Source organism: Trematomus bernacchii, unplaced genomic scaffold, assembly GCF_902827165.1.
Source record: "Trematomus bernacchii unplaced genomic scaffold, fTreBer1.1, whole genome shotgun sequence".
NCBI lineage: Eukaryota > Metazoa > Chordata > Actinopteri > Perciformes > Nototheniidae > Trematomus > Trematomus bernacchii.
Window position 1 is genome coordinate 3,547,849 of NW_022987616.1, and position 121,896 is coordinate 3,669,744.

General features: G+C 41.3%; 1 protein-coding gene across 1 annotated transcript; it reads right to left on the reverse strand.

Moving 5' to 3' along the window:
• Positions 1–32,521: 32,521 nt before the first annotated feature.
• ofcc1 (orofacial cleft 1 candidate 1) lies at positions 32,522–108,636 on the reverse strand. The gene is made up of 24 exons (XM_034132272.1): positions 108,608–108,636; positions 105,159–105,183; positions 100,854–100,924; positions 100,311–100,486; positions 97,250–97,354; positions 96,524–96,607; positions 94,058–94,270; positions 93,218–93,315; positions 91,808–91,894; positions 91,485–91,546; positions 90,162–90,282; positions 85,448–85,690; positions 82,064–82,212; positions 81,739–81,853; positions 80,732–81,017; positions 74,872–74,963; positions 73,041–73,180; positions 60,372–60,623; positions 57,453–57,705; positions 56,799–56,962; positions 53,593–53,752; positions 38,565–38,762; positions 32,838–32,964; positions 32,522–32,709 (listed from the first exon to the last, which is right to left on the reverse strand). The coding sequence occupies exons 1-24, from the start codon at positions 108,634–108,636 to the stop codon at positions 32,636–32,638; spliced, it is 3,324 nt and encodes a 1,107-aa protein (XP_033988163.1). The 3' UTR covers positions 32,522–32,635.
• Between the last annotated feature and the right edge of the window lie 13,260 nt (positions 108,637–121,896).

Here is a 121,896-nt window from a genome sequence, read left to right on the forward strand (position 1 = left end):
GCGCCATAATTGAAGCCCTCCCCAAATTGTGTTTTTATTTTGCTCCCCAGTTCTGAAATATAATCAGTTTGCCTAATTTTATTGCATTTCCTAATGATGCTCGCCCAGAGCAATTGTTCTGTGTGTTCCTTAGCAAACAGCGCGTGTCAGCTCACTGAGATTAATCTTGATTACTTTAGCCCTTGATGAAGTAGGCTACAATAATGCTTTAATTGGGGAATATTACCACATACAGAAAAAAACGGTGATAGATAGACCAGGAGATGGATGTTTGACTCCAAACTGCACTAATTGTAATGCTGTTTGGAGTGATTAACTCTGGATGGATCAGTGGCTGTGGCGGAAGCAGAACACAAACAACAAACAGGGAACCATAAATCTGTAACTTTAGTGTGCCGTTATCGTTCTCATTGTGCCGCTGACAAACATGAACATTCACATTTTATTATCAAGACAGAGATAATGCTTCGTTATAGTTAATGTCCTACAAATGCAAACATTTATTGCTTTTTTATGTTTCCACAGTTCCTTCTGATCCAGTATGGTCACATTTTTGTTGCTGATATGGGGTGTGTGCAAAATATGTCCTGCTAAAACTCTAGACAATTTTTATTTAATAGTTGGCCATATTTTCGGAAACTATTGTCAGCCAAATACAAACAATATATATTCTGTACTTCCTCCATTTTCAGCATTGCACTAGTGTTACATTTTAGGACACACGATTTGCAACCGAACCAAAAAAAGGCATTTTAAAAATATATATTATTTTGCAAACTCTGATTACTACTTTATCCTTAACACAACTTGAACAGTACAGTTGGTGATCCAGGTCTGTTAGCAGCTACAGTAATATAGCCTCGAGCGGCTAGCTTCAAGCAGAGATGCTAAAGAGGTCTGCTAACATCACTTCTCCCTCCAGAGACCCAGATTTATTTTTATTTTCAATCTTGTAATCCTTAGCCAATTTATTGATGGCATCTGGAGAACGGACATGGGCAGGACGGAAGAGAATACACAAAGAAAAATAACCAAATGTTACTTCATTTTTGCGTTAGCCTAAAACCTAGAATGACAGAATGCTTCCTGCACTTAGTTAACGTTTCTAGCTCTGCATAAGTGTTGTATTTTATGAAGTTTACCGTTGAATTTTGCAGCGTGTAGTCTTTAAGAGAGGAAACTGAACAAATTGTGCTTGCGTTGCTAACCGCTAACTCAAATCTTCTTCTCTCTCAGTTATAAAAACTGTCCAGAGCTTCTTGTCTGCATTCAACCAGCTTCTACTTTGAGATTAAATCCAGCCTTCTAACCTCATTACCTTGACCTGAAGTATAATGAAGCCCCTAAAAATGCGGGTCCGAGGCCTGTCATGTCACTACTTATGGAGACTGCTGTACACACCCCGGGGGCAACACCCAAATCTGCTCATGCAGCTCTCCTGCTATTCTGCCCCATCTTCACTTGTGTGGTATCGTACGTGACACGGGTGAACACACACACACTCGCTGTACAGTAAAGTGCATACACACACAGCTGCACTCCAAAGCTGTATAGGAGAGACCCAATCTACTCGGTCGGGACAGTTGTCTTACGAGGTGTCGTACGCTGACTGGACATATGCTGACCCCTTCCGATTTGTTTTTTTGTGCTGACTTCCTCGTTGGTGCCTCTTTGTGTCACGACTTTGTGCTGAGTTTTGTTTAGCAGAGGGTGGAGGAAGTTGCTTGTTGTGTGTGAGAGAATGTCCCACGTGTGTGTGTTTGTTTCGAACTGATGGTCTGTGTAAGCGAGTAGTTGGATTTGTTGGTTCTTGATGGCAAAAGACATGGCGTCTCACTTGTTGAGCATGTGAATGAACACACAACCTAAATAAATACACTTTCTGCCATGTATATGTAAGGAACATCGTCTTTCAAACACTAACACACACTTGCCGTCCCTTTACCTTCAGCTCATTCTCCATCCAGTCCATGTGAGTGACACCTGACAGAATGTGTGTGACTATCGTTAACACACACACACACACACGCTCACACCTCCACAGAGCTTGTCACCTGCTCACGACAAGGCCGGTTCAAGAAGATGGGCGAAGGAGGAATGGGGACAACATCCTAAGCGTGTGGGCATTGGTGCTGTCTCGTGAAGGTGTGAATCTGTCTTTAAAGAACATCACAGCTTACACACACATCAGGATACACACTGGCACGAGAAATGCATGCACACACAGGGCACACAAGCTGATTTATTCCCAGTGTAAAGGAGTGATCCTGTATTCAAACACGCCCTTATGCTAGCTTGTATCTTTACCCACCGTGCCACAGTCCTTGGTCAGGACTAGGAGGTCACACACAGTCTACTGTTCATCATGCCACGTCAAATCCTGCTGCAGCGAGGCTCTGCATGTCAAAAAGGCCTTTCTCTGAGAAGCCTGACAAGATGCAGAAGGATCAGTCACGCTGTACCGGAAAGATAACGTCACCAGAATCTGTTACGACATATTGAGGGGGGGGGAGGAAAAGGGAGAAAAAAATCTGACACGTTCCACAAAAGCTTAAAACAGGAGCTGTACAGTTATTTGGTGATATTAATGTATGACGACAACTAGCAAAAAATATCAATAAAATGTTTTATGACATCTCCATCCTCACTGGCCGCCGCGTCTGTAATACTATTCAAATGGGAGCAATGATGATAAGGTTTGGCCGAGGTTCCCATAAAGGAGGGGGGAACGGAAGACGAGGATGATAGAGGGCCCCCAGATAGCTCGCTCCAGGCCGTCTGCGGTGCCATAAGCTGTTGTTTTATTTCCCGTTTTGTGGGTGTAATCAGAAGAACAAATACAGTATGTGTTTGGCAGGGAGGGCTGAGGGTTATCCCCATCTCTGAAATCATATAGCACATAATCTACATACTGTGCGCTACGAGGAATTATAGAGAAATATGTCACGTTGGATCTGTGAGAATATGGCCAGAGGTGAAACCTGTGTGTTATTCCAACAGTGCAAGATGTGAAATGCATCACACAAAATACTACATTGCAGCCCAAATGATAGTGATACAAAACACCACAATAGCATATGTCTAAAAAAGGCTACCAACTAAGTGGACAGAATTAGAAAACAATGTGGGTGGCCATATTTGGCTTAAGGTTGTTAAAATGTACTTACATGTTTCTTTAATCCGTGAGTTAACACTTCAGGTGCTCAATGCATTTGGACATAGTATGTCTATATGCTGCTTATGAGTGTGGTTTTCTCACAGAATTAGAGTGGATTTGGTTCTAATCTCCTGGGTTTACTCCACGTACAGTCCAACAGCAGCTTTGGCTTACACGATTTTTTGACAGTCGACAGTCACCCCTGGTTTGTCTTGTTAGAGCTTGCCGAGCTCCAGCAAGACAAACCAGGGGTGACTGTTAACCGTCACACACACACACACACACACACACACACACACACACACACACACACACACACACACACACACACACACACTCACACTCACACTCACACTCACACTCACACACACACACACACACAAACATGCACGCACAGGAACGTTCACACACAGAAGCAGAAGGAGAGCCAACTGTACAGTAAATAAACCTGCTTGTCATAATAGTGATGAGAGCCGACTCCATTATGTTCTTTTGAGTTTATTTCTCTGATTTACCGCAGTCGAAGCGACGCGCGCCTGGGACGGTCTCCAAGGTTGCTGTCAGGGGGAATTTAATGTCCTTGGCTTTAGCGTCTTTCTGGGAGCCTGTCACATCGGCTCAGCGCTGACTGGCACACCAGCCGGGACCCCTGGCATTGTGAATATTAATAGAGTATTGATACCGCCAAAACACAGGATCCTCATGTCTCCCCCCTCTGCAGGACGTTACCCCCCTTTGTCCCCCCTCTCCCCTCTCTACATGGTCCTCTTTTCTTATTTTGATTGATTAATTACCGTTTTTATTACCTCTCCTTTTTCTCAAATTAATGAATCAAAAATACAGGTGTGTTTATTACTTCAATCAGAAGTGTTGTGACACATACATCAGATCTGTTTCATAAGGCATGTACCTTCATGTGGGCATTTCTTAAAAGCAATGACTCAGAAAAACTGGGAGCTCGTTCAACAATCTTTTTGTTATGTTTCCGACAATGCAGTTACACCAGCCAGTTCTGGCATGACCCCTCCACTTATATGTTATTACTCTACTTATGCAGGCTTCCTTTCCCAGGCGTCTTTGGATCAGATCGTGATAATAAGTTGGAGTATTTAAACACTATGCGCTGCGATGGGAAATTGTATTGTGCAATACATGTTCAGTTTTTTGTCAATGACAGTCATGTTTAACGTGACAAGTCAACAAAGTCACAGTGAAGGGGGAAAAAAAGAATTATGATACTTTAATACCCTGAAAGTTGGTGTTAAACATTTCCTCTAACAATACATACTTATTGCCAAAACTGCAATCAACAATTAAATAGTATTATTTGTTGGAATAATAACTTAGACTCAAACATGTATTATGAATGTGTTGTGGCTTGATTAAATGTGTTGCAGTGGATTTTCAACATAATAACCAACTACTATTTTGATTTAAGTATTGTTATATACCGCTATATACATGTATATTATATTTCTCTGATTTGGGCATGGTCATTTGTGACTTTTTTCCAACTGAGTAATACATGTTTCTGATTCGTTACAAAACAAAGACAGAATAAATAGTTAATACAGAAACACATTTCTCATCGCCAATATTTTTGGTATTTATTGAGGGCCAAATTATTCATAACATGAAGTGATTGAGAGTTGTTTTTGTAACTTTTTGTCTCATGAATTCCAAACTTTGCAAACAGTCATTATGAATCACACAACTTCTCCTTATAATATCGAACAACATGATGAATTCCAACATGCTTCATCACAAGGGGCATTGATTTTCATGTCAACATAATTATCAAAAAGCGTCAGACTAAATTGGCCTGACAAGATAGAGAGTTCATTATCAGCCGAAACACTTGGGAGTGTGTTTCTCTAATTAATTTTCTATAATGAACCCAATGTTTTTGTTGAGCTCGTAAATACCTCAATGACGCATTGTTTACTGGGAGACTTCATCCCAAATCCTCTGGGTTTTGCGTGGGAAGCTTGTGTTGGCTTGAGTATGGCATTGAACATGTTTAGTTCTGAAAGTGACAATTTATTATAATAAAAATGTAAATTCTAACATTGTGTGACAGGCTATTATGATTGTATTCTACACTGAATTCAACACAGTGGATGTTATAGCTTTAATACGAGGGTTAGGTTTATGGCTGTGGTTTCTCTATCACCTCAGAAACATTTTAAACTTCTTCCAATTTTGGTCAAATAAGTGCTGTCCCCTCTCTAACTCACCGTAAAGGGCGGCGTCGGCATCAGAAACTATTTTCAATAATTGATTCTGCACCCTAATTGAACAGCACGACTGAACGACATAGCTCATTACTTTACTCATTAGTTAATTATCGGAGAAGTAGGACAAGTCAATAAAAGTGAAGGCAGTAAATTCCGATACTAATTAGCCGCGCTTCCTTCAAGACATATTTAAAGGCAGATTAGTTACCTGAATGTCCCGCGATGGGATAGGAGGGGGCTGGTGGGGAGGGTGGGTGAAGTGGAGGGAAATGGGTGGGGGGTGGGTGGGGTACTAACAGGAGAGATGGCTGAGGTTAGAAGCTTGATATCATTAAAGTGGGAGTGATCATAGTTACAGAAAAGGAATGGAGCTCCCCCCAAAGACAGCTTTTAAACCACATAGGGATTCAAGGTTAGGGAAGAGAGGAGGGGAGGGGGGGGGGGGGGGGGGGAATTAGTACTGGGGGGAAAGTACAAAAATAAATGTGTTTTGTGTAATAATTCATCATTGTGAGGATTTTTGCTTTGTGTAAAAAATATTGAAAATTGAAATAAAAATCGAATTGAGAATCAACAAATAAATGAGCATACAAGTTTTAAACAATATAATACAATTAAACGTAATATAAAAACGACATTATGTGTGACTCCTCAGTAATATCAGCCGCTATTGTGTCTTTGACATATTGCTCCAAATTGATGAATGAGCCGAATTGATTAAAACAATCTATTCCCTTTCTTTATGAGCCTCTCTGCCTCTATTTGTTTTCTTGGCTAATGCTGCTAATAATAACCGTTTGACACATTGGGCCCACAGTGAATAGCCGTGACTGGGTTCATGCACTCCTAACAGGAGGGGGGGGGGGGATTTGCAACAGTAGTGCAGATGCCCTGTCAGCCAATCATAATGCAGCCAACAGTAGTGTCTTTTTCACATGCAAATGCTACAATGTGATAATAGACACCTGACATGGAGCATGACTGAATTATCCTGCCTGTTTAATCAAAGGCGCTCCGTATGAAGCCCCCAACCCTCTGTTGCTATATTTCTGATGCCTTCCTCTAATATTTCATCCCCCTCTCCTTTCTTCCTGATACTCCGTTATATTTATCTCTACACCTCTTTTAATACTTTTCTTCCTTCCTTTACACCCCCTTACTGGCCCTCCCTTCTCTCCCTCCCTCCCTTTTATCACTCAGCTGTTTTCACAGTCATACATTATCACTTTTTCCGTCAATTGGCTTTAACCGTGCTAAGTTTTGTGAGGAGCCATTGGCGGGGGCCCCCTTAGGGACAAGGAAATGACAGAAGGCGGCCTTTATTTACCTCTGTGGCCCCTACCGTGTCGTCTGCTTAATCATGTGGCTAATCGACAACACTGTCTCCCCGCTCGCCCGCACCCGGACAATGGGGAACCTCATTCATATTTAATACAATGGAGTGTTTAAGTCATTGCACGCGTCTGAGGAGGAGGATATTGTGTTTCATTGTGAAGGGCTCCACAGGGACCTCCTCCCTGCCCACCCAGGCCTCCCTATCTGCCCTCCTCCTCCCAACTAGCATATGCTTGGCTCTCCCGGTGTTAAGCAGGCGAGCCCTGGCCCCGTGCAGCTGGCTGGACGCGAGAGGGCCCCGGCCTGGTATCAAAGCTCGGATTCCCATGATTAATTCAAATTCTGCTTTATCACGGCTTAAGAAAAATTACCAAGACAAATATGTACTCCACTGGAGAGTGAATTACGTGGGGGTGTCTTTAATAATGCAACAGGGCGTATAATAGCGGCTCTTTTCCGAGCACTAATCTCCTCGCCACCTCCACTTTAGAGAGCATGGTGTCAGATGCTGGGCACCATGTGCTGCCTCTGTTCTCTAACAGCTCCAAAAAGGGGATTTAACACATTTTGTGCTGTATTTGTTAATGTGTCTGTTGCTACTTAACCACTTTAATGGCATTTCAGTTGTAGGGCTTGGCAAAACGTAACCCTTACTGCAAACACTTACGGATGTGAGCAGAGGAAATCTTCATGTACTCCTTCTCTCTGTCAGTTTTTCTCTCCCTATCTGTCTCTCTCGCTGTCTCCTCTCCTCCCTGTTTCTCTCAAAGATTAACCAGGGTCATTAAGGACACGGAGAAGGTTCATTTTGTCGTTACGAGTGGCAAATTAATCATGGGGGGATGCCATTTAATGACACACTTCCCTGGACTGATTACTTGTGTTCTTGCTAATTACATTGGTTAACTACAGTGCACCTATGAAGGTCCTTTTGGTATTTGGTCTCTCAGGTCCACGGGCCTCCTTAAAGACACTCTCCCACTTTATTTTCTCCTTGGAGCAAATTAAAGAACATAAAAGAAACAGCTGTGTACGGCGCGGAGCCTCGACGAGCCCATTACCGACACGCCTGCCTGTGCCACGGAAGGAACTTAACTGTGTCCTATAACCTCCAAAACGAGGGCAACGCCGCCTGCCGCAGTGTTACTGTCGCAGCGCTGCGGCGGCTTCCCTCCTCATCTCTCACTGCTTGTCTAAATGAGAAGAGCACAAAAGCTCAGTGTCATTAAAAAGCACCACCATTAGGACTGGCTGGCTTCATTTGTCCTCCATTATTACTGAAGACAGACGCAGAGGTGGGGAGGGGGGCAGCAGGCAATAGAATACAGGTTAGACACAGAGCCCAGTTAATAAGGGAGGGAATCTTGGGGCAGGTAAGGGTCAAACTGGACACTTCCTAGCATGCAGCGAGGAGCCATTCATCTGAATGGAAATGTCAGCAGAGAGCATCAGGTCAACAGCTCCAGGCTAACTCGGACCTGGGTGTGACTCCTGACACTCAGCAGTGGACAGAGGCCAGATAATGGGTTTAGGACCCTGATGGTTATCTCCTCAACTCTGGCTTGTTTTCATTCCTCTCCTCCCCTGCCCCTCCTTCCAAGCCCCCGCCCTCTAATGACAACTGAGGAGGGGTTAAATGGTCCAATTCCTCAGAGATTTTTTAGGGGGAGAAGATACGTGACAGATGCAATCGCCGTAAACGTGTGGCTTCATGGAAAAAGCAACTCAGAAGCCAGGGATAAAAATAGGAATGTTGTTTCCTTGTGATGTGCGTCACCACTATTTATGGGGTGTGTGTAAACAACTCCAAGTCCCGCCTTTTGACCATCATGGTTGGTTACTTTATTATGTATTTTTCAGATGTATGTTTCTCGCTCAAATGACATCCTCGCCAGGTGCACTGATCCAAGACAAAGTTTGTTTTAAGTGCAATTGATTTTTATTATTGATTTATCTATTATCGATCATCGTTCAAATAGCTTAGAATTTAGAAATTGCAGTAATTTAGATGTGACAGTTGTTTGGAATTACATGTTTCATTTGATCATTTTGATCAAAAGAATTTAAATCCCATGGGGGAAAAAACACTTTTCCGACATGAAATGCAGAACACATTTTTTTTTCAGGAATGCAACCCCTTTGTGTGGAAAACAGCAGACAAATATCCACATCTTCCTCATGTCAAAATCTGTCAGAGCATTTGGAGTCCTTTGATTTTTCTTTTTTTCTTCCTCTTGCTCATATTGAGACGGCTTAGAGGAGATCCTGAAAAGACCTTTTGAAATGGACCAGAGCTGGCAGTCTGGCTATTCGGTAACCCCCCTCCTTTTCCTCAGCCTGTTTTACAATCTCATTAAATCGGCCCTTTGTTTTGCCACTTTCCAAGCTCTGATCTCTGGCTTAGGACGAGTCAAGAGGCCGAGACAGTTTGAAAAAGGCTCCCTCCGCCACAAAGGGGCCGCTTGTTCGTAATCATTCCCCTCTTCAACGCCACCCAGACAAAAAAGAGAGGGAGAGAGCAAGAGGGTCATTCACTGGCGCGTTATCGTGAGAACTTAATGAAAGTTTTATAACTCTTGAAATGTTTATGACCTTCCCACTCAGCAGCTTGTCCCGGCAATTGATGACTGATTCTGACAGCTAGTCCGTTAGCTAATAGGCCCTATCGGCAGAGGAAGGAAGAATATAGTGGCGAAAATTATTAGGCGTTGTCAAAGTGTACTTCAGTAGACAGAAATTATCTCAAGAGAAATTTGAAAATGCTCCTATTTTTTATTCCCGGTGAGTGTGCCATCAGTATCTTACCTTAGCTGTTTGGTTGCTACAGGGCGGCACATGGAGGTATTATAATCTGTTTGGCAGCCTCTGCTAACAAAGTCTTCCTCCTCTTCCCTGCCCAGCAGCTTTCCAGCTCTTGATAAATACGGTTCTATTGTGGCCTTATTACGCAACATTCCACTCCATTATGTCACTATGTTTACAAAAAAAATGGAGGATTGAAAGGGCCACAATCAAAGAGAGATTCTGCTGCTGTTTCTGCATCACGTTCCAAATAACGCATCCAAAGTGTTGCATGAAAGGCAGAATTGAGCAGTGAATGCAGCCTCTTGCACTCACTAGACAGTAGTTACTGAATTACTCCTCCTGCAAGGACCCAGCAGAGATCCATCTTGGTACCGTGAACCTGTCATGGAGCAATGAAGGGGAATCCAGCGCCCATCTGAAACAAATGACAAAGTCTATCGCCCAGGGCCCCGCTCTCCCTCTTCTTAACAGCTATGCTGAGAAGCCATCACTGTCCACAAAATATGATAAAACCCATGCCATAATAGGATTCATAAACATGCCCAAATACAATTTGCTGAGATGTATTTCAGGAAAAGACAATCATTTACAACTTCTGAGGGGGATTTAGAATAAGTATGTTTGTATGCAAATCCGGCAAACACGTTTTATGTACTGCGCTCCCACAGATCATGAAAGCGCATTAGATTTATGGCAATGTGTGTGCATAATTGTGAAGATGCTAGGGTGGGGGAAAAGAGGAAGAAGAAGAACAAGACGACGAAGAAGAAGAACAAGAAGAACAAGAAGAAGAAGAAGTCTCAGGATTTATAGTGAGACCTTTTCGGGGGGTTTTGATTAGTGTAGAATGAGCCCAGCTTTCATGCCCCCGACATGGAAAACAATGTCTGCCACTTGGCTGAGTCCTGGGCATCCAGGCCCCCATTGCTTCCACATGGGCTGCCGCCAACATTCGCTTTTGGCAATAAAGATAGCTGAGGACAAAAGACAGGCAGCAAGTACCTCTTGGCAAATTCTTATTTTGCAAGCAGGCCTTCTTAATATGTAGTTATTGTTTTTTCCTTAAAAACAAGATCATATAGAATTTTTGGGGAGGATTGTTTTATAAGTGAAGAAAATAATCCTTAACAAGCACTTAACATTGCTGTGACGTATCTTAAAATGGTATTAATTGGATTCAACTACATGGCTTAACCTAATACCTAACATTTGGTAAAGAGAGTTAAGATTGATTTACTTTTTTTGAGACATTCAAATCCATTCTCTGACCAAGCTTAAGTAAAACTCTTCGGCTTTGGTCCAGTTTGTGTTGCCTTCCCTGTCATATCCCTGAAGCCTGACACTTTACAGCCTTCCTCTGTGTAAGCTAGTAACTTTTAGGGTCTTATCAAGTTCTCTAGTAAAGAAACTAAGGCGTCCTGATTGGCCTTCTATAAAGATGCCACTTTAAATAAAGAAAGGGCTAAGTCTAATGACTTTATGCTACCTTGGCCTTATGTAAACACCATTAGAAACTTTAATCCAATAAAGTCCAATTTACAAACTCATTTATTACCAATAAAGCAGAGGAGAAACACCTGCTTCATGCCACCTTAACCTCATTTTGGGATTTGTTTTCTTTTCTCTCCCTCGTTCTGTCTGCTGTGCAATGTGGCATGCATTTGTGCGTCTGAGACAGCAGCCTCCTCTTCCTCCATCTCCACCGTTGGCGGGAGAGAAGAAGGAAAGAAGCGGGGGGGATTGTCCCAGGAATCTGGAGTTTTTTGGAATGAGAGTTCAAAGGAACTCCCCGCAGCCTATATAAACCACCCTCAATTGGCACAAAGAGGAAACTCAATTTGCAGGGAGCTGCGCTGTATACTTTTTATAGAGGAACTTTTAGTCATTAGGCCATATACTCCATCTCACTCAAAGAGCCAGGCGACGCGGCAGGAGGCCTCAACGTGCTTCTTCTACAAAAAAGCAGCACCCCCCCACCCCAGAGAAGAAAAATTCTCTTAATGAGAGCCCAGTCAGTTCCTGTGTCTTCAGATCTGTCCTGTTTGTTCAGCAGGGGGATCTGTGTTAACCCTTCCACAACGAAATCTGCTTAGAAGGTGTAATCCTATCTAGTATGCATGTAGCAGTCTTCAGGCGGGGCTGTGCAGGAGAAACAGCCAAAGATGCTGTATCAAATTAAACATATGTGTGAAAAAAAAGCACACTCTTTTGGGCAACAATCAGTCGGCATTGAAAGAGAATGAATTTCCTCTGAAAATCTACTTTAAGGTTGTCATATTCATTTGAGTCAAATGGGATTTGAGAACAAAACACTGTTTGAAACACGACAAAAACAGGCCCAATAGTTGATCTGTTTACACAAACATTATTCACTATGCATACGTGGGACTTTCATTAAAGCAAGTCCATATTAAATAGAGAAAGATTATTTTAAGTACAGATACAACATACATTCATTTAAATATTATTGATTTAAATATTTAAAACATGCCATACAAATGAAACAAAGTCGAATGTACAATGCATTACGTTTGGGACCATTTTATTTATGATTTATGCGTCGGTTCCGTCTTTTGTATGGAGGGCCAGTCTTGGGATAAAATAACATTAAAAATAAAATTATTTGACAATAAAAACATTTTTACTTTCGGAATTGATTCCGTACACTTTCACAGATTTTTCCTTTGCTTAAAGCATCACGTAAACAGAAAATGATATGTTTATAAGTAACATTTATTACCTTTTATCATACAATTCATCCAGGTTTTAATACAGACCAGCAGCTACATTTTAGTTGATTGCATCCATATCTTTTTTGGTACAGAATGTACATAATTTGGGTTGGTTCCAAGGAAAAAATACATATTACAATAGCTGACGGTCATTCCCCATTTGTCCTTTTTAATTAGAAATTTAATAAATGCTTCTTTGTAGAGTATAACCATCTATAAATGTCATCGGAAATAATATTTTTAGGTAGCAGTGATCCTCTTTGTTCCCAGTTTTAGACTCCCTCCTAACATCATCTTTCATAATCTCCCCCTCCCCGTGTCCACCTGGGTTCCTGCTAACCTTCGTGAACTTTGACCTTACCACACAGCCCTCGCCAGCCATCATATTTGTCTCTTTGTGTCCTTTGTCGCCCTTCTCTTCCCCCCCCAGTCCCCCCTCCCCTTCACCATGTATGGCAGATTAATGACAGCTAATAATATCTGATGTTCCTGGACATTGCGTCCGGTAATGAGATGCATTCCCAATGGGTAGGCAAGGTGTCACCACTAACAAATTCACCGTGGCTGTGTGCAATTAGCCTGTAAAAAGGCTGGGAAAATACACTAAATCAGTATCGGCCAAGATGGATGAAGCGCGCTGAAAGAAAAATACCCCATTGTTACCAAACACCCAGGAAGAGAGAGCGAGGGGGGGGGAAATGTCTCTTTTCCTCCTCCACATCCCTCTCCTGCATGTGGACAGGTTACCTTTATGGAAACATTATTCCTTGACTGCTCCCTGGCAGGAGTTCATTACAGCTCAGCCGTACGTTGAAATATTCTGCGCAAAATGTCAGCGTATGTAAATGAGGACTCAGCCCTCATTCGCATGTCATGTTTTGTTTAAAAGTTGTTGCAACCTTTCTTTCACTACTTATTTCTGGCTTTCATTTGGCCCTCCTTACCACCAATGATTCAGATCATGAAAGAATAGAACGTATTATTTGATCATCTAATACAAATATGAAGAATACACCATGTTATCATTTTAATCTACCCTCAAAAGGACATTCATCAATTCATAATTTGTATTATTTTGTAGCTATTTACAATCTGTGATATCTCAATGTGAAATATGGTGTGATGTCTCTCCCACCAACATTCAGAAGAAGTTAAATTAAAGCCCAAATAATCGATTTTCTGTGTGATGTGGCCATATTTATATCTGTACTAGTAGGCCATATTAAATCATGTTCAACAGCATCGATCCCGGAGGGCAGTTTAAATATTAGTGAGCATTAAATCAATATCAATGCAGGCTGTTGTTGCACTCTAAAAAAGGACGCTGGCATGATTCAACATTTATGCAAAACAACAGCTAAACTCTGGCATAATGTCTGGTGCCATCCTCACTGCTCGGGCCCTGTGGCTACTCGGAGTGATGAGAATGGATAGAGCCTCCATTCACAGCCATCCATGTGCCCAGTGGCTCAAAGCACCCACTAGTAGCCCAGTCATCCCCAATGTGACAGCTAGCTCAACGAAGCTAATGCTAATGCTGCACACCACCCACTTCCTGCTGCGTAAAGTTGATCACACTCAGAAGCTCTTTTGCTTTCCAGGGCAGATTTAGATGCTATGAGGTAAATAATTCCCATCGTTGGGGGCTTGATGCATGTCTGAATGCTTGGGTTGTCAAAAATGTATTATATGCAGACGATGCCAACTAGTTCACCGAGAGCTGTGAGGAAAGGGGATTTGGTGCATTGTGCCTCAGAAGAGAACGCTGCAGTACTCCCATATTCAGCTCCTCGCTCCTGCTTTGTGCCCCTCTGTACCCCCCTGAATCTGTGGGGGCTTTGTCAGCCTAATGAAAATTACATTCACACCCGCGCCACTTCTGCCTATATAGCCTACATTATGCAACAGATGAGCACTGGGGCCACGGTGTCTAAGTTTGATAGCATTTCTTAAGCAGGATCAAACTGGAAGCGCGGGAGGAGTGTTGGCAGTGATGTGAATTTGATGAGTTCAACAGTAAAAATATTCACTTTTCACGTCTAATAAGAATGACAAACAGGTCGGCGCTGGGTAGATTTTTGGAGAATCTTTTCGGGAAGGAATCTTCTTTTGCAATATCATTACTGGGGGTAAAATTGATATAAAAATGAATTTTTTGAATAATTGACTCGGTGCTCATAACGAGAGGGGATCCCGTCATTTGTTATGAGCCAAATGTATGCTACAATATAGGAAATCCGGTTAGGAGGAAAGTGATGAGTTTCAGGAAGGCACTGAAATCTACATGCAAATGCATAATAATCACACATCTACAATATTGCAGTGTTAAGAAAAAAATACCTTGAATTCAATTATCATGTGGGCTGGAATAATCATAATGTTATTGGAAACTCAATTACGGAGGCAAGCCATGTCTGGAAATTAGCTGAACTTAGCTAAGGCAAGTCAGCCCCTTGAATTCATCAAGTATGGATTATCACAATATTACATGTTCACTTTGATTCTGCTGTCCAAAGACAAACATTCACAGTCACTGCTGCACACTCCCCACGTTTGTTTTATTCATGAACTGCGCTCTGATCTATTATACATACAAAACTGATTCTATGCTGATCGCCTCGGGCTAAGAGGCTCAGACATAGAATTAATTATATGATATACACATGCATGATAATTGTGTACGATTCGGTCAAACACAGAGGTATTTCTCTATGTGTGATTACCATTGTTGCTTTGGCGGCAATTATTTTCATTATTGTTGCTAATATTGTTAATGTTATTGTTTTCTCATTACAGCATTTCTCTGGGGCTTATTTTTAAGATATTAGGATGTATGTGACCGCTACTCTGGAATAAATCATGGCGTTGGCTGACGAGGCCCATGACATTAATACATAAACGGCACGCTCATATAGCAAGAAAATTACTTTGAAATTAAACACCAGGCTAGCACAGGTCGGGCACAGGAAATAGAGATAAGGGTGCTAATTCATTAAAAAATATTAATGAAATATCCCCCTCTACACAGTGCGCGCGGAGACAACCATACTTTTGAATATTGCAGCATTACAAGTCTTTCCTCTGGCTGATATGAAGGGTAGATCTTTCTTTAATATTAATATTATATTGGTTGATACTCTGTTTTCCATGCCAGAGCATGATTGAAAATATCATTTCCACTCGGTACTGGGAGCGTCATGCATGGGTTGGTTATCAAATTCCAACACACACTGCAAGGTCCAATAAGATTCCACTGGAAGATTGTCCAAAGACATTTACATAAAATAAACTGGGTTTATGCAGAGTTTACTATGAAGGGAGTGTTGGACCTACAGTATGGAGGTCGATTGCATGCATTGGTGACATTTCTAATACAGATACTATATTTAGGCATGGAAACCGTATAAGGATGTTTATTGATATTTGCATAGTATGGGAATGTCTGAATATTATATGGAAGACGAAGCATGCCAAACAACTGAAAACATGTTAAGTAACTACAGAAAAAGAGAATTAATGGCTTTGTTTCTTACTGCTGTCCAGGGTCAGCGACTCTAGTCATTTGTGTGTGATTGCCTTTGTGTGTGTTTCCGTAAACTTGGAGAGTTCCTTTCAGTTCACTCTGTCTCCAGCCTCTCCCCTGTTCCCCTGCACTGAGCTGGGGAACATGCAGCCTCGCTCCGAGACGACTTCAATCCCCTATTATCAGGAGAGCGCACATTGCCGCTCACAAGGGTTTAATTTATTTGTGCCTGTTTCAGCCCAAGATTAAAGTTTAATTGGCGCTGACTGGCAGCTCCCAAGTTTTGACTAATTCTCCTTATCGGGAATCCTTACCGAGTAGCTGTGGGCAATGTGAGGCCTGCTGCCTGTGTGCATGCATGGCACCGGTGCCCACACACACACACACACACACACACACACACACACACACACACACACACACACACACACACACACACACACACACACACACACACACACACACACACACACACACACACACACACACACACACACACACACACACACACACACACACACACACACACACGCACTTACACAGAGGCACACATGCTGTCAACAAAGTAATCCCTTATTTTAATTGGTCGATACCTGTGACTACATCTATTTTTTTTTACGAGTGTGTATTCTAGGTGTGTGCGCAGGTGTGCATGTTTGTTCACATGTGTCTGTTTGAGCGGTAATACACGTGTAAGCCTCATTTGTCCTTGGCAAGCACCCAAAAGCTTCTAGATTGTTAGCCATTTAGACATGCATTGTATTATTTACTTTATAATTAATTTGTAAAGGTGGAACCATCCTGCTATCGTGCACACAGCTCTTGTTACACCAAACAGAAGCTATGTGACGCTATCGATGTATATGAATGTGCACTGATAGGTAAATGTCTCACAGTGTTGCAAAAACAAGAGAAGAAAGATGCTTGGTAAAATAATCACTATTGGATTGTGGGTTGATGCGACTTGTGCTGCCACATTTTCCATGAATCGTTCTAGCATAAATCATTATAAAGTGCATTACCGTAGAGGGATCGCATTTCCATAAGTGCGTGTTTATGCCAGAGTGATACACAAGCGTAAATAACACTGATAATCTCAGCCTGTGTTTGATCAGCCAAATCTGAGTCTGAGGGTGCAATCATTTGTGACCTGTAATATTAGTGGCAGCTATTAAAAGCTGTGGAGGATTTGCAAAGCTTCATTTAGTCCGTCGGGGAGATGTGCGTGAAATAGAGTTCCTTTGGTCGTAACTAATGTCTCTAATTCTAATGAGCGGAGCTTCTGTGTTGCAGCTACATGCTCCTAAACTGGGAAGCACTGCATTAAAAGAGAGGACTCGGGAGGGCAAATGGACCCGAGTTCAAAGTCATCAGCTTGATCAGGCATGCAGATGTACACATGGTACAAAAGCCTGTATCAAAGGATTCAACGGATGTACTTTTGTATGGGGGGGTAAACACACGCTGACTTTTATCCTATAAAAACTGAACTGGAAGTGTTACAAAATTCGCCATGGCAAGTTTAGGGAAATTCGTCTATATGACTTTGATACTGTGCCAGTAAGGGTGACATTTGTAATGTTTCAGTGTAGAATAGATACATTAGATCTATATTGGAAAAGGAGGATTATAAAAAGGTAGAAGATACAAGTTTGAATGTGAATGAAATTGAAGACTACATGCACGTGTATGACTGAGTCACCCTGGCTAGTTGAAAGCAGTTTCTCCCCTGCCAGAGCAAATCTGGGATTTTGCCAAACTCACAGGTAGCCTGAGCGCTGCGTCCAGCTGGAGAACACAGGCTCCCCTCTAATGCAAATAATGTGCTAATACACTGTCCATGGGAATATCAATGGGCCTGGCTATTCAATGGAACATGCATGCCACTGCTGGCTACCTGTGGGAGTAAGGGGGACAAAGTGAAAATATACATATTTGAAGTAATGTTCAAGTTGTGTGGCTGCAGAACTAAATGACAAGCTTGTTCTCTACAGGCTGTGTATATGTTCGACAAAAACCAATGCAATTTCTCCATAGGATTTTGGAAAATAGCTCGAAATAACGGGTGTTTCTCAATCGCGAGTACGCTTGCTTGGTAGCACATGTCTGCCGAGCATCTTGCTTCAGAAGCGAGTCAAGAATACTTCCTGACATTCGGAAAACGAAGTGTGGAACAGGCTAGCAAGTGTGCAGGTGTGCGTCATATGAGAGGCCCCGCCTTACATCTTCCGCCACAGATTTTGGAAATTGGTCCGTGCGCAAAGCATTGTGGGGATTTTAAGACCGCGGAGTCTACTCATGTGCACACTCGATATTTCTCCAAACGGAGTAAAGAGCTCGGTAGATTTCCAAGTATGCTGGAGATTGGAACAGTACTTCGGCGGCACTCGATGACGTAGTATGCTTGAAATAGTGGCTCTGAAGCAGCTTTACTCGCGATTGAGAAACACCCACGGTCTTGCTTTTTGTCAAAGGAACCAGAAGGAGTTTACTTCCGGGTTTTAGGACGCGTCACTGTGGCACTCTGGATTAAGAACACTGCCCCTAGAGGACTCAAAGACAGTTACCTGTTGCATCTGCCTCCTGATTGGGTAATTGGCTCCAGGTGTGCTCAGGTCGGCCCAGGTGCAGGCTGATCACTTCAGATCAGTCCGCCTCACAGCAGACAGACCTGCTTCCTTTATGCCTGTGAGTTTTTTTTATGGACATTATTATTTGAATTAGATTGTGACCCTATGCTTGTTTACCTCATTCGTGGATAGTTGGATTTACTGTATTATGTATTATAATTTGACCATAGGTGCATGCATTTGTTTCTATCTTTGTGATATGCTAAAGTAACCAAATTCTGGCACTAGCTTCAAATGTAATGCAGGCCTTCAGACATGGCAATATCTTTTTGGCGGACTCTTAGAAAGATAGTGGATGTCCCGAAAATGTTCTCATAACAATATGTTTAAAAGGTCAGTACACCCAATTTACCAGAACCCTTCTTAATCACTTAAACCGTATAGATCTATTTTCCAACTCTGATATTCTGGGTTATGTTTTTCCATTCAGCTCTATAATGTGTGTATTGTGGTAAGGTCATGAAGTAGAGTTATTTGTTGGTAGTTCATTTAACAACTTTGGCAAAGTCTTCACACCATACAAGAAAATAGTTTACCTCGTTCAGGTATTTAAATGTAACATTTCCTCTAAGTCAATTTGATACTTGGCTCAAGTTCAACATCACAACTGAATCAGTTCTGTTTTTAGTTTTTTTTTGGAAGAGACGGCAAACTTGTTGGATGTAGAACTTGTGAATGATGTGGTTCGGGTGGTGTTTGCTAAACGGCCCTGGAGCATCCCTCGTCTTTTGGACTTGGTGAGACTCTTAGCTGGGAGTCATCTTTTGGAGCTGTGGGATCAGACGGGAATGGCGTGTGTCTGCCTTGTGTGTGTGTGTCAAGGGTGTGAGATTTAAGGGCTGTCAGTGTGCTAAGATGGGGGTGGCAGTCCTTAATGAATCCCCCTGGTCTGAGGGTCTTTCATTGACGGCTGCTAATTTCACCTGACACTGCCGAGACGCCGCTGAGCACGGCCTGGCCACCGATCGGCACGCATCAGTCTCAATCAGGAGGAGATGCCCCCTCTCTGGCGCTCACACACACACACACACACACACACACACACACACACACACACACACACACACACACACACACACACACACACACACACACACACACACACACACACACACACACACACACACACACACACACACACTCTCACCACTTAATACAGGGTCAGGGCTGGTATCAGTTAAGCGTCATCCCCAAGGAGAGCACCTTATCCTGGCCGGGAGGAGACGCTTTTGCTGAGTCTAACTCTTCCTGACCTCCAGGTGCTAAATACTCTGACTCTGTTGTCACACCTGAGGATTGTGGAATTCTCCAGGGAAACACACCGGGGCCTCTTCTATTCTCCGAAGCAAAAACTCTTGATACCATCACCTTGGCTTATTGCCACCTTTTCGCACACCCAGTGACAACTCCTACAAATATTGTGTGTACCACCTGAGGAGTGGCAGAGTGGCTTCCTCTCAAGCTGAAGTCAAGCAGCACCAAACAACAACACCCAGTAGACAGATGGTGTCACACTGCTGAGCTGAAGCACAGAGGAGCCAAATAACAGGGTTGCCAGTTATGGTATAACACCATCACCATCCATAGGAAATGTGGATGTCTGCTGTGTGTGCTTCAGTATTCAAACATGGTTTCAGTGGCTTGGCTTGGAAAAAGTGCACTCCTGTATATCAAAGGGACACGTGTTGGCAGTATCTGCTGGTCATCTGTGCCACAATCACAAACTTTAATTCACAAGTGTGACAAATGCACACCATCTCCTGCCTTCATCATCTTCCCATTGGTCCTTTTTTTATTTAGCCTTTTTTCCAAGGTCTTACTCCAGGGCACGACAAATGTTCCTTTCTGCCGTCCAACTCTGATGAATAAGAAGCGAGGCGAGAGATGTTTACAGGAAGAAACAAAACAAGAAACAATGTTGAGAAATGGGCGCCGCAGTTAGTTTTTGCAAAACAATTAATGTTGCTTGCGGTGGGCAAAAAGCGCCCGCGGCCAAAACCCATCTCTCGTCCTCCTCAGCTTGTGTATGGAGTCGACGTCGCGGGTTTCTCTCTGTGTCAAGAAAGAACATATTCAAATGTGTATGGCTATTAAATGTTAATTTGCACAACAGATGAATGTCAAGTACAGCGCTTCATCAACAAAATGCCCCTGTGTTTCAGTATGCAAAGAGCCGGGCTTTCACCGAGGCGAATGAGCAAATGATTTTGGCATTAAGAAACCTTAAACACATTTATTTTATAGTTTTAAAAGTTTGCGTCGCATTCAAGTTGCAGCTCTGCTTAAGAGATGGAAAAGGATTTCTCCTCACCTTTCCAGGCACAAAATGATTAAACCTTTTGGCTTATGTCTAACATTTGAACAGTGACTATCAAAACATGCTGCGGTGCCACTAAAGACTTCTGTTTTCCCTCTGTATTATTTTTGTTTAGACCTTAATCTTGAGCACACAGCTTGAATTGGCCACAGCTCAGGAGTGACTAATGTGGTTGCTCAACATCGTGTTGACATGGAAGAGTGTTGAACCATTATTGACAAATGTCATTGAGCAATGCAAACCAAATCACTGGAGATAGAGCGTTTTAATACGGCGAGCTTAGAGCGCTGAGAGATGGAGATTATCAGAGTGAACCACTCAACACATGATTTACAAATCCAAATCCAAACTCAAACAACGCCTGAGATTCAGTAATGCTTTATGGAGGCCTCCGTTATTGTATGGAGCGTTCTCTTTGACAGTGATTTACCCTGCTCGGCCACAACATGGAACTTTAATACTTACTTTTTAAGCTTTTTATTTGCCGAAACTTTAAGGGAAGGCACTACATGTGAACATTTGCAAACATTTCCAGAACGGAAATCTGAACATTGAATAAAGCCAGGTTAAAAATTAGTAATTTATTTTATTTGGACATATTCTAGTGAAAAACAGAAACAAATGTAAATGCTAAACAGCAATTAAGACCAATTTGTGTTTTATTGAATGTTAAAGAAATCAGGCTATGAATGATATTTGAAAAAAATCTTTTTTAACAATAAAGATAAGAATAAAACTGGGATCTGAGTGTATGTTAATAGTGGTATAATAGAGATTTCTGGCTCAAAGTCTGAATAAGAAAATAGTTCTGAGAAAATCGTTTGCCTTTTATGATATGATTTTCCATTTGTTCCATTTATAGACTATAAGGCTCGGGCCTTTAGCTGTAGCTCAGCCATGAAGCGTTGTCCAGATGTGAGTCACCCCTCTTCTCTTTCACACAAACACACACTAAAGCCCCTCTGTCAGGAGAGCTCAGGTATGTTCAGAGCGTACGTACCTGACAGCTTCTCCCAACCACGTCTGCTATGGAGACGCAACACACACTCACACCCGGGCGCTGAAACAGAGACCGGAGAGGAAGCGTGGTCCTCGGCTCGCGCCGGAGCTTGAGCTGATGCCGCCTGACACGCTCAAAAACAAAGCTCAGTGTTTCTCCGCCGCTACGTTAAGCATCCAGTGTCAGGCCTTACCTGCTTCCTGTTTGAAGGCTCCGCTGAGAGCCGGTGTGACGCACCACCTGGTCAGTGTCAGCCGGAGTCAGTATGAGAGGGAGGGAGGAAGGAAGGAAGGGGGAGACCTGGGAGAAACTGCTCCCTCCTGCTGTACTGTATCGCTGCAGGAAACCGATGTTCATTCTCACAAATATTGATTATTTTGTTCTAAAGAAGTAACATGCTGTACTGTTGGCACATGCCGGATTGTCCAAAACACTGACCTTTGCTCTTAATTCAGACGATTGTGGAATTAAACGTTATTTAATATTTGTGTTAAATGGAGGTGAAGCCCGGCAAAGAATGTGTTTCCATACTTGCTGCTTTTATTTTGGCTGCATTTGTGTCATATGTATGTATGTAATGCCTTCAGGGGATGTATCTATCTATTCATTTATTGAGCTACTGGTGCATTTTAAGAAGTTATAAACATTTAATACATTCATTGTGTCAGCCCACTTTATATTGATCAGTAAAGTTGTGCCACATGTTCGAATTCTGTACAAGCTTTAGGAATAATAATAAGATTGGAGAAATTGTTTATGCGCAAAATTATAAAATGAAAATTTGCAGTTTGATTAAAGTAGGACATTGCATCAGGAGTGCAAAAGAGATGCAGAGCAGAATGCCTGTGTGTGTTTTCAGCCTTCCCCCAAATTGAGGCCACACTTTTAAGGTCAGCAGAGGAAGTGCAGCGGGTTGCAGAATGTTGCTGGCACTTAAGCTCGCTCACTTCTGAACCTCGCAGACTGTGGCAAGGTCACCGCGGGAAGCACAAATGGGAGTTGATGGCTCCGTTGTTCCGTGTCATCCTCCCTGCTCTCCACCATACTATTTGGGGACGGCACTACTGAGCGCAGCTGACATCACGTACATACATGCACACAAAGGAGGCAGGGGATATTCAAAAAGCGTGGCAAAAATAGAGCCCGGCCCGGCATTATTAAGACACAAGCTTCAGTTAGCCCACACAATGTGATGATGGGATGTAAGTGATGCATTTTCTGTCCCGAGAGAGCTTTTCATGCTGGCCTACACAAACACACATCCTTGTGTCCGAATGCATTTTTTGTGAGCTAGTTTTTTCATCTTTTTATAAATGGAGAGGATAATGGACATTTCTGATGAGAGGCCAGAGTGGTCCTGATCCTCCACTCGCCCTTTTTTCTACTCAAGACTTTTTTTTCCTACTCTGCGAATGCATTGTTTTACTGCAAATTATAACCATAAAAAAGCCTCTGATCCCCCATTCTGTTAAATTAATAGAATTACGCAAAAAATGTAATGATAGCAATTAAGTCTTGAAAATGCAAATTTTATAGTCAAGGACGATTACCTCATTTATAGCATGTGCTGGAATGATGCCAGACGAAGGTAATTTAGATCCGGGTTGCTCACGGTTACATCATGATGAATATGAGACGAGCGGGGCCTCATCACGCACCTCCAGTCGCCTAACTCTCAATCAAACGAAGGTGGTGGCGGAGTTTAGGGGAATGAGGAACATGAGTGCTGTCAGGGACAACCCTTCCCGGGAATAGAGGCATACATCAGGAGCAAATGGGAGTGGAGGGGCATACAATCTGCAGGTATTCTCCAAAAGATGGTATTGCATTTTAAAATGACTGCAAAGGGCACGTCTGCACTGACCATAAGCTTTAAAGGCCTGTTCTTGACTTCTGTGACTTTACAAATATTATGCATTCCAACTCCTCGACAGAGAGAAGCTGTAATGTGTTTTACAACGAATGCTGACATTTTGGAGGGAAATGGATTCTAACACAGGTTTGATGGAAGCCTCTCAGGACGCTTCAGTGCGCCCTGTTAACCTCGTAATGTTTATTGCCCGAGATTAAGAATTCACATCCAAACTCCACGCCCAAATGACATTTAAATGCAGGATTTTTAAAAGCGTAAGTGTTTGGCTGAGTAAAATACTCACATTAGTTAATTATTCCAGAAAGGCAGCTGTAATGGCATGAATCTTTTATGGGGGTCTGCCTGGTGCCATGATCTCTAATAGCTTAACATTTCACTTTAGCACTCGCTCACCCTCCGTGCTAGTACACTTTTCTAATTAACAACTGTTTTACATGCTGGAGTGTGATGCAGGGGGCAGCATGGCACCAGAAGTCCAAACATGGAGCACCTATTGTTTTCAAATCCCTTCCTCTGTCTGTCATAGCAACAAATCACCAGGAGGAAAGTTTCATTTTGTTATGACAATTTATTAAAACAAATTTCACTGAGGTTTCATCCTCATGAGGGCTTGATACGTCCCTCCTATCAGTCATATATGTCCACATATTACCTGATTTAGCTGGATTCACCCCCAGGGAGATTTAATAGCAGAGAAAGCACTGAGATAAAATAAGAGAAGTATCCCTCTTGTTTCCTTTAAAACTGGAAAGCCATTTAACTAACATCTCACCCTGGCTATTACACAGTCTATTGACACACATTGCACCGGGCTGGACTCTTTCTCAACCCCATCCATCGGTCAAACAGATTGTCCCCTGGTCGGCAGGGGCCTGCGCCGCTAATGGAAATGGGCGATGCTGGGAGCATAGAGCCTGGAGAAGCCTGGATGATCCCTCAGGCCATGGCTGCCACGGGATGAAATAGAGAGACTATTACAGCGGAGTTGTAAAGCCCCACACGCTCCACGCACTATCATAATAGAATATTGATTCTATCAGATGCCAGGCCCAGGCCTGTCCCCGCAATGAAGAAAAGAGCACTAAAGGTCATTGTGTAAAAGAACAGGGTGGGGGGGGGGGAGACAGAAGAGCAGAGAGGTAGAGAGGAATAGAATAGAGGACAGGAAAGAGAGTGCTGTACTGTATTTCTGTAATAACCCAATGCATCATAGAGCAAACTAAACTATTACAAAAGTAAAAGGACTCGTAGAAAAGCTGTATGAATGAATTGGAACCAGTCTTTACACATTTCTGCAATTCAATTCTTTTCTCTTTTTTTTAGTTGCATTGCCGCATCTGTCTCCACAGCCATAAGTAACAAGGAAGCAATTTCAACCATTAATTGTTGATCAAGGCGGTTGGGAAAAGCGCCAAAGGAAAAGGATGACAAATAAGCGCCCACCACGCGAACAGCAGTACAAATTACACCACAAGCAGGAGACGTTTATGCTTGATTGGAGCAATTTAATGTTTTCTTACAAAAAAAAGCTCGCAAATCCTGGGAGGACAGTTAAGGAAATGACTTTTTAATCATCCAAGGAGCCGCTGCGCCTTGTCTCTCCTGATGGCCCCATATTGAAGACTTAGAGCCATTAGGAGACGGAGTTCATTTGGTGGAGGCCGTTCTTAGCAACAGTTGGACTTGTGGTATTTAAGGAGACAACTTTGTAGGGAGCAAACTGAGAAATAACAATTGATACAGCCCTAAAACAGTTAAAAAAAAAAAAGATACTTTCATAAATGTCCTTTGCAGACCATTTACATGCACACAAACATATATAACACACTACAGGAAAGGGAAACCCCAAGAAGCATATTAGGGCCCCTTTGAGATTTCATATAAAAAAACAACACTAGAGAATTTACAAGAAAATAAAAACTTGTGTAAATGGAAACAAAAAATGAATAAATGCAGTATAGTTTTACCTCTGAATTTGCTCAAATAAGGCCCAACAACACTTTTTGTGTAGCAACAAAAGCCATTGCAGTTTGTCATAAAGCATATACCTAACAATGCCACCGTTACATGCACAATACATTAGGAAATTGACTAATCTTCGCTGTGACATTATGGCCTGTACAAACTTCATGATGAATTCTGTTTTTCCAGGGCCCCACGGAAAATATATTCATGAAATTTCAATGTCCGATGAAACAAGTCATCTTTTAACCAGAGCTTGACTGTGACATCCCATTCCTCATTTCCATTCCTGGGCAAGGCTTTATTTTAGTCAAATAAATATCCATTCGTCTTGTGTTTCTTTTTTCTTTCCTTCAATTCACACACAGCCCCGATAATTGAACAGTAGTTGTTGTCGGGGGCCCTGGCAAATGAAACTGCCATTGTAGCATCAAAAATAATCAATTTGATGAGTCTTGTATACACACCCATACTCAAAGTAATGTGATATTGATCTGGAGCTTTGATATAGTAGCTACTCCTCTTCTGCACCACAGTGATTATTGGCTTTAGACAAATTCCTGCACAATCTTTTATCCACCCCCCCCCCCTGCTCTGCCACCTCTTTTGTCACAAAGCTTCAGTTCCAATCTGCAGCCCGACGTTGTGTGTGTTTTAGGAACACACTTGGACGATAAAAGACTATTTTCTTTATTGCTAAACAACAGCGGGAATACAATTTGACCCGATCAGTCTGCATCAAACCATTTTACCCGCGACTCAATTTGCATCTAAAAGACATGCAATTTCATATTGTACACCGCTCTCTCTCTCTCTTTGTTTCACCTTCACACACACACTCACACACACACACACACACACACACACACACACACACACACACACACACACACACACACACACACACACACACACACACGTGCGCGTTCCTTTAAGTTATTATGTTTCATAGCGGTGTGAGGCATTGTGGGATGGCAGCTCCGAAAATCTAATACATTATTTAAATCTAAATCACCCTCCCCTGTCCGGCCCTGTTATGGATGACAGTGACGCTGCTTCTCTTTTTCTGTAGCTTTCTCTGAATCAAAGAGATGCCAAGGAGCAAAACAATCATACGTTTGGGAGTGATGGGATACGGGATGATGGATGAAGTTCAGGGCTTGAGAGACAGAAAGGTGGATGAATGAAAGGAAACGGAGGAATAGGAGAGATGGATGATGGGATGGAGGGATGAGGAGTGAGAGGCCGCAGAGGAAAGATGGCAGGCCTCGATAGCAGGCCGGTGTGTATTGATTAGTGTGTGTAATAAAGAGTGAGACACTTGGCCCCGGAGAGGACATGGTTCACTTGGTGTCTGCTTTAACAAGGAGTGTGTGTGAGATCTTAAGCCACTAAATATGCCGATGTGTGCATTTTACAAACACAAATGCCTATGGGTGTCTGCAGAAATGAATAAATGAAAAGTATGCGTGTGTGTGCACCTGTGTTTGTGTACATGCAAGAGTGTGTGTGTGTGTGCGCACGCTGCAGGCTGCATCCCCTTTGCGCGGTGCATGAAAACACCTCACACACACACACACACACACACATAACCGGGGTCTGCTCATGGAAAAATCAATATGCTGGTGATAGAAATATGCGAGAATGTTTTCTAGGTGAGAGATTGATCTGAGCTCCACTGAGGGTCTGTCCAAATCCAAGTAATGGTTAGGGGCCAGCGACCTCCAGATCTCCACAGAAAACAATAATTATTACCACACTGCACGCCTGAACTCAGCATAAAGGTTCAATGGCGGCTAAATGCTAACCCTGCAAAGGTGGTGGCTCAGCAATAAGAGAAACGGCAGCTTTCAACAATAATTAGGTCTGCACAGTAATTGTAGATATTGTGTTTTTAAAGGGCCGGTCACCTAAATGACAAAAATCACCCTTTTTTCCCTTATCAACATCTAATAGGGCTGGCAGATTTTTCTAGGGACTATTTATTTGGTGGAGAGTAGTCCAGAAATTCTTTACAGCAGCAAAAAACTAACAAATATTCAATTCAAGGCTCTGAATTTCCTCAAAATACGTTATATCTACAGTGACTGTTCTTTCTAATGCCTGACAAAGTAAAGTTGCTGCTTTAAATATGATCTTTGTCTGATTTTAAATACTTTAACACCAAGTAATTATACAATAATTTAACAAAAGCAATAATCAACATAAGGACACACATTTTTTCTGCTGAATATAATTATTTTATAGGGAGCAAAAGGTTTTTTACATCTACAAATGTTGACATGCTTAGTCTTATTCAAGGGTTCAAAATATCACAAAGTAACTCTTGATAATCCTAAAAGCAAATATGCTAATATAGATGTTTTGTTAATGCTGGATTGGCCCAGGGAATATCTTGATATCACCTAGCCGGCCTATCATCTGCACGGGAACTTTTTGAGTGATGAGTCTCCTACAGGAACCAACAGCTGTATGTGCAAATCATGCATATAAATCAATTACTGGGGCCCTATGTACTTTAAATGCACCCATTAATTAAGCAATGTCAGACACAATGAACCGTGAAGTTCATTACATTTTTAGCATTCAAACCCCGGATTATTTGAAGAGTGCATGAGAGAGAGGGAGATAGCTCTACCTAATGATTAGCCTCATAGCTCAATGTCGGGCGGACGCCAGCGGAAATTTCAGGAAAGCTGTTGCGAGCGGAGACAGAGCGGCGGCGAGCTGTCTGTACGGAAACACGGAGGGGTGATCAAAAGGAAATCAGGAAACAACAACAACTGATCAGGGATACTTCTGAACTTTTAGCATCACAAAACTCCCATTCATACATGAGAATTCTATGGCGGATTGGTTGTAATATTCTTATTCTTATTCTAGGCAGAACCATCTTGAACAAAACACGCAACATACCCCTGCCCGTGTATTTTCATCAGAGGAATTTCTTATTTATCCAAAAAGTGTCTTAAGAATGGTCTGAATCCTTCAAATTAGAAGCATATTCAGGTGTTTGTGTATGAATGTGTGTCCATGACCTCGGTGTTGCTTCGTGCCAGGCTGCAGTTTGGTTCAAGTTGCTGTAAGATGACAGCAGAGGTGGGGGGGGGGGGGGGGGGGGGAAGAAGCTGGGCCCAGCTGCCTGGCATTAAGCAATGACCTCTGCATAATGAAAGATGGCGACAACATTTCCCACTCATTACAAGGTTCCACACTGTGACAAGATTTGCATATTCATATATTTTTCCCCTCCACCTCCCCTCCCTTTTTTTTTTCACCGCAAATTATTTTTTTCCTGTGAGCAGGACATCTGCCTCCTTGACACTGAGGAAAAATAAATAAATATGTGTGCAGAGAGGCACATGATCTATCCAGATGCCACAGAAATATGGCACGATGTTGACTTCCTCGCACACCCCGACCGTGTGTGTTTTCCACGGCTTAAGCACCAGGAAATCATGTTCGGGGTCAGTGGAGAAGAATACAGCGTGGGCAGGAAACCTGACAGAGGTCTGGAATGTATTTCTGTTTTGCATATTCTTTTTCTACAGCGGTGACATGAATGCCACCGTTACACTGGTGTTGCAGGTCCGACTAAAAGTCTATTTCATTTGTTGCTGAAATGATTAGACCGGCTCTTCCACGCAGCTGGCTTCAATTCAATTAGAAGTATACACAAACAGTCTGAAATACAATGGAGATTTGTGGAATTGGCCACCGCAATAAGCTTTTGGAAAAACAAAAACAGGGGCCCAGACACTACAACAGGAAGTATTTACACTATATATTTCAAAAGAACACCTATAGAATTAAACATTTACGAGCTTGAGACACCTCAAACTTACCAAACACTATTAAAACTGATCTTTTCTACTTCTAAATTGCCCCAATATAGTCATTATCAGACAAAATATTGGTCTCAAATAGGTATATAATAAACACATTATACTGTATGTCTAAGAGAAAATGAATGTACAAATTAGCTTAGCTTAATTTTAGCACTCAGGTGAGTTTTCTTTGTATAATATGATTAAAATAAAACATGTAATATTAAAAAGAGATGTAAAATATACATTAATGTACATTGCAGAGTTTAAAATACCAAAGCATACATTATTATTTTGTTACATGATTAAATAGTTGCAAAGACAGAGGTTGAATATAAAAGTTTAATATTTAAGATGATATGTTTCAGGAAAATAATCATATTAATAGAAGTCTAGGGAACACACATTATAGCTGAATGTCATCAGACGTCTTTGATTGATGTTAGTCTGCAGGATTTCTCTGATCATAAACGCATCAGAGGACGCTCTTCCACTCCTTACAAGACATAATTACATTTCAACATCAAACAAAGAGGTGCCTTAAATGAAAGTTGGGTGAAGAGAAACGTATGCAAAGACAGTGAATGTACAAAGTTCTTGATCAAAAGAAAAGCGTTAGTGGTTTCCTTTCAGAAAAACAATCAGGGGGAAAAAACAAAGCAGTGAAAGTGAGAATTTGAATCCCTTTTATATAGTTGGTAACTTTAATTCAAATGAATCAGGCTGCGTTGCCCCCGCCAACCGCGCCAGAAGAGTCGCCGATCTCCTCGCAGCGGAACCATCACCGCAGCACTTCTGAATACAAACTGTTTTATGTGAACACCTCAAGCTGAGGGCTACATAAATATAGAATTAGACAAAGTGTTATTTTTTTCTTTTTATGTTTTATTTCCCCCCCCTCTCTTCCCACACTCTCCAGCAACATCCCCAGGTCGGGCTGGCTCTAAGCAGATGCAGGCACTTACTTCAAAAAGTTGCGGCTCCCTTATGATAGCTCTGCAAAAAGCTTTTCTTTTAACTTAAATCAGCAAATGTGTGGAGCCCAGACCTAGCGGCGTGTTTCTCTCCCCCAGAAATAATTGCTCCCAGGGATCAATTTGAAATTTAAATCGCGGTGAAATGGTGTTTGTCATTAACAATCAAATATTTGAACCGTTGAAATACCTTTACTCCCCCCTTCTGCCTCCAGTTTGAAAATATTGCAGAGGGCATTGTTTTGATGATGAAGAACTGAAAAGTTGGTGTTACTCTCAGAAAACATCAGAACAGAGACAAAGCAAGGGGGAAAAACATTCATCAAAGATAATAGATTTATATAAAGGTGTTCAAATATCAAAACAGCAATATTTATGCTTTTTAGACGCATCGATTCTGCTTCTGAGGCCTACGTCTTGTTGCTACGAAGGAAAGAGAGAAATACATAGTGGGAGAAAAGGTGGTAAAGTAGGACACATGGAGCGAGAGAAGAGCTTCCTGTCATCTCTGAGGCAGCGTCTCTGCTTAATGTTCATTAGGGGACTGATTGAATTGGGGGGTGTAGCACTGTCACTGTTAATGGAGTGATCTCTAATTGGAGCGCATTAGCTCTATAGGTTCTGGCTACTGTCAAAGGCAGACAGAAGGACACAGAGCAGCGCGAGGGGCTCACATCCTGCCAACGCTAAAGAAATACACCAAATTAAAGAAAATGTCATTATCTGTGCAAACAGTGGAGATACACAATGTAGAATTATGCCAACATTTAAAATCCCACATGGACTTATAAAATGTCATCCTAATACTGCCCTGCTTTCCACTTTTCACAACAATACTGATATTATTCCCAGTATTTGTCATGTTATACTGTTTTTCCGTATATATGTTTTTCATGTAAATATTGCTCTGTATTTCAATGTTGTAAGAGTATTTTTTTAAATAGTTATTATAATAGTTTGAATTGTTTGGTCCTTTTTATGACAACTTATCTTATTTTACTGTGTTTAGAGTGTGCCCCATACTGTATACACCAAGGCACATTTTTTGTGTGTGTAAACCTTCTTGGCCATACATCTAGTTCTGATTTCTGGTTGTGTGTGTGTGTGTGTGTGTGTGTGTGTGTGTGTGTGTGTGTGTGTGTGTGTGTGTGTGTGTGTGTGTGTGTGTGTGTGTGTGTGTGTGTGTGTGTGTGTGTGTGTGTGTGTGTGTGTGTTGTGTGTGTGTGTGTGTGTGTGTTGTGTGTGTGTGTGTGTGTGTGTGTGTGTGTGTGTGTGTGTGTGTTGTGTGTGTGTGGTGTGTGTGTGTGTGTGTTCCCACATCCCCCCGGCCACGACTGTGATGGTTTGAAGAGCAACTTCAAGGCCAAGTAAGGTGTGTTCCTGATAATGGCGAGCACGAATGGCCCCTCTACCGCCATCCAAAAAGACCCAGGAGGTTGATCCGTAATGGCCGCCCATAAAGGAACATCATCATCAATGAAAATGACAGGTTATTAAGATCCGATTTTAGAAGGGGGGCTATGGCTTTAGTATGATAGGTTAGCTATCTATAAAACCTTTAAAGCCCAGCCCTGGACGACATCAGTCCCGTCTCCCATCTCCCGCGCCCTGTGCCAGAGACACATGCTAATAAGCTCACAACCTTTAATTAAGCAATATGTGTAAGTAGGCAGCCATTATGGCCTGATTTGTGAGCCACTTCATTACACTGAGCACCGGCTAGCAGACACATATTCAATACAAATCAAGCTGGCCTGAATATTATCCCGCTTAATGTGAGGCCAATATTGATATTTTATCACTCGGGTTCTGATTAGTGACTTTATAGAATCTTCATTTATCAGGCAGGGCTCAACACCTTAAATTGTACTGTTTCTGAACTATCTTTATTAGCTTTCAAGTAGTTCACATACTATTTATTGTTTTGTACTTACTTGCAGAGGTATGCGTTTACAAAATAGTTTACAATTCAGTTTTTCTGATGAGTCAAACTCCCATAATTTACATTTCAACTATATAACACAGAAAGTGAGAAAGTGCTGCACAATTGTATACACTGTAGCTTTTGAAAAGTAATCAGATATTTTATACCACATTTTCCAGATGATGGCAGCAATACAGCGTTAGTTGAGCTGCTTAGTGAGAAATATTCAGTTTTTTATATTTTAATTCAACAAGGAGCACAGTGTTCAAGTCAAACAGACGGTTGATAAGATAACTCACAGTGGTTTAGCGGCCAACTATCTTATCCTATGCTTGGATATCATTGGCGGAGGTCTTGCAGTGCGAAACTGGAGCCACACCCGCTTCCTCCTACGGGCTCGACGCGGTGGAACCCTGAGGGAGCGAGAGAGCCAACAAAACTGAGCAAATTCTGCTAAACAAACAGCCGCTAGGATCGAAAGGTAAAAAAGGGTCACATGTGAGATGAGGTGAAGAGGATTACTGATTGTGTTCTCACTCACGCCCAAATAGCTTCTTCCGTTTTCGAAGTTGGTGTGAGGCACCTTCCTTGTCCTCTCTCTGATTGGTCGATCCCTCGCTGGGCACCATCAGGGTTGCATTGTCCATCCCTTCCATGTCACCAATCACCTTAATGCGAGAGCAACAATAAATGAACAGCTGTTTCCGGGGGCCACATGCATCAAATACAGGTTGGGTGACAGTGAGTGAGATTGGCAGGAGAACTGTGATGTTCCTGGAGGCCTGAGAGGAGTGTTGTCATGCACAGACTCTACCTCTGAACTTGGAGGAGAAGCAGAAATGGAGACTTTATATGACACACTCCCTCCAGTCCCAGAGGGGAAACAGCTCTCACAACTCCGGCTTGGCCTACTTATGTACAGGGATATGAAATACAACTTAAATCTCACCGGTATAAGCCATGATAAAACGATGGATCGTAAATGTGTCTGTAAACTTGATATATCTCTTCCATAAATATAGGAAAAAATGATATTGTGGTGCATAAATAACGATCGGTAATGTGATAAAATGATGTCACATTCTTTCCGCACACCTTCAGCTCTATATTTCATACAGCATCAAAAAAAAAAAAGTAGGCTGGCACATCTGAAAAGTTGCAAATTACACAGCAATTGAGCAAACTTGAAAAAATGTGCCACAGAGTGCTTTCTTTATCTGGAACTAGTATAAACTTGCCAGATAATTACATGCGGTGTACTTTGGAGAAGTCCTCCTGCTAAGCAGATATGGCTGCCAGGGAGGCATTAATCTCCTCATGCAACATACAGTATGGAGCCAAGGACATCCCCCCCCCCCCCCTCTTCTCTTTCTCTGTGTCTCTCATACAGTATGTGTGCAGGAAAGATAGCACACACACTTCCTTTCCTGTATAAATCGTATTCATATTTCTGAGGGCTGCCGATGACCTCACGGCAAATGAAGCGTGGGTCCTCAGCGGCAATCAAACGTGCGGCAGAGTAATTACAAAAGAGGGGAAGAGGGAGAGTTGATGCCGTTTGTCAATGAATGTTGCTGTAAGGTGTTTTTTTGTTCTCCTTCCAAAGGTTAACTTCTTAATATTCTCTGCATTGTAAATTAGGTCAATATTGGTCTGAGGAAGAGTCATGTGGGCTGAGTCATGCAGAGGCGAGACAAAGGGTCCTTTAATGAGAGATTTGATGGCATATTATCATGCTGACGTGTCCCTATTCCTCATCTTCTCTGATCATCATCTGTCATTATTATCATCAGATTTATCAGCTTTGTAATTATAAAAATCTCCCAACTATAAGGGGATGTCCTCTGCTGATTACACAAAGCATGCGTAATACAGCTGATAATTCAATGTGATACAGTTAAAACCCTACTGTGTGAATCAACTGCATACCTTTTGTTTTTCTACAAATGGTTGCGCACAGCCCGCCCCGAAAAGGGAGAGAAAAAAGCTGAAATTGCCGAGAAAAGTGTTTTTATTTATACAAGTCGCTGGAGATGCTCATCATCAGCGTTTTTTCCGAGCCATAAATAATTTGCGGAGAGAGGTAATATTCAAGCTGGCAGAGCTTTAGTTGTGCATCCTTAATGGAAGTTTTACAGAAGCTGAGCCAGTTCGTGCATATGCTGCTGCCTCCCATATGGAGGAGAGGAGACAAAAGGGGCACAGTTGGCTTGTCCTATCTTTTTATAAGTCCATCGACACTTAAATGCTAGCCCCGGAGAAAAAGCGACACAGGGGGACATAAACCCACTGTGGTTTTAGGAGGGAAGATAATGACTTTGTCTGCATTAATTTCTTCATCAGCCATCTTGTTTCCTCAGACAGAGTGGTTATGAGGCCCTCTCTGAAGGTCCTAGGTTATATAGATGCATTTCCCTGCATAATCCCGGCCCTAACAGTTGTTGTCAGCAGTGCATTTTGCGAGTTGGCAGCTGGGGAACATCTGTTTATAGGTAATGAGTGTTTGAGAAGCCACACCTCACTTTACCTTTAATGTGTTTTATTGGAGCACACTGATGGGAACTTTTTTCTATTGTTGTGAATCAGCGAGAAGATTCCTTCAACATGGCCACCATTAGGAACAGCGGCCCTGGGCGACGCGCTTGATGAGAGCATATGATGGATCATTAATATTAACTTCTTTAAACAGAATACAAAATGCAAGTCAATAAAGACTTCATTATAAGTTTTACTGCGAACCCACAACTCAGAATGTAATCCTGCCTCTTTGTTCGTGCCAACATGGGAAGACAAAAACTTCGATAATGGCTGAATAAACATCGGAAATATTTCGTTTCTCATGACTCCTGCTCCATTTCTTACCCTCCAAATCAAACACGACACCTCGCTGTTATGTTACATGCACACAGTGTCTATAGCTCAGGGCACTTCTTCAGGACTTGCTTCTTAAAAAGGTGTTCGTTTAAACCTATTTTGGATTTAAATGTGTGGGTATTATGGAAATACTGGCCCCTGGAGCTTTGGTCATGTTAGTCTAAGGGAGGAGCGGGTCCTTCGGGGCATTGGTGTCCAGGACGCTGCCTGAGAAAACACAGCTCTTAAAGGGAAATGAGTGATCAGTCAATATTTCCTCAGTAAATGGAAACAGACTTATTAAAGGGGATTATTCTTCTGAGAGGGTTGAGTTAGTTTAGAGGCAGTGTAATACAAATAATAAAATCCTAGTGCATAGTATGTTCTAAATTAAGATGTTGAAACAATGATAAGCTTATAATAAAACCTGTGTGGAAATGTCAAAACACCTCAGTATTTTGCTTAGAGTAAAACTAATGACATTATTCTTTTTATTGCTCAAACAGGATTCATGCTACATAACCGCATCACCATAAACCATGCCACTGTTCAGATAAGTGAATAAAGTAATAAGCCCGTACAGGAAGACCCATAAAATTGCTTTAAAATGTCATAAATCTAAGAACAGATGGGACTCCTGCATTACTGTGGTCACCATCGTGGAGCCTTCGTCTATTTCATTCTTTATTTTCTATCTATTTAATTTTTGCAGAAGTGCCTGCGCGGCTCTTATTTCTCTCTGAGGAGCTGTCACCTTACATCTGAAGGCCAGTTTGTACACAGCGCCCTGTCGCAGTGTGTGTATCGCTGCCAGAATTATATAAAGCGCTAATAAAATCAGCTCAAGTGTTCTTCCGAGTGGTGGGGATGCCCTTTGGTGGTTCCCGGATCTTGCTCTATACATAAAACCAGTCTATATATTCAGGGGAGGATTAGTTTTGAATATGTGAAGTGGGGGTCCGCGCTGCGAGGGGAAGGGGAATGGCATAGTGCTCTCTCGGCGATGCTGCGCGTCGGTGTTATCGCTCCCCTCTACCAGCGGGTGAAAGAGGGTGCCACCGGCGTCTCTGCTACTGGAGGTCCCTGCCTGTTAAGTTGCAAGGAACAGACAGCAACACCCAAGAGACACAGTGTGTGAGAAAAGAGCAACAGAAAGATTGTGTGTGTGTGTGTGTGTGTGTGTGTGTGTGTGTGTGTGTGTGTGTGTGTGTGTGTGTGTGTGTGTGTGTGTGTGTGTGTGTGTGTGTGTGTGTGTGTGTGTGTGTGTGTGTGTTTTTTCCAAGGACGGTTACACCTATCTTTCACTTAAGATGGCCTCGATGAAACTCCCTTCACAGTTTAAAGAATGGAGAGTCAGCACAGTAGAAAGGAATTGCAAAGTAGTATTTATGATGCCGAATTTAGAAAAAAGAATGTAGAAACATAAATTACAAAAATGACTTAGTATTGTGTGTCGAAACATTTAAAAAGTCTAGTATAGTATTTAAAGAAATTAAAAAAACATATGTCAAAACAATTCTGAAAACGTGACTTAGTATTGTATACCAAAGAATAATCAAACAATAGTATTTGATATACATATATGATGTATGACATACTTTACTCTCAGTAAGCTAATGTGTTGTTTATGTGTTTGTTTTGAGTGTAGTAAATATGTGTCGTCATCTGTATCTGTAGGTTTTTGTCTAGAAAAATAACAGTTTTTCACACAGGAAGTGATGATCTGTGCATCTGTATCAGAGTCGAATAGTGTGTGCTGTTTGGCTATGAACAATCCACCCAGATGTCTCATCTGCTATGCACAGGTCTAGAGGCTACAGGCACACACACACACACACACACACACACACACACACACACACACACACACACACACACACACACATACACACAACACACACACACACACACACACACACACACACACACACACACACACACACACACACACACACACACCACACACACACACACACACACACAGTGCGACACCAGTAATAAATATACCATGCTGTGTGTTTACTCACATAAGCTCACCATCACTCAAATTATGACGGAGAACCATTAGAACGCGAAAGAGCCTCAGAGCTAATTGTTAGCGCACATAACCCCCTCCTTCCTCACTCCTCTGACATTCAAACTTCAAAATATTAATTTGGTCGGGATGATCCAGGTTGCTCTTGGGCGACTGACAAAATGATTGAGGAAAGGAACGACTTCCTGCCGCTGTAGCAGGAGTCACAAACACTACTTTTAATTAGGCAGCAATCTGTGAATCAGTCTGTTTCTGACCTGCCTGTTGAAGGACGGAGAGCTAAATATAAGTTGCAATGGGTGCCTGGCAATGTGTGCTTTTTCTGCTATCTACAAATCAACAGATTGAGATGCTGGAATTGTCATTATTAGAGATTGTAAAACGATGAAACAGAATAGAGGCAGAATAGAAAAAGGTGAGTTTTGTTGACTCGGTTGTACTGAGCAGCGTTTATAGATACACAGTAAACTAAGTCTTGATTTGATTCTCAGGGCACATCCTGTCATTTACTATTTGAAGAGAATAAATCGTTTAAAATGTGGATAACGCAAGAAAAAAAAAAAGAATAAGGACCGAGTTTCTGCATCCAATTCTGTCCTCACCCTTTTTTACTCTCTATTGCAGAGAGAGTTTTCGGTACCACTTTACAATAAGACTACCCTTATAAAGGGTTTACAAATAGTTTGTAATTCATTTATTAATTAGGTTGTGAACACTTTCTAAGTCATTAATAAGCTTTTATAAGACATGAGATAAACAGGGCAACTGTGATCGGTTGCTTGCCAAATAGTGAGCCCACATCTGTACTGCTAAGCCTTATATTGGCTACCTAGCTTACTTCATCTTCTTCATCAGCCAGCATCCTTGGTATCTGCTGTTCACTGAGTTGATTCTCGCTAAGTAGCCAATATAAGGCTTAACCATCTTGCCAAATAGTGAGCCTGTGTTGACGTATAGAACTGGTTTATAAATGGTTCTTAATGATTAATAAAGTGTTTACAACCTAATTATAAACCTAATTATAAACCCTTTATGAATCCTTTATAAGGGTAGCCTTATTGTAAAGTGGTACCGAGTTTTCCTCACCCTCTCTATGTCCATTTTCTCTTTGATTGCAAACTTTAGTTAAAAAAGATCCTTGCTGGACTTAATATCTTGAACATTTAAATAATCTCTTGTTTATCACGACAACAGATTCCGACAGTTTTAAATCCTTGATGTAAGGAGTGCATTTCTCTTAGTACCCTTCATACTGAAAAGCCTGTCGTACGTAATCCCATTGGCAATAATATCAAGTAGAATTAACCCTGAATATCCTGAAAGACAACTTGTGTTTCACAGGTTTTTTTAAATAGGAAAAACTTGATGTTGATATCTCACCTCAACGATAGCCCCGTCCGGTTGTCGGAGGAAGTGTCTGTATCTCTGTTTCTTCCCACTCAGGTACAGAGTGTAGACTGCCACATGGGTGCTGGTCTCCCCCTCTGGTGGGGGTTCACCCTCCCTTGGGGGGTCATTAGGGACTGCTGAGCCTGCCAAGGGGTCCTCTGCTGTCCAGATATAGTCGTAAACTGTAACCTAATCAAGCAAAGACATTAAAATACATTATGATAAATTGATGATAATGAAAAACTCTAAGATCCTGCATAAAAATAAGGTTTAGGATTAGAGTTTATAATCAAAAACCCATGTACCGTATATTATAACTGGCTTGAACCCACTGAGTTGCTCATTGTATTTACATACAACTGCGTACACCAGATAAGCTCCACTGGTGCATCAGCCGCTGATTCCTAGAGAGTCCTGTGGGGCCTGATCTGTGGCAGGTAAAGAGACAGGTTGTGTTTGTGATCATGCATACATATGTATAATCCTGGTGGCAGGCTTGTTTATGACTCTTTGTGTGTCTGTGTGTGTGTATTGGGGGCTTACACACCTGTAATGCGCTGCCCTTCTGTATTAGGGTGAGACACGGGGAGCAAGCGGAGCGTGTAACGTGTTATATAGGTCATGTAACTCGGAGTCATCCATGTGTGAAGATCATGGAAGCTCTTTCCCCCTCTGATAGTGTCTGCGGGTGAAGGCTTTAATGTGTGTTGATCATGCATTAGGCTGGATCTTATACATTATTTCAACTTAAAGGCAACTTTGTTTATCGCTATGCAACAACATTAAATTAATGAAAATATCGAACTGTTGTTTGACATAAATCCAGTGTTCCTGCTTCAGACTTCCGGGCAAAGTGAGGCCCTTATGTCCTGTTCTGGGATGTGATAATTACTAGCAAAAGGAGCTTTCACTCCAAGTACTTTGCCGTTCTTAGTTCATGAGAACTTAGTTCATCAGAACTCTTTAGTTCTGATGAACTAAAGAGCAGATTGCGTTCACACCGGAATAAGTCCCTGAGGGAGGATTAGGCAAATGAAGCCGTCACTTCTTCTTCTTCTGCTTTGGGTTCACTGACAGGCCGCAAACAACTTCACGGCGTATACTGCCACCCGAAGTCCCCGGCCGGAAGTCCCCAGCTGCTTCTACTGAAGCCTTCCGAGTAAATCGCCAGAACGCCGACACCTCCTCATCACTCCACCGCTCCCACGTTTTATTTTGTGTTGCCATAAGTCAGTCTCTCTCCGTTAGTGCGCTGGGCTAATGCTAATAATGTTAATGCAAGCAAATAAAATGGCGGCTTCACAAAACTTTTTGGGAGTTTTACGGGGCGTGGTTTGCAATCCGCCCAGCCAATCAGGAATGGGAACCTTTTTCTCCCATGAAAGTCCCTGCTCTCTAGCAGGGACTGAAAAGGGGGTGGAAAGGTTCTCATGAACTAAGTTCTAGTTCCGGATTTTTTTGGTGTGAACGCACATTTTCGGAACTATATCGGAACTATACTGGGAAAAGTACTCCGGTGTGAAAGCGCCTATTGAGTCACATACCTACACATTCAAAATTCACATAAAACTATTCAAGATTCAAAGATCCAAAGATTTAAAGGCTTTATTCTGAAAGGCAAAAAAGGTAAATCGTAGTTGTTGGATTTAAATATCTCAGTTCCAGGCTCCTCCAACAGTGCAACATACAATATAGTTAAGAAATAAGGAAGTAAAATAGTGCAAAAACTGACACAATGGTGCAAGTAAATGCAGGGATAAGGAATAAGTATGTAAACTATCCCTAACTTAACGTACATTTTAGGCTAATCTGAACGCCAAATGACCTCCTTTTACCCCCCATGCTGTCTTTTTAACTCTTAGTCATAAAACATACCATGGTCACGTTGAAGCCCAATGGCGTTAGTAAAAACGTGCAAACCGTCTGTACATCCATCTGCTATAGGGAGAAATGTAAGCCATAATGCAAAAGTGATCCAACACCCCAGACTCATACCAGGTAAAAGCTCATGGACCCACTCACACACACTTGGAGTAATGACAAGGAGGAAGTTTTTCAAGTAGTTTCTTAAATTCAAGGTGACCTCCTAATTGGCTGCGTAATTATGATTGGTTTAAAAATACAGAAAAAGGGAAAAAGGCAAACTCATTCAGCAGGCCGTGAGTGGCAGGGTCAAGCTGAAGGAGAGGTTTAATTTGGCGTTGTATCGCTGTCAACCCGCACTTATAAACGGTTAGCCAAACACAACTCTAGGCACTTCACCGAGAAAACAGTGGGAGCCATTACCGCACTCGTAATTGGAGACGTTACATAAACGGCAAACCAGAGGAGAAAGGACCTCATTGTCAAAACGTCAAAGAGTCACGAGTGCAGAAAGACTAGCGAAGAACATTTAAAAAACGTGTGTGTGTGCATGTAAGGGGGAGGTAAGGACGCAAGGATGCATCTCTTGAACGCTAATTAAGATGCTCATTAGTGAAAACGCCTGAACTGCGCCTTGCCTCCAGCTTGGCCTCTGCCCACACTGGAGGAAACTGATTACCTGAGTCCTTTAAGTAATCAGCACCTCTGCTAGGCAGCAATCAGTCTGTTTGGATAGTGTGTGTATGTTGATTTGCTGCTTTTTTAAGGAAATACAAGTGTGTGCAGAAACTCCCAGGTTCGTTTCCTACATTGTGTGTCTTGTGGGACGATACAGTAAAAAATCACAACCATTTAAAGTCACAAATATGGAGAGAACTGACATCTTTCCCGCTGTGCTAGCCACAGGAAGTCCGGCTATTACCCTGTGAAGGCCCAACTCAAGGGTTTCATAACCCAAGCTGTACAGGGGTGATAGAAACACCATGTATTCAGCCTCCTAAGTCACTTTGGTTAACACACCTGCTTAAATCCCCCTGTTTGCATGTTTTTTGGCTTGCATGAAAATAGATTTTTCTTTATGTTAGCCATGCCACCATCCTACGCTAATTAGCACGTGAAATCCAGTTGACAAGACTAGACAAAAGCTTGAAAAGGTGTTTGTGTGTTCGGTTTGGGTGATGCCATTTCATGCAATGCACCATGGCTCTCAGGACGCATCACCGCCGAGACACAAAAAGGGAAAGAGCATTAGAGGAGCCTGTCTGCTCGACACTACTCTGTTCTGCTCTGTTGTGTTGCGTTATGGTGCTAGCCTGGCTTCTAGCCCTAGCTTGAGTGCTCTCTCCACTCCACCATTGTTCCATTTGATAGCACTAAGTGACTGATTTAGGTTCAATGCCTGCATGGAGCAGACAGGCCAGCTGTGGGTTAAGCAGATAGCATTCAAGTGAGCTAACCCAATTGAAACCCAATCAAGCCGGGATTTATTGTTGGGGTCTGTATTTAGAAATCTGATAGAGTCTGCATCAGTCCCTTGACTTGCATCAGGAGAGACGGGCCTTATTTATTTTAGCGGAGGACTATAAACGGCTGTTTTCCAGCAGGGACATCAATTTCAGGATTTGTAGACATTACCGCAAATGCACACAGAGGACGGGAGGGAGTGACAGGGGCACAGGAAGTGGGGATGACACAGCTGCAGACATGGCTCCATGGTTCACAAATAGAGTCTGTCTTTCTCAGAGAAGATGCGATTTCACACCAACCGAATGATACCGTACCGCGTATGAAAGCAACATAAAAGCAATCGGCACTTAAATACATGTGCCTGTGGATAGCTTTTTTCTTTTAAAATGGGCTGACATGTTGTGAAAAATGCCTGACCTGTCAATCATGTTTATTCAAGTGTGTGCAAATATAAAGTCTGTCAAGAGATGGATTTATAATTACTTCACTGTGGTGTTAGTTAAGGTCAAAAAAAAAGGCACCACTACTTCAAAAATTAAAAGGATATTATTTTGTGTTGTGTTTAAAAGGAGGACCGTAGTTTGAGTTAGGGAAAGTACAAGTTGTTGAGATTTGTTTTCTGTCTGGTTATTTCATATTTTTGTTACTTACCCTATCCCCTAGTTTTTTGGGAAACCTAACACCCATTTAAACGTGCCTCTAACAGCTAAAAAGAGGGAGGAAAGTATTTCTGGGAATTAAACAGTCATTTTCCATTGTCCTTTACTGTCATACATATCTATATCTCCTTCATTTCGTTGGACACAAACAAAGCATATATAGTTAAAATGGGAATCACTCCCGTTCAAAAATGTGAAAGTCACCCATAGAGCCACCATTTTGAAAACACTACCAGAAGGGGGGATGCATCAGCGATTAATAAACACAAACCAACAAGGCCCCAGAGTGAGTGAGTGAGTTATCCATAGCCATTAAATATTAAGCTTTATGGAGAGAGGGAGTTTACATGTGTGCTTAAATGCATCAGTGTATGATGTATGATGGGAACACACATGTGTTTCGCTGAACTGAAGGGAGGAGAGAAGGAGAGAAGGAGAGAAGGAGAGAAGGAGAAGTCTCCACGGCCGGGCAGGCTGAGCCGGGCTGGCGACTGTCCAGGACCGGAGCCTGAGGCGTGGGCACGAACAGGCCTGTCGGTCCCCCTGATCCTTTAATGATTGATCCAAACTAGATAGCCATCATTACCATTCGTGCACTCTCTCTTCCCCAGGTCTCCCTGCCTCTGTCTAATTTTACCTTTCATTTGCATGTTCCCATGGACTAATTAAATCTTTCCTCTCTCTTTCTCTCTCCCTACGTCTCTCTCTCTCCATGTCCATTGGTATGAAAAATAATGCAGCACATTTTTGGCACATTATTATGTATGAAATGTGATGGAATAATGTATTCCAGTTGGTTGAAGTTCTGTAGACCCTGTATGTAATGAGCACAACAGAAGTCGACTTGCTGCACAGCCAGTGAACACCATACCTCCCTTTCCTCCCCTCTTAAAGACAAAAGCCTCCCTCCATACTCCAGCCACACACTTCACTTACCCACCATACATCCATAGGTGGGCTTTGGTTTTCTCCTGCCACTGCCGTGATCATTTTGGTTTGTAGTTCTGTCCCACTTGGCTTTAATTTACAGTGGGGAAATAATTAGAATCTCACTTTTACGAAGAGTGGAGTGAAAATGTAAACAATGCTTCCCTGCGGGCGGGTGCTTCATCACTTTGACAGGTGCATTTGAATTTGCCTGGGTGGCGGACAGGCTTGGTTATTTATGTGTCAGTCGCACATGGAAGCCCCGGCTGTGGCTGGGACTACGGCTGGGACCGAGACTGGGGAAGAGATTGGAACTCTGTGGAGAGTGGGAGATAAGTTGAGATTTGGGAGAACACTGAGGATGGTGCTGGTTCTGGACATGGTGCTGAGAACAGGGCTGTTGCTGGTCCTTGCATTCTGAAAGGTCATGGCGTATTAGGGTTAGATCCGGATGTAGATCTTGTGTGTATCTTTGGCGTGGGGATCTAGGTGCTTTACTTGGTGGTATCTTTGGAAATATATTGAGCAACAGCTGTGTATGGACTTGACTTTATCTCAAATAAAGCTTCCTAGGGTTAGGGTTAGGAATTCAGGTTTGCCCCTGTAAGAGACAGGCTGTTGAATCAAGACATGGCAATGGATGAGGCTTAATGGTCTCCATAAGGCCCTCAAATGGTGAATGACATAAGATTTTGAAAGGAAGTATCATTGTTTTGTATCAAATACATGCTATATCAGGGCACTTTAAACTACCTAAGGATGCTAAATTGTTTAACCAAATATGCCGTCAGAATATTATATCTTAATTGTTTGTCTTTTAGAAATGGCTTAAATGCTCATACAACTTTATTAACCACTGTATGGAAGCTACGGTGTGTTCGAACAGACCAGGTCACTGTTTTCAATATCCTATATTTCTCTATCTCTTGTATTTATTTGTGTGTAACCATTTGACACTAGATGTTTCGGTAGATGTCAAACAAAAGGCAGTCATTACACGAACATGCAGCGGGCACACTAGATAGAGCATCAATGATTATTGCCAAGTGAGAGAAGAGGTAGACGTGGTTGCTTCTTTTGTCCACAGATCCACACACACACACACACACACACACACACACACACACACACACACACACACACACACACACACACACACACACACACACACACACACACACACACACCACACACACACACACACACACACACACACACACACACACACACACACAAACGTCCACGCTCACAAACAGACAAAGCCTCACACAGTGCGAGGCAACGCATGCATGCATCTCCAGTGCCTGCGGGCGCTTGGGGCTAGGCAGCAGGGAGAGGGGGGGGGGGGGGAGGCAGGAGGGGAGATGGAGATGGAGAGGAGGGGGGGGGGAGAGAAGTGTGCACTGTGCAGAGGCTCTCTAAGCTATAGAGGGTCAAACCCTCCACTCCACCCCCCCACCACCACCACCACCACCACTACCCTGTCTGTCTGTCAGAGCTGGCCCGGGCTCAAGGCCTCTTTGCTGAGCACTGGGTTCATGCAACACTGTATGTAGGCACACACACACAAGTGCCAACACATCCTTATGGACACACACACACACACACATTTGAAATAACAGTCACATATACTGCAGTACAGATGGACAAGCTTTGTACATCAGGGGTCACACTGCACAAATGCACATGCTCATTCCCAGAGATATTCATGCATGCACATGTACACACACACTGGCTCCACATACAAGGTCAAGACATCATTGCACATGGCTGGGAACAGACCGAACCACAGAGCAGAAAAGACCACCGACATACATGCATGGATAAGCCAAGCAATGTCAGCCATTAGAATGGAAATAGATATGCTATTATTGTAAATGTGGCCAATATGTGGACGCTCTGCGGATATAATTGGAGCAGCTTGAAAATGGCATGGATGCACACTGTCTGCGTTGGGCCTGATTTGGCTGAATCAAAGGTCTGTGTCTGGTTAAACGCACCACTGGACAAGACAGGCCACCCATTCATATTTGCATGCAGGGACACACATAATGAACACACGGGTACACACACGGAGTGACAAAAAGGCTAGTACGCTACAGTAGCTCTCATACACCCTCCTCATTACAGTGGCTATAAAGCCAAGATCACAGGCTATAAATAATCCAAGTGCAATACCGCACTCCATCCAAAAGTAGCACAGACCAAATTGGACTTTGAGAAAAAAGATAAACAAGCAACAATGACTATATTTACATTCAGAAAAAAACTTTAAAAGAGATTATGCAGTGAGATAATATCTCTGAGTGCCTGAGATAATCCAGAAAATTAGATATGCATAATTCACTGTTACTAATCTCCTTTGCAGAAAATAAAGCCTACTCCCAGCCTACAGTAAACAACTCCGATAGTAGCCCATCGTTCACTTCCACACCATGTCTGACTCACTCCCCTCAGGAGATCACTTTTCCAGGTTTGTTTAGAGCACATTGAAGTTCACCTGCAACTTTATTTAACAAAGGAAAATATGTGTGCTCAGGGATAATAAAGAAGGATGATTAAAACATTAAAGATGATCAATGAATCACTCCACCTGCAGATATGTAACCTTCATCATGCACACATAAGCCAAAGTCAAAAATGCAAATTCACAACTTTTTTGTTTAACTTAAGATATAAGCAATATTAAAGGATTATATACATAACACATGTGCATTCATGCCTCTAATATAAGTTATATTTGGCAAAAGTTTAATCATGCAAACAATCACACTGACAGTAAAGCTCTAGTATTCACGCCAAACTAATTCAGTGTTGACTTGCTCCCCTCTGATAATCCTTGTAAACACATTTTCCTACTTAAAGTGTATGAAACACATATTTTAAGACGTTTGCTCAGAATTCCAGAAACTCAGGCTCCGTATTAAGATGCTGCAGACAGATGTCAAAGTTGAGTATTGCCTTTGATATCCAACATTTAACTTTGGAGAAGCTTCAACCTAATCAGGCCTCCCAGGCAGGAGGTGATAAGTATCCGAGCCAATAACCCGAAATGAGAGTTAGGGAATCAGCGGTAAGACGCACGCACGCACGCACGCACGCACGCACGCACACACACACACACACACACACACACACACACTGTCTCTTTAAGGTTATGAGTGAAACCCTTCAGAAGCCCCTCCAAATGTCTATCTCTCCTCGGGATGTCATGTGGGGCTGTTAAGACGCGACACCTGTCACGATCACCAGACCTTCCTCATCCCCTCCGGGCCGCAGGGAGCGGCCAAGGTCAAACTCTTTAAAGGAGAGGAAGGGAGAAAGGGGGAAAGAAGTGACTAACGACGGACAGTCACAAAGAATCAGATCTGTCAAGTTGGGCTGTAAAACCTCTGCGGAGTCAGAATCTGAATACTTTATTTAACTCGGAGGGAAATAAGATCTTGGGGCACTGGCAACATCTTAGAATAAACATTTATAAAAATAAATGAAAATAGAGTAAAAATGTCAATTCAAGTCCAACAGCCACTTGGACACAGCTTCTTAAAATTAGCATTATATTCATTGTTGCCTCATAGAGTACGCAACATTTTTCTGCATATAAGTCATGTGACATTTATTCTACGTTGGGTAAACCACATTAACAGTATATCCACACGCAGAAAGACCTGGAGCTGTCCTCTTAATTTTGATTCCATGTGTCGGGGCCTCCTGCTAAATCTCACTCTTCAACAGTCGAATGTGTTGCCTGATGTTTCACATTATGGAATGGCTAGGGAACAGACCAGGGGTCTGTAGGATGGAGGAAGGAGGGGAGGTTGAGGATGAGGACAAGGAAGGAGGAACCAAAAAGCATCTCGAAGTGGTAAAAACCTGCCGTCAATTTAACTTTCTCCAGCTGGACATGTTTTGACAGCTGACAGGCTCATATTCTCATATACTTGAAAATCTCTTCCTCACTGACAGTCACATGAGGCAGGTGTCCGAAACATTCGAAGAACACATTGTTTTGAATTGGCCTCCAAGAATCTTAGCTTGATCCTGTTCTGTGACACCGGGTCGAACATGCTGTAGGCGGCTAACCAAAGGCACTTCCTTGTTTTGACTGGCTTTTTCCTCTTTTTTTTGACTCCCTCCCTCCTTTGCCTCTGAAAGAACAGCCTGCCCAGAACCAGGCTTTGGTAGATAATGACATCCTCTCCCTGGATTAATTGTGAGGGACACATTAAGCAATGGGGCTGACACTCCCTGTAATTAAACTGTTCACACCAACGAGTTCATACTGGAACACTTTCTGCTTTCTCCTTGGATGTGCTGCTAAAGCTGTTTAGAAACGGGATGAGACATTATAGGACTGTGTTTGGGAGAAAAGGGAGTGCATGACCTTGTGAAATTGGTGGGATCCGCCTGTGTTCACACCGAATAACCATATCTTGGTAATATAAAACCTGATGATACTCGCACTTAATGAATGTTACGATGTGACACCATAGTGATAGCCCCTGTCCACTGAGCCAGCCAAGCTTTGTTTGTTAAACCACTGAAAAATGGTAATAACCAAGCGGCAACTACCAGGACTAAAAATGTATCTAATGCGGAAGTACCAAAAACTGCAGTTCCTCGAACGGCCATTTCAGGCTGGTTTCAAAATCAAGTCAATCCCCATAAATCCCCTTGGTAAAATGTCCAACTTTAGTGGTTTTAAATACATTTTTTATACAAGTTATGATAATAACTATTCCTGCGTCCATCCCCTCACATGGCCAGGTCTCTGAGAAAGTATGCATGGGTTTGGGTATGCCTCTTGCTCCAAACAGCAGGTGATGAACAGAGGTCAAAGAAGAGGCACGTGTATCAAAAAGAAAAATGCTGACTTGAACAAAGGAACAGACAAATGGTTAACAGCTCGCCACCCACAGCTCATTTAAGGTAGAGCTGGGTAAATGGTAAATGCCCTTAAAAGAACAGTTGTGCAGAAAGTAGTTATTCAAGCATTTGCGTCCTTAAAACCCTATATGTGTGAATTGGAGAGGAGATGAGATGTGTCTGATCTTTATCTGCTTTTTTACCCTCCTTTTTTTTTTACCACTGTGAACCGCTTTCACACATTACTGCCCAGCAAAGTCCGTGACCTTTTCAGGAACACAGGCATGTAGCTGTGCAGTCATATCTCATATTGAGCTCCCTAATGCTCCGACTGGATGCTGTGCTTGCTGCTACGTCGCTCGTGTCCTTGCCTGCCTGCTCGCTATCGCCTCGGGCCATCGGGGCCCACAGCGCTGTCCACAAAAAAAAGAAAAAAGAACCCATCCCCTGTAATTGAAGAAGCCACTTTAATGTGACATGCACATGCGGGCGTGGAAAGGTTTGCAAGTATACGCACTTACAAATGACAGTATACTCGCATGCATAGATGTACACATGAACGAATACACAATACATTGCTGTTTGGTAGACGTTATTGGGGGGTTGGGCGAACTTCGGTGATCCCACGCCTACACACACTCGCGCACACACACCAACCATAGACCAATAGTTGCCCTCTGACTCTAGACGACCCCTCCTGTGCTACTGAAGCACTTAGCTCCTCTCCTGGTGTTCCTGTGTTGCTGTTTTGGGTTCCTGTTCAGGAGCTGAGGGTCCTATTGTTGTGTGACAGCGGTTCCTGTGTATCCTGTCACAGTCCACTGCGCCCTCTGTCCGCCTTCCTCTTTAAATCTTCTTCTTCCTTCACCTACGTTTAGATTTTTGTCTCGGATGGCCTCATCCTCACTTTACTGTAGTATAGTGCTACATTTCATTGTCTTTTTTTTACAGAGAGTAAAGATACAATTACCCTCAAAAGTATTTCACCTGTGATACCAGTTTGCATTTCCTTTCTGCCACATATCAGATTTGTTGAAAAGTGAGTAAAGATGCCATGCTGACTCATTTACTCTGATACATGAAATGATTGTAAACTTAAACGGCACTTAGAGGGCAAAGACCTGCCAAAGCCAAGGCTGCATTCAAATGCCCCTGGGATAATCTTGTTTCCTGAGTTTAAATGTTATTCTTCCGTCTAAGGTGTGTTCATGAGCTTTAAGGTGTCATGTGGAAACAACCTCCTTGGCGTAGGTAATAATTATAGTAAATATAGTAGTCTGGATAGGGTTATTTCGTCTAAAAACGAGAGGCATTACAGAATATTTCTGATTTAACTTTTCAACAATATTTAAACACCAAGTGTTATTTTTTTTGTAATTGGTAGGAAACAAAATGGCGCTGGTATGGCTTTGATCAGGTGGTACCATCATGTCACTTCTTTACATTAAGATGGAGAACACATCCTACATGATTAACAGCTAGCCTCCCAGACTCAGGTTATCATTAGCACTCCAATCTGTGCCGTTTGACTCTCAACAGGTTTACTCCCCACCAACCACGCTGCTGTTGCAAAGCACCTTGGGTGTTCCCAAACTCGCCGCTGGTAACCCATTACCTAGACATACGGAGACAAACGGCACGAAGGTACGCAAATGTTGATGCAATCAGGTTGGGAAAACATCTCCAGGGCCACCACTCAAACCCCCTCTTTCCCTCCTTCCCCCACTTCTTTTAATCTCTCCCTCTCTCCTTCAATTATCACAATGTCACTCGCACCACCACTGGGAAACTTTTGGTGAATTAACAGGAAAAGAGCTTTGCAGCCGGCGCTACACTCCGTCATTGTCATGGCGGTGGCTCTGACAAAACAGTTTGCGTACCTGCTTAAGTATTACAGAAATTAACACCTCCCTTCCAGGTACAGTAATCAACGGGGTGACGGGAGACAATTAATTAGGTCCATCTGCATCACTGCCTTTACATAATTAATGGGGCTCATTACTGAACTAGTATGATGTGGAGCTAGCTAGCACACACACTAGCTTAGAGCATGATAGTACTTAACACGCTATGAAAGTGAAGACTTTTGTTTCATTTGGTACAAATGTTATTCTGATTGACTCATTTGCAGTGTGAACAGCAGTTAAATAAACAAATGGAAACGTTTTCTTTTGGCTGTATTCAAAGCTTTTGTTAGCCTCCATGCTAACCACCTTAACACAGTCACATTGATTGTGATACAGAACAGCTGCCAAGTGACAACAACACTAAAGTAGGATATAAGAACATTCATTAATTATAAAGAAAACCTCCAAACATTTATTTAATTGAAGCACACTTTTAAAGGACGCTACTTATGTAAATAGCAGTGTGAGGTAAGTCTTGAAGAATTTCAATCATGACAAATTGGTGGTTGAGCTAATCCCCCCCAACTCAGCTGTTATCCACAACACTTGAGGCATTTGATCTTTGATGGAAACTCATTATTTTTCCTTCCTTCCTGCCTACAAATCAAATTAAAGAGTACACAGGTAGATGGTTCTGTGACTCATTCACACTCTGCTAAAGCTCCACTGCTGACATCTTAACCTCAGAGTCATATTTAAACCTCAGAGGAACTCAAATGATCATATGGCATGCAGGAATCTATAATATAAAGTTAATTGGCGAGAAAGTAAAAATTAGATTATGTTTAATGACCGCCTTGTGGAAATTACAAGTTTAATAATCATAGGCCATTTGCAGGTTGGTTATTGAATGTGGATCCTCTTTTTATTGTTTCAGTGCTGGAGGGAGATGCAGCGTCAGAAGAAATGTGCTGACTTTAGAGTTACAGCATCCGGAAAACAGTTTTTAAACTTTGATTCTGTTTTTAATTGGGTTCAACTAAATCCTGTATTGTTATCTTGCCAAGTGTAAAGTTGTGAAACCACATGACATTGAGAAACTTCTTTTTACTATTAATGCCAACATGTATAGCCTGTTATCTTATCTTAAATGAGGTCTGTTCAACATAAAACATGACACTCTTCTTGTCCCATTGCTGCATACCTTACCCTTTATTAAATACTAAATTAACCTTAAAAGACATTCACTTGTGATACTATAGTTGCCCTGTATTGCACCTGACAAACAACCAGTATCAAATTAGTCTAAAACATGTTTGCAGTTTCTTACTGCAACATATCTGATTTGTTGAAAATGTCATATCCTTTTAAGAGCGTGCTGTTCAATAACTTTCTCAAATGGGCTCAATATCAGACGGCTGCTGTTCCTGTGAGCACCTTGTTTTCCTTCTCCTCATTCCTCCTCTCTCTCACTCAGCTAATGAAGGCCTCGTGGCCCACTGTTATTAAAATTACGCCCTTGCCTCTGATATTAATTGGTTCCGTAATAAGGAATGCGTCGGATTCATTATTTAATTGCAAGGGCATATTTGGAATACAGTTTCTGAAATGTATTTTTAATGAAAAACACTACATCCTGACCTAATCATATCAACCTTATTCTATCTAATTAAGGATGCAAAAAATCATTAGAGTTGCAAAATATTAGCTTCAGCTCTGTCGGGCTGCTCCTTTGCTCGCCTTCATGAATATATTTTTTTTCCTGTCTATGATAAATAGTTAATGAGGGAAAAATGACAAAAATTAGCATGAAGGCAAATTAGTCTAATAGGGATATGTCTTTGCTGAGTTAGGAAAGTGACCCTTTTCACAGGAGGAATTGTTCCAATAATTATGAAATAATGGCACGGCCCATCTTATTTTGATGAAAAATGGTCGGCTTGAATAATGTAAAAATCATAAAATGCAATAACCCTACATTTTCATCATGCTGGAGAATGTGTTAGCATTTTATCAGTTTAATAACGGCAAATTAAGGATAATATGAAGTATGCTGTAATTGTTGCTGTGGAGGAAGATATGCAGTAATGCAGGGATGATTTAGCCGAGCCACCACAGCAAGAGGCCATCAGCGGCTAAATGAAGCATTTTCTTAATCACAAACTTTAGGGGTGTAATTTCTTTCAAAGTCTCCAAACATTGGGAGGTTCAATTTTCTCCAGATAAACAGGTCCATCACCATTCCATTAGCAGTGGTGTAGTCACCTCTCTGAGGCAGGGCTGCACTTCATTAAGGCTTAAAAACAGGTGGGAAAAGAATAGCAGATTAACTCTTTATTTATGTAGGACGCTATTGAATTTAATAGGATTTTTTAAGACAGTTTCAAGTAAGATAAATGTATTTTTAGGTACAAATGAAGTAAATAATAGTCATCATGTTCTGTCTTATTCATCCCATTTTTCTCAGTGATTCTGAATTAGGAGAACAGGAAGTGAGGTCACTCGTGTCCGGTCAAAATGTTGGTTACTATTTTAGTATTTTCTAGCTATTTTGTAGACACCAACTGTTGAACTGCAGTCAATCATTCACCAGGGTTTGACTGAAGTTTCTGGTTCCATTTCACCCCTTCACAGCCGTATGAACTTGTGTGAGCAAAGAGCAGCGGAGTTAATGAACATGGAGAACACCGAGCGATGTGTGCCACTAACACATTCTGCAGGATAAATTAAAGGGTGGCTGCAGTTTGATCGCTGCGTTCCATTTTCCCTTATCTCAACAAGTCACATTTTCAATCACTATGCAAAGATTTTACATCGGGTGTAGGCTCGGCGCTAATACACTGCCCTTCCCTGTGTCATCTCCATCGACCTACCGGCTGTCAAACATCCGACAGCCTCTCGTGAGCAATAGTAATTTCATGGGGATATGCATTTATAGGAACTGGGATCCTGCATGTCCCTAGCAGTTGTCTGGAGAATGCCCAGTGTAACATATGTATCCCAGTATGTGTGTTGATTGAGCAGTCTTACTTTAATGAAATATCTTCGGAAATTGGTTTCCACAGACTAATCAGGCAGCCCGCTAGCCGAGTTTCTGTTTTGGTAATTATCTTGTACTAATTAGAATGAAGCTAAAGACCTCTGAGATGAATTCTCAGCTTTCTGAAATGTAACTAAAGAAAATGTAATGATACAAAATGAGCCTGTTCTATACATCTCCTCGGACGTAATATCTTGGTTAAAGTGACCAGATTGGATGTGGTATTGTAGTTGTGATTCCTTTCTTTACAGACCAATCCAACAGATAATGATAGTGACCTTTTGTCTCTCCTTAAGAAAACATCCATTAGCCCAATTAATCACCAAGCGTTTGAGGAGACGGCTGCTTACCTTGCGCCTCTCCCCGTTGAAGCCTCTCCATTGCTCCGCCTTCTTGACAATGTAGCTCAGTTCCTGATTGGACAGCTCCAGGTCTTGAGGCAGGAAGTAAGTTCCCTCCTTGGCTGTGAGGCGCTGAAAGACATCCAGCATGCGACCATCGTTGTGAAATCTGGAAGGGGAGAAAATAAGTGATGAGGGGGGGACGCAGTGACGCCATTCTGAATCACAGCCCTGTAAAGGTCACATGGGGTCAAATGCCAAAGCAAGGAAACACATGCATATTTGTTTTAATGGTTATAATCACAGCTAACTAGCTCTGTGGCTACCTCCTAGCATCATGTCTTTTTTTCATATTGGCTGGCTTCATATGGAGCAGGTCAAATCACAGTGATCCCAACTTGCTGGAAGAACTTCTATTGATTAGACACTACAAAAGTCTAATACATCGATACAAACACAATGAGAGAGCAAAAGGAATCAAACAAATTGGCCTGTGAGTAGGAAGCACTTTGTAAAGACAAGCTGCAGCGCTGGCTGTGTGTCTGCGTGGTGGTACATCTGTTACTGTGTGGGAGTCAGATCCTGGGATAGTCTTCAGTGTTAATGCCGAGCTTCAAAGATGGCAGCTGCAATGGACGTGCTGGTTGCAGATGTGTCTGGAGAGACCGGCCTGAGTCACAAGAAAACGTTCGGCGCAGCAGAAGGCGTATTGATTCATACCTCCCGATGAGCGCACACCACCAAAGTGTTGCTTTTCTTTTACCACACAAGGGTGCACGCAGCCAACCCCTAAAAAGAATCACCATGTCTGTAAACAAATGCCTTGGCTGACCATCAAAACCAGCAGACCTTTCGCCCTTCCATAGAGAATCTATCCTGTCAGAGGGTAATCAACTCTCAAATAAAACCAACATCAAGGAGACGGGGATTTATACGAGAAGCTGGTGTGGAGCTTTGAACTCAGCATCATTCCCCATCGCTCTTGGGAGAAGGATGTTTGTAGAATGTTGACCTCAGACACAGGAATAGCATGCATTCATTTTCATCCTACACTTGAATTGCGCTTCTCATTCATTTATGCGCTCGCTTTCTTGGAGGAAATCAGCATCTTTGCATCTTTGGACTTCAAAACTGGCTGATTTCCTTGGTGTTGGGAGTGCTCTGAATTTCAGTATATAGGGGGTCCGACCTTGATGATAAGGCTTTCCTTTAGTGGAGGGGTCACCTTAAGGACATGTTAACTTATGGAATACACTTGAACAGAATATTCGACATTAGCAGGGTGGTTAGAAATGGAAGGGCTTTTTTGTGTGGGAAAAGCATTACAACTTGCAGTTTTTTCTATCTTTGACTATGATTTTTCAATGTTATTGGCAAACAATTAAAATAATTGCCCTACCTCCCAATCCCATGCCAATGCTCATGAATTGACTATACATACCAGCTGTTAATGTTTAAGAAGAGGTGATCCATGAGTGATTTTGTGATGGTAAAGCTATGTCCAGATATAAACTGTATGCACACTTGAGAAGGACATCACTTGTGTAAGAGAATGCAAATTAAGTATCTTTTTAGTTTTTGAACCTTGTAATCATTTGCATGTATTTGGACCACAACCACTGTGACATCACTTTTTTGTATCTATGAAGTTTCAAACAGTATAGAGATGTAAAGCACATCACTGATGTGTATATTTGCAGCCAGTGAATAAAGGCTGCCTAAAATGTAATTAAAAAAGGATAACAGTCCATTCTATCTATACATATAGCCAGAGGCGTTTTTTTAGAAATAGGTCACGCTCTGTGTCAGAGCCCCCTTCCTTGCAGCCAATAGGAAACTGTAACCCATAAAATTATCAGCCTTGCTTCAGCCTCGTGGCCTACATTCAATACAAACCAGCGTGGCGGTTGAGTGGCAGAAGTCATTATTCCCGGCTGCTGTTTTAATATTGTCCATTTAGCCGGAGCCCGATAAGCGTCCCGCTTACTGAAATTAGATGGTACCCTCTCCTCGGCCGCCAATCTCAAACTGATTAATTCAATAAGGGTTTTCTTACATTTTGAGCCGTTAATGGAATTTGGTCCTATATGGGGGTGGGAGAACACACCTTGGAAGAATACTGAGTTACATTATTCAGTCATTTATCACCCGTCCCTTCTACTTTTTTACTACCATGCTGAAAATAATGATGTCCTTCTATTATTTAAAAAGTGCAATAGTCATCTTTTAAGCCGGGAATTTGGAATTAGTAGTTCTGCGGTGCATGTTTAAGTCCACCCTCCCATTGCAATATGCAGTGCCAATCTCCTGTCATTTTCTGAAACGGAGACAGAAGATAATGTTTGACTCAACACTGACTAAGAACTCTAGTCACATAAGCTCCATGAAGGCTTGGTAGAAAAGAGTCTGAGGTGCTAAAACATATCACAAACCTAGCAAGTAAATGGTTCAGCATGGGCGACCTCAAACTGCAAGACATGAGGTGTGCACACGGTGAGATACAGTGTGTGTGTTCCCCACCATGTAGATGTCCATTTCAATATGTATGAAACCTGCAGTGATACCAACCATGAAAAACATTCCGTCTAATCAGATAGTGTAAGGGGGCTATACGTTCACGCTATATCAAAACACATCACACTTTTGGATTAAGAACGCTATAACATTTTCCGACCAATTGCAGAGTATGGTGTTTTCGTAACTGTGTTGTGTATTTCTGCTTATGTGTGTGTAGATGTGTGAGGTTGATGCATAACTGCATGAGTAATTCTTTGCGACTAAAACATCTAAATGGATTAGATCAACATTTGTTTTCATTTTCCGATTTTTTTTTGTTGTGCTTTTCTGTGAATAGAGGAAATAAATGGTGGACGGTGGATATGGCACGAGGCTGCGGGGGTGGACGGTTCGGAGTTGTTTCTGAACGGGTGTTTGAGAGTAGAAGGCCACAGAAAGGGTCTTCCTCGTCATTGGAAGACTTTCCATATGGGCTCTGTCAATACAGGATCAAGTCTGATATCATAAAATCCATATAATATCAAGATAAATAAACATATTGTTATTGTATTGTTGATGTAGTGAAGATTTCTGCTATTGAAAAATATTTCTCTACGTTTGAATCATGTTGGAGGTCATGGATCCAACATGCAGTTTATTTACAAGTTTTACCAAATTATCGGATTTGTTTTCCGTCCCCGCCTTCCTGCACGTCTGACCTGAGCATGTTGATGAAGAGGATGGTGACGGAAAGCAGGAAGATGACTGCATAGAGGAAAAGAGTGATGATCACTCCCGCTGCACCTGATTGGTCAACTCTGAAGAAGTGCCAGTAAAGCTTGGCTGCGTCTCCCACCGGTGTGTCTGGGCTGTAGGCGAGACGCTGAGGAGACAGGGAATGAAAGAAAAGAAGGAACAAAACAGACATATATGGATAACTGTTATACAACCGGACATTTGCAATATGGTAAAGGTCTTGCCCGGGACTAAGATGTATCAGAAAGATCACATGATGGCTCAAGGACCGAACACTGGTCAGCTGGTGCTCCTCTCCCTCTACATAGAATACAATCCCAAATGCAACAAAATGTATTCCTTAGCAATAAGTACCAAAAAGGAGGAGTTATAATAAGACACCATTCCAATGCCATTTCATTAACCTCATGTCAACAGTCCAAATCAATCAGCATCTTGGTCTCTTTAACTGTCAGAATGAAATCACCCGCTAAAAAAAGACACCCATCCAACCTTGCACATTTTCATTCTCACCCAACGCCCTCCCCCCTCTTTTGTTATCTAAAGTCACTTTGCCAAGATAAAGTGAACTCCTATTTAAAGTGCACAAGTGTCCAAGTTATTTTTAAGTGACTTACCCCGAGGACGGCGTCCACCGCAAAGACGGCCAGGGGGTCGAGGACTGTCCACACTCCCTGAGCCATGATAAACTTTGACGTGAAGGAAGGAAGTGAGCCAAATATCTGTTGACAGCCACATCTGATCAGAACCAGCAGGAACGTTGCTGCGTTCAAGGTCAGGGGACCCACCACCACCATCGCCAGCTCCTCCCGGGTGTGCAGCAGAGAACTCTGGTACACCAGGTCCACCGTGTGTGCGTGGAACTGGAATCTGGAGGGAGAGGAAACGGAGGCGGGTGACGTGTGAAATGTGTGCATGTGTCAATATGCATGTAGTAGATTTGTGATGCTTTCTAGAGGCAATTCACAAACTATTGCTAGTGGTTGATTCAATCATATTCAATTAGTTTGATGACAATTAAGGTTGTATTCGGCTGTTTGCTAGTACATGCTGCCCTTACTGGTCAAATGTGATGTGTTTATAAGATAGTCTGTGTATTTATATCAAATTAAACTAAAATATGTTTAAAATAAACGGACAGACGCTACAATAATATTAACACCTGAGAGCTTTTTTTATCCAGACTCCCCATTTACTGCAAGCCTCATGAGCTCCTTAATCTTCCCATCAGTCAGGAGGAGGTAGAGCCAGTGGTGGGGAGGAGAAGTCCAGTTTTTGCTCATTAATTTCCATCTGATTTGCTCCAAGAGTCAAGCGTCTCTCAGATTCTGTCCATTAATCTGACAGTGGAGGTCCATTGGTGTTTTATCTGAAGCAGATCTACTAACACACACATTTAACCCTATAAAACACCTCACTGAATGACCGGTGCAGACAGAAACGTTTTTTTTTTCACTCTGCAGGTTTCTATTTTTCCAGATAAATTGCATTGCTAAATCTCATTTCAAGACTGACAGGGGAATATTTCATTTATAGAGAATCGTGATTTAATACAATGAAAGTTTCCAGTTCAATAACTTGTAACAGCATTTTGACATTGGCAGCATCATCCCATATCAAATACTGACGGTCATCATTCCATATTAAATCACATTTTGTATCTCTTAAATGTGATGTGTGAAATTTCAAAACGGCAGGTGGTACTTGGCTATGTAATGGATTGAGCATGTGACCTGCTATTCCCTGGCCATGTGGATCTCGATTAGTGGTAGGATGTCATTTAATTATAAATATATAGCAAAATATTCAATAAAAGAAAAAAGCTAGAATTACTTTTTATTTACAAGAGGAAAATAAAATAAAATTAGCACATATTACATTACATTGTAACATATTTAAGTCAAATACCCAACATGACAAAATCATATTTGCAAAAAATACACTGCTTACAGCTTGATGCATAAACAGTCTATTAATTAATTTAATATACCACTTATCATGCACAAATGCCCATGTGAGTACTTTTACGTCCGATTTTGAGCACATGACTTGTACTGTAGTAATTTTAGACTGTTGCATTATTGCGTTAGTATATGAAAGTGCAACAAAAAAGAAAGTAGTTCTCTAGGTGACTGAAGGAACATTGGGGCCAGAGACTCTGTGGCCCCGGGGCACACTTTGCTGTCCACTGATGTCCAAGGATGGATTATGGGAAAGCAGGAGGCAGAGAGAGGCAGAGAGAGAGGCAGAGAGAGAGGCAGAGAGAGAGGCAGAGAGAGAGAGAGAGAGAGAGAGAGGCAGAGAGAGAGAGAGAGAGAGAGAGAGAGAGAGAGAGAGAGAGAGAGAGAGAGAGAGAGAGAGAGAGAGAGAGAGAGAGAGAGAGAGAGAGAGAGAAGCTCTCTCCTCCCCCTCTGCTCTTCTTCTCTCTTATAGACGACCCTCTCTAGCTCTCTCTCACATAGAGTTCTAGAAAAGAGAGAAAACAACCCCCCCCCCGCCTCTGAGCCTGTCACTTGGCCTCTCTCTCTCTGGGCACCACCAGCTCCGGCCATGGCATGGAGAGAAATGCTCCGAGGGAAAGCAGCAGATTTGGACATGTGGAAGTTTTCTCCGACGTGACCCCCCTCGTTTTCGCAATTTTGTTTTTTCACCTCCCACCTCCCATACACCCCCTCAGTCCATTTATTTTAAATATTCCGCCGCATTTTTTCTTCTGTCAGCCATCACTTTCCATGATTTAATGCGTGATGCTTGCACCGCCATGTTATTGCAATAAAAAGCTGCCTGTATGCATGTTTGCAGCCAGCTTGTTTTATTGTGATGAATTAAATCAGCACCACATGCTATTGAGATGTGATTTAACAGTTCTGTGGTGTCTTATTGCTGTTCATTATCAATGCCGTGTAACAAATAATAAAAATAAATTCCTTCCAAATAATGTAGCCTTTTGGGACTTGAAGCTGTGTGGTGAAATCAGCAAACTCCCCCAGCAATGGTTTGTTAATATTGAGAGAGTCTTGTTAAAATGTTAATGGGGGGGATTCCAAACAGATGATTTGGGGCGGATCCATTGTGTGTGTGTGCTTTTTTGCACACACACACACACACACACACACACACACACACACACACACACACACACACACACACACACACACACACACACACACACACACACACACACACACACACACACACACACACACACACAATGCACATCCTCTTTCTCTCATTTGCTCCTTAACCCCTCCACATCCCACTTTACCACCATATTTTGCATGTGTGTGCTACGAGCTTGCACGAACGTGTGTGAGTGTGTGTGTATCTGGAATTTGCATATGCGCTTCTATGCATGTATCTATCTGCCCCCTGTGTAAAAGATTTATGTCAGCAGTGATGTTTGTGCTTAAAAAGTATGTAGTTGTGCTCTATGTATGTCTATCCATAGGCTCCACTACGCCCATTTGTGTCTGTGTGTGTGTGTGTTTGAGAGTGTGTGTGTGTGTGCAGGGTGATATCAAAGGAAGCAAACTCACTTGTTGACAGGAACTGCTATGGCCTGGAGGTAGAGCCACTGGCTGCAGTAATGCAGGTAGAGCCTCACAAACCACATCAAAGCCAGCAGCAGCATAATGAGGCCGAGCTGCCGAACGGAGCCACGCCAGCTACTATGCGGCTGTTGTTGCCCCGGCAACGGCAGGCCCAGCTCGGACGGCAGCATGCGCAGGGCCAGACGGGCTCGCTCGGACAGGCGTGAGGGGCGGGAGGCGGCTCCAGGCAGCGCTGATCTGTTTTTAGACAGAGGAGAACCGACATTTCTCATAATAATATGTATTCAAATAGTTTGACAACATAGTATCTACGTAACAGTTCCCGTACACGTGTGGCAGTGTCGGTAAAGATTATATTTGAAACAGGGTACATGCTATTTAAAATAAGGTGGGCTACAACACTTGATGTTTATGTATCTACGTTTTAATTCCCAGTGCAATCACTTCCTTTCCCATGCATTACACAGAGACTAGTATTCAAATGCATTGTCTTTACCCTCATCAGATGCATGCAATGAATAATAGGTAGGGAAATGTAGTATTCAAATTGACACACATCCACACATGCACACACAAACAGATAGGAATCCCTTCCAGCAATGCGCAGCTTCCCTCAGCACCTCTGCCTCCTCTGTGCCGCCCTTTGTCAGGCCTGCTCAGCTATTCCCTTTCATATACAGGGCACAGATGGAACAGTGGAGATGAGTGGAAAAGAAAGCAGAGGAGAGGAGAAAAAACAAGCTACAATGGGCTTCTAACAGGCCCGCCTTAAAAATGTCATACATAGCAGTGTGTGTGTGTGTGTAGTAAATTAGTGTTTATTGTAAGGATGTGCATACAAATCAATTGACTATAGTTCGAACATGTCAACACAAGCAGACACGGATGACCCCAATCGTCTGCTGGCAGTAATTAGGCGCAGGCTAACGTAGGTGTGTACATTAGCGCTCAGTTAGCATCACAGAGTGTGACTTTAGGCCGTAGCCTGTGGACATCCCTGCGCCTCACCACTGTGTCCCAGAGCACAGTTGGAATTCACTTTGTAGTGTGTATCTAGGGAAATTGATACACTGCCTTAAGACGAAAAAACAAGAAAAAAGGAGAATCAATTGTATTGCCCCCCCCCCCCCTTCTCTCCTTACCAAATAATTAGGCTAGACTTGCATCAAAATGCAGCATTGTGTTTTCTCCTCTTGCATTGCTGCTGGATTATGAACAGCTGCGTTTAAAACAAAAGGGATCATCTTTCCTGTTCCTGTGAGGTGGGTACACGCACACTCTGAAGTGTTTATCAAGTTACTGAGAGGATGCACACGAGTGTAGTGTACGGTACTCTCGGGAGAACTCATTCAGAAAACGCTCAGTCAACAGTTTGGGGTGATAAATATTCATAGCTCAGCTGAAATAAAATCGAGCAGAGAGGATAAACATCTGGCATAAAAGTCAGATACCGGTCAGTTCAATGGTTGACATTTTACATATAGTAGAATTCTAAATGAACAATGCATATAAATACTCTATATAGCTTGTGTGAGGTCAGTAAGATGCTATAGAAGATAATGTATGCAGGGGGGGTGTACATTGCATCTGATGCTGTTTCATTACATGTAAATGAAATCCTCTGAAGGCATTGTTTACTGTTTTTACAGCACTATTAATGTTGCATGAGAACAGTATGTGGTAAAGGAACAGACTGCTCTTTATTATGGGATGCCACTGCCTCCATATTAATGAATAGCACTGGCAATGAAGATAACTCTTCATTACGTAACCACTCTGGATATTTACTTAGTGAATACAAGAAGCCATAAATGATACTTTAGATATACAGCAGATCTTGCAAATTAAATATATGGGATTTTAGATCTGATCTCGCATAATACAGCAAACACAAAAACCAAGAACACTCGTCTCATGTCTTGTTTCCTGTTTTATTTTGTAAAGAAACTCTCCTTTTGTCTTGTCTTAATATCACTTCCTCTCTTTGTGTTTTCCCGCCCTTTTGTGATTGTTTGCCCTTCCCTGATTCTATCCACCTGTGTGGAATCACCTTCAGCCCTTGTGATTAGTTTCTGTGTGTTTATATACCAGTGTTCTTTGTGAGTTCCTTGTCAATATCCCCCTGCTATGGTTCTGCTCGCTTAGTTTCATTAGCATTCATACCCCGGTTTTATTAAAACTCGCAATTTGTTTATTCGTGAATCAGTTTTTTTGCGTTAGCCTTCCTTACCCCACTTCTGACACTGAACATGTGCTATTCCAGTGTCAAATGTGAGTTTATACAGGGCTGCCAACATTTGAGTTCAGCTTGGAGTGAGATTTTTTTTTGGTTAACCGAAAAAAGAAACGTTCATGTGTTCAGTGTTACAAATGTATTGAACATGTACAAACGGGTTTCCCATTAATGTACCGGGCGCTACAGTGGAACACGCACATACACAGTGTACCCGCGACTCACAATGAAGGCTCGATAATCAGCTCACAGCATATAAAATGGCATATAGGTGTAAGCAGAGGTAAAGTGCTATTTTATAAGTGGGGGGGGTCCTCACCTCCTAGGGGGGTCCGGGGCCATGCTCCCCGGGAAGATTTTTTTTTTAAATATTGAAGTTAAATGCATCAACCTGCTGCATTTTGAGAGCAAAATGAATTCATGGATACCTCTCTCAACACCCATATGAAACAGAACTGTAAACAGATTTTCTTTTTCTTTATGGATATTTTACAAATCACTATCCTTTTAAACTGTATTCTTGTTTTACTGTCATAAAGTATTTCATAACTGTTTTTCATTTATTCTCGTAAATGGTGACCAAACCGTTTGAGACCCACTGAGATAACTAGACTAAAGTGAACTATCTAAACAGAGAGTCCCTTACCTCACTGAGCTGTAGTTATCTCTCTTAGTCTGACAGGAAAGAAGATTTACATTATAAATATTCCCCAAAATTATTCAAAAGCATATTCTTCAAAACTCTCTGCTGTAGTATGACCACCAGGAGACTATTGATGTGTGTAGTGAGTTTGGTAGAAATAAGCTGTATAATAGTGATTGAATATTATTGTATTCTCTTTTTTCAGAGTTGCACTTTGCAGACGGTCCCTGAGCACTCCAGCTCAGAGGACGGCGCGTATTGGCTTTTTTTGATCAAAATAGGATTGTAGTTCGTTGTCAACCTTACCACGGTACTTAGGAGACGTCATTTGTGTCTGAATAACGTTTTGTTCACGAGTTATTGATCCGTGAAATCAGAATCTCCCAATATCGTTCCAACTTTACTGAACTAAGCCAGAAGACCGTCTCATTTCGTAGACCGCTCGGTTTGCTGTTCCTTCACTTTATTTTTATATACATTTATTTTGGACGAAAACTTAGCGTGAGGAAAAGCAAGTGTGGCGTGAGTGCGTGAGATATGGGTTAATTGCGTGACTCTCACGCTCAATGCGTGAGTGTTGGCAGCCCTGGTTTATACCTGATTTTGAACTGTAATGCAAACCAAAAGATCATAATGTACAAGAAATTGCATGTCTCTGCTTCTCTTTTGTGATTTTAATCCAAGCTTTTTCACCACTTGCTTCACTGTGTGGTATGAAACTGCTTTCCGCATGTTCGCAAAAAGTGGACAAAAAGCAGCGAGTCACAGGCAAGATGCTACCCTGTCAAGTGGCATTAAACGGAAACAGCAAACACAACCTGACGCACATCTTTCATATAATGAAGATATTGATGATGCATGAAAGAGGAATATTTTTAGCCGTCTTCATGGGGCGGCCTCTTCCAAAGGAAACTGGTAACATGATGTGAAATCTGTTATCACCACTGAATTGATTTCATTATGGCACCTCCAATTACAAAAGTACAATGTAGGAAAAAGAGGGGAAGGCAGGGGGTGGAGGTGTGGGCTTCTTTATCTTGCAGGATATTTCACAGCTTGTCCCCTGAACGACTGATAGTATGTGGCGTAACGGCCCACAGATGAAACTAACCATTTCAACAGGCATGCTTTGGCACATAATACTATATTTTTTAATTGTATGATTGTGTGAAATCTGGGCCAGGAGCTGTTCCCTCATTATCTCAGTTTTGATATGTTTGTTGTTAATTCCCACGTCATCAAAGCACGTCGCGAGAGGACTCATCCCTCTCCATAAACCTTTCTACAGAGTGTCAAAGCCTGTAAATCAGGTTTAACTAGCGTATATGTGCCAACCATTGGAGCAAGAAGCATGTCCTGGACTGGTTTTCCCAGGCTGTGTCCCTTAATGTTGTGCGGCGTGACATAACGGGAGCTGTGCTCTTAAAAATAGCACAGAGTGAATATCAAGTACAGACAAGTATTAAACCTCAAACACGGCATGGGTAATGAGAGATGGAGGGGGCGGGGGGGAGGAGAGGAGTACAGTGGGGTGTTTTTAAATAGCAGATTTATGGCGAGGTGGCTCCGGGGCCGAGGACACTGAAGGTAACAATCCCTCTGCAGGGCCCTGATGGTTTAAACCCTCCAGTCTGAGGCCACTTAAAATATTGGACTTATCCCTTTTATTTTGAGGATTAAGTTATTTTCTGTCACTTTCTTATTTGGGCCACCGGCATTGTTTATAAATGCACACGTCTTTCCCCACATAGTCGGAGGATGTCTTGCTGTTGGGGAAAAGATACAGTGTGGAAATAGACTTAAAAGATTGACGGATAACGTGATTGTTTTCTTAGTGGCCCAGATGCACGAGTGTTGTGGTGATTATGGAAGTGAGATTAGCTTAGGTGTCAAGAGATAGGACTGAAGATACCTCTTCTTTGTTTACATTTCATTTTTGAAGAATGCTGATAGTGACAGTATCAGTCATCTGTCCTGAACTGGCTAACTTCTGAGGAGCACATACTGTATGCTACATTTGAGCTATATATTGTATTTTAACATTATTTTAGATGGTGTATTCACTTTTAGTCTTTGAATGTCGTTTGAAAATAAATATCATCTTAGCAGACCATATCTGATAATAATATTCAGTCTTTAGCTGTTTGTTTTAAAGGCCTTAAAGGGGCCCTATTCTGCTCATTTGCAGGTTCATATTAGTATTTAGCGCCTCTACTGTGACATGTTTACACTACTTACTGCTAGCCAATAGAAGTGCAAGTGTTACCTATTGATGTCACTATGGAAGTACAAAGGACTACAATCGAGGCGTTTCAGGGAGACAGAAACTCCTTCTCGAGGGAACTTTGAGATGTTAGCCTTTGCAGACCATTTACATGCACAAAAACCTATAACACACACTACAGGAAAGAGAAAACCTAAAAAGCATAATAGGGCCTCTTAATATAAAAAGAAAACATGCCATCGAAGAGCTAAATGCCATATCAGCTAGCCAGAAAACACGGATATCATTTCATATTTGCACCAATAACCTATAGGTCAACCCACAGAAAGTAAAAGGTTAGCTAGTGAAGCACTTTATTAACTATGTTGCATAAGCATACCCAATAAAGTTACTGTATGTATGCCAATCCATGTTACATCATGTACAGATGCTACAGTCACAGAGGCCTAACTGCCTATTCATTGCATTTATGCAGAAGCAAACAAGTTTACGTAACAATTGGCATGGCAGAGCTTTGCACAGGTGGGGAAAATATAATACAGGAAGCTATGAAACATCACAAATAAAACTGCTCCCACAAGATGCATTAAATGATAATCATTGGTTACCAAGCTGGTATCATTTTCCAAATCACCTCGATTGCGTGTGTGCATAAAAACAAGTTGAACAGAGCAGCAGTATATGCCCGCAAGGCTTTTGGATAATTGAGTCATTTTTATATCATCTTGTGAGAAGTTTTATTTATACTGGAAAAAATGTTTACAAAAAAAAGCTTCCAATTTAACTTTCTGGAGCTCCTTCTCTCTCTTTTAATTGTATTTGTTCCAAGAACAATTACCATTTGGGGGCTTTATAAGCACAGCTTTTTACAGAGACCCTGGCAAAGGGAGAATACACATAAATGAGTTTCATTGACAAAATAGGAGCACAGTGGCAGGTATTTGGGGAGTAGTTAAAGAGAATTATGTAATAGTGACTCAGCTGCAGTACTGGAGTCCATCATCATGTAATTAAAACAGAACGATGCACCTCCAAATTATCAGAATTATTTGCAGCAGAGTGGAGGGGAGCACAATCAGAAGCAGGACAACATTAATGTTCCACTTAATTAGGAATCCATGTTTGACTAATAGTTGGCTGCTCGTTTTTACAATGCAAGGGGGGGGGGGGGGCAATGGAAAAGACCATGATTGCTGTGTGCTGTTGATCAGCAAGCAATGGATTAGATGCAATGCTGGCACAGAATGGCAAGCTTGTAAAAATGTTGCGCTGATGATTGTATCATATTTAATGGGAAACAGTGTTGACTGGGAATACACAGTGTCATGGTGGGAATTCAGGGGAGGATGTTGGGTATTTTATGTAAACTTCCACTTGGAGTTCTGACAATTACTACTCATTAGTTTAGAACAGAGAAATGTATGCAATTGATTACGAATCCATTACAAACTGATGTATTGTGCTCATTTTCAGGTTGGCACTAGAACATTGTTTTGATTGGTTGGCAATACGAATATGGCGCACCTTGATACTCAGATAGCGGGCGGTACTTTCTAATGAGCTGCAGGTGACATAACAAACCTGAATGGCTTGTTGAATCCCATGTTTTCTGACAGAAAAGCCAATAAAAAAAACCTGGGTTGCCTTTTTACTCAGAATGGGATGGTCACACTATAGCCAAACAAGTTGTCTCCAGTCCAATGCATTCCCTGTTTAATGGCAAACCTCTAAACTTTAGCTACCAGCAATAATACCCTTCAAGAACAGAAATTGGATGATCCAGCTCTATGACTCCTGCACTGGCCAAACAAATCCCTCCTATAAAAAAGTGTTTTGGCCTCCCCACACACCTTGGATCGGTTTAGATGTATACATGAGGTAGCCCGTTCACTGCCATGCAACATGTGGCGTTTTTATGGAGCGCCCGACTTAGCACGAGAGACGATTAAAACATGGAAATGGCAGGTCCCTTGGTGCGCCATAAACTAGGGTGGAAACATTTCAAATGCAGATGCACCTGGGATCAACAAACACACACTGGGCCTTCCCATGCACTCACACAGCTCGTACAGCTACCAACAATGAAGAACAGGTTGTTTTTCCCTCTATACACTTTTTTTGGGAGGCAGTGATGCCAGTAGATGTGTAATACATTAAATGATTAATGCAGGACAAATAATAAAAAAGGAGATCTATCTATTCATCAATGTGGGTGAGGCGTACAGGGAAGAGTGCTGCAGAGGCTGAGTATGGGCCTCCAGAGAGTTGCATCAGTATTTAAATGGATTTCACTTCTCTGACCTTGCCTCGTAACTGCAGGACATTGCCACCAGAGAGATAGAGACAGAGAGAGAATGAGGAGAGGATGGCGAGAGGAAAGATGAAGGGAATTACATGCAGAGATAAGGTGGGAGCGAGTGAGTGGATATAATTAGGAGCAAGAGAGACTAACTATATGTTATATGTGTGTATTTAGGTAGCAATTAAGTTGTGATAGACCAGAAATCTCACCCATGATCATAGAGCAGATAAGGCATATGAACAGGGTTGAATGGGCCAACGGGAACAGGTTCCAGGTTTGTGTTTGGCTGTGTTATAATTTATCAAGTGTCACTCTTATCTTGTATAAGCTTACAAACAAGACAAAACAGCAACTGTAAACCTTTGTGCAATTATCAATCGAGCATGCTTTAATTCTAAACTGGGAATGGCTAAAACAGGTCCTGATTGCTTCATGCTCACACACACACACTCTCACACACACTCATTTTAGAATCAAATTCTGATTACATTGGCATCTACGACATGTCAGTGGTATTATTAGAGCTGCCAGTCAGCTGTGTTTTCCTAAAAAGTTCATATTTATTTGCACAGGGTACAGTGCATTAGTGCATGTTTGTGCTACAGTGCATTAGCTAGCATGTATCTGCGTGTACAAATCCATTTTTAAATTCTCCGCGAGTTGTTTGTTGACTTTTTAGATCTTTTTTGGGCTGTTTATGTCAGTCTTGGGGAACGAGTGATTACAGATGAAAAAAGAAGAGCGTGAGGGAGGTGTCACCTCTGGCCTGGGTCTCTTTGGCTATCACACACATTCACCATCATGGACAAATCACACGCAATCACTCAAATGCTCCCTCATGTAGTCATTTTTTCTCTATCTGAACCCCCCCTCTCCACTCCTCTCTCTTACGTGTCTGTGGGAAATACATTTCGTTTGACCCGGAACACCAATGGGACCGCACTCAGCTCTGACTGACAGCTACATCACTGCAGATTAACCAATCAAATCGCAACGTTAGCCTGTCACGGATCTGACAGCTGTGATTTCCATAAAGGAAGTTGATTGTGTACGTCTGTGAGCTCCGGAGTGACCCAGGGTGCGTCTGGCCGCAGAAACCCTAACATGTGCACTCGGGCTGGGTAGCCAGGGGCCCTCTCTTTCACACACGCTCGCACTCATGCAGACACATTCCAGACCCAGGGGTGAACAGCACTGCCATCTCCACCCACCTCTCCTACCAGCGTTACATCAGAATTGATTGACCCTTGCACCGAGTTGTGATTCGGAGCCGCAGTGTGCCGGGGATTGACAGCCTGGGACTCGCTGTTATTCCAGGTGTTTTTCTCCCTGTCTGTTTCTGCAGAGCGATCCCTCTTTCCCCTCAATGAGTCTCTTCTTTAGAGGAGGAATGACACTGCAGGGTGCATGTTATCAATGTTTTCGGCACGTGATCCTGCAGCGAACGATATAACTTGTATGCAAACAGATGGAGGGCACAGGAAGACGGAGACAGACACAGAGTGAGTGAGTGCTCTGATAGGCTCGGTTGGGGGAAACGGGCGGAGAGGATTGTTGGTCCCCAACGAGGCGAGCTAACTGGGGGAAATTAGGTCAGTGTGTTCCCTCTGACTCCACAACAAGAACAGGCTGTGCGTGTGTGTGCACGTGTGTGTGTGTTTTGCCGGTGCACCTACAGTACACTGCTGTGCTATAGTGACATACTGTGCAGGTCTGTGCGTGTTTCTGTGAACGTGCTACCAAAGGTCACGCTGGATTTTTAATACAGGTGATAATTATGTCCTCCCGTTTGCTTCGACAGCTTTAATCCACACTTAATAGTGTTTGATAAATAGCTTTGAAGCGACCCGTATTTATTTTGACTCCTCATCCTTCTAATTGAAACACAAGTGTAGGATGTAACTACTCATAAGATCATCAGTAGTAACAAAATACTTCTGAATAGAAAAAAAAAAGAATAAAGGTTAAGTGACATTTATCCCCAAATGGCATTTTGGAATACAAAGCTTTGGGGACAGATGGAGTCAGTTCTGCAGTCATTTGGCCTCCGGAGGATGTGGATGCCTTTTCTTATTCTACCTCCCACCCAGATATGCCTTTACTTTGTCTCTCTTCATGTCTCCTGATCAGGACACATACTATAATTGATATGAGATTTAGGGGGTATATTTCAATGTAATTAGAATCTTGATAATTGGACTAATTAGATCTAATTGCTACGTGAGAATGACTTTGATTAAAACAGGTTTCTCTCCTCAAAACCAGAACAGAACAAAAATTGTTGGGTGACATTGTTAAGACCCAAAGCTAATTTACAATAAACATGGATGCATACAAATAAGTAACAACAGATATGACCAAATACTAAGAAAAACAACTAATAATACTGATTTTGGATGTAATTAACTCTGAATATAAGTCAAATGTTTGTCAAGCCTTTACACAAGCTAGCAACAGTTAGCTCTTCTGAATACACTGTGAAAAGTACTCCTAAAGTACTTTCTTAGTTGTAAAATGAATTCACTTTATGCATGTTTACCTTTTCCAGAAGATGTTGCCTCATTAAATTAGCCCTATCGGATTACAACAGCTGCATTGAATCAGGTGCTTTGATTTTGCTCAGTGCTATTCTGTGAGAAAAAAGGTGGTTAAGTTTACACTTGTTGACATCAAATAAGCTGGGAGGTCGGCAGGAGCCTTTCATGCATGTTCAAACAGATAGCAGCAGCAAAGAAACTTGTAAAGAGAAGAAGAATCATCCCAGGCTTATTTTCACCTGCCAAGAAGTGACTTGCAACTGTCAATACTCACATTAAAAATAGCATTATCATTTTGTCTTTGGAATTTTAATTTATGGTTCACCGTTATTGTGATTCCATGCAACCCTTTTCAAAGGTGGATAGGTGCGCTTTTGAGGTTGTCAGCCAGGTACTTCAATAGAATAATAAAAAAAGAAGATAATTAAATGTGTAACTCGAAAGATACACAGAGAAGTTGACCCTCACACACACATTACATTTAAAAATCAATATGTATCAAATCATATACAGTATAATGCAGAAACCTAAAAAGTTCCTACAAAATTATGTATTTGTAGTACATTTGAAACTGCAATCAGAAAAACAATAAAGTGTAAATTATGCCAAATGAATTTGTCTTGAACCAAAAAATGTTTTGTAAGTTAACAGACAGTTAGGGTTAGAATTAGGCAGATACATACACGTTATTTACTAGTGTTATAACTATTGGTACTGAGCAAACTGAGGCTCTGAGACATTCCTTTACATTTTATTACATTTATTCTACTTAGAGAATAAAGTGTTGCTGACTGTGACAGTGTGCAAATGAATGCTCTGTGTAAAAGCCTTCCCAGACTATCCTAACTGAATCTTACTGTTTCCAAGTGTTTGCTAAATAATGCATGAGCATCTGATTTGCACATTGGTGTCGGGACGCCCTATAAAAATCTCAATGAGCTCGATCTCTTGTGGCTCAATAGATGGCAGTAATATCCCTCAATCACTGCAGTCCCATCCCACATGAAAATGCATGTGTGCGCACGCATACTGTACACAGTGGAGACACAAACACACTCCCACACACATGCACAAATGCATACAAAGATACAAACAAAATGCCAGAAGAGATGGAGATGACATCATTACGGCACATAAAACAAAAAAAATCCGTAAACAATCCCTTTCGTCTGTCAGTCCTCAGGTGATGTAGAGAATCCCAGAGTAAGTCAAACAGCACAGTGGGAGAGACGGGTGAGGGAACGACTTGTATGCATGACTGCAGTGTCTTTAACTTCCCTGTGAAAGCCGGTATCTTCCTAATGTTCTGATTAGGCGAGGGCAACAAAAAAAAAGACGCCTTTAGCTCAGAGATACTGTGTGCGTGTAAAGATAAAATCAATAGCAGCAGCACCTTCACAGGGCATCAGGGAACCGCCAGGGCTGCAACTCAATACACTCCATACCTATAACTGATAGAAATGTCTCATCTCACGGAGCCCGGGCGACCGCTCAGAGGTGAAAAGCGGCACTATGAATAATCGTGAAAACCATTTAATTGTGTCCCTTTGTGCGCAGCCTGCCCGGGTTTCTGTGTTTCGTTTTGTGTTCACTCTCCCTCCAGATAGTCCCTGTGTCGTCATTTGTTGGCAGGATACGCTGGTAATCATTTGAATTCCCCCAGTATGTTCAGAAGATGTCAGGGAGTAGTCTCTGATCTTGTTTAATATGTGACCAGCAGCTATAAATTACCAACTCGCAGAAATGAGGAAACATGGGTACTTCTAAATCTCCAGGGAGAGCTCTTCTCGTTCTGTCTCCCTCACACACACACACACACACACGCACGTGCACACACACACACACACACACACACACACACACACACACACACACACACACACACACACACACACACACACACACACACATACACACACACACACACACACACACACACACACACACACACACACACACACACACACACACACACACACACACACAATTTTGCTTGTAGCCTATTCTGATGCTCTGACGGTGCCGCTACCTTGTTGCGTTTAACACGTTTTGGCCAAGGTGTTTTAAAAATGCCGTGCATCGTGCATTGTTTGTATTTCATATATCCCTGTTTTCTCATTAAAATCAAATGCTGTAAGCCAAGACGAACCCTCCTTTGTTGCGTTTTGTTGTGCAGAGGAGCAGGAAACAAATAAACCACATCGTGACATAATGGGTGTAGGTTGAGCAATTGTTTGGTCTGGCTATGCAATATTGTTACAAAGCAAATTAGTTTAAAAAAAAAAGATTGATTCCTTTTGTCGCAAAAATGTAAATCACTGAGGGAAATTGCATGTTGAAATTAAACATTTCTGCATTTGATTTCAAAGTAAATCTAATGCAGAAATGTTTTGTCTTTTCTTTCTAACAAACTTTGTGACTTTCTCTAGTTTAAGGGCAGGTCATGAGGCTCCGGAAATATATCCGCCTTTACCTTGTTTCTGGTGACAAATGTATACAAGATTAACGCTACCACTCATTTAGTTTGAATTTCCCTCAGATGCCATGTGACTACTGTATCTATATCTGTACAGGAGGTGTTGGAGGCACATTTTGTTGTTAGCTGCTTGATGCCGAACACATCACTGTCTGTCGTCACCCACGATTTCCTTTTTTTCCCTTCCCCACGTTTGAATTTTGCCAGACTCAGGCAGGATAATGAGTGGTGAGACTTACTGTAGGGAGAATGTATACTCCTCCATCTCCTCCGTGGAGAGGTTCTCCACTGAAGGCTGCATCTTCTGTTTGTCTGCCTGCCGAGGCGGTGCGCTGCTCATGCTGGGGCCGCAGCTATTTGTCTTCTTGATTGGCTTCTTCTGTGAGGAGCAGAAATCGGGGAGAACACATGCGGATGTCATTTGTAATCAAAGCAGGAAACAGGCCTCTGAATTTATCTTGGGGGATGCACACGGTGACAGTGACAGTGTGCGTGGCACTCCGGAGCCTCTCCTATATCTCAACCGTGCCTCAATTGACACGAGAACAAGAATGACGGCGAAATCGCATACGGCACGCCATCATTCAAGTTGAGTTCATTTGGAAACGTGCGTACAGTGACGTTAAATATGTGATATTGGAGCAGCTGGCACTGTTTTTTTCCACACAAGTCGTTTACTGTCATCGTCATAAACACAGTCAAATGGAGTTAGGAAGTGGGGTTTTAAATATTTCACCGAGGTACTTGGGAGCAGATATTATTTGTTAAGCCGCCAACATGTTAACGGCTTGCTTTCCCTGGCCCTGTCAGCCTGCCTGTGTTGCCCTTGGGTGGGCTTAGTGCCTTTCTGCTTGAAGTTGTGAAATACTCACTGATGTATGTTAATGAGATCCACAGTTGGAATAAGCAACCTCTCCCTTTCTTCCTTTTTTTCCTCTCCTCCATCTCTGTCTCTCCCTGTGAGATAAACTGGGCCCAGGAAGTAGTAAATGGGCAGGGCCCCATAAAAGCTCCATCCGTTTTCATAGGGCAATCTTTGCCAAAGCAAGCTTGGATTCCAGAGTGATGATCACAATAAAAGGGTGGAAAGGAGCGGGAAAAGAAGGCAGGGAGGGAAAAAATGCAGGAGATATATAAACCACAATGTTCTCCTGTGTCTCCCCACAGTAAATTTAATGCAATACCTTAAGAGCGGATTCCGTATATAGCTGGATTCCTGCCCTGTGGGCAAAGTGGTCGCCTGGAGAAAATTCATTTTAATTAGGCTTGCACTGCAGGTTGAAGGGTTGAAATCTGATCCCGAGCGCTCCCAGGCTGGGGCAGGTTGGAGATCACTTCACTTAATCATTAGACAACTGGGTTCAACAGCACGACATTTGACAGAGTTAGCAAGGTTTTAAAGATAGGGGGCCATGAGGAGAAGGAGAAAAATGTGGTCTACAGAGGCTAAGGATAAATAAAACCTCAGATCAACAAACTCATTTATTAAACCGGTCATCACTGATTAATGGTGGACTGAGGAGCCTCATGTACAGTAGGAGGTTAGTAGGAATAAAGACTTGGAGGGATAGAAGAAGGAGGTGGGGGGGAGGATCTGTGTGTGACAGGCGGAGGCTTGATGTTGTTCACAGGCCTCTCACTACCTCAACAATAACATCGCACCAACAAAAGGCCGCAGCGGAGGAACAATAGCAGCAATGCCAGATCAGCACACAGAGTCATTTTGCAATTACCACTTCAAAGTATGGCAGGTAACATGCAGGCTTTGATTAATTTAGCTTAAGTCCTCTGTAGCACAGGAAGAGGCGTGTTCACAGCGGCTCGGAGGAAAAAGGGAGGCCTGGCTGGCGTTGCTGATTTCACAGAATTTGAGCTGCTTTGGCTTGTCAAGCAGATCAAAACTGGCTTTGAAGGCAGAAAAATACCTGTTAGTGTGAAATGTATTTTGACAAATCTCAGATAATAAGCTAGGGAGGTGTGTGTAGGGGGCGCACTGAGGGGCGGGAAGGAGAAAGCAAAGGGTGCTCATTTCAAGGGTGGGAACAGTTACCCCCTAAATCACAGTGTTACCTTGTAGTGGATCCCGCCCTCTGCTTTCTCCCTGCTCCGATCACTCTTCTCTCCCGTGTTTCCAGAAATGGCTCCCGAGGAGGAATTCTTCCCTGCATCCCCCCCCCCCCCCCAAAGAAAGACAAAGTAATGTGCAGTGAGTGTGAAAAAAGTACAAAATGTTCGTGTTTGTTTTCTTTCGCAAACCACATCTGGCAATCATAGTTAGGATCAAGGGTGGCGGAGTGGTATTTATATTGCAAAATCCAAATGATTGCGAGTATAGACTTGTTAAAAGTACTGAGGAAATATATTTTTTTTAAAGTAATGAAAACTGACAAAAAACTACTTTAACTATGAAAAAACATTACAAATCAAATCAAAAAGATTATTTACTTACAAAACATTAATCAAAACAACAATTGAAGGTTTAAAATGACTAAAACTGAAGAATAACGGTGAGCAGTATGAGGAAATCAAATACAATAGGTATTGCATATCTGAACACACTTGTTTACTGTTATTCTACTATATGTTTTTATGTATACTATCTAGAGGCAGATTTTTCGTAGTAGGAGTCTGTCTCAGAGCTGAACCTCCCTTTCCGCAACGCTCTAATGTACGCAATTAGAAATGATGAAAAATCTCAAAAGAAATTAACTTTGGTTGTAACACATTCCCCCATTCTTCTTTTCTCCGGAAAATGACTTTTGAAGTATTTTTTCATCGTAACCCTCTTTTTTATTTTCTCTCTCGATCTATCTGTCTCACTCTTTTTTCTTTTTTTTCCGCTGTAATTTAAATGGTAAGCCGCCAGATGTGTGTCTCATGCTTGAAGAGTCGGAGATCTGCATTATTTAGCATATTAACATTCACAGAATTTAAAAAAGGGTTCCTGCATTGCCTGGAGGTTGTAATTAAGTAAACCTTAGCTTGATACATGTACAAATCTCACTATGTGAAACTTTTCCCCCCGTGGAACCAGTCACATCTATATGATACATATGGAAGCCTGCGCGATGATATCATTTGGTCTTGCTGCGGGATTAAATATATCAGCAGTAATAACTTAAATAGAGGCGACACATCAGAAATCCTTCCGACAGCTAAAATGTACTTAAATGGCAGGAGGAGTCTGCTCGCTGCTATTTTTAAACCGGTCTGAAATCAGATTTCATCCTAACACAGCTGTAGTTTTTAATTACCGTCGCTTTGCTGGTAAACATGTGGAGTGCCTACAGTTACAAGGTAATGGGGTTATATTTGTTCTATTCCAGGAATCAAATAATTTATATTTCTGCATTTGCAAGACGTTACATAACTGTTAACTCACTTTTGTGTCAAGATTTCAATAATCTCACATCATTTCACATATTTTGTGTTCACAGTGTTAACATTTCTTCATGTCCCGACCTTCTTTTTTAATCACTGATGAAGAAATGTCAGAGATGGAATAGCATTTAGAGGGTAAAGGAAGAAGGAGCATTTCAAGAGGAACAAGTCCGATCCACTTTTGGGTCAGATATACAAATGTTTTATATTATTTTCAGACCACAGTCACCCATAAGAAAAAGTTTAGAAGTTTAATATGTATTTTCATATTTTTAAAACACCCATATTGAGCAAAGGAAAGTATAGTCATATTTTATTGCTAATATAAATAAAATAAAAGGGACAATTGGTAAAATACATAAAAAATGTATATTATATTCAAACTGCATTCACCCCCAAAAAATGTAATCTGTGTATTCTGCATTTCCAAACTGTACTTCATTCATATTCAGCAAAGTAAAGTTGTATGTTATTGCTAATATAAAAAATAGAAATGTAGCAAGTGCAGCAATAGTATATTATAGTATGTGTTGCTATGCAAACAGTATGAGACAGGGCAAAGCGGCCCATTGCCAGCTGCTTTTACACACACACACGCACACACACACACACCTCAATCTCTATTACTAACAACAACAACAGCAACCGTGGACTTGTCGAATTGGACCACTGTGGACTAGGATGCTTTCATAGACTGCACAACCACACACACACACACACTCATTACATCAGGCCCCACTTGCTAATGCGCAGACGCTGTGGAAACGTGGTGAGCGCGGAGGCAGCATCGACAGCTTCGACAGCTAAGGGCTACGTCTGTGAACTCGGAGCGTTGGAGCTGCCACAACTCCAGCCTCTCCGGGCACTCAAGGCCAACAACAAACTCCTTGTTATCCCCCTGCGCTCTGACACACACACACACACACACACTCATCCAGAGCACTGCACCCACACACAGGACGGCGTACAAACAAAGATATTCATTTGTAGACACTTGCATACATGCACAAACATTTTCCAGGGTAGAAACACAAATGAGTGTACCTCACAACTCAACACACCTCTTTTCTCTCCTGCTTGCACACCAAAACAGGCCGAGGAAAAAGAGAGGAAGCCTGGGGGCCGTAACACTGTGGAGACCCCATCACTGTGTTGCTGGTGAGATGCAGCCAAGGCTGTATGGGGGCTCTCGCTCACCTAGGCCCCTAATTGCCTGATGACTGGTCCGAAGTTATAGAGGGATCGAAGGTCAGTGACTCACGGATTACCCCCGAGTCCACGTCCGGATCTCGTGTTAAGGTTGCTATGATACGGTGAGGATTTGGTGTCGCTTTACACAGGAGTTTATTTTCCTGTAATCCATTGCATTTTAATGACAATAACAGACACTAAATGCATACTAATGTGTAGAAAACGACTTGTTTCACTCTCAATACTGAAGTCTTCTGCAAATCTGTCTTTATCATTTCCACAAAGGCTGGTGCTCTTTAGAGGAAAGAATTCACCTCTGGGTGTATTTGTCCCACATGCAATCTTTTAGCCTTGTTTACCACACAGCATGATACACGTGTATTTCAGCAAATAGGCTTCAAAGGGTTGAGTCCATCCATTTGGAATCCGGACATTTGTTGGATTAATTGGCAGGATGCAGAGTGCGACTGATTGAGAGGCTATGACGTAACGTTGTGGTTTAAAAAACTCTTGATGACTGGGACCGGCCCGGAGGGAAGCACATCCTGAAAGTGCAGGGCAGCGCTCCAAAGAAGACATTAGATGAGGAATCCTCGAAATCTCCTACGGCGCTCAAGGGGATGGAGTCTACGATGCATTTGTTAAAAAAAAGAGAAATGAAGAAGCAATATGGCAATCATGCGCGTGTTCATAGTGCTCCTCTAAAGGCGATCATGAAACAAGAGGCTAATCTAATTAGTCGTTTGGGTTCAAACAAACCCAATGTAACTGGATCATTCAGTTAATGTGAAAGGTCACTTAACCCAGTGTGCCTGTAGCTAATCTCTTCGTTAAAACACCAAATGCACTCCTAAGCTTGGACGAGTAAATTAATATCATCCAATGGCGAAATAATCAAGAGAAGGACAGTAAATCTTCAGATTTCTCGATCAGAACTTGTCAGAGTTATTATCTCGGATTGGGATGTCAGGTTTGGTTCTGTAATAGACACCTCATCGCGCACTGTGATTTTTCTACGGGGATTAATTAACTTAAGGCCTCAGGAATACAAACTTCCAGTCTCACTGTCAAGCTCTGCCGTGTGTACGTTATCGCAATGACAAGAGGTCTCCGTATACTTGTCCTGATTCTGAGACAAATTGGTAATGAGGAAAAATCCCGGTGTCACACGCACGGCAGAAAAAAGTGATCCCCACACATCAGAAACAGAGAGGCATGAAATGGGAAGTAAATGTCTACTGACTTGACAGAGAGCTGAGGAAGGGGATAATTTGTTCTTTTTCTCCTCGCTCAATTGGATTTCCATATTTTTTTGGCTGGGTTAAAGTTGTCCGTCCGATCGCTCCCTTCAACCTTGACGTAATCTCCACATCTGAATGCCATAATTCGCTCCAGAGGTATTGCAAAATGAACAGATCTGTATGCAAATGAGGCCCAGACGTCAGGTCGGCTTAGGGAACGGGCGTGGACGAGGTGTTGTGCCGGACGGCTTTTGATCCGTTATTTCACTTACGGATCGGGTTCACTTCCCAGGCAACCTCCTCACCTGGCTGCGAGAATGTGTGTGTGTCGACGTCCGTGTCTGTGTGTGAGCCCTCGGAAAAGACCCGGTACCTTTTGCCTTGTGTGGCAGAACATAAATCTCCCATAGTGAGTGCCTCCCTCCCTTTCCTCTCCCTCTCTGGAAAGGCAGTCAGTTCGATGGGGACACTTCCCTTGTGGGCGTTAGGATCTCTGTGGGGGGTCACAGGTCAGTCGGCGGAGGAAGCGACAAGCTGTGAAATGTAAAAGACCAATTTCTTCCACATGTTTCAGTGCTGGGAGAACACTGCCAAGCTGTCAGCCGGCATCACGTTTAAAATGGGCCAGGGTGCTACCCAGCAGACCTGTCACAACTCATTTGTAATTAAAAAGCCTGTGTGATGTTTAAAGCAGAGCACCCCAGAAACTTTTGAGGACTGTTTAAATAAAGATGAGCTGTGCGTGCAAAAAAAAAGAAAAGGAACAAAAAAAAGTGGGATGTATTAATAACAAAGAAAGTAGCCAGTCGCCTCTGGAGTAGATCAATACCAAATGAGCCTGGATCTGATTCCTGACGAAAGCCAGGATGTTGGATTACTTAGGTGGTAAAACAAGAATATTATGTTTTTAAAATGAGGAAATGGATGCTTATTACTATTAACAGAAGTCATTAGCCACCTCTAGATGTGGTTACAATTGTGGTATGACCTTGCCTTGACTGACAGATATGTTGTCGAGCCACATCAGAATAGTGTATCTGATGGACATTATTGCAGTAACCTATTGGAGTGTATCCCAGCATGCACTGAAAGAAAAGCAAACTAACAACAGTCCATCAGAACTAAAACATGGAAACATAATCATAGTAACACCTGGGAGTGCAAGTCTCAAATCAACCTGAGCCGCATATCTTCGGACCGTGGGAGGAAACCAGAGAACCCGGAGGAAAACAGCAGAATGTGGGGGAAATATGCGAGCTCCACACATAGACAGTCTGCTCTCTGTGAGGAACAACTAACCACTGAGCTACTAAGCAGATGCTACAATGGTACAACCTGCTATCTAAAACCGTTGCCTCTGGAAAAAAAGTGATGCCAAACTACGGTAATCAGATTACACAGGAAACAAGAGTAATCCAGTGATAATGGGAAGAACTTGTAAATGGAATGTATGGTGCATTAATCGCAGAGTGTAGGTAAAAAAATAAGACTTTTACCGCATTATCTCAGTAAAAACTATATAACCGAGAAGTGATAAAGCCAGAAAATGTATATCCATGCATATTGAAAGTCTTATATTTCTTGAATGTACTCTTAGAAATTGCTCCCAGAAGAGTTTAAGCATGGCTAACATTAGCATTAGCACATCGATAATTTGGATAATTTATTTCCAGTCCAACAACTATAGAAGAAAAGTGAGAAACGTAACACCTAAAAAGAATGATGGTGTCATTTCATAAGTTTATATAAGGCTTTCTGTGTCAGCGTGCCAAACACTGTTTGTTCACCAGTGGGCGGTTGTTTTATGGAGACTCATTATCTGAATGTGAAACAAGTGTTGTGCTTCTTGCTCAAATATTTGCCTTTACTATCACTACAATGTATCTGTTGGATTTTTGCATTTAATCTAACTAAGAAAACATCATTAGTTTGATATCGCTCCTGTCTGTCAACAACAACGGTGGGATCAACACCACCCAACCCTCCCCTGGAGCAGTTCTCCTCAGCGGAACCCTAAGCGAGGCCTGCCACTCTTCTCTTCCCAGTGCTTGTGACATTCGGGTGACATTTCCTCCCCACCGCGGCATAGTCGGGGGGTTTTAACATAGGACCCCTACCTGGCAGAGATGAGGAAGAGCAAGCCGAATCAGCTGACAGGTAGAGAGGAGACCCCCGGTGAGAGAGAACCACAGAGGGCTCTCCTGCTCTGCTGCTGGGCCCCGCCTGCTGGGGGTATAACTGGGGCTGAGGACGGAGCTGCGCCTGAGACTGGATTGGCAGTTGGCCAGGTGGTTGGTCAAGATGGACCTCAGGGTGGGGCATCAGAAGGGGGTTGGGTGGGGGGATTGATAGGGTGATGCAGCGCTCTGGAACCCTAGATGTCCCAGAAGGGAGCCGCTTTACCTGAAACATCAAAAACAATCAGTGTGTTTAAGGTCTACATATGGGTTCAATGAACATTAATATAACCACTTCATTTTGATGTCATCAACAATTATGATCATATCCTTCCATTGCATCACCATATTTTGTGGGAAAAACAGCATGTGTGTAATTAAACTACAGGTGTTAGAGTTAAAACTGCAGACAACTATTAATATTTGCCCTGATTGCCTAAAAATAATTCAATTTTGATCCTATTTGTGGCTAGTATGACTATTGCACTCCCTATTGTTACTCAAAGACGTGGGCTATTAACATTGTTCTGAAATCAAAGCAGTAATGATAATGCCGTAATGCGAACAGCATGTCACAGTGGAAGGGACACATACAGAGACAACCCCAAGACACAAAGCTTTGTTCTGGCTTTTAATTCAATTAAGATGTTTACTAATCTAATCAATGCATCAGCCATAATGCATCCGGAATCGCTGGGTAAAGATGTGGTTCCTGTTTGCTCTCTGGGGCCAATTGCTTTTATCATAGAAATCCAAAAATCCAAACCCTGTTTAACCAAATCCACCATCCTGCCCCCTAAATATCAACATAGGGTCAGTGTGGAGGAAAAAACATGCACACACACGAGAATATGATATAGCCTGCACACAATTATGAATATAACATAAAAGAAGATGATACGCATCTGCAAAAGAAACATGCATGCACATGTTTCCTGATCACACACCTGAAAGTACAGGTTGCACAGCCAGTGGTCTAAATCTGAGGAGATGACGGCTTCAATCTTTTTGAATTGGTCCAGGCGTCTGTTCGGCTCCCCCCTGAGCAGAGGGGTTTTGAACCTGGGTCAATGACACATAACCGGTAATGGTCACTTTACAACCAGATTCATGATGGGTTAGGTATTTTCAAACTCAAGGTCTGAAAATAATTACAATGTTATGATAGTTCATGTGATGTTTTGAACGTAGTAGTTTAATGAGCCGGAATATTAAGGAAAATAAAAAAAAAGGTTGAGGACCAACAGATGATTTGATACGGCTTTGACGCACCTGCCCTGGACCAAACCGAGGCTCGATCCGCAAACAGGAAATGCCCCCCACGCCACTACAGAGCTGATGTGACTGCCGTCCCCTGGTAGTGCGATCAGCTGGAACACCAGGACCATGGAGGGGACGACCTCACAGGCCGCGGGACAGATCTGCAGACACATCGGAAGGCACAGAGTCACTCACATTTCCACTTAGTTGAACTCGCACGCCTGCAGGCACATACACAAACGTATGAACACATGTGAAACAGCGACACGGCATATACTGTACTACGGGAGGAAGCAAACATAGACTTGCTCACAACCACGAAGCCAATGACAAACAGACACTCAGAAGGTAACAAACAGGACAGGAGCCCTCGGGAACTACTTAATCTACATCCTAGAATTGAAACCTCTTTTAACTTATTTCCATGTTATTTAAAGAGCTTTCTTAACTGCCACTCTTACCCGTCCAACCCTGTACATTCTCTAAAAGGAGATGTTGGATAATGATAAAGACGGTTGATCTCAAACATAGGGTGGAGGAGAATTGCCGTTGTAGTGTACGAGCTGACAGTTATTTTGAAGTGAATTTGCATTTAGGCCACATAAATCAAACTGATTATATTAAGGGGCATCTCGCATGACACTAAAAGTGTTAGCGGTTAGCAGTCGACGGCAAACATTCTTATTTACCCAGAGAACGGTGGGTTTGCTTAAAAAATGAACTGACAGTGAGGTGTTTGCCACTTCATCCATCACTGGGTGGAAATATTTTATCCCTTTATTAGTTGTAATGGAAAAACGCAGGGGACTTGTTTTAACACATAAATCATGTGTATCCCCCCGTACCCCCCCTGATAATCTGCTTTTGGTATGCACCTGTGAAATGATGGGGAGTAGTGTCTGAGTCAGGACACAAATTTATGGCATAATATCACGGATTATGGATATTGAGGATATTTCATATTATTCATTTACTGTAAGAAATATGACCTGCATAAATAGTCATTTGTGTGCATATGTGTGAAGTGCCGCACGCAGACATGTGTTTGCATATGTGTGTGTGGGAAGCGTTGCAGTGAGGTTTGTGAGCCTGGATGATGTGCTTCAGAGGGTTTTGTTCACTTCCTGTTTGCTGAACGAGCTGCTTTAACCATTTAAATGTGTTAAATGCATTTCTTGTTTAATTAAAGAGGCCCTGAGAAAATGGACACATGTCCAATAAGGAATTAAGCAAAAATGTCATGGTGCAAGATGACTCAGTTCTTAATCATATAACAAAAAATGATCCCCCGATGACCAAAACATAGGACAAAAAATGAATAAAATGACAAAAAAATACATCGACCTCCGTAAACTCCTCAGAAGTTTTTACACTTTTTATTTTCTTCCTCATTCCTTTTGCTTCCAGCTTTAATATTACATTTTGTGATTTTACGCTTCTTCCCATTCGGTGTAAAAAGTGCACAAAGACTACGGGCTCTTCAGATGTCGGGCCGACTCCTCTCATGTGCTCCCACTTGCCTTGCATATCCAAGACATCTCCAACTGTACTGCACTGTTTCTGTCTAAATCCGAAACCCAGACACACAAAGCAAAGGGGTGAATTAAAAAAAAAGAGGAGAGAGAGGGAGGAAAGGAAAATAAGCTCCTGGCTTCTTCTTACCATCACTAATTCCTCATTTCCTCTTAGAAGGCACTGTAAGCACTCCTGGAATTGCACGCTACAGTGTGGGCAAGAGGAGAGGCAGAGAGAAAACATCCAGGCTGATCCTGATAGTGGTGGAAACGCTGATCAGATTTGTTTGTCAATGAGGACAACAACAACAACAGGTTTGTCTATATAGCACAGCCGAGGGTTTGGGGAGGGAGTAAGAGTGACATGAGGCATTTACCGCGCTGTACTTAAACCTTTTCTACCTCTGAATCAGATCCCAGGTCTGCATTCAGTTTATGCCAGCTTTTACCCGTCCTTTATGTTTTATAGGAGCTGCAGACAATATTATCAGGCTGCTGTAGCTCAGTGAATACGCCCACCAGCACATTGGCAGTGTCCACATGTGCTAAATGCTCCAGCTAAGGCCTGTAGAGTTGCCATCAGAACACTGAAGAAGCCCTTCCTGAGCCTGTACAAAACTCTCTGAGGGACACTGGATTTAGTGCCTTCTGTTTTAAGGTCTTCTCTTGTGAATCTTGCCTACTGTGCACACACCGTCCATGAATAAACACAAACAAAGAGATCTAATCCACTGGTCAATATCGACCATCCAAAACGAGTATGTAGGTTTTTAAAATAAGCTTCTATGGAGGATGTCTTCCCTCAAATCAAGAGGTTTAAGGAAGTGGTTGTGAAATGTGCATAGATTTAATGTAATCTGATGTTTTGTTTCATGAAAAGGACCAAGAATGAAACCGGTTTAGTCCTTGACTGTACATTGGGAATGGAGGTTGAATTTTTAATACTAATTTTAGTCAACTTCCTCCTTTTATCCAGTTGCAGAGGCTCAAAGACGTGCAGAAAGACACTACATTTTTCATTGCATTTGTACATTTTCATTCCAATAAAACATTACTTCCTTATATAAATGAATAATTGATCTGCGGTTTGATTTACATGCATGGATTAAATGTCATGTTTGAAAAGTTGTTGTTTTATTCATACGGAGATCCCCGGAGAAAAACCTAGAGGCTATGCGTGCCGTATTTTCATATCCCGTCTTTTACAGCAATATAACTTCTCATAACCCTTTCAATCTTCACTGCAACTGATGAAACCGGGGGAAAGAGGAATTTCGGAAATAATGTGGCAAAAACAAAAAACTAAACACGAGTGTAGTCGGTTCTGCCATATTAGCAAAGCATGTTTTATTGTTGGCTTTTATCTGAGGGGACTGTTTGTTTTCAGATTGCGCTTTACTGAGACTTTCCGTTGTATTTCACATCAAAGGCTTTGTCTGGGTTATTGAAAGTGAGTGTGTTTTAATTCAGGTTCCCTCAATGTCAAAATTGCTTTTGGATAAGAGATATTTATATTTATTCAAATATTTTGCTGGAAATAAAAGAAATATTCAAAGCAGTGTCCCCAAGCATCGCATGAATAAAGAGGTGGTTATTAAATGAAATTGCAGGGTAACAAATCACAACCTGATTCTGTCCTTTCCTTTTGTGTATAAAAAAGTGTTAGTGTCAATACAGGAAAACAACTTTTTACTGGTACCTACAAAATCCGACCTCTGGGTATTTTTCACAGTGATCTCTGTTTTGTTTGAATTCAGTTATGACTAATTTTTGCTTAAAATTCAAGCAGTTTGTCTAAATCCACAAAAAAAGTGTTGAGTGTTTGCTTTTTTTAAATGCTTCTTTCTTCTTTCTGTGTTTTATGTTCTGCTTTTGTCCTCACCATGAACAGGCTCTGGTTGATATTCAGGTCGGTGTCGCAGTAGCGGCCACGATGCTCGATTGGCTCCGTGGACACCGCCCGCTCATGCTGCTCCTTCTTACTGCGCCAGGCCAGAGCTGGACCCCCGAGACGGCTGTGAAGGGCCACACTGACTGTGTAGAGGCCCCTCGGCAGCTTGTCTCTGGTGGCTCTGAGGCAACACACACACACCTCCACAGGCTGAGGGGATGTGATCTGGTCCACCTGTAACACACAGAACATAAGGTCTGACTACAATATTCTATACATGTTTTCCAACATCAACTGATTGTATTACAGTGGACAGTGATGCAATGCATGGATTATTGATAGTAGAGCTGCGTACTGTATATAGTCAAATAAATGTCAAACCCATTATTTACAATGTTTTGGAAGACATACTTCACAGAACAAGTAAAAATTGTGTATTGGAGAAGAACTTCAACTATTATAAGCAAATTAAGTTGATACACAGGTGCACCCTAGCACTAAAAACCCTTATAATTATATTAAGACTGTAGATTGTAGTCAGGGTTTGTTTGCAGTTAAGTGTAACAATATTATAATTGATTATCAACTTTATCTTACGAAAGCGTTTCTATTTGTTAATTAAATGTTGCACTATGAGCTATCAGTAATGACCTCCCTCTGATAAACAAACATTGTTGACAGTGTTTGGCTTCCATATTTACCAAGTTGTAAATGCTGTCAAGACTTATGTTATCGTCTGTAATGCACTACATAACTCTTTTAAGGAGTGCTATGTAAATAAGGTGTACTTGCTTAGATACTTTGTAGCTTCCCTCCTTATTTACTTACATAGTTAGCTGTTGTGGAACTTAGAAATCTCACTATCACTTCTTGTCCTTAGGGTTAGGGTTGGGACTCTGGGTTATGACCTAAAGGACCTAACCCTTACCCTAGCTTAAGGAGTTGTGACTTTTAGCGTAGCTCAGTGCTGTCTTTACCTCAGATTATTAAGGGAAACCCTCCAGTTGTTGGTATTGCTGAAATACTTTGTAACTGCGCTCCTTAGTTACTTACAGTAAATACTTAGCAGTTGTTGAACCAAGCAATCTTGATATTCGTTTTTCTTGTTATTGTAGAAAATACTTTAGAGTAGCATAGCATTGTCGTTACCTTAGATTTTCATGACATAACCCGACAACATCCTTGTTAAGAACATTATCAGAATCAGAATCAGAATACCTTTATTAGTCCCACATTATTGCAACATATCAGAAAGTAAGGTAATACCAAAAACCAAAGTAACATGTCATTTACCAAAGGAGTGAAGTGAGAGAAATATCCCAACCTTGCTATATCTAGCCCATCCAATGAATATAATATTAGGAACAACATCTGGACTCAAGACAGCATGGCCACAGTGTTAGATAATGGGGTTTTTTGTCGCTTGTTGGAGCATTGACAACTTCTAAATGATGATTTCTAACCCATGACACTTTGTATTTGTTTTTGAGGAAGGCAACTTCAGGTACGTTTTCTTAACAAGAGAAGTGTTTTTGTCCAACTGCAGTGAAGCAGCCATGTATGTAAGACTCGCCCGTACAGCTGCGGGCTTCCATCCGATGATCTCCATTCAACCATTTAGAGGTTAAGTGCCTTGCTCAAGGGCACATCAGCATTCCTTGTTATCGAAGTTGAGAGCGGTATTTATTTCCCCTGGCCACACTGCCCATTCAGATGAAGGTTTGAAACGCCAACCTTGTGGTAACGAGCTCATCCCAACAACCTTCAGGCTACATCAGCCCACTTGTTGTTTATTTGCTTGTTTGTTTTTGTTGACATGTGCCTCCTTTTTAGGGCTTAGCATGAGTAATAGGGTGGTGCGACAGTTTACTTTTATGAAACATAATCAGAGAACAATGTAAATACATATTCAGTCTCTTGTCCCCTATGGCATCTGTTGAACAGCACTAAATGAAAAGTCAATCTGGCTTAAACAGAGCCACTTCTTTTATCACCACTGATATGTTTTTAATCTTCAGTAGCAATGTTGATTGGTCCCTTGTTGTTTGTTTGGACGTTTTGTCCATCCATTTGTTCATCCAACACGCTATCCTTTCCTGTCCAATCTAGAGTTGCACCTATCCACTACTAGTATGGGATATTTGCAGGTTCTAGTTTATATAGCTGGAAAGGTAATTCCGAGACAATTGGGCTGATCTATTCAGTTTGATTCTACGTTTACGCCTGATTGCACTACGATAGGGAAAACATATTCAACATGTCAGCTGTTTGGAGGTATTTCAAACTTACTACTCCAACATGTATTAATACTACTTGCCATATTTCATGAAGGGTGCAAAATCAAAGATATAACATAACCAACTTAATGAGGCACCTCCGGAAGCATGAGGCTAAGCAACAAGTTCAACACATTTCAAAAGTGTTGCAGGTGCACAGTGAATTTTTTCACTACCAAGTAATGATTCTGAATGGATGGATTTTGTCTTATAATGTGAGAAAGCAATGTTTAGGTAAAGCCTGATGTGGCCTTAAACATGAAAGAAGGATTCCAATGGCTTAGGAATTCATCTTATTATGAAACACTGCTATTCAATCGGTACATAGAATCAGACGATATCGAAACCCCAGTTATCGTATACAGTACTAAAAAAGGCCTATTTATGCATCTCCTGTTATCCCATCCAATCTTTTTTAAGTGCATGCATTTGTTTCCCTTTGATAATCTCAGATCTATCTTGCAAAGCCAATTTATTTTATGTACTTGAATTATCAGTTGACCAACTTAGGTCAAATGTTAAATGTGTCTGCCAAATAGAGCCAATGTTGTCACCAAAACAACCTGACACACATCACACACACATTCACACCGGTGTGTGAGGGGGGAAGGTGTGTGCTGAGCCCTGCAGTAATGCCCCTCAATCTACCCACTGTGAGCATCTTTGCATACCGAAACAACAAAAACAATTTAGGCAGAAGTGAAATTAGTATAATTGGTGGCAAAGCGGTTTAGCCCACACATCTCAAATTTGGGAGGAAGTGATGGAGGCCTCCAAACCCCCACACTGGAAAGAGATGGAAAGGAAGAGGAGGAGGATGATAAAGGAGGGAAAAAGAGGCGAATAAATAAACAACAATAACGCGGTCCAATATGAGGAGGTATTGTTATTATCTGGCCTGCATGCTTTGCGTGTAAGAGACGGGCGAAGAAGGTAAAAGGTGAAGTGAGCCAAATTTCCATATCAGAGGTGGTTTGTTTGCCCCGAGCCTGAGTTGTGCCTAAAGTGCCATAACATTACAGCACTCCTACAGATGAGATCAAAGGCTCCAGCGAGGGATCCTCCGTGGTTTTTCTGGCAAGCGGCCGTCCTCTCGCTGAAACATCTTTTCAGGGCTTTCCACACATTGACTGATCACACAAAATGCACTCTTAATAGAGACAGGAAATGCCACATACAAAAACTTCCTTTCTTTCTAAGTATGGGCTAATATTCAGAGATTAAGCTTTCTCGTTAATTATTTTCATTTTAATTAGTAAATCTTAATTAACAATGAACATTTACCCTTAAAATATTTTGGCTTCGGAATGAAGGAGGGGGGTGAAGAAAGCAGAGAATAAATATGACAATCTTTTTGGGACCTCCGGGCAGGATTACTGATGCAGGCTGCCTTAGTTATTAAACACGTTCTAAATTAAATGCCTCCATGAATTTTGCACAGATATATATTTTCATAGTTTTGCATGCCAAATGTGACATTTTATATTTCAGATTCATCTCGCTGCAGTAATTTTTGGGAAATGTCATATAAACAAAGATTTTGTCATTTACCAAAAGAAATTACTATGCGTGGCAGGTTTGGCCATTGCTTTCTCTCACTCTCTTTCTCTCGTTCCCTCTCCCTCTTTTGCCCCCTATTCTGCCTGTGCCGGTTGTTTCAAGTCAGCAAGCCATAAAAAATCTTTATCTCAGTGAAACACAGCAATTTGGGAGATAATCGAATGGTGACTGGGGGGCACAAACGCCAGTCTGAGGAATTATACCACAATCTCCCCTGCATTTACAACCTTCCTCAAAGCTAGTTGTCACCCTGGAAGGAAAGCCCCCGACTGAAGATTCATTACATCTTTAAGCCAGCATGGTGGCATGGCAGCCTCATCCCCAGATGCAACACAACAGCAGCCTCCTCCCACAGCTGCTGATGCTACCGCTAAAGCTGCAGCTTCCTCCTCTCTTTCCCACTTCTCTGTTCCCCTTTTATCATCTCCAAAGACTCCTTTTCCCTCCTACTTAATTCCTAAAACCACAGACGCCATCCGCACAAAGCAGGAGGAAAGAAATCTTTATACTGTATAAAAATAATGCGACTGAATAGTTAGCATACAGTATATGAGAGGGTTTTTGCTCATGGTGCCTGTATGTGAATGTGCTTTTGTGTGGGCATACAGTACCCATTAGTGTAATGAAAGGAGTGAAGGAATTTGAAAAACACGGGAGATAATTTCCTTATTCCCTTACAGGTCCCACTCGTGGCATGATTTCATATAATTACATCATTGCAGTGTTTTTTGCACAAACAAACCCTGCATTTTTTTGGGTAAACATTTCGGGATCGATATCTCCTCCTGTGATACAAGCCTTTAGGAGATTAAGAGCTATGTCACTTCCTGTTTGTGCAGCTCACAGTCAGAGTGGCTAACAGATCTTACCTGCCACTGGGGTCGTGATGCCGAAGAGGAGGATTCTGGGAGCTCTGTCATCTGACCGTATTTGGCCATCGCTTCCTCTTGGCCTTCCCCCAGCGCTCTGAGTGACGGGCTTTCAATGGTTCTGCTGCTACACACACACACAAACACACACACACACACACACACACACACACACACACACACACACATACAAGAAGCTAACCCTGTTAACAGCCACCTGCATTTTGGACTCTGTTGTTCCACTCTGTAGCCAACAGCAGCTCAATCTAATAACACCACAACAAAACACTTTCCACGGGTCCCTCTCTTTCTCTCTCCCTGCCTATCTTGCCGTTTCAATCTTATCATTGGTAATGTAATAAGCGGCTGCTTCGCTCTGTCTCCTCGCCACCTCTCTTAATTCCTCAAAATAAAGCAATATCACAGGAGCCCTGGCCTGCCTGTGACTGGGGATAAGATGCTTGTAAAGGGAGGGATAATTCAGCAAATAAATGCTCGGCATCAAAGGCAGGCACTGGGTCTTTCTTCCCTTTCTCTCCCTCCTCAGTGTTCGCCTATCAAAAGTATTACATGTGCTTTCATCAGTTCACAACAAGGCACAATGTGCTTCTTAATGCAATTACTCGACCTCCATTAAATCAGAAACAGTGGAAACAAATGAATTACACATTTGTTACAAAAACCACAAGTCAGCGCCGCGTCTCTCCTCTTTATTTTATTTTCCTTTCATAGGCGCAGGGAGAGAAAAAGTGGAATCATTTCTCATTAAATTTCAGGCAGATGTAGCCCTAGGTGATGCATAGAAAGTCTCCCATGCCTAATAGCCACCCACCATTGATATCAGAAGGAATTTACAGAGTTCAAGGCTGTCGAGAGGAGGTCATCTTGCTAAACTCCGAACCACATTCATCTGACAGGGCTGGTGTCCGACTACCACCCACCCATAAAACAACCAAACATAAGAGGAGATACTGTACAGTACAGTAGTTTGTGATTTTATCATGTCAGCCGGCGCCGTAATTACTAAAAAGTTAAACATGCTAAGCTGATTGCCCACGGGGCTTCGCTGCGAGATCTGATGTGTGATTTCATACTAAAGTGGATGGACCAAAAATGGATGCGCCTCCAAGCCCGATGACATGGACGGATTTCTGCGCCCTCGAGCCAAAATGCCCACAATGCAATGCTCGTTGACGGGAGAAGCCATGCAGAGGACATGTGAATTACATTCCTTCTTGAACGTCAGTGGGAATACGAATGCTTTTCGCACAATTACAGTCATGGGACATCAATATGGAGAGAAACATGGAGAGGGCTCACCACTGCAGCAGTGTGTTCAGTCTGGGCTGCGGAGCATCGTCACAGTCTCTTTGTGAATGAGGCTCCTTTGAAATATTAAAGTGGATATGTTAACAAACACTGTTAATGTGTTAACAGTCATTATCCGCTAATTGACAGTTTCATTTAAAACCCATCAATCTAAATGATTTTTTTTATTTCTGTGACTGAGTGTTATTAAATATTTTTAATAGATGAGCGCTCAAGCTTTTGTGTTATGGGAGAATTGCTTTTAAAATGATCTATAGGTGGTTATCTAAAACTAAAAACCAACATATGCTTCACATATACATCAGACGGGTCTTTACCTTAACATTTCCAGCAAAGAAGTCCATTAGCTTCTTCTTTCTGTTTGCCCACTCACTCCTCTTCAGCGGTCCCTTCTGAGCCGCCTGCTGAAAAAACGTGTAAATACACATGCACACTTTCTTTGGATGCAGCTTTATGGCACAGTGCAGTGCGCCATAATGGCAGAATTAAGCACAAGGAGCAACTGTAATGCAATCTGCAGGCAATCGATACTGAGCCAGGCCCTTAAGACATGTAGCGTTTGATGAGTATTTCTGCCGGTTTTACATTCAGTCAGCACATTCACACTCCCCATTCACATGCATTGACACTGCTAAGTGACAGCGTCTCGCCCTGTAGAGGCTTTGTACGGCAGAATAGAGACAGAAGAAAAACGCTATTATTTTTAAAATAGATGTGAAATCTCTGGTGGATAATGTGCTTTCAATGGGAGGTGGGTGTGGAAACAGTAGGAAAGCGCATACATATTATGGCAGAATAAGATAACACTGATCCCAATACTGATACAGTACACAGTAGATGCTGCTGATTATCCAGTAAGGGAGGATGAGTCAACTGTTGCTAGTGAGACATTGTTAAAGCATTTATTTCCCAATTACGTTCACTTTCTATTCATATCATTTGATACTCCTACTCTCTTTTCAAGCAAGATTATGACTAAAAATACAGAGGATGGAAGTTGTGCATTCTCTTTACGTATGCGCTAATGTTTGGGTTTCTTTGCAATCTAGATTTGCCAACACAATGGAAACCCCATGTTCTTGTATCATCTCCCATTTCCGATTTATAGAATACAAACACTTGTTTTGAAAGGAGCTTCAGATCTTACCGCTAGTTCACAATATCCCTACTTCCCCAGTTGGGAAATAAAAAGTAGTCACGCTCTATTTTTCCTGAAAAGAACATAAGACGGGTAAAGAAAAAAAAATCTGCTTCTGTGAGAAACAAATATGCATAATAATGCAAAACAAAGTTCAAAGACGGAACAAAAGTGTCTCCACAAATAAGTGAATTGTGCGAGGATATTATATGTAGCGTAGATTATACAGCAGAAATCCATGCACTCATTCTGAGCCGAGGATGAATGAGTTATCTAACCTTGAATGCATGTTCTACAAAAAGCAATTTCAAATGAGTGCATTCAGCAGAGATTCAGATCACTGAAAATGAAATGCAGAACTTTTACAAAGGTGGCAGTGGGAAGAAAAGAGGTTGGGAATAAAAAATGGAGCAAGGAAAGAGAAAATTGAGAATGTAACACACATACAGATAGACAAAACAGATAAATGTACACGCACACATGCACACACTCTATGTCCATTAGCCACTGATACACAGCATAATGGACATGGCTGATGTGCTGGTGAATATGGGATGATGACACAGATATTCCTCTTTGTAGCCCTGACCTGCTGCAGTGAAAGGCTGCCAAGCGTGATCATGTCAGGCCGCACACGCTCCCTCAGCTGCTGGGCGTAGTGGGGGATCTGCTCCTCCACTGGCCTCACTGCAAGAAATAATACAGACCTTATCATATTTATCCAAAATCAAATGCTACTGTTGCGTGATGAATGATTCTTAGAATTTTGTAAATCTATGAATGAAATATTGTTCAAAGACAAATTCAACAAAAATGAATGTAACGTCCTGGAATAATAGAGTGGTGCAGTGATGATGTACTTTGTAGGCCGACCAGGAAGTAAGCATCGACAGACGATACATTTTTGTGAATATTTAAGAAAATAAGCTCTGTGGCAAACATGTTTACGATATTTAAAAAAAATGTGTTAGGCCCGATATTCCTCATGTTTCAAAACCACTTTATATTATGAAGCGTAAATTAAAATGGCTAAATAAAAAGCCAATGTAGTGCTTCACCACCGCTAACCCCAAGGTGGCTTATGTTCGGTGTGATGACATTTAATACCTCATTTAGTAGTCACTTGTTAGCAACCGCTGTTTGTATGACACAAAGAAGCTTTCTGACATTTACGAATAGGGTATTTACCTACAGTCTATGGTATTTAGAGGCGTGTTTTATGTCGTACAATAAAAAGTGAAAATCTGACTACAGACCTTGTTTTGGGCTTCTAAACACCAACGTTGACTCATTCCTCCACCACTTAATTACTCGCTATATCTTCTAATGATCAATTTATATCATGTGCAAAGCAAACATATTGTATACTATACTTAATATTATTGATCCAGCTATCAAATTCAAAACGAAAATAAAAGCATAGCATTACTTTTTACAGCGCTCTCTCTGCCCATTACCATCCTCCCTGCTTCGAGTCCAGCCTCTCCTCCCGGCCCAGCACTGGCCCCAGTCTGGGCTTTGGCGATGGTTTGGGTCCGGGAGGGTGTGGAGCCCGAGGCTTCACCACCACCGTGGAGCTGAAGGACTGGATCACCCGCCTTCACCTCCAACACCTCCTCATCCCTGGAGGCTAGCAGCGTACCTGGAGAGATATGCATCGGTGGGCCCACACACACACACACACACACACACACACACACACACACACACACACACACACACACACACACACACACACACACACACACACACACACACACACACACACACACACACACACACACACACACACACACACACACACCACACACACACACACACACACACACATATACGTACTGATGGATGTGCATATATTTACCACATCCAGACATACACTTACAGAGACTGTATACAGACCCATGAAGGTGGACAATGACAGTAACTCACACAAAAACCAAGTGTGAGCATTAACAAAAGATGCATGTTATCACTTTAAAACCTTTTTATCCTTCAATTCCTTCAATTCTTCAGTTTTACATAAACATATTAACAGGACCTTAGTTCTACATGGCCATTAAACACAAATAAATTAGCCTGCTATGCTAGTTTTTTGTTAAAGTGTTAGAAGATGTGTGTTCGAGTCTTATAAATGAAATATATTATACCATTCATCCAAAATCATGCAGGACAAGACAAACGCATGGCTGGAATTTCTTAATAATAAAAAAAAAAAAGCTGATATAAAATAGAGTGCATATGGTTGAACTGATGCTACAGATCTCAGATATTCAATGTGTTTCTATACAAGAATCGAAGGAAGATCCTGCTTTGGCAATGAGTTCATTTGAATTGGAACATACATACATACACTGTATTTGAACTAGTTTCTATTTAGCAGCCTTGAATCAATTACAGAAAGCAGAGAAGCATCTTAGCTAACCTGCTTGCTGTGCGTCTTTTCAATTTTGCTTCGCCGCCTCGTTGGTAGAAACAAGAAGGTATTCTTCGAGCATCTGTGTATTCAACGTGTGCAGTCCAAGATGTGCAACAGCCAAAGCCGTTATCACTGTCTAATGCTTTTCACATAGAAGCTGATATCAATGCCTCACGCCTTACAGAGAACTAGAATGAATAGAGTACCAATTCAGTGTTCTTTAATCTCCAAGCCAAAGCAATAGCATGCATCAAGAGCTGAAGATCTTAGACAGACAGAAGGGATTTCTTTAGGATTTATATTTTTCTGAGAAGTTGTCTACAGCACTGGCCACTGTCCATTTCATTAATACTTTGTCGTATTCATGCTCTTTCTTGTGAGATGTGCTTTGTAGCAGACTGTTAAAGCTGAGACAAAATGCTGAGAATCAGTCACAAAATGACAGGATCAGAACTGACATGCACTGAGCTGGTTCTGAAGCTGCAAAAGAAGACTTGCCTACACCGGTGGGAGGCATCATACAACGGCATAAGGTGATTGTCTGGAAGTCTATTGTGGCTCGGTGAAGTGCTTACTGGCAGTCGCCGCAATTGGACTCCAACAGTACAGAAGTAAGAGCTCTCTCTCTTCCTCCTTCTCTTCCTCTCCCAGTCTCTCAGCCTATTGCATGGAGGAACTGTTAATCCGAGATCCTCTTTACTTTCTGTGGGATTTCATGAACATTCCAAGACAATGGATGGGGCTGCTAATCTCGGTGGTACAGCTAAATCCAAGACAATGGCAAATAATACAAGCCGGCTAAATTCTACCGTGTTGAAGCGGGCCTAAACCCATCACTTGTGCGCTGGAATTACAAGAGAGATGTGCGTCATGTCAACAGGATCTGGTGCGACTGTCTTCACCCAGAACAATGCTAAGCTTAAACCACCTCAGTGTTGCCTGGCTGGCTACATATTCAAATGGAACTGAGCTAATGAGAAAAGGCACGCCTACTGTGACACAATGGCTGTGCTTGGAAAGCACTGAGTATAAGTGAACGTCCGTTTCTTGTCTTATTCTTTGTTCTGTTAATGCTGCTTTAAGTGTCTGTGGAAAATGTAGTCTTATTTTTGTCTGGGTTGTTTATGAAAATACTGCACCTTAAGACTGCAACCGGCACCATTGTTAACGCTGATGGTAACAACCTGACTGTTTTACTGTAACTTTGGTATTCTAGTTTCAGGATGTTATATCACAATGTTTTTTTCAATATATTACCAAACAAACAAACAGGAAATAATGATTACACTCCATCTCAGCACCTTTGGAAAGGTATTAAAAAAAAATACGAAAATGGATTATATTAAATTGTTCTGAATTTAAATAATAATAAATATATATATTATTTAGTTAGAAATGTTTTATTCATTGCTATTTTGACCATACTGTATGTTTCCTTATAGCCAAGATACAGGACTAGAGTAATTCTGGGATACATACCTGGTATATTTATGAAGGTATCGTCCTCATCTAGCATCGCAGCCATTCTGTGATACAGCCTGTTTTCATCAGCGTTCAATATTGCTACAAGTCAAAACAATTATAACGTGAGTACACACTCAAAGGTGCTGGAAAATTGCGTGCATGTGTGTGCTTCAAAATTACTTTCTACATATCAGACAAGTCAATCTAAACCACATCCTAACATTCAAACGAGGGAAATTAGCCGTGGCTGGAGAGGGCTGAAAATCAAGTGTGCAGAGGGGTAATGAAATAGGAGCATTAACATGCCTGTTAGCCGGCCTGTCATCATGTGATGAGATTTGGTTTGGCGAATCCTTTGATATTACACGGCAGTGATATCCAAAAGATACAGGTGTAATGGCTTCTCCATTAATAGCCATGTTTCATTATAACATGCATATTACTTTTCTCCCAAGAGCTCGCTTTTAATAGGCCTACTTTGGGAGGGGGCTGCAAACTATTGATATGGCTCTGCGTGTGCCATTTGAAAAGGGGGAGAAAACGCCATCATGGAATGAGAGTTGACCAATGATACGTGACCTTCGTCAATGACAGCAGGTTAGATAGCCAATCTAGTGATGCCATCACTTGGTATATTTACATAGACCGTCCTGGCGTCTCAAATGGCAAACTGCTACCAGTGATCTCTCTCACCTCGCTTTAATGAACCGAGGAGAACTATTATGACGGAGAATGGCATACTTAATTCCAGCTCATCTTCAGTGCTGACCCCAGCCATCCCGCAATGCCTTGGGTCTGTCTGCTCCGCCGACGACGGGTCAAAGTAATTTTGGGCGCGTTTATTTCCTGTGGAAAGTGCGAGAGGCGAGAGAAAGAGGAGTTGGGGGTTGGCAAGCGGGGAAGGGAAGAGGGGAGTTGTACAGGTTCAGGTTAGTGGTTATTAGAAGCACATGAAGCGAAATGTTAATTTTGAAACCCACACTGTGGAAGGGCCGGGGCAGCGAGCAGATAAGGCAGAGCCGAGATGAGACGGGAGCACAGAGGCAAAGAGGGAGAAGTGGGATAGAGACTCGCTGCACCTCTCCGCGGCCTGCAGTGCTCTGGGGCCTAATTAGCATGCCGCAAAAGGTCACGGCAGGCAATCTCTTAAATACGACTGCCATATGTTTGCCGTGTTCAAAAGGAACTAATGAGAAAGTCTACAAGCTCAAAAGTACCTGGAATTTCAAAGACAATACCTTCTAAATACTCCGAGGTCAGCGGCCTAGAGGACCGGGCAAGTTTGGAGGAGCAGATCCAAAGGAAAATAACCCGAGCCCATGTCTCATTGACTTCTTATTAGCAATCACTGACCTATGGGTATCAAGTCAGCTCCACAGAGTTTATGGGAATCCAATGGCTCCGGGCCTTTTTCTATTAAGGGTACACCCCACCAAGCAGCTTTCTTAACCCCAAATCATTCTCATTACAGGACTTGAATATTTCACTCCAATCTAAATTGCTTTACTTGTATTTCTCAGGTTGTGGGGCGAAAAAAAATGGCATAGTGTGTTAAATCATGTTATATATTCCACACAAGGATCGCCTTTACAGAAGTATTGCACACATACAAATGTGAGTGTTTGCATAGGAGCACCGCTGGCCCATTAGGCCACCGCCCAAAATAAGCTCACTGGGATTCTTTCGTGCTCACATGAAAAATCTGAGGTTTTAACACTTGAAGTTAAACAGACAGACTGGAGAAGTTATTAAACAAGGAGCAGCCGTATGACTACTCAACGGAGCCATAAATTGACTGTGAAATTCACACGTTAAATCCCTCTACATCATTACGAAAATAATTTGAACAATTTTCTCCGCAAATAAGTCTGAGGTTATGAAACCCTTTTCTCAAACACAAATTTGCATAATGGAAGTAACGTCCACGGATTTTGAATCATATCTGTGATTTACCTAAATAGTCTGGTTGTCCTCCAGTTCATCTCTCTAATGAAAATTTAAATTCTCTGTTCTTACATGCACATTATCAATAACTAGCTGCACAGAATGAGAGATAATGACATGTTTTTTTTTGGTAAAGGACAAATAGAAGTGTCACAAACATGGAACAATGTGACATTTTGATCGTCCAATAACAGCTCAGAGTCACTGCATATTCACACTCTCTAATGTAAGAGGGTTGCTTATTTTGTACTTGTGATGTATGGTTTGTTTATCCAAAATGTGCTGCAATTATCACAAAGAATTAGGCAATGATCCTATAAAACACATAGCGTGTGATTTATATAATGCCTTTTGCCTGTAATAAGAGTTTCTATGCACATGACACAGCACTGTTAAAGCAAAGTTATACTATTAATAAATTACCACATGTATGTATTTTGTATGCTTTACGTATGTGGCCTAATTTGCATTTTCAGTTAATAAAAAAGAAAAGAAGAGACAAATCCGCCTAACTTATGTTAATATATGTTTAAAAAATGTTTTGGGACCCAATTATTAAAAACATTTATAAGGATGGTTTGGGAACATTACCGGAAATAGTTTCAGCCAAACTACCTGAATGCCCAAAACAATGTATTCCTGGTGATTTCCCTGTAATTCCAAGACTTTATAACTTAATAACTAATATATTAACAATTTGTTCTCTTCTTCAAGCAATATCTGTCTATTGGAAAAACCCAGAAAAGCCCTCAATCAGTCAGTGGCTAAGAAACCTCTCTTGTTGTTTGACCTTAGAGAATTAACCTATGCTATGAAGGGAACGCCTGATACCTTCTATAAAATACGGGGCACATTCCTATATTTTTGGAAAGGAACTAGATATGACCCTGTTGTTATCACTTAGTATGTGAGATATAATGGGATGTGATGTAGCTTCTTGTTTACCAGCCTCATCAATTACTGTTAAAACTTAATTTTAAATTCACATGTCATTTAACATCATTTTTAATCATGTATTTTGTTTAAAATTCTCTATTATTTCTACTAATATCTGTATATTTCTGTACTTTATTTACTTTTCTTGCCTCTTATTTTTCTTTGTGTAATGCAAATAAAAAACTATTTCTCAAACTAACATGCAATGAGTAATGTGTGCTTTATCATACATGTTTAAAGTCTGTTGATTGATAACTAAATGTTGTAGTCCTATGCTGGCCTGTCCCACACACTATTATAAGTGTAACCCTACCTCCTGTGCACAAACATTATGACAATAATTGATAATAATTACTAGCCATGCACAGCAAAAAGCCAAATAAAACCACATTAAATCAAGAATCCTACATGTGACTCATCCCTGAGAAAAACTGGCACGCTCGCAACCTTGAACGCATCCTAATTTACCATCCCATTCCTCAAGAGTTCTCCCTGACATACTGAATTATAAGGGGGCATATTCGTATGCCTGATTGGCCTTAAGCCGTGTTTCGGGGGCGTTGTGAGTACACCACACAGACAGCGGATCGGCTTGGTAGCGTAGTAGCGTATGTAAATGCACTCTCCTATGACTCCAGCCCACCACAAGGCATGTAGCCGAGAGTGGGAGTCAAGGCTGATTGTGTCGAGGGTACTTCTAGATAGAGATAGAACACCCACTACTGCAGCGGTCTCCAGCGGAGGAAGAAGTTATACGAGGGTTGCTTGTTAGGACACGCTTGCCTTGGAATGCAGGGACCAAGGGCCCCCCGAATGGAGAGAAAAGAGAAAAGAGAGGAAGAAAGAGGGAGGGAGAGAAAGGTTAGATCAGGAACACATCTACTGTCAACAAATTTGAGGCTAATGAAGAATGAAGCTTCACCTCTTTCTTTGGCAGGGGCTTGCAGCTCCGTTTTTTTTCGGTGAGCTGCAAGGGTGCTATCTGGCCTGTCACCTCGAATTTCTCTCCCCAGCCAAACCGGAGGAATGGAAAGCTCGCTGCTTCCTCCTCCATCGAAGGCTGGGTTTTCTATGCCAACCAGAGTGGCGCTCTCGTCTCTCTCTGACAAAATAAGTAGAAACATAAATACAAATGCAAACACTGACATGAAGGGGCAATACAACAGTTAGGTCAAAGCGACTTCTAAAAAAACATTTAAAGGAAACAAAATGCTTCTATTGGGGAATTCTCTGCGCCTAAATGTTCAAGCGCATCCTCTTGGAATGACACTAAAACACAATTAGGTTAAAATTAAATCAGAATCTTGCAAAGGAGGAGGAAAAAAAAGAGAAGAAGAAGAAATGATTAAAATAATTACAAATTGCGCCCTGACAAGCAAGAGCAAAATTTAGCCCAGAGCCATTTGTCTGTAATTAGTTAATTAATCCTTACACAAATTATGAGCAATAACTCATCAAGCAGGACTCACCCATCAGAAATTCAGCCGACTTGGATTTCTTCTGCTTAGGTTGCTGCAGAGCCTTCTGCTGTAACTTCTGGAGGGAAATTGTTAAATGAATAAATTAGCTGCAGAATGAAGATCATCATTTATGATCCGCAACTAACGCAGTATTTTAAATATGGGACGACACTAAAATGTCATTTAATTTACATCGCCGCTAAAGGGGTCAAGCACTAATTGAACAACAGGAGTGGAAAAGAATTTAATCATAAATAGATAAGAAAAGTTGACGTGAATGTGTAATGAAGGTCACATTAAAATACTTCCTCCTTGCCTGCTTTTTTTTTTTTTGTACATGAATGGGCAACAACACTCTCTCCTGGAAAATGATGCATTTGTACAGGAGTCTTAGTGTGCAAATGAGTATGGAGATCCAGTCCTCATTACTTTCATCCACATGGAGTCAACTTCAAAAATCTCAAAGGAGCGAAAAGTAAATGTCTTTAAATACCACTATGTCAGAGAATTTTCAATACAGTTATTGAATGTCTATCTCTCTATTTGTCTGTCTATTGTACATGCTATGTCAACACTATTTTGACTTGTAGGTGGTCTACATTGTCATGAAATGGAAAGAAAAAGGGAAAAATGTATGAAAGCAAGTATGTCTTCCTTTGAAATCAAGAGGATGTGGAACAAACTCCGCAGCCCCACATTTGTCTCATTTCTGCGGACAAGCAGAACAATGAGAAAGCTGAGGTAAAGGCATAAGTAGTTGTTTTTGTTATGGATATGTTTACATAAGAATGCAGCATATAAAAGGAGCTCTGTAGCTCAAAGCGTATGGAGCTTCTTAAAGCATCATTTTATGCAGATTTCAATGATGAACTGCGCTCATGCCCATGAACAGCATGTATTTGTATACAATATTTAATTTCAAAGGCAAAATCAAGGGGCAGAATGGGTGGGGGGGCTTATTTCAACTCTAAATGACAGAGCAATTAAAATAGAGAAGGACTACTTCCAGACCAATCTGGTAAGAGGAGTTTTTGTAAATCTGTTTTTACATTCAACAAGCCCTACAGCAAGACATTCATTTATACTACTGAGATTAATGCTTATCTAATTGTAACTTATTTAAAAACCATTTTCATTTCGACTGGGTACCAATCAGTTTTTCTGAGTTTCACATACTGTGGAGTATGAGACTCAGTGGTGATGTGTTTTCTTTTCTTATTTTCATGTCATCCGACCCACCTTTTGGAAAGACAAATATTGTTGGGAAGCTTATGTGAAAACGAATCAGGTCCTTTTTTTTTTTTAAAGCAAACAATCATCATTTGCTCTGTGTTACACCAGGCCAGTTTTAAACTATAGCTGCCGTTTAAATAAGATATTTGACATTTGCTTTCATTATATGGTATTCAAAAGTAAATTGTTATTGGAGCCTTGCAAACTATTCTGAAAACCAAAATAAATTAATTGCATTTTTTTCTTGATACTGTAAGATTGTTTTTCAGTCATTTCACAAACCATACTGCCTACATTATTGTATGAGTTCATTATTGTTTGCCAAAAGTAATTAATCATCAAATTAAAACAATGAAGGAGGGTAACGCTCTTTATTTCACAAATAATTGTTTTGCCCTTAGGGCTAAAGGCACATTGGGGGATCAAAGGAGAAATCACATTACATTTAATCCTATACAAATGCATTTTGTTTATCAGTAATTAATGCAAATAAATATCTAATATATCATCATTCTTCTTGTATATTAATACTTATATATAATCTGCATTATAATACGTTTTGGAGACTTTTCCTTTAGATATTCTTTTTAAAGTTTCAATTGTGCTTTTATTCTTTCTGTTATGTCATTTTCATATTAGTACATACTTTAGCTGTAGGCACAGTGTTGTTTTGGTGCTATTTCTCACTATGCAAAGTAAATTAGCTCCATGTCCTGCAAATGTCAATAGGTCCTATGATTACTTATTTATTCTTGCCTTTAGTGATAAAACTAGTAAACACACAAGGGAGAGTACACAGAAGGAGTACAGTACACACACCCCAGGCCTACAGCTTTGGGTCATTGTCACTAAATATCTAATCCACACAGCGCCATGTGAGCCTCTCTGTCTGCAGAGCTAAGGAAGAATGCCTGCTTCTCATCTCCTTCCTTAGACCCCACTGACATTGACAGCATGCTCCTTGTATTACAAGGACTGTTGTTTAATGTGCCATAACCGGATGGAACATGCAGATGTTGCATTTCTAAAACGATAAACAACAATTCATTCCTGAGGAGAAATCGTGGAATAAACTGAAAGCAGGGATTGCTCTTCTATAATAGTGGGATAGCCGCAGAGTGAACTGGTCCAGAGCTAGCAAACATTTACATTTCCCTGTCATAAATATGTTGAATTTACAGTGTTGCATCAAAATCATGTGCCAAGAAATGTGGGTGTATTACAACATGCATACAGTATATAGTACAAAACAATAGCCCCTGAGTTTGTTCTCTTGTCATCTGAAGGCATCTAGGCATGCCCCCTTAAGCCATCACACGTTCCCTGTGCAGCACAAACTGCTTACTGTGCAGTCAACATGAGAAAAAAATCATTTATAACTGGTGACAAAAAAAATCCATGACTTCCTCTCCCTTCTTTCTTTTTTTTTGGTTGTAAATGTGATTGTTGTCAAAAGGAATTGAGCACAACAATGCCTTGTTCAGTTCTTGTTGCATTCAAAGGCATAGCTAGAAGGGCTTGGGGAAGACCGCTCGCTGCTAGGGGCTGGTGGGCACAGACCAGCTAGAAAGTGAATTTTGCATACTGTACGGATCATCGCCCAGTTCAGCCCAGTCACATTGAATCTGCCGTCAACCAATTGTGCTTCATGAAACCGTCAACCCTCATTTACGTCTGCCTGTTTTCTTCCCCACGCAGCTGTAAACAAGGCCCGGCTTTGAGCTGTGTCTCTGTCCCTGCGCGCAGACGGGAAAAACCTCGTCTTCACAGAGATACTTGAAGCTACTGTTTCCAGACAAGCACCCTGTGTGCTAGGCAGAGGAGTCAAGGAGTCAAGGACAAGAGCGTTTCTGGAAATGACAAGAGTTTTAAGAGCTTTAATAACAGTAGAGATCCCTGCACGTGTTTTATTTTTCCTTTTATTTTGAGTTGTAATGGTCCATAGTATGAGGGATGTGTAGTGAGTTCCTTAGAGTGGCATTGATCAGAATTCAGATGAAAAAATAAAGTGAAAAATAAAATCTTCTTTAAATATAAATATATGAATATAAGTCATAATTTATTTTAATAAAATGATACCGTAATAAAAATGTGGCTAAATGCCTTGCTGAATCAATACACACATCAAAAGTGATTTTGTTTTCATGTTTATAAAGTATTTTTTTATCTATCAGCGTAATACAATTCTATAAAATGTCATAAGAACAATGATAACGTCTTCAAAGCTTATTTATTTAAATCACGACAGATAAGGTTAGCATTTTGTTTCAAAGGCACACAAAGCCAAACCCGTAAAACGTGAAAGCTTAATTTATAGAGCAGAATTATATGTGCACGGTAATTGTGACCCAACAAACAGCCTCTTATTAAACAACAAGCGCGTCAGTTGGTGTAGACAGAAAACATAATTAGTATTCAAGCTTAATTAATCTACGCTGGCCCCCTTTAAGTGAATTAGTCAATTATTTATGCATGTGTGCTCCTTTGATGCTTACAGATTATGTATGTTGCTGGGAAAAAAACCTTGAAAAATGGCTTTGAAAACTTTCCACCATAAAATGTCACTACAAGCTCAGTGAATATCATGAATGCTGAAAGAAATAAAGTGTGAAACTTCTACAAATTCTCGTTATTTTTGCCAAATGCCAGATATGTCAGTGCCAGAGAAAGAAAACATTGTGATTCATTGTCCGAAATCCGGAGCAAAAGATAAAATAAATCAGCCAAATATGTACTTTTTGTGTGCCCTAATCCGTGGAATGGAAATGTAACGCAGGTCGGATCAAGGTCTTTCCTGGGATCATGGGAACTCCTTGGGATTTTCAACAGCCTTTTTGTTTTTACCCTTGAGAAACAGGCACTGGCCTCTGCACCCCTCAATCCCCCATTGAGATCCCAGAGGCAGCGCAGAGGAATGCTAAATGTCAATGGTCAGCCTGCGCCAGCACCTTCAGTGAGAGAGATGGAGGTACAAGGCCTGACCTTGTTGTGTTGCGCCTGCTACGAGGGGCCAAAAGTGAAACTGTACTCACACTACTAAAGGTGTCCATCTCCACCAAAGATCATCGCTGGCTGACCCTGATCTCTGAACGATGGCGAGGCCTGCAAAACAGAAAGTGTGAAAAATGCGGTGAGGAATGTGCCAAAACAAATAAATGTGAAGTGCACGTGAGGAGAATGTGTTATTGACATAAAACTTGCCTGATCATTTAAAGTTTGCTGATGTTTGCAAAGGAGCTCTCTCTCTTTTGCAGTTCTAAATCCTTCATGCCATGCAGCGTTACACTATCCCTCTCCTGCTTGTGTGTTTAAACCTGTTATCTCTGCAATGCATCTCGCAGAATAAAAAGGACAATAAAGCCCATTTATTATCACAGATAACAAATTATTTGCCCTGATTATTCAAATAGTTTATTCATTTACATCTGGTACAATATCATTTGGTGTATTTATCGCCTTTTCCTATGGTAATTCACATGGCTCGCACAAGTTTCTGCTGAAATAGCAAAACAAACCCCAGGCAAAATGTGAAAGATTATCCCATACCATGCGAGCTAGGATGAAATGCTATACTTTTTCACACTGAACACTGCTCCACTGGGTGTGATTGAAAAACATGTAAAGCTATTGAATCTGTGGTTTGTATATGTGAGGGGAAAATGACTGTTGTAACAAGTGGGCCAGTGTTTTTGTAATTGTTTCAAATTACACTCTGCGTAATAACTCAGTGAAAGCAGAGCCAGTGTGCGGTCCGTACACATTGACTAGTCAAAGACCACAGGATATCCATGCACCTTATCGCGGCCCAGAAAAAAACCTGACTGTGTAAACAACTGTGGAGAGAAAACTCCTTCGCTGTGTTTCCAGCTGTGTCTATTTGTGTCCAATAACGCTTATCAGCAGCTACACAAAGGAAGGATAATACTTTTAGATAAAGAGGTACTTTGCAGCCTTTCCTTTACATGTGTATTTTATTGAATTAAATACAGCCTGTTTTAAATTTGCTGTAGTGTTTTTCTGGGTAATTAATAGGGATGTACTGTACATGTGAATGTTTTATACAGGCTGTAAATTGTGATGCTGCTATATTAGTTACAACCCTAACCCTAACTCCTGCCAAATACTGGATCCCTAACCAATAAGATCTCTTTATTATTAACCATATAAATGACTGACTCCCTTTTCTGCTTAAGGTTCAGGCTCTCTGTCAAAATGTTGTAAGCTGATGTTTTACAGTGAGTGCAACAAACCCCTAAAGTCTTACGGCGTTGATGTAATATCTGGACTTAAGTGATCTCATTATCTTACAATACACGGATGCAACTATACATACTGTCCCTGCAGATGTACTCGTTTTTGAACTGTACACCATGTCAATGTTTTCTCGTGCCAGGAATAAGCATCTATGGCTAAAGTTTAACAGCAGAAAGGAAACACAGCTGTCAAATAATTGCAGTTATCTCAAAAAGATGTCTCTACATGCTTTTCTATTAACCTTTTTCTGAACAAAAGAGTGTTTAAGAGTTATCAAAAGTATTCAAATGTTTGCATCATACCTCCTTTATTCAATGGCTGATTAACACCACCAAAAAACCCCTTTTTAAACAAATATAATTCATGAGGAAGTGGTTATTAATTATCTCTACAAATAATGTAGACCAAATGACACACTTGTTATGATCCTGATGTTTGTATTTGTAGTTTCCTGATTTATTTTGTTGAAACACCTTCCCTGCTGGTTCCACTTCCTGTCTTTGTGTGTTCCCTCCATTGGGATTGTTTGCCCCGCCCTGTGTTTGCCCCGCCCTGTTTTTACCAACCTGTGTGAGATCACCTGGCTGCCCTCTCCAGCTGTATCTCGTCAGGTTGATTAGAGTCTGGGTGTATATAAGCCTGTTTGTCACAGTGTTCTCTGTCAGTCTCTTGTTAATGCTTCCTGTTGTGTGGTCATGCCCTACAGTATATCCCTCACCCAAATAAAATGTGTTTGAGAATTATTACCATCTTTCAATTGTGCACTTTAATGCTAAGTCAAATCCCCAAAAATATACATGAAAAACAAGTGTACTGTAAAATAGACCACAATTAGCCCAATTGCTATAAAGAACACATCACACAAGTAAGTTTGTGTAAATTAAACAACTCTGCAGCCTATTCTGGAGATCTTCTGAGTTTGGATTAGCCTATTAGCAGTGGTGAGTGAGCTATTTCCATAATATTTAAATATTATGCTGCTTATTGCGTTATGTGGTATTGCTCTGTATTGTGTACATGTGTTTGCTGCTGTGGTCACTGGTTGGCCAAGATTAAGCAAAGCTGTTGCTGTGATGTTTTGTGTGAATTTGTGCCTTTAAGCTCATGCTAACGCTAATGCTTGCTGTTGTTTAATGATGTTTGTGCCGCCGCCGCGCACACACTGCGATGTTGCTAAGCTGCTTTATATGTTGTTTATATGTATGTTTTCACTTGATGCTGTTGGCTATGTGGATAAAATGGTATTTATTAGTGACGCTGCACATGATGGATTTGCTGGGCCTTGTGTGTGGTTCTGCTCCTAAAAGTTTCCCTGTGTTGTTTCTTGTGTTTCTTGTGAATTTGCTTCCTGTGTCTCACCCTCTTGGATTGTTCTTCAATTTATTTTTGCTTCTTTTAGTTTGAACTTGTCTGTCTCTTAGTTTTAGTTCTGCTTATTGTTTTGATTGGCTTTAAGCTCCCCTGGAGTTATGTATACCTGCCTCCATTTTGTTTCTGCTTTTGGCTCCTACTTTCTTCCATACCCTGTGACAACAATAGTGTAAAAGAAAGCAAGTATGTACATTGCGTCTCTAAAATGACATGCTACTATATTTGACCTGCAACTATTTTATCCATCTCCCTCTGCTGCCCTAAGAATGACCATCTCCTCTGTCATCTAGTCAGCTAAGCTCAATCAAGTCTTAATCCAGAGTGACAACGGGGTCTGTGTTGAACTGGACGAGGCACTTCCCCTTTTCTATGGCATAGTGCGACCTGAAATCTTTGCCTGACATTCTTTTTCTTCTCCTGGATCAGGGATGTAATTCAATAGTCACAGAGCGGCAGGGCACCGTGCACCAAAGACTGTTTTATTTGCTTGTGGACAGAGGTATTTTCTTAATGTTTGACAACAGCCAGTGTCCCTGCAGACATGGGAGTTCACACAGCTGACAATAAGGGTAGAGAAAGGGCAGAGTCTTTCTTCTTCGATGGTTTTGCATGCATATTTAGACTAAATGTACTTGCACTTTAACATGCACTTACAAAAAGATGTATCAGCAGTGAAGTGAACAGTGGAGTATATTATGAGTAAATTCAAGCAAGTCTTTTACATTTTGTTAAAAGAATGAGTACATTTGCCCAGGTACATTTCAAGAAAAATTGTAAGAAGCTACACTTTAGTCATTTGATCTCACTGGGTTTTAAACCAAATACTGCAAATAGCTAGCACATTATATTAGTAACTGTATACATGCATATTGTATTTGTTTAGGATTAAGAGGTAATTTACCTTGCGAGGCCCGAATTCTTCCTCTTCATGGTCAGCTACCCCTCAGTCGTCAAGGTGATGATGACGCAGTTCCTAACCACACACACACACACACACACACACACACACACACACACACACACACACACACACACACACACACACACACACACGTACAGGCAGTCTCAGATAACCTCCTCATGTTCACTTTCACTCCCTGCAACGAAAAGTGCAAGAGAAAGTCTGAATTAGATTACACCCCTCGCAATTTTAGATCTCAGTTTTCGTATGTTATGAATTAAGTTGGGGAAAAAAGCAAATATTACTGCAGGATAAGAGGAGCTGTGTGTCATTTAAATTCAGGTAAGGAGAGATATCTGTTACAGCATGAAATTACCATAACCGTTGAGTTGTGCCAATATAAAGTGTAAAAGTCCCATCTAACAGATGGCATCTCTGTTTGTGTTTTAAACGCGGTTTCATTATTAATGAGGAGTGTGAGAAAGACAGTGTCTCCACAGAGCTGGAGATATTGTTGCTAAAACGGGTTTCTTTATCACCTTTCAGGACAGATTACAATAACCTCCCCCAAACTGAAGATAGACTACTTACACTGCTTTGTAAACATCAATTATGCAGTATATGACAATTTACACAAAAGTTCCCCTCGTGAATTATTTAAAAGGTAACTGCAGACAAACGTATTTCTCAGCCAAAGACAATACAACAAACTTTACATCTGCTGTGAAGAATAGGTGCACAATACCCGGCGGATTGGACCAGGCATAAAGTATATTAACACTACAGCTAATGCATCCCATAGAACAAACAGACTGCTTTATCATTATTTGACTGCAAAGCCATGCGGCCATTGGTGGCCTTTTCAACTGAGGAAGAGAGATTGCTCATTTGTTTTGGCAATGAATAGTCCTTATTTGTTTGAAAAATTAGTTTATGATCAGTGCTGTTAATGCATTCAAATAATCCATCCTACGATCTGTCGTTGAGTATCGTGCAATGCTGTAAACAATCAGAGGTTATTAATACATCATTAATGCACATTCTAAGCAATACAATGCATCCCAAATGGATCCTTACAGCACCTATAATTGATGTTTTTTTGCTCATTAAGCTGCTATAACGTGATCTAAATAAGATGCCCAACGATTTGGACCCCCCATTACCTGGCTGAGCTGTCGTTGATCGTTTACGCGATTAAATATAGACCTAAATCTCCATCTTATCCAATTAATTCTCTGTGCAGGCATAAGAGTGGCTAATGATGTTATCTTACCTAATTAACCTGTATAGGGATCCAACTCCAGGACAGGGGATTGTTCATCCTTCATCCAAGTGTTCATTATTATCATTACAATCATTATCATAAAGGGGCTAACTTGTGATGTTGGCCATTCCATCACCATTAATCTAGATTGAGTCCTTTTTTTTTTTTTTTCATTTTGGGTTGGGGGATCCTTTGGGGTCATTTTTAATTATCACTAAAAAGGATGGGAATTCTAGCAATAGTTGTGGTCACAGCAATCACTGGAATCCCGTGAGGCCACATTACTGGAATGTGATTTGAGTAATCATGACTGAGGGGACATTTCTGATTCGGCCGTGTTCAGGGCCCTGAAAGTCCTCCCAGTTTTCTGTCAGCTTTCCCCATTGAGCGTCGGCTTCAACCTATTAACGCAGCAGACTTGGAGCAGATCAATAGCTCTCATTGGGCCATGTGTCATTAGTTAATCGGATATTGATGAGGGTATTGACACGCACCTAATTAATCTCAGGCCCGGCGCCGGCTTTCATATGTTTCCTTAATTATGCACTTCGTCTTAGTCCTTAACATCAGCAGGCTGCCGCTTCCTGTTTGACAGTGAGTAAAAGTTAGCTGTCAAGTCTCACTCTTAAGTTATAAGTTTATTTTCTTTCTTTGCTTTTTTGAACTATTTCATACTGTATCAGCAGTTTAGTAAAGTGATTGTTAATTCACATTGTTATGTTTACTGTTGCAAAGACAAGAGCAATGGTAAAGTCATCTTCTTGACAGTGTTTCACAAAGAATTATTATTATTTTTGGTAAAAAAATTAATTAAATCGAACAAGATGCATATAGTGTCATAAAACAATTATTATTTTATCACCAGCACAAATGTATTTAAACATTTTGAAACAATGTCTATTTTATAGTTTATTTTGATATGAAATACAAATTACAGAGTTGAGTCTATATCACTATTGTCTTTTTATTATTATTTTAATGCATATTCTTTTGTAAAAAACATATAGTCTTCTTAAAAAAACTGAATTGCATTCAATTACATTATTTTATTACCGATAAAAATCTAAATATTTAAACATTTTAAATTGATGTGCATTATATTTATATATATTTTATATATAATGCAAATGTAGGCCAAGTCTCTCATATGTGCTGGGTCAAAGTGTATATCTATACTATCCATGTACCCTCATTTTATGTTTAGGCATATCTTTTGGTAAACTTTGAAAACAATGTGTATTTTACGGTATACATTTTTATATTTAATATGAATTAGGTCAGTTTTTACACCGGGCATTGGTTAAATATCTATACTACTATCCAGGTACCCTCTTTTGTGCGTTTGCATGTATGCATGTTACCCTTTGACTATGTGTGAGCTTATACTGTGCGTTATTGTGTGTGTGTCAGTGTTGACGCACACATGCTGATCAATAGAGCTGCGCATTAGGGCGCTGCTGTAGATGAGAGAGCACCTGAAGGTGACCCTGACTCCTGGCATCACCACAGGGCTCCAATAAGCTGCTGCTCCGCAAAGCACAAATCTCCAACTTTTAGCCTGCTGCTGTTGGTTTGATTATTGTTTATAGATACAGCCGAGAATTAAAGTATGGCCCGCAGGCAGCATAATTATTTACAGCTGAAAACTCATATCATTACCAGCATGCTCCTAATTGCCAGAAGTAATATCAATGTTAGTTGATTAAGTGTATTTTTTTCATCTTCCCTCTCCATAATGTGCAGAGATTGTTTTCCCTCAGCATATGGGGTGACGGTTTATCTCAATACAGCTGTTCATCTGGCTTGACTTCTATTTTTTTTCTCACTGTTGATTCCAAAATACAATATTGCCGTATCTTCAGAGGGTAGCGATCGATTGCTCCACTTTTTGTAGTTTGCTCACAAGGTCAGAGAAAACACAAGAGATTCATCCTTCATTGCTCAAAAATAATTTCTCCCTGTAAAGATTTTCCCTAAATAGATACAGATGTGACTTACAGAGGCTCGAGTTTTGACTCAAGGTGATTTCAGAGCTTTAAGGGAAAGGCCAGTGGGCTGTAAAGCTACCTTTTTTAATTCACTATCAAATGATTAATTAAAACAAATGTTTATATGACCTGGACCTCCCTCTCTCTGCTATGTCAAAATATTTCATCCTGTATTTAAGGCAGCAAGAAAGATGATGCTATTAATAACAGCGCCTGTGAAGGGGAAAATACATAAACCTTGAAGGCTACTTTGTTATTCACATGTAGATTACTCAAACATGAATGTGGCACTGTGGCACGAGAAACTTATTTTCTTAGACCTGAGCATAGAGTTCCAACAGAGAATATATGTTTCATTTTAAAAGGGTAAAGGTCAAATAATTCTTACAGACACAAGCCTTTTATTTATATACTGTAAATTGTCTTTAACAACACACCTGCGTTACAATTGTATTCTTTTCAACATCACTATTGAAACATCGTTAAAGCTATTGCTAATAGCAACATGTGTTGCTCTTGTTTACACAACAAACAAACTGAAATAGGACTCAGTATGTATGTGAGTGAATGCAGGTATGTCACTCAAATCAGAGGTGGAAAGTAACTATTTATAAAAGTATTGTACTTAAGTAGTATTTTGTTATATTGTACTGAGTCTTTCCATTTAAAGCTACTTTATATCTCTACTCTGCTTCATTTCAAATGCAAATATTGTACTATGTTTATTTAACACTCACAGTTGCTTTGTACATATAAAGACACATGTTATGCTCATAATGGTATAATGCGGTACTGTACTACTAGTCTACACAGTACTTCAAGTATGTACATTTGGTCCACATTGACCAATCACAATACTAAAATGCTGTTACATGTAAATAATAACCATAATAATATAATACAGTGAAAGATCAATTCTGCTAAATGTTTACTTTTGATACTTGAAGTACATTTAGCAGTTAATACTTATGTACTTTATAATATTCTGAAATGAGCCATGGTGCAGACTGAGTACCTTCACTTTGTGTACCTTAAGTATATTTTGATTCTAATACTTTGTAATTAAGTACAACTTGGAAATAAGAACTTTAACTGGTAGTGGAGTATTTTAAGACCGTCGTAATTGTAGGTTTACTTTAGTAAAGAATTTGTGTACTTGTTCCAACACTGACTAAAACATTACTCTAGATCTGTCATGAAACTACTGCATCTACTTGTCAAGCATTGTTTTATCTGGATTCTGTTCAGGAGTCGGTCATTTAGTTAGACTTTGAATTTTTTGGTTAAACAAATTTGTGTCACTCTTGCTTTGCTTTTGCTTTGACCACAGAGTTCATGCAGCCTTGTAAGAGTGGGAGTGAGTGACACTTGAAAAAACAGGAAAGATTCATGGAAATGTGCTGTAGAAGTCAGCCCAGCCCGCCTTGCATGATGAAGCATAAGTAACCCAGAGAGGAGAAGTCATAGAACACTTCTACTGAATGTTCATCTCCTTTCAATGCATCATATCATTTGAGAACAAAATAAACTGACCCCAAAAGATTGTGTCTATAAGGCAGTTAACAATTACAGGAATCCATCTCATGCTTCTACAGTTAAAATCGTGAAGAGGAGCGGAATAATTTTTAAAAGGGCAACGCAAATAGTGATTAAAAGCGGGCCTAGGGTCATCATTAGGGCATGATCTCAGAGAACTGGAGAGCAAGGGGGGCCTGCTTGAGAAACGTCTTGCTGACCAACAAGGGGCATCTCGCATGCAAGTGACTCCTCGATGACAAAGATTTATTATGCGCCTTGTGTGACAGGCAGTGAATCTGCCTCTTTGATGAGCACACTGACTGCGAGTTCACGCATGAAACGCTTGGGGAAATTAGACAATTGTCGGAATGAAACTTAGTGCTAAAAATAATTTGTCTTTCTTTCTTTGTCATACATTCTGAGACGCAGTGATGTCATCGCACAGTGAAGGACTTGTGATCCCTTTTAAAGATCAAGTGGCCCCAGGCGGTGGTGTGTCAGTGGCTCAAAGGCTCGGGATGTATAGGATATGATATTAGATACAGTCTGAGATATTAAGATGCAAGTGCCGACTGATAAGTTCATCTATTATTGCAGAAAACGCACTTTGATGACACATGATGCAAGAACAAATATGTAAATCTAGGTGATGGGTATACTGATGCTTTGTTTATTTAATCAATTTCTATTTGGGTAATCCTTACTACTTGTATCAATAGTTATTATCAACATTGAAATGCTAATCCGTGACAAAGTGAAGCACAGCCACAAACAACTTTTATTTTTCAAATAAAGACCAGCGATCACATTATCATGTTATCTCATTATTTAAAAAAGATTAAGGGCTTGCAATTTGCATCTGCTATTCCTCTCCTTTAAATAATAAAGTTAACAATTTAAGTGGGTGTTTTGCAAGCCGACATAATTCAATTAGTTTGCAGCTCTGTTCATCTTCTTTGACTTGACAATGAAACTTATGTTCCATTTCTGTCAATTGCCGAAAAGCATGGTGATTATAGGCGCCCCTAACTACTAAATTGTTCAAATTCCCTAGAGGTGGTGTAATGACATTATACGTTTGTCTCTGTAATAGTGGCTGTAGTTGCTGTGTAGCATGTTTCACTGACTGAAAACTGACTGTGTTGTGTTTGTCCTTGCAGGTCAGTTTAAATGTATTTATTATTTGATACCAGTGACGATTTGACATTGTTTGACATTAATTATGATATATTATATTAGTGTTTGCTATCAATATGTTATCAATACCATTTCTATAGTCTTGAAAGCCCATCTTGGCTGGACACTTTTTGGTGCATGATGCTTAAATGACTTACTATCATGTAGGGGTTTGTCCATCAATGATTTTTCAGGTCACAAAATAAATTGTCCAATATGCTGTGCTTACTTGGAAGAGTTATGGATTAAACAAGTTAACATTACAAAGAAGCTTTGTGTCATCCGACAGTAAATGCTTATTAACTAATGACTCGCAAGGATGTAAGCCAGTGTGAATTAACATACCAGGAAATAGTGTTTCCAGGTTGGACTCCTGCCTGAAATGAGATCAACCTGATCTCCCAGGTGGTCACTGACTAACCCACATCTGTCTTAATAACTTGGAGAATGTTTGAAATGTAAATGTCTTCAATGACCAACTCCACTCAGCTTGTCTTCAATGGACATGCAACGTTGACCCTTAGGGCAGTAGCAAGCTCATTGGACTATTCATAGACTGCGTCCTCTGGTTCTTGCCTTTTAAGTTTTTTAAAGGGTGTAATGTTCACTCTGTGAGTTTAACCTGCATCTCTTTTGAACTTTTAATGATCTATTTCCTACAGTTAATGATTCAACACTAAGTTTACTACTGTGTGTGCACTGACATATTAACACACAGGCAAAGCAAAGACACTATTCGATGTAGTTCACTGAGGTAACTGTATTTCTCTATGTTTGCCTCATTTAACCCACAGGATGTTTCATATTTCAACGTTTACATTTTCAAATTGACTTTTATGTCTGAGGAACTTCCACACATTATAAACTGTCATTGCTGTACAGACAGTTGAACAGCAGGTGTGTTGTACAGCATGAGCTTTAGGTTAGCAGGTTGTTTTTAGCATTCGCTAGCTAGGCTATAGTTTTTAACTAAGTCAGTGTAAACAAAAGACCTCACTTACCTTTCAGTATTTGTTGCATATCCAACACTTTATATTGTAGAAGACAGCTGCGACGTTTCTCCATACATAACCAACAACCTGTTAAGATAGCTAGCTTCTGTTAGCTAGGTGAATGGATGGCAGCTACAACTGACTTCTCCATGTAAACTCCTGCAGCAAATCTGGTAAATAATATATCTCGTAAAAAGCAATTTCCTCTGCGTTTTGTAATATTTCTCATAGTTATCTTCTTCCTTTCTAGTCGTACTTGTCAACTCGTCTTTGTTATTTATATCAGTGTTGCAAACTCTTTTCAATTTGTCTACTAAAGTGGCTAGCAATAGCTCTAAAAGTTGCTAACTGGCACAGGCAGCATGCTCATTTGCATATCGGTGACGTTATTAAGCAATCATTTGTATAAAGATTTGTGAGCCGTGAATGGAGAAAACACTTGTAGAAATATTTAGCCAACACAGTAAAAAGTATGAATATACAAAGGAAGTGAGGTAAAGTCATTTATTGTATATGCACAACAGTAGCCTACAGATAGATAGAAATCGCATATCTTAGACTCCTTTCAAGAATTCTCTAACGTACGTAAAAAGGAAAATAAAGCTCGTAAAAATAGAGAATTGAAGACAAAAATGTAGGAATAAAACATTTATTTTACGTTTTTAAAATACAGAACAGTTTTTGGCACAGCACACATCAAACTGAGCGAAAGTGCAGTGGGATTTGTAAGAATGCGGTTCATAAAGCCAGGTAATCCACAGACTTTGTTACAGTGTGTTTGCTGTAAAATGAACAGCATTATCAGCTGCTCTGTGGATGTTGTTTAACTAGAGTAACTTTTAACTTTTATCCCTGTATTTTTTCTTTTAATGTTTATTTTATTATCTTTTCTTTTTAATGACTGATTTTAAATGCCATTTTCATAATGTCTTCCATTTTTGTAAAGCACTTTGAATTGCCTTGTGTTGAAAGGTGCTATATAAATAAACTTGCCTTGCCTTGCCTTGCCTTGCCTTGCCTTGCCTTGCCTTGCCTTGCCTTGCCTTGCCTTGCCTTGCCTTGCCTAGAGATAAAACGTACATAAAAGGCTAAGTCAATGTAAATGCAGGTGATGCACGATGTTAATGCTCAATAATTCTTTAATCTCTTGCGTCTTATTTAACTTTTCAACATCTCTTAGAGAGCTAACTAACTGATGCAATGTTGTTTGGAATGCAAAGTAAATTGCCCTTGTAACAATATATGTTTTGATATGGTGTAAATCTTTAACAATGCATTAAATTCTGTTTCTGTCATCACAGGGTTTTGACAGACAGGGAAACTGCAATCGAGGCCTTTCACAGGGCAGGTAATGTAAAAGGGCTCTTGTACTGCTTTGTCAGTTTCTATAACTCCTAGTATAAGAACTAGTTTTTGCCATTTGCAAACTTTCTTGATTTGTACTGTGCAATATGCATGCAATAATCAAAATAGATTGTTTGGAAAGGGAAATTTTTTTGCTTATTTTCTTTGTGAATCTCTTTTAAAACCACTTTAAATGGTGAGCAGCATATTGCACCTCAGGCAGCTTTATCATTGAACAGTATTGATGACAGGTGTTCAGTTGAGCACTTTCCTTTAGATATTTTGTCATCTCTTGAGCCTGTAGCAGCCAAAAATGCAGACCTCCGTCAAAGCTGAAGGCGATCACAGTCCCATCCTCACATGAGCGTTTAGATGTGGGCCTGCGTGAGGCTCTCTTAGAGCTCAATATCTACAACACATGAAGTTATAAAGAAGACAGAAGCAAAGCATCCTCTGTTGTATAAAAGTCATACATCGCTCGCAGGCACCAAAACACAAAAGAAGTTGAGCCGTGAACGTATTATGAAACAAGATTGGAGAGTGGCAAATTGGTAATTAGCCTCTACGCTGCAAATGAGCATTACAGTCTTGCTTATGACTTTCCTCTCTGGTCCCCAAAGCCTCTTCTATTAATTTAGCTCTGAGGGGCCATCCATAAACAGGCTGAATAAGCTGTTAGCCTTAACGACGAGTGCAAATGAAGGGCTGGCTAAATATGCTGTAGGTAAGAGAGATAGTGAAACATCCAATACTCAAATTACAGTGAGTGGAGAGGGGAGAAGGTAGGAATAAATTAGTTTTCGCAGGTATTGTGTGAATCATGCACAGTTCTCGTATAATTTCATAGAAAATGTGGTGTATCAATGTAAAAAGAATGTTCAACAATTTGCAGGAAAACAGATCCCTGCCTGATCAAGTTAAAAAGTTAGTTCAACAAAATAAATTACATGTTAGTAAAGCCTTACTTGTATTTGACTAATGTTTTGTACAAGACAGAGGTATAATATAAGGTATAATTTACTGGGAAGCATTTCTGCATTTACCTGCTTGGCACATATGCTCATCAGCCGTCGTTTGTCACATAATATGTTCTGTCTCCCGGCTTTAATGTAATTTGCTCTGAACTCTTGAAATTCTTCCTCCCCTCCCTCATGAGGTCAGTTTCCTGCCTCAGAATTCATTCAGCCCTCTGGTTGTCTTGCATAAGAACAAGTATAGCCCATTACCACCAAATGAAAAGGAAGTAAGACAGAAACTTCCAAATTAATTTACAGTGGAACACACCTTACAGGTAACTGACTTGAGTTTGATGTAATTACTCCAGAAACCATAAATGCCGGTAATTGAGAAAAAGCCTACAGCATACAAGGATAACGAATGGCAAGATAATGGAGGCAGTGAAAGTCTTAGCTATTCAGATTGATGTGAGGGGAGAAATATCTGGCTTCTTTGAGATGGGCAATTCTCGCAAATACACCTCACCAACACTGCTAGCCCGGCGCCTGCCCTCCCTTAAGCATTGTGCTTATATTCAGATGAGCCAGCCATTAGCTCTAAGTGGTCTTTACCCCCAAATTCTGCCATTTCACAAATTAGCCAATTTTAGACATTAGATGTTAGCCAGTGGCAAGGGTCAAAAGGTCAGCTGTGGTAAATATGAGGTGCAAACGTGCAGTTAAGGGGATTAATAAGGGCTCGTTCAAAAGCACTTATGTGGAGCGTGCAGCACGTTTACTGGAAGGGAGAATGGGTGCTGGCTATTCAGGATGAGTGACATTTCAGCTTTTAAAATGTTGTGAATATCTCACAGTGGCTGAGCTGTTCGCTGCTGTGACCTGGATGACACATGATTTAAAGCCATCGCTCTCTCTCTCTGCTGTGGCCTACATTGTGTCCTAAATGTCCGCTGCATGGTTTAATGCAATAGACAAAACAGCATTAAGCTTTTGCCCTGCACTAAAGTGGAGAGAGATGCTTGTGAGTCCTGCAAAGTAGACTGGAAATATAGAGATTGAAAAAGGGAGAGAGCACTCTCGCATCCCTGCCCTTCCACTCCATCGAGTATGCACCAGGGCAGACGGACATATGGGTGACGCTACATTCTTTAAAGAGAGTGAAGCAAATTCCTGACCCTCCCCTCCCTCTCTCCCGCCCCGTCGCTCACAAATTGCCCGTTCGAATGTCAGCCCTCCTCTTTATCAAACAAATCCATTGTCTGCCAATTCGTGGGGCACTGACAAGAAGAGGCTAGCAAACTGTGGAACCTCTCGCCTGTGAATGAGTGCGTGTGTTTTTGAATATGCTCGCTAGCTGTCGTATTAGCAGTCAGCCTTTTTAACATGGCGGCACACAGTCAGACGCACAGCCAAAAAAATCAATACAGCTATGCATGGGCCTGACCCACATACAGTGAGGCCACTGACTGCGTAGTGGAGGCTGTTTCATTATTCTGAAAGCAAGTGTATGGTGAAATTTCGTGTGCCTACATGCATTTGTGATTTTGTGTGCAAATGTGTGCGTATATACATTTGCATGTGCATGAGAGAGGTTATGCTTTTGTTGACTTGGCTTAGGATGAGTGCACGTTTCTTTGTGAGAATGCACATATAATAATGCATATGTGTTTGTGCAAGTTTAGACGTCAAGTCCGAGTGGGTGTTGAGTTCACACAAGCCCTTCCTGCTGCCTGACTTCACTGTCACTGATTGCAAGCGACGCAGAGCTAATAAAAGAGCAAAGCTAACTGTCAGCAGTGATTAGGCTGGCTACACAGACAAGACAAAGAGAGGGAGAGCACGGCGGCATTAGCTATGGTCATTAAACAGGTTGAGTCAAGGAGGAGACTATAACCTGGTTTATTAAAGAGGAGGAGGGCAGCGCTATAGAGTTGTTTGCTATAATTTTGCTATCACATTTCAAACATATATTTAATATAGTGCTTTCATGTTTGAACAATGGAGACAGGTTTGGAATTTCACACATATTTCTTGCGTGTGTGGTGTTGTTTTTTTAACAAAGTTAATACATGCCTTTTATTTAGTGATATATGCAACAGCGATACCACCCAGTGTGGGAAACCAACACTGGTAAATTAGATTATTTTGAATAAATATGACCTATTATAACACTTTATTACCTGCATGTATCAGTATTCATATGGCTTTGTATTGTTGTTATTTTACTGTATTTAATTTATCTCAGTGTCATGAACATTAGCCGCATGATGTTTTTAAAGATGTTCATTCCATATCCAACTTCCCAACAAATCTTGATGTTTCTTTCACAATTAATCTTAATTGAAGGTTTACTCACTAGCTTTTTTGAGTGCAACTGCATCTCACATTCTTCAAGTGCTTTAGTGGAGCTCACTCAATTGGAGTTTAGTGTCGGGTTCAGGTGGTTTTTTTGTAACCGAAAAAGCCGAACTACTGGTGAGTCAGCATGAGAGTTCAGATGCACGTTTGTCTGCATTGTGAGCATGTTTGGGCGTTTCCCTTTAATTACGCTATCTTTTCATCACAGATTCTCCTAATCTTCCCTCTTTATTCTGTCATAATTATGATAGTGATTGATGTGATTTCTTGTGGTTGCATTAAATCCACAAAAGAAGTCCCACCCTTAGATCTTTGTTATGCTTGGTGCCGACAGTTACATGCTCACAACCTCACCCTATAGCTCTCAACCACATAGCTTGCTACATGCACCCTCATGCAAATACAAAGACAGAAACATGAACACACATTGAATAAGTTCCAAAATGTTTTTCAGTGGCTCACTTCCTAAGCATGTACCTGTAGATCTCCTGAAAGTGGGGATTAGTGTGTTTCCTCTTTTTGCCTTTTAGCAATATTAGCTCTGTGGCTGGCTGGTTCACAGGCTGGCAGAAAGGTTACCTTACCATCACCCCTCTTCCCTTCAACATCATGCATACCAATGACATTATCTCTAGATAAATCAAATCTGAAAGCCACCCATCTGCTTTTTTTAAGATTAAGAGGGTACAAGTTATGCATGCAAATGTGCTACCGCGAGTTGGAGCGGCTGTGTGATGGTTTTGCAAAGAAGGCTTCTGAAGCAGGAGCTCCTGGCACATCAGCACTTAGTGAAACATTTATGAGCAAAACTAGCTGCTACGTTTCATCTGCAGTGGCCTCTAGGATGAAATTTAAGCTTAGACCTGAATCTGTTGGTGACAGTGTGATTATGAGAGGGAGAGCAGTTTTTAGGGGGAGGCAACAACATCTATGTTGTTTACATTGACAACAGATGCCTAAGCAGTACATTTGCATTGTAATGATATGACCTAGCGTGCCCAGACATGTGATCTCAACCCCAACCTTCAGTCCCCACAGTGCAGTTCTTGAACTGCCATTTTATTAACGATGTCAATGTATGAATACAAAGTCATAAATGTGTCACATGCCACGATTGTACTTTATGATCATGAGAATGTATTGCTTGTTTTGAATCCGCCCCAACACAATGTATGTGATAAGATAAGGGGCGGGACATCTCTAAGCGGTTAGCCAGCTAACCAATCAGAGCAGACTGGGCTCTGGTTTCAGACAGAGGGTGAAAAGAGGTGCTGCAGCACAGGCAGTTTGAGAAAAATAAAGTGCTTTTTGAACATTAAAGCATGTAAACATGTCTCAGTAGAGACACAAAATACAAATATGAAACTAGACATTCAGAAAAAATAACATTTGTGTCCTCCTTATCTGACTTAGGCCATTCCTACAGAGTGCAGAAAATATCAAAATGGGACGAATGGATGCATAGATGGATGGAGGGATGCAGGGACGGACAGATGGAGGTAATTAAAAGTAACAGGTGACCTGAAAGCCCAGACAGGAGGCAGTAAAAACAGCAGTTAGAAGTGCATGTGGGAGTTCTTAGGAGGACTAGTAAGTGAGATGTAAACAGATATCCTTCTTTAAACTTCAGAAATTGTATCATGACCCTGATCATTTAGATTGTGTTATCGCAGTCGGATGGCACAAATTGAAT

Coding starts and splice junctions, on each gene's coding strand:
- ofcc1 (XM_034132272.1), bottom strand. CDS start 108,636: ATGAAGAGGAAGAATTCGGGCCTCGCAAG. Junction 100,487..100,853: donor GCTGAATTTCTGATGGGTGA/GTCCTGCTTGAT, acceptor TTTGTCAGAGAG/AGACGAGAGCGCCACTCTGG. Junction 81,018..81,738: donor TGTGCAACCTGTACTTTCAG/GTGTGTGATCAG, acceptor TTGATGTTTCAG/GTAAAGCGGCTCCCTTCTGG.